The 144,179-nt window shown below is 40.6% G+C and overlaps 1 protein-coding gene across 2 annotated transcripts; it reads right to left on the reverse strand.

Annotated features, from left to right (window-relative positions):
• Positions 1–34,433: 34,433 nt before the first annotated feature.
• On the reverse strand, positions 34,434–106,543 carry RAE1 (Transducin/WD40 repeat-like superfamily protein). Of its 2 annotated transcripts, XM_087694502.1 has the most exons (13): positions 106,397–106,543; positions 106,235–106,311; positions 85,909–85,995; positions 85,741–85,809; positions 85,472–85,665; positions 58,903–59,044; positions 55,238–55,318; positions 55,004–55,132; positions 42,786–42,863; positions 42,299–42,370; positions 41,984–42,064; positions 34,989–35,025; positions 34,434–34,891 (listed from the first exon to the last, which is right to left on the reverse strand). In XM_087694502.1, the coding sequence occupies exons 2-13, from the start codon at positions 106,292–106,294 to the stop codon at positions 34,884–34,886; spliced, it is 1,038 nt and encodes a 345-aa protein (XP_087550628.1). In that variant the 5' UTR covers positions 106,295–106,311; positions 106,397–106,543; the 3' UTR covers positions 34,434–34,883. The 2 variants fall into 2 exon arrangements, with proteins under 2 accessions (XP_087550628.1, XP_087550627.1); XM_087694501.1 differs by having other exon boundaries at positions 34,434–35,025.
• Positions 106,544–144,179: the final 37,636 nt, after the last annotated feature.

The following is a 144,179-nucleotide window of genomic DNA, read 5'->3' on the forward strand; positions in this document are numbered from 1 at the left end:
GTCGTAATGGCCTAGTGCCCACTCACACATCCAAAAAATGGTACAAAGAGGCCTTCTATGGAGCTTTCCAACCATTACTCTTATGTCATATAATCCAATGCTCGATGAGTAATCCATGATATAGCTAGTGCCTCTGCCTATGAAACGGCGCAATCTTCCCTTGGACAGAGATGGATTGCTATTGTTCATGGTGTATCAGATCTTGCTTGGCACCTTCTCCATGTTAATCCCCCAGTCAAATACTTTTTATTTGCTATTCTTGTCATTTTCTATCAAGCATTGATGGAAAGGACAAAGTAGACAACAACGAAAGTTTATACAGAGAGCAAGGATAGTGGATAAGATTTAAGGCCAATAGAGGTTCCAGAGGTTGTTGCTCCTAAGATTCCTCCTACCCTTGCTTTTCCTAGTCTCTTGCTATGCAATCAAAGCAATCAAGTGCAAAGACTATGTCTTCTTCTCCTACTCAAGGCAAGGTCCATGTGCTTAATGACCAACCCTATGATCTTGTTGGATAGTCCTCTCCTCCAACTACCAAGTTTCCGACCTCCCCTAGAGCATTTGATCAACCAAACGATCGAGCTAGATCCTCTTCTACTCAAGGAAGTGAGTCTTCCAAACCAAGGAGAAAAAGAAGGCCTAGGTTTTACAATATGTAGAACTGTTTTAGTGAGATAAGGAAGGTCTAGAGAGCTACACACAGCATGTCATTCCAAAGATAGCTTTTATTAGAGTTGTGAAAGATATTTATGATAGATGATCAAGAGTGTCAACTAAGTCTGGCCTTCGAAAGAAATGGCAGCTTGCAGTGATTATTCGTCTTCAAAAGGCAATTGAATATTTTGTTATTGACTTTATGAATGATGCTTACATTGCTATTGCTCATGCTCATATGATCATCTTGATGAACGAAGATTTTAGGTATGGTCAGTAGAAATAGGTATAGGTTCAATAAGGTATTGAGGACCTTGCCTACTATCGACTAAAAAGCCTTTGAGATCCTTAACATTCCCCCAAAATTGTTTAAGAAAGCTAAAGGACCAAAGATCAAGGATATGACACACCTATATCCAACAAGGAATACATCCCATTAGGAGTTTATCTAAGAAGAAAAAACACAAGAGGTCATAGAAACTAAGGATGAGGTTTACAAGAGAAAAACCACTTTGCTTGGCTCTCTTAATAATAAGAGGATGGGTGAGGTGTATAGAAAAATGGTTGTCAATGTTTCTTGCACTTCTGAGGAAGAGGACTATCTTAGCATATCTCCTGAGGACAAGTCCATGCTAGCAAAAAAGGATAATCAATTATCAAAATTTTTAGTTTATTGTCGCATAAGGTAAGGCGTTTTGATTCTCAAAGTATATAGGATGATTGTATTGTTGATTGCAAATAACATTCATGTATTTTTGCTATTGGCTTTAGGGTGTTGATTGTTTCTCTTAGTAAAGATATCTCTAAAATTATATTTATTGTTAATCCACTGTTATCACTTGAATTGTTTTCGAGATTTGGTTCAAACATGGCAATGTTTTTCAAATCTTTTGATTCCATCACAAACTACCATATCTTTTTTCCTTACATCAAAAGGTATGCAAATTTTCAAAAGGATTAACATATACTTCTTTGTTGTTGTATTTATTTCTTACTAACATTTTACTTTGCAGAGGACATTTGAGTTTTATGTATATCGACGTACTCACCAAAGTGAAAGGGATGCAGGAGACACGGGAGAGAAGAGCACACACAATGTAGGTGCTGTCAACAATGTTATGGCATCCTTATTGCACTTTCATATATATATGAATAAAGAATATGGGTGGTCACTGTACATGGGCAGGCCCAAGGGCCTTTTACCCCAACAACCTCCCACTAAAAGGCCAATGGGCCAGGGAGTGAAAAAACAAAAGAAAAGAAAAGAGACAAGGTGAGGAATCATGACATCTCACCCAATGCCCAATCAAAAAGCGAGCTGTGCAATAAGTGTCGTGAATCTCCGAGTCCAAGACATCCACGAGGCAAGTGATCCCGCAGCTTCATACAAGGGAGCAATCCAGCACAACTCATGAGTGCAAGGCTGTACATCATCATCATCAGAGTAGTGCAAAGCATCAGCGTGGCGTATACAAGACGATGGAGAGCATCCAAACTCTCCAAAGTCAATCGCTAAAAGAGGGCCAGCATCCCAGACACAAGTCAGACAGGGTCTCAAGACAGTATGCGGCCTCAATGAAGCGGAAGACTGACATACGGCTATAGAATCAGCCATAAAGTGCACTAAATGCGCATCAAGAGGCCTGAGAGGTGTCTACATCTCATAAAAGACAGCATGACAGCTGCATAGAACCTATTAGGCATTCAAATCCCAAAACTTGTAAGCCGTAAAGTCACCATCTCCATAACCAAGGAGTGTGCATCTGCGTGATATAGGCTCATGTGGCATACAAACAGTGGCCTAGCAGCCAAATATCCTCAAGTGATCATAGGAGGGTCTCATGCCACTCCATGCCTCATGCGGTGTAATACCATCCAAAGTCAAGTACGACATTGTCGAGATTGTGGGAGAGAAGGAAGGAGTCTCACTTGTAGCTTTCTCGCTTGCACAATGGGGGAATACACATAAAGGTGGAGGCTGAAAACAGTTTTCCTCTTCTTAGTTTGTGTAAGCCAAAAGAACTCTCGTACAAAAGAAATAGAAGAACCCTATATGTGGGTCTCAAACCAAACTCAACTAACTAAGGTGGCATACTAACTAAGCCACGAACTAGAGTAGATAAGGATAGCTGTCATCTAGCTATTATTCATGGCCGGTGTACCGACCACATCTGTAGCAGCTAACAAGTTGGTGACATAAATGCACAACGGTCACCCTGGCATATCAGGAGTGGAGCTTGATATCTCAACAGACGTCCTGTTAACCAAGTAGACTAATGTCATAAGGGCCTCAACCCAAAAGCCATAAGAAAATCCAGCTGTGGTAAGCATAGCAGCAACCTTCACTTGTAAGGTCAGGCACATGCCATGAGCAATCCCATAATACCATTCGCATAAGAAGTAAATGCCATACTGCTGACAATAGGACTGAAAGCTGGGAGAGAAAGCAGAACTTTCATAATCCATCTGCAAGCATCTAGGCCTGCTACTAGCGGAATCCATAAACTTTTCAAGAATAACTATGGCATCCTCAACCAGTAGGAACATGAAATAGGATAGGCAAGCTTTCTGTTTCAATTGTCGCAAGGATTTTGCACTTCCCTTTGAGTGCTTGTGGGTGTGCCCCATAAGGGCTAAGAGTTGTACTAGTCGGTGTGAGCTCTGGTTGGCCTAGTAGGGTGCATGATTCATAGGTCAAGATGTTAAAATCTGCTCCTTCATCAATCAGAGCATCGATAGTATGCTCTCTTTTCGCGGTGAGTTTGACCCTAAGATAAGCAGGTGGTACTATGTCTTCATCTTCCGGGTCCTGGCTTGTAAATTTAAGCCTTCTGACAGATGCCCTTGAGTTCTCGACTGCACGACCAGATGTGGATTCTCCACCACTGTCTTGGGTCGTCATTGCAGTGCTATTCAAGGTACATCTCTCGTCAAGAATGTCATGTCTAGTCATCTTCGCATTTGTAGCTTGCTGAAGTTGCATTTTGCTCTGACTAGACACGGTTTGAACACAATGTCTTTGTATTCTCATGGCGTGGCCTTTTTGCCCTTGATGGCTAGTTTGGCCCAGTGATGTTCTAGGGTCTTTGTTTCTCTCTGTTCGGGTATGGGCTTTTGGTTGCTCTTTTGCAAGTGAGGACACATGCTTGTGTAGAGCCATTACTACACTAGGGTTCAATTTGGAGGACCTGTCACGGTGCGTGTTTTCTCTCCAACCTACTCGGGGGAGGTGCGGGGGGGGCCGTTACGAAAAAATCCATACACAATTTGGAGGACCGTTTATAGCCAAATTCTGAACTACGTGCTCTAAATTTTAGCCCCGTGATGGATCTGTGAAGTGCCTTTAGCTCTACGTGGTCTTGGGTCGACTTTGGGGTTTAGATGTGTTAGAATTTGTGTTCAAAATACCTCTTCGATTTTGACAGTTTTTTATCCGATTCTCAGATGTTAGATTTTCAGGAGTCCGATTATCAGAATCGGACGTCCGATTTTAGGTTGGTCCGATCGGACCAGTGATCCGATTTTGGTCACGTCCGACTCTAGGAGTCGGATCAAAAAGTGGTCTGATTTTAAAAGTGGTCCGATTCTGGGAATCGGATCCGACAGGGTGGTCCGATTCTGAGCTGGTCCGATTCTGGGACTCGGATGGCTTGGTCCGATTCTGACTGGTCCGATTATGGACTGGTTCGAGTGTCCGAGTGTCCAAATCGGACGGGTTGGTTCGAGCGTCCGATTCTCAAAATCGGACGGGTTGGTCCGAGTGATCCAAGTGCCACGTAGCACGTCCGATCGGGTTGGTCCGATTCTGGTAATTGGACTAGACTGGTTCGACTCACTCTCAGTCGGACGGTCCGATTCTGGAAATCGGACAGTCCAACTCCAGAACTCGGGTGGTTCGATTCTGGTCCGATTCTGGGAATCGGACCACTGCAAGTTGGTCCGACTGCGTTGGCGGCGGGCACAATTCCCGCGCATTTGACCCCTTCTTACTGTCTGCTGCACGCAATCACCACCAACTTTCTAGATCTGATTAGAGCACTTGTTGGAAAACACCAGACTCACCTGGAGCAGCACGAATCGCCGACGCCTAGAGATCGGGGTAGCGCTTCCTTGTCCTGTGAACCAGAAGTTCTCTCTCTCTCTTTCTCTCTCAGAAGGCAAACCAAGGAACTGAGGTCTGTCCTGGCCTCCCAGGCCTCTTAAGGTCCTTTCCCAGCACTGTAGAACCTCACAACTAGTTCCCTGTCCCTATCTCACCCAGAACTTGAATCTGGTCCCCTGTTTCCTTGTTTTAGCCTATTATACAGCAACAGAAAACTTTATTGTTTGTTTCTTTTTCTTTGTTTTTTCCTATCCTAAATGCATCCAAAACACAAAGTAAATACCTACACTACTTCATCTCAATCATAAATCTCAAGAAAGCAAAACACCTACTTGCCAAGGAGATCGAATACCCTCTTCAACCCCCTCGCTTCCTACCTATCTACCTTAAGCACCGGTTCGGGGAAAACCCTACTCCAATGCTCGATTCGAAGCGCGCAAGCGCTCAAGGCTTGAATCCGTTGGTCCCGGACACGGAACCAAAATGTGGGAGCTTTCACTCAACCGCCAAGACCCACGGACCGCTTATTGATTCAAGCGTTCCAAGCTCAGCACTAATGGCTACCTCTCACATAGCCGACGCGCAATGCATACCTTACGGGTGTAGTGAGCTTACCTTGATGCCGTTCGAGTTACCTCCTCTCCCGCGCACTCTGGTAGCTCCACGATCCAAGTGCAAGCTTCAAGCAAGCTCCATCCTCAAGCTCCACGCTCCAAGTTCCATTGCCGCGAGCAAGACAAGAGAAGAGAAGAAAAAAGAAGAAGAGAGGAGACGATGGAGAGCTTCTCCTCCTCGGTCCCTCACCCTCACACACTCACTTCCTCACACTCTCACACTCCCTCTCTCAAGCACAAGCTCAAGCAAGCAATAAGAAGAAGAAGAAGAAGAAGAGGAGAGCTACTTTTGGCCACACACAAGAATGAGCTTCTCATTCACTTTTCAACTTTATATACAAAACCCTAAATCCCTTTTGGGCAGTCATCCCCTTTTCCCCTTTTTACATGGCCGGCCATAGCCTAGGCCCTTTTTCCCATTGTCCTTCTATCTTCCTAGCTTCCTTTCCACCGCCCATCTACATTTACAAATTGCACGGGTGAGAGCTCGGTGCTCCTTGAATTAAACCATGATGCGCTTGCGCTCTTTTACAATAGTTTGACTTGCGCTTTTCCTCGTGCGCCTTTGTCTTCCGTTTCTCTTTGCCTTGGCCTTTGTTTTTATCTTTTGTTTTGGCTTTCCAGATTTTCCACCGCCTGGCACTCTTTTACAAGATCACAGGGAGCGCCTTTGTATTTTAAAATGCACCTTTCCCCTTTTGCATTTGCCTTGGACTTTTAAGGTTGCCCTTGCGCTTCTGGCCTTTTCTCCTCTTTTTTCTTTAGTCGAGCTACCTTTTTTCCGCCTTTGCCCTGCGTCTTTTTTATTTCCTTTTGCTTTCTTCGTGTTGCGGTTAACATTACCCCCCTTCTAGATGAGTGCCAGTCCCATGGCACTCACAATCGTAGATAGCAAGCGTTTAGCATGCACCGAAGACGTGGGTGGCAAGGATGTCTGTGGTTACCTTGGTGGAGTGTTGGTAGTGGTGGGGAGGAAGGTCATTGGGGCACATTGGTGGATTGAGTGGTAGGTGATAGGGCAATGGGAGTTGGTGGTAGGGGTGTTCTTTGGGGGGTTGCACTGATGGAGTACAAGTGGCAGTGTGTTGGGGCTTCTATACATGTTGATTGTTGGTAGGCTTACAGGTTGATAAGGATAGGAATTTAGAGTTGAGTGTTGATGAAGAGTGAACGACACCTTCGTGGGAGTCTTGAATACCTGCAATTGAAAACCTCTCATGTGGTCTCTCCCTAAGGGGTAGTGCTAGTCTTCTTATTGTGCACAAGACATAGTTTGATTAGTTTGGGAGACAGGTCGAACTCTAAGCAAGCAAAGAGTATTGTCCTGCACTTGAGGACCCAAACTGTGTAGATACTTTGGTGCATATATTATGTGAGTGCTGTATACTTAGATATTACATAGTTAGAAGACCGCGGGCTAGTTTCTCGTAACAATGCGTGGATGAAGCAAAGTTGTCCATGTTGAGAAGAAGTACAAGAAGGTATATGAGACATCCTTTGCATTGTGACTACACGACGTATCATAAGTGAATACATGGACACCGCACTTTTGGTAGCTGGAATCTATTGGACTCGCTTGATGAGGACGGTGTACTTTTCATGGCCAATCGTGTGGTGCTTACCACCACTGATTGCAATGGTACTAAAGCAAAGTGCAAGAGAGAATTGTGCAAGTGGGTTAGGGTGACAGGTCTAACCATAGGCGAGACAAGCTCCCTAGGTATGTCCTGCTCTTGATGTGCCCTAAACAATTGTGGGTGATGCTAAAGGGCTAGAGGACTAGGGATGGAGCTAGTCGATCAAGGTCACTGGACGTACCTAATTTGAGGACCCCTAGGTGCTGTGCTTGTGATTGTGGATGCTTCCTTTTTTTCATTTCTTTTCTTTGTTTTTTTTTGTTTTTTTTTCTCTTTTTTTTGGGTTTCTTTCCTTTTTCTTTTTTCTTTTTTTTTTTGACTTGCCTGAGTACGACCATTGCAATAGTTTGAGGTTATCAGCCTTTCAATGGGTTGGAAAATGTCAAGCTTCGAAGGCTCAAGAAATGGATATTACAGTGATGATTGAGCCCTAGCCTCATTGTTAGAGAAGCAGTTGTTGAGATGGGGAGATACACTTGAGACATTGCAAACCTCCTTACATCATACGCAATGTTGGTACGATTGAGGTAACGACTGCCATGAGCCAACTATAGAGCTTGACCCAGAAAGGGAGCGTGGCCCATGAATGTGCTTTGGGCCACGCGATGTGGGCGGTCGGCAAGGGTGATTCGTGATTTCGGCAGCGTGGCCTTACCGCAGCTCCTTGGGGGGTCGATGGTCTTGCGGTGATCGGGCATTGAACACTTTCGCCCAAAGATCTGTCTCATCCTGTATCCACTTGTCGCTTCATAAGAGTACATGCATGGCACATGCCGCAACTATAATAAACCAGTGCAATGCAAGGAGACATCACTGATCTGAATTCTATGGTGTTGACTTAGACATTTATCACATGCGCTTGATTAGCTTTTTCTTTTGCTAAAGACGTGAAATATATTAAACGCAGATATGAAAGTTCATACAAGTCGGGAACATGTCAACACTTAACAACTCGGGAACACTTAACCATTTAAAAACAAACAGTTATGGCCAGTTAGCATTTGATAAGCCCTTTATGCATCATGGGCTACTCGATTTGTACGAGGCGGGGCGAGTTTGGGTGGCCAGGTGATTGGGGCTCTGCTGGTGTGGGGCTCCCATGAGGTTGAGCAGGGAACATGTCGGCCGGGACATGAATGGTGTAGTTCCGGCCCGCTACTATCTCCAGCTTCCCTTTCTACCTTTGAGCATCTGGGGCCCGAGTGGGAGCTGGGAGTTCGTGCCACTAGTGCTACCACCTGTTGCACGTTTCGAGTCTCGACTTTCTTGACTCGAGGATTCTTTGGCCTTCGCCCTGGGCAGTGTTGCTTAGGGCCTCGCTTCTTGGCATACCTCTTGATGGTGGGCACATAGCACTCCGGTGGAGGGGCGCGTGCCACATGCTCCTGCCTTTTGCAAAGAGCTTCTTTGCATGCTAGCTCTCCATGATTCTCCATGCGTTCCGCCACAAAAGGAAGCCTGCAAGATGCAATCCAAGGGTTAGACCTGGATATAGGATACAACTGTTTGCATGGAAGGGATTTTAGTGTTGTTCATGAAGCGCATATGACAAGGAGGGAAGGAGTGAGGCATGCGGTGTTTGTTGTAGAGGAATGGCCCCCATGCTGATGTTCACATTGCCTCCAATCATTAGCGGATATTAGGTTATGCTAAGTCGCTTGGACTGGTTGTCCTGGAGTGGGATAGGGCACATCCTCGGAAGGGTAGACCAAAACAGGAAGAAGGTGTATAGAAAGGGACTGCACCCTGTCTACAACATCAATGTTGTTGGTCAAGGCCTCCTATGGCGGTGATGTGGGTTGCATGCCCTTCACTTGGGGATGGGAATGATCACACAGCTTTTAAATGTGTGATGAGAAGAGGACTTGAGGAGCTTAGCCTGTTAGACCCAACTCTTCTGCCTGCGCTTGACTATCATTGCTTGCGTGTGTTGATATTGTTTATACAAGGTGACACAAGAATCAATGTTTATTTATATACATATTCATGAATCCATGTCACTTCACGAGGATAAGAACCAAGTGTAGAACTCGGGGTTGTACCGGAGAGTGGCACACGCATCTAGTATTCATGGTAGCTGACTTAATACTAATAGATATTTTGCCACGTCGAGTAGCATGGAACCTTGACCGAGTCTACTGGCAATATGTAACTCCTCCTCAGTGAGAACCTTATCAATCAAAGGGCCCTATAGCCTAGTCCCAGCTAAGTCCGTACCCCGAATGTCAGTGAGCACTCGAAGGGAAGTTGGTGCCATGTAGGTTGGGTCTCTTTGAGACCGCCATTTGGCCAATCGCTCTTTTGAGACCGTCATGATCTAAGCCCCTAGTTCGGCCATTACGATGCGGCTTTTGCACTAACGCTGCTCAAATTGACTCTGGCCTGCTGACAGTCGCTTTAGTAGCTCTATGTCTACGAGATTCGGTCGGCAGAGCACTTCATTGGACGTGACGGTTAAGTGCAGTTCGTCAGCCTCCTCGTCAGGGATAAGTCACATATGTTCATGCAGGAGCCTATCATAGTGCCCATTAAGATGTTCTTGTTCTCCCCACAATAGAGGAAAGGTCAAGTAACCTCCAAGCTGCTCCTTGGGGATCGTGCCCATGTTCGCAAGGACATAGACACACGCGACCACTATGAGCTTAGCCTCCAACTCAGTTAAGCATTCTGCGACACGTCTATGTTCAATGAGGGCTTGCTCGGTTGCTATCTCATGCAAAGTTCTAAGAGTTTCCTTAGGCTTTAGCATGGCTGGGGGCTCAGGCCTAGATGAGCAAGTTTGGTCAACGCTAGGATTTCTTATGCTCTTGGGGTTCTCACGTTTCTCCTGAGGTTTTGCTGTTATTTCGTCATGCTTCTTCTCGGATGTGACTAGTATAGGTTTGTCACCTTATTGTGACAGTGTTGTATCCACTCTTGATTGATCAATGTGAGTTCTATTGTCAATGGATAGAGTATTGCAAGCAACTGTTGATGGCAACTGTTGCTTTGGTTTGTTAGAGCACACAGATGTGTCTAAGGTTTCACCACTATTAGGAGAGGCATCAGTGGGTTCATTGGTGGATGGACTCGATGCTTTATTCCTCAGATCTCCAGTGCCCTTCGTCTCAATGTTCTTTAGGTCCACAACCACCTGCATCTGTTGCTGTTTTCTCTGCTTTCTCCTCTTTTTCTTGGTCAATGAAGGTGCCTCTCTCAACGACTCAGGACCCTGGGCTATATCGACCGTTGATGTGCTTGGTCAGCGGGCCTCATCATTTTCCTTCTCTAGTGTGTCCTTATGGGACATAGCCGTGGTTTGCTGAATAGCCTTGCTTGGTCGTGAGGGCACAACTGCAGCCCTTTTCGTAGAGTCTATCTTTTCAACCAACTCCCTTGCGTTTGACTCCTCCGTCCTAGGCTTTAGGCACTTTCAAAGTGCTGGAGTTGCCGAGGGATTTGGTTGAGACACCTTCTCCACAGGTAAACTACTAAGGACACGTTTCACAAGGGGCATTGTCACAACCAAGTGCTGTGACTGCTGTGGTCACTGATTGGAAGTAGTAGCAGCTAGTTTAATGGGCTGGGTACCCTTGGTGGATTGCGGTGTCAAGTCCCTAGGGCGATCAGAAGTGGTTGTGTCTTTTGTTGGCCTTTGAGCACTCATCTGTGTAGATCTTGATCTGGTCACATTAGGTTGCTCATGCATATCCTTGGGACGAGAGCTATAGATGGAGCCATGTCCCACCTTTTGGACATTTCAAAGCTTAGATGGAGATAGAGATTGGAATTGAGCAGTTTCCCTTGACAACCGCTGTTGTGCTTCCTGTGTCCGTTTGGAAAAAGAGGATGTAGGAGATCTAGGACTCTTAGGTGGACTTGGCACTCGCTGAATGATTTGCTCAAGGCTATTAGACGATTGTGCCATTTGCTTTGTTGAGCGATCAACCTTGCTTTGAGCAATGTTGTGCCTATGATGCTTGTTCTCCCCTTGGGAAATCAAAGGCTCCTCGGGCACTAATGATTTTTGTGCCTGCTCAATGGCTACGTATGATATCTGTCTATTTAGCATGCTAGGCTGGGGCTCTTTCCTTCGAACAATCATGTCTGGTTTCTTGCCTTAAGACCTAGAGTTTCTCTTAGATTTCCTCTCGTGCCATGCTTTTGATGCACTCTGGCCTTCAGCTGATAGAGGCAGTCTAGCAGGGGGTTTTGGTACCCAAATCCATTGGTTGCCTGCATAATACCCTTGAGCACGAAGCAACGCTTTGGATATCCATTGCGGCGTTGTGCTGACTCTCCATCGATGTCTTTGTCTATAAGGCTTGGGCTTCTTTTGGGGTCTTCTACGATGTTTGTAAGTCCAAAGCCTGTCCTTGGCATTGTCTCATGACCTTCTTATTTCCGGCATGGCCTCACTCACTGGTTCTCGTTGTGCGACCTGTGCTTGTATTAACTCTTCCAACAAGTCCTTGCTCTCGTCAGCAGGCTTGACAATTATGTCAACACCTTGCTTGCCTTTCCCTCGAGGTTTGATGAGGTCACCCTTGCTAAAGGTTGTGACAATCCTCACACCCGATAGTGTCAGGTGTATTCTCTGTGCTACATAGTCAGCCTCACACTTGTTCGCCCTTTTGAAGGGTCTTCCTAGGAGGGTTTCTTTCCCGCAGCTAGCACTATTTGGAGGAACATGAAATAGGATAGGCAAGCTTTCTGTTTCAATTGTCGCAAGGATTTTGCACTTCCCTATGAGTGCTTGTGGGTGTGCCCCATAAGGGCTAAGAGTTGTACTAGTCAGTGTGAGCTCTGGTTAGCCTAGTAGGGTCCATGATTCATAGGTCAAGATGTTAAAATCTGCTCCTTCATCAATCAGAGCATCGATAGTATGCTCTCTTTTCGCGGTGAGTTTGACCCTAAGATAAGCAGGTGGTACTATGTCTTCATCTTCCGGGTCCTGGCTTGTAAATTTAAGCCTTCTGACAGATGCCCTTGAGTTCTCGACTGCACGACCAGATGTGGATTCTCCACCGCTGTCTTGGGTCATCATTGCAGTGCTATTCAAGGTACATCTCTCGTCAAGAATGTCATGTCTAGTCATCTTCGCATTTGTAGCTTGCTAAAGTTGCATTTTGCTCTGACTAGACACGGTTTGAACACAATGTCTTTGTGTTCTCATGGCGTGGCCTTTTTGCCCTTGATGGCTAGTTTGGCCCAGTGATGTTCTAGGGTCTCTGTTTCTCTCTGTTCGGGTATGGGCTTTTGGTTGCTCTTTTGCAAGTGAGGACACATGCTTGTGTAGAGCCATTACTACACTAGGGTTCAATTTGGAGGACCTGTCACGGTGCGCGTTTTCTCTCCAACCTACTCGGGGGAGGTGCGGAGGGGGCCGTTACGGAAAAATCCATACACAATTTGGAGGACCGTTTATAGCCAAATTCTGAACTACGTGCTCTAAATTTTAGCCCCGTGATGGATCTGTGAAGTGCCTTTAGCTCTACGTGGTCTTGGGTCGACTTTGGGTTTAGATGTGTCAGAATTTGTGTTCAAGATACCTCTTCGATTTTGACAGTTTTTTATCCGATTCTCAGATGTTAGATTTTCAGGAGTCCGATTATCAGAATCGGACGTCCGATTTAAGGTTGGTCTGATCGGACCAGTGGTCCGATTTTGGTCACGTCTGACTCTGGGAGTCGGATCAAAAAGTGATCTGATTTTAAAAGTGGTCCGATTCTGGGAATCGGATCCGACAGGGTGGTCCGATACTAGGTGGTCCGATTCTGAGCTGGTCCGATTCTGGGACTCGGATGGCTTGGTCCGATTCTGACTGGTCCGATTATGGACTGGTCCGAGTGTCCGAGTGTCCGAGTCAGACGGGTTGGTCCGAGCGTCCGATTCTCAAAATCGGACGGGTTGGTCCGAGTGGTCCAAGTACCACGTGGCACATTCGATCGGGTTTGTCCGATTCTGGTAATCGGACCAGACTGGTCCGACTCACTCTCAGTCGGACGGTCCGATTCTAGAAATCGGACGGTCCAACTCCAGAACTCGGGTGGTCCGATTCTGGGAATTGGACCACTACAAGTTGGTCCGAGTGCGTTGGCGGCGGGTATGATTCCCGCGTGTTTGACCCCTCCTTACTGTCTGATGCACGCAATCACCACCGACTTTCTAGATTTGATTAGAGTACTTGTTGGAAAACACCAGACTCACCTGGAGCAACACGAATCGCCGGCGCCTAGAGATCGGGGTAGCGCTTCCTCGTCCTGTGAACCAGAAGTTCTCTCTCTCTCTCTCTCTCTCTCTCTCTCTCTTAGAAGGCAAACCAAGGAACTGAGGTCTGTCCTGGCCTCCCATGCCTCTTAAGGTCCTTTCCCAGCACTGTAGAACCTCACAGCTAGTTCCCTGTCCCTGTCTCACCCAGAACTTGAATCTGGTCCCCTGTTTCCCTGTTTTAGCCTGTTATACAACAACAGAAAACCCTACTATTTGTTTCTTTTTCTTTGTTTTTTCCTATCCTGAATGCATCCAAACCACAAAGTAAATACCTACACTACTTCATCTCAATCATAAATCTCAAGAAAGCAAAACACCTACTTGCCAAGGAGATCGAATACCCTCTTCAACTCCCTCGCTTCCTACCTATCTACCTCAAGCACCGGTTCTGGGAAAACCCTACTCCAATGCTCGGTTCGAAGGGCGCAAGCGCTCAAGGCTTGAATCCGTTGGTCCCGGCAACGGAACCAAAATGTGGGAGCTTTCACTCAACCGCCACGACCCACGGACCGCTTATTGATTCAAGCGTTCCAAGCTGAGCACTAATGACTACCTCTCACATAGCCGACGCGCAATGCATACCTTACGGGTGTAGTGAGCCGTTCGAGTTACCTCCTCTCCCGCGCACTTCGGTAGCTCCACGATCCAAGTGCAAGCTTCAAGCAAGCTCCATCCTCAAGCTCCACACTCCAAGCTCTATTGCCGCAAGCAAGACAAGAGAAGAGAAGAAAAGAGAAGAAGAGAGGAGACGATGGAGAGCTTCTCCTCCTCGGTCCCTCACCCTCACACACTCACTCCCTCACACTCTCACACTCCCTCTCTCAAGCACAAGCACAAGCACAAGCTCAAGCAAGCAAGAACAAGAAGAAGAAGAAGAAGAAGAGGAGAGCTACTTTTGGCCACACACAAGAATGAGCTTCTCATTCACTTTTCAACTTTATATACAAAACCCTAAATCCCTTTTGGGCGGTCATCCCCTTTTCCCCTTTTTTACATGGCCGGCCATAGCCTAGGCCCTTTTTCCCATTGTCCTTCTATCTTCCTAGCTTCCTTTCCACCGCCCGTCTACATTTACAAATTGCACGGGTGAGAGCCCGGCGCTCCTTGAATTAAACCATGATGCGCTTGCTCTCTTTTACAATAGTTTGACTTGCACTTTTCCTCGTGCGCCTTTGTCTTCCATTTCTCTTTGCCTTGGCCTTTGTTTTTATCTTCTGTTTTGGCTTTCCGGATTTTCCACCGCCTGGTACTCTTTTACAAGATCTCAGGGAGCGCCTTTGTATTTTAAAATGCACCTTACCCCTTTAGTATTTGCCTTGGACTTTTAAGGTTGCCCTTGCGTTTCTGGCCTTTTCTCCTCTTCTTTCTTTAGTCGAGCTACCTTTTTTCCGCCTTTGCCTTGCGTCTTTTTTATTTCCTTTTGCTTTCTTCATGTTGGGGTTAACACTAAGAATAACCAGCAATGAGTTGATCTTTATATGTGTCAAAAGACACAAGCAATGGCAGTGAAGTATCTAAAGATACTAGTTTGAAATTCGATGTTTGTTGCTTGAGTTTGACTTGATGATCTTCAAAAACTCTTCATAGCTTCCCCTCCTTGCTGATTTGATGGATGAATAATTGCTTAAAACTTCAGATTAGAGTGGCCTTGTCTTAGTTTAAGTGGCATGAGAGAGAAAATGAAGGAAAAATGAGCTTGAAGATAAGTGGCTATGGCTGTCCTATCAAAACAAGGACCAACGACTGGTAAATGAGCTCCCACGAGCTCCACAGGTGGAATCTGCTCAAACCCATTAAGATCCAGGACCCTCACTACTTTTTCAAACTCCCCCTAAGAGGGTTTGTACTCGTTTTGCCCGAGTTGAGAGATCTAAGCCTTCAAAGTGGTCGCTGTCAAAACTACGCCCAGATTTGGAAAAATGCAAATGTCAGGCATGGTGTGCATCAATCTCCTTGATTTTTGTGCTTTTGGCAAGTTCTTCCTTGACCTGAAGAACAACTCTCGAGAAGAAATCTCAAAGAGATATGGCTTGGTTGATGAGATATGACTTCTCCAACAAAGGTAGGTAGGTGTTGTCCATAGACATAGTTATGGCAGCGACTCTGAAAAGGGGCAATGCTGAAGCTATAGTTACCCAATCTCAATGATTGAGGTACCATGGAGAAGCTCTGGAAGTAGAGAAACACTTCTCTAGATGGGATGTTCAAAGAGATTTAGCATGTGAAGATACATATGAAAGCTTCAAGCTGAGAGGGTGCTGCTAGCTATGGTTGCCATTGAAGCTTCATTGAAGGTAGGAATGCAAATGAAATTGGAGATAGGGTCCAGTACTCAAACTGAGCTGAGCAAAGATGGAAAGGAACTGAGAGGAGTGAAAGGAGAGTTGGGCCATGCTCAGCTGAGCTCTGATACCATGTTAAAATACGTGGGATCTAGAGCATGTCTATGGCGGCTTGTAAGCATAGATTAAACTCATGATGACATTGACTAAAGACCACAACTGTTACACAAGTGAATTAGGTTCCAAGATGGAAGCTTGGACTCATAAACACAATCTTGTGTAGGACTGACAAGTACAAGACTGACACTAACTGATAAAGAAAAGCATCATCATGTATTCATTCATCTATCAAATGTGGTAGTCAAGTACAATGCTTTATAGTTGTTGGATGGGTACATTTTTCCCATTTTATGCATATGGGATTCCTACAACCTACATGTCTTCATCCCAAACTGCCTCATACAAAGAGGCTACATTAGGTATGATTGCTAATATCTCAATACCCCTCCTTAATCACAACCAGAAAGTACAAAGTGTGTAGAGGCTTTAGTGAAAGTAACATCTACAAAGTATGGGTACACCATAAATATGGCAAAACACCAGAGGCTGTTGCAGAAAAGGCTAAGTGTGGGTATCACAAACATGATGGACATCCAGAGGCTCTAGCAGGGGCCTTATAGAGGCTATAGTACAAGGCTACATGACGAGTTTTACAAGCTTATGATAAAGATATTTGGGCTAGACATTACAAGGCTAAAAAAGTCAGTAAAAAATAGGATCAAGGACCGTGAGGCCCTTGCGGTTTTTAGCATTTCTTTTGGCATAGATCTTCGATTCATTGCAGTTCTTCTTGTCTAGATTCCTGTACTTGTACTTCACTTTGTTTGCCACTTCAAAGTCTTCATGATTTTTCTGCTTCTTCTTCTTATTCTTGTTCTTTTGGTCCTCTTGATTTGCTTCTTCATTGACTTTGCTTGCAATAGTTGCATGTTCATTGACTTTGCTTGTAATAGTTGCATCTTCATTGACTTTGCTTGCAATAGTTGCATCAGTCTTTTTGTCAATGTTCCCCTCAAGAAAAGTTATCATTGTCTTTGAGGCAGCAGAAATGTCTTCAAAATATTCAAATAAATTCATCGATTGCTCTTCAAAACAAGTAAATCCATCCATCCCTGCAAGCGGAATAAACAAGTCTTCCATGTAGTTGAATTGAGCAACAAGAGTAATGTTACTCTTCATGAGAAGCATCTTCATAAAATACTTGATTTTGGTCATTCCCATGATGGAAATTAGCTTGAAATGACTGAGAATAACCAGTAATGAGTTGATCTTTGTATGTGTCAAAAGACACAAGCAATGGCAGTGAAGTATCAAAAGATACTACTTTGAAATTTGATGTTGACTTGATGATCTTCAAAAACTCTTCATAGCTTCCCCTCCTTGCTGATTTGATGGTTGAATAATTGCTGAAAACTTTAGATTAGAGTGGCCTTGGCTTGGTTTAAGTGGCAGGAGAGACAAAATGAAGGAAAAATGAGCTTGAAGGTAAGTGGCTATGGCTGTCCTGTCAAAACAAAGACCAGCGAGACTGGTAAATGAGCTCCCACGAGCTCCAGAGGTGGAATCTGCTCAAACCCTTTAAGAAGCAAGACCCTCACTACTTTTTCTAACTCCCCCTAAGAGGGTTTGTACTCGTTTTTCCCGAGTTGAGAGATCTAAGCCTTCAAAGTGGTCGCTATCAAAACTATGCCCAGATTTGGAAAAATGCAAATTTCGGGCATGTTGCGCATCAATCTCCTTGATTTTTGTGCCAAGAAGTTTTGTCTTGATGTGAAGAACAACTCTCGAGAAGAAATCTCAAAGAGATATGGCTTGGTTGATGAGATATGGCTGCTCCAACAGAGGTAGGTAGGTGTTGTCCACAGACATGAGTTATGGCAGCGACTCTGAAAAGGGGCAGTGTTGAAGCTATAGTTACCCAATCTCAATGATTGAGGTACCATGGAGGAGCTCTAGAAGCAGAGAAAAACTTCTCTAGATGGGAAGTTCAGAGAGATTTGGCATGTGGAGAGAGATATGAAAGCTTCAAGTTGACAGGGTGTTGCTGGCTATGGCTGCCATGGAAGCTTCATTGAAGGTAGGAATGCAAATGAAGTTGGAGATAGGATCCAGTACTCAAACTGAGCTGAGCAGAGATGGAAAGGAGCTAAGAGAAGTGAAAGGAGAGTTGGGCCATGCTCAACTGAGCTGTGATACCATGTTAAAATACGCAGGATCTAGAGCATGGCTATGGCGGCTTGTAAGCATAGACTAAACTCATGATGACATTGACTAAAGACCACAATTGTTACACAAGTGAATTAGGTTCCAATACGGAAGCTTGGACTCATAAACACAATCTTGTGTAGGACTGACAAGTACAATACTGACACTAACTGATAAAGAAAAGAATCATCATGTATTCATTCATCTATCAAATGTGGTAGTCAAGTACAATGCTTTATAGTTGTTGGATGGGTACATTTTTCCCTTTCTGTGCATATGGGATTTCTACAGCCTGCATGTCTTCATCCCAAACTGTGTGATTGCTAATATCTCAACAAGTTGGAATCCACCTAAAGGATAATTTTACACGTAAAGAAGGGTGACAACTATGGTGTTATACTTCTTATTATAAGAACAAGCCATAGTATATAAGAACACAGTATTTTATCATGTGTCCTGCTACTTAAGGATTTTACAAATAAGGCTTGGTAAGAGAAGCGTTAGTACGGATTAGTAAGAGAGGCCTTAGTAAGGATTAAGATAAGCCTTATAAAAACTTAGCCTTTGCTATAAAATGGCTTTCTTATAGGATTTTGGATTAAATAGCTCATTTGTCCCCATTGACAAATAGATTGAAAAAAGCCATTAAAAGGCTATGTGTTAAGCCTTATAAGACCTAAAAAACAAAAGCCTCCATTGTGCTTTTCTATCCTACCAATGTAGCGAGGGCCTTGGTTGATTGTCATTGCTTGTACTGGAGGGTGGAGATGCTTGACAAGAAGGGATGCATATGTTAGATTGGGGTTGTGGTGGTGGTGCCAACATATGGGAGGCATGCGTAATGTTGTTTGGAGGAAAGATACAACCATTTGGGATTGAAAAAGCACTTGTAAAAGTGGTATATGATTGGGGTGGGTGGTTTTGAGTATATTACAAGGTTCTTGGCCTTAATGAGGGGTGTTTGCACATTGGTTAAATTGAGAGAGTGTGTGCTTTTTGAAACATGATTACAATGTCCACTAGATACAAGGATGATGCTTGTTGATGATCATGGTTGAGGCTTCTATGCATGAGATGTAAACTTGGTATGATGTTAATGGTTTTTCCAATCACCTTGTGCTCTCAATAATTAACCAAAATTCATAGATCACATAAGAGAGCAAGGGAATAAGAGAGATAAGAGTGCATGATAGGATAATGGGCACTATCTCCAAATACTAATGCTATCCACCCTCACCATATAATAATAACAATAATAAACCAAAAATTGATAGATTGCACAAGAGATTAAGGAAATAAGAGAGATAAGAGTGTATGACAATAAGTACAATCTCCCCCCTCCCCTCTGCAAATGAGTGAGCACCTCCTTCATGCGTATATTTAGTGAACTATATCACTTTGATTTTTGTGCTAAAAATCATGAAAAGCATCATTTTGGGATTTTTTGTTTCCTTCCTTGAGTGACTTGCTTTTGTTGATAATTGCTAAGGCCTAAATTATCTTTATATCTTTACAAATATTAATTGTCTTGTCATAAGGCCATAATATGATCGTTACAATAATAGTCAATAATCTCGCGCATGAGCACACTAATGACTAATAAATTGCATAGAAATGGTAGCAATTTAAATAATGTGCACATCAAATGTTCTCCACTAGTAAAAACAAATATCTATGCATTTGCATTACTCTGCCTACTAATAATCTACTCACTAGAAATACATAATACATTAAGTCCCTACTTACTTGCCTAGCACCTATATACATATACATGGAATGAGTTATTATTATGTTACAAATGGAAAAATAATAATGATATCCACAAAATAAATCAAATAAATAACTTTTTTTTCATAGAGATAAATCAAAGTGAATACCATAACAACTTGTTTTCCTCAACCTATCTCCTCTAGTCATTTTTACTCTTAATCTATGCCTCTCCTATGGTTTGATAGCAAAATTTATACTCTCAAAGTCTCCTTTAGGGGTGTTGGTGAGGTTGTGGTTAAGAGGAATACCCTAAAAGTGAGTAGACATATGTACAAGGAAAGGGGAAAAACATCTCCTAAAGGGAACATAGTATAGTAATGGTCCTAAGTGTGTTCCATGCACATCATTACCAAAATATACTAACACATGCAAGGTAGTGAAATTGTGACTCTTGGACAAAGGATGAAGATGAGGCTAGTCTCTAATGGATCTTTTATTGTAGTAGCATTCAAGGTAAGTGAGTTGGTCTATAGTCTACATAGAAACTATAGGGCTCTTATGATTTGACTCTTTCTTAACATGAGTTGCACTACTTCAAATTTAGCCAACACTAGTGGTTCTGATCACTAGTTTCTACCAAGATTCTAAGCAAAAAATAATAACGCAAAACCAGGTCCTTGTTCCATTTTGGGATCTAGTAAGTCAAGTTTTAGATAACGAGAGAGTCAAAATCCACTAATTATATCTTCACTTCAAGTTTTCTTCAATCATTGAAACATGAGCTCCAATTATTTGAGAGTTTCTCTAGTAGGATTTGAGACCCAAATTGAAATAATATATCTAACTTTCATATATTATATTCCTCTTGCATCAAGATCTTGATTTGGGCATGGAAGTAATTGGTTTCCACATGGTTGTTTGTTTAGGGGTGATATTTTATAAGTGTTAAGGATGGAGGCAACTCCCCCATAGTCCTAAGGGCCAAGACCCCATTTACCTAAAGATTGCCAAACAGACAAGAAGCTATCCACATTACAAAGTATAATAGCCTACTCATGGGGTTTGAGTGACTGTATTTTCTACTTTTCTTCAAGGGGGGATAGGTATGCGCCCAAAAGGTTTTCCTTGGTCATGGCCTTCATATCGATTCTAAGAAAGGATATTGTCATGAAAGTGTGCTTTGATAAGGTACTTAAGGAAGGTAAGCCTCAATGTGAGAAAATAGTGGATCATCAACAAATTATTCATCCTTGGCATGGCATCCAAATTTCAGTGTCTCTATGCATACCACTTCTATATTGAGCTTAGTTACCAACATGAAGAGTTAAGTGACAAAAATAAGCCATAACTTTTGTCTTCTACTCTTTTGCCTCCGAAGAAATGTATATATCATAAGGAAAGAGAAACATAGATTTCTAAACCAATGGGAGAAAGGTCCTCAACAAAACTCTACCAGCTTTTTAAAAAATATAATGTGTGGTCACATCCAATAGATGAGAGTTTGATGAGCTCTTATTCTTTCAAGAGTTTCTTTCCTCCTTAGTGATTTTACACTATCTGTCAAGATTGCGGGAGAGAAGGAAGGAGTCTCACTTGTAGCTTTCTTGCTTGTACAATGGGGGAATACACACACAGGTGGAGGTTGAAAACAGTTTTCCTCTTTTTTTTGTTGTGTAAGCCAAAAGAACTCTAGTACAAAGAAATAGAAGAACCCTATATATGGGTCTCAAACCAAACTCAACTAACTAAGGTGACATACTAACGGAGCCACGAACTAGAGTAGATAAGGATAGCTGTCATCTAGCTATTATTCATGGGCGGTGTACCAATTGCATCTGCAGCTAACAAAGTCGGTGACATAAATGCACAACGGTCACCCTGGCATATCATGAGTGGAGCTCGATATCTCAACACTCCCCCTCGAGCTCAATCCCAATTCCTGCACACCAAGCATCTTCTTTGTGCCCAATGCCTTCGTAAATATGTCAGCTACCTGATCCTCTGTGCTAACATAAACTAGATCAATAAGATCTAGTAAAACCCTCTCCCGCACATAGTGATAATGCACCTCAATGTGCTTTGTTCTAGCATGATAGACTGGGTTATTTGCCAAGTGTATACTGCTCATATTGTCACAATAAATGACAATTGGCCCATCTGTAGGCTGATGCATATCATAAAGTAGCTTATGCAACCAAGCTACCTCACATGCAGCCATTGCTGAACCCCTGTACTCAGTCTTTGTGCTCGACAAGGCAACTGTAGGTTGTTTCTTGTTGCTCCAAGTGACTGCAGCACTCCCAAAAGAGAACACATATCCACTGGTAGATCATCTATCAGAAATACTACCAGCCCAATCAGCATCAGTGTATCCATGCAACTGTATCTGAACCCCAGTCTCATAAAATAGTCCATACTGCAATGTGGACTTCACATACCTGAGTATACGTCTAGCCCCATCCAAATGCGGTTTCCTTGGAGCCTGCATAAACTGACTTACCAATCCAACAGCATAGCTCAAATCTGGCCTGGTAATAGTCATATAAATCAAACTTCCTACTATGCGTCTGTACATAGTAGGGTCTTCGAGAAGCTCACATGCATCTGCGCTCAGCTTCACATTCTGCTCCAAAGGAACTGAAATAGGCTTACATCCTGTCATCCCATATTTGGACAGCATGTCCAATCCATACTGCCTCTGCAAGAGTCATATCCCACTTGGTGATCTAATCACCTCAATGCCCAAGAAATAACGCAGCTCTCCAAAATCCTTCACCTCAAACTTCTGCTTCAATAGCATTTTCACATGAAGGATATCTTCATCACTATCACATGTCATAATCAAATCATCAACATAAATGACAAGTAGCATAATACTTTCTTTGTTTTTCTCACATAAAGTGAGAAATCTACCTTGGAAATCTGAAAGCCAATAGTGACAAGATACTGTCCTATCTTGTCAGACCATGCTCTAAGTGCTTGCTTCAAGCCATACAAGGCTTTCTTCAACCTGCAAACAAACTCAGGATGAACAGCATGCACATAACCTGGTGGCTGCTCCATATATACCTCTTCTTGCAAATCACCATGCAAGAAGGCATTCTTTACATCCATCTGATGTAAAGAACATCCCTTTGATGCAACCATAGCAATGACTGCTCTTACAGTTGCCATCCTTGCAACTGGACTGAATGTTTCTTCATAATCAATGCCATATGTTTGTGCATACCCCTCGACTACTAATCTTGTCTTGTATCTGTTCACAGAACCATCTGCATTGTGCTTCGCCTTATAAACCCACTTAAAACCAATTGCATTCTTATCTTTAGGCAAACGTACCAATTCCCATGTAGCATTTGCTTCCAAGGCATCCATTTCTTCATCCATGGCTTTCTCCCATTTTTCTTTTCCCATGGCTTGTTCAAAAGAAGTGGGTTCTAGTTCCTGTATCACTTTGACCATATATGCATAGTGAATGGTTGTAAATCCATCATATTTCAGCCTATCCACAGGATACCTAGCTCTAGTAAACCTGCGCAAAGTAGGTTCACTCACAGGTGCTCTCAAAACATCCCTGGTCTTCCTTACTCCAGGTGTAACAATAGAAGGAATACCCAACTCATCATCAATGCTATGTTTTGAGCCACTCGATTCACCATCCACATAAGAGTGACCTGCATTCACATCAAACATGGGCTGATCTACCTTCTCTTTTCCTTTTTGTGATACCTGCATACCACTATCTGCATTGCTTTGAGAAGATTCTCATGATCTCAATCTGCCTGTCCATGGCGAAGAATATGAACCACTGCTAGAGGACGCTCCAGGTCCACTAATATCTTGTGAGACTGCTGTTGTGAATTCTGTGTAGCATTACCATTTTGTGCATCTATATTATCAATCACATTTACTGGTTTATACCAGCTACTCATCTCATTAAAAATAATATCTCTGCTCACTGTAAACTTACGAGTAGAAGGGTTATGACATCTATACCCTTTTTGCTTTGCAGAGAATAACCAATAAAGATGCACTTCTCAACTTTTGGATCCAACTTGGATCTCAACTCATCTGGCACATGAACATAGGCAATGCAATCAAAAATTTTCAAATGAGAAATATCTGGTTTCCTACCAATATACCTCTCCTCTGGAATCATGCCATGTATTACTACAATGGGAGTCCTGTTCATTATGTAGACTGCTGTAGCAACTGCCTCAGCCCAGTAAAAATCTGGCAGGTCTTTTTCATCGAGCATGGCACGAGATACCTCTCCAATATGCCTGTTTTTTCTTTCTGCAATTCCATTTTGCTATGGGGTATGACTACATGAATATTGCTGCTTTATGCCATGCTCCTGCAAGAACCTTGCAAACTCATTTGAGAGGTACTCTCCCCCTCCATCTAACCTTAGGCATTTTATTTGCAGGCCTGTTTCTTTTTCAACCATAGCTTTAAGAGTTTTGAATTGCCCAAAAACTTCACTTTTTTTTTTCATAAAATACACCCAAACTTTTCTACTATAGTCATCAATAAAAGTGACAAAATAATGACAGCCTCCAAGAGATGCAGCTTTAATAGTCCACACATCAGAGTGGATTAATTCCAATGGCTTCTTACTCTCTTGAACATGTCTAGGAAATGGTTTTCTTGCCTGTTTTCCAAATTGACAGGCTTCACATACCTTATGCATTTCTGCAACCTTGAATTTAGGCAATCCTGCAACAATATTTTGGGCTTGCATTGATTTAAGTCGTTGTACATTAAGGACCAATGCGTTTATGCCAGATATCAATATCTGCAACTACAACGGTCCCATGTGCAAACATTGATGCACTCAATTCAGGCATGTCTACTTCCAATGTAAACATTCTGCCCTTCTTCTTTCCTTTTGCTATCAAGCGACCTTTATTTTTCATATCCTCAACAAAGCATCCATGAGAATTAAATCTAACCTGCAAGCCATGCTCAACCATTTGACCAACAGAAACCAGGTTCTTGGTGATATTCGGGATATGAAATACATCCGACAGGTATTTCTTTTTCCCATCCTGTATAGACAAAGGAATTTTTCCAATCTGCACAATAGGATGTGCAGTATCATCACCAGTCTCCACAAATCCTGGTTTTTCCATTTTCCTTGCGTCCTGCATCCATTCTGCATGACCTGTCATGTGGTTTGATGCACCTAAGTCAACATACCACACATCGTTGCTTTCTTCTACACTTGTCACAGAATTGGTCATGTGCTGCACCATAAACAAATGCTCATTTCTGTCATCACCCTGTCTACTAGAAGATGCATAATTCCCTTGTTGCAATTTTCCATTCATGATATCATTCTGCTTTTTATAGCAGTCTTTAGCCATATGACCCATTTTACCACAGTAGTAGCATTCAACATTGTTGTTTGCATTTTGGCCTCTTTGCCATCCACCACGACCTCTTTGGCTCCCCCTGCCTCTAGAGTTACCACATCCTCCTCCATAGGACTGGTTTTCTTGAGTTTGCTGCATATTCTGATTTCTACCACGGCCTCCAGATCGGCCTCCTCTACCTCTGCCTCTACCTCTTCCAGCATTTGAGTAGAAGACAGCTTCTTTTGAAGTTCCTCCTGAAGAAGATGCACCACCATTTTTCTGCTCCTCAGAAATTAGAAGAGCAATCAACTCCTCAAAATCAGGAAATCTTTCATGAACAGAAATCAATGTTCAAAACTGTGCATAATCCTTTCCTAGACCATTCAAGGTCACTGAAACTAAATCATCATCTTCCACTGGCGACCCAATGGAAGCAAGTGCATCTGCAATCTTCTTCACCTTCATGTGGTAGTCAATGATGCTCATACTTTCTCTTTGCACATTGTGCAACTCTTGCTTGAGCTGCATTTTCCTGGCTTGCGTATTTGTGCTATACATTTTTGACAGAGTATCCCATGCCTCCTTTGGCATACTTGCATCCTGAATATGCACAATCATAGAGTCTGAAATACTAATAGACTGCCAGTACATAACTTTTCTGGCTCTCTCATACCATCCTTTAAATGCATGCATTTACTGTTGATTGGGAATATCAGGAAGAACTGGTTCTTCTTCATTTCCTGCAACGAATTTCCAATATCCTTTTCCCATAAGAAAATTTATCATTCTAAACTTCCATACTTTGAAGTTGTTCTTGTCAAGCTTCTCAGTGACAATCTGTGAAAGAGAATCAGACGCCATTACAGAACACTGCAAAGAATTCTGTCACTGCAAAAAACACAGCTTCAGCCTCACAAGGGCAAATCTGCAAAACTGACGAAAGTGGTATTTGACCACACAGTCACTTCCTAGTGACGATTTTGCATCAACATGCAACAAGGATGAATCTATAACTCCGAATGTGTCTGCGCATAGGCATACGATGCAATTTCTACAGTAACTTTTCACCGACCTGTAGAACGGTGGTTGCACATCAAAAAACTGGGCCTTTTCCTGAGTGCGTGCGGAAACCTTCCGCCTCCAAAAGAGGCCCCGAAATGGCCTCAAATCAAAAAAATAGGGCAACCGTGGGCTAAAGCCCTTTCCCGCAGCATATGCTGCTCTCTTGCTACACCACGAAGGACGTCTCAATCTGAGACAATGCACTCTTGCACTTCCCGACTGTGCTACCTGCAGAGACTTGCTCCCAAAACAGAAAAATGAAAGCAACACTGGTCCACTTACCAGAAGACCGCGAACTTGGTTTGCTTTCTTGAGCTCCTTACCACGAACAAGGCTTTGATACCATGTCAAGATTGTGGGAGAGAAGGAATGAGTCTCACTTGTAGCTTTCTTGCTTGCACAATGGGGGAATACACACACAGGTGGAGGCTGAAAACAGTTTTCCTCTTTTTTTTTTTTTTGTAAGCCAAAAGAACTCTAGTACAAAGAAATAAAAGAACTCTATATATGGGTCTCAAACCAAACTCAACTAACTAAGGTGGCATACTAACTGAGCCACGAACTAGAGTAGATAAGGATAGCTGTCATCTAGCTATTATTCATGGGCGATGTACCAACCGCATATGCAGCTAATAAGTCGGTGACATAAATGCACAACGGTCACCCTGGCATATCAAAATGGAGCTCGATATCTCAACACTATCTTCCACATAGCCACCTCTATAGCTCTGAACTGTGTATATCTCCACTTAATCCCCATAAATCAAGGAAGCATAGATGGCTCAAAGGTTGTAGGCTCACCAATCTTACCTTCTTGTTGTAGTGTCTCAATCAAAGGAAAGCTTGATACTCTCACAATTTGTTGTGCCTCCTCATGCTCTCAAGCCACCAATCCATATTTGATATGTTCACCTCTAATGCCACCAATAGAGTAGAAAAGAAAAAGAGGAGAAGTAGCTTCTCCTTTGTGATCCCTCACTCTCTCACTCTCTTTCTCTCATAGTTGCAATGGTTGTCTTAATCCTCTACATGGTATGCTGGATGAGAAAAGAGAAGAAGAACAATAACAGCAAAGAGAGGCAATATGATGAAGCTTATCCCCCCCCCTTTTCTCTCTCTCTCTCTCTATATATATTTATTTATTTATTTATTTATTTATTTATTTATGTATTTATTTATTTATATATGGTGGAAGTAGGAAGGAAGAAGATGAAAGCAAGAGCTCAAAAGTTTGCACATAGAAGAATGAGAGATTCTATTCATTTTGCACATTATATACATAGGGTTTCCTCTATGGGCATCCTCTACCCTTGGCATTTATCAAGTTGGCTCTTCTTTCTTTTACATTCTTGTAGCTCTTAGATTCATCACACAAACTTCTTACATGTCCACTTCTTCTCACTCGCTAGTCTTTATTGACCCCTTTGACCTTAGCTTTAATTACTTTGACTAGTCCTTTGACTTCAAATTTTGGTGGCCTTTTTGTAAATTTTACTATTTGGAGTTAAGATCACCCCTCCTCTCTAGATGAGTGATAGTCTCTTGATAGGTCGATGTAAGGCAAGAGGCTATAGCAAGCACCAAAAACAATAGTGCTTAGGACGAAAACTTAATCTTCTACATCTAAAACTGTCTGGATGTATTGCATATGTGCATGTATTAGATAAGATAAGGACTGCGTTGCATTTAAAAGCTAAAAGTGTGTTTTCATTTGCTACTCAAGCAAAAAGGGTATCACTGTTAAACTCTTCTACATGAGAGATCGTAAGAAGTAGAGATGTTATTTTTTATGAGATGAGTAGTTGAGAAGACAAGTGTGACTCTTGATGTAAAAGGAGAGAATGTTGCTTGTAAAGAAGTGCATCTAGAGTCATATACACTAGGTTGACTTGGTGAATATTCTTGTACTCCTATAAAAGTAAGCCCATGATCGAGTTGATTGATATCAAATAATAGTTGACCAAATGTCTTTGTTGGAAGTACTAAAAGTGACATAAAATAAACCAAAGGAAAGCATCCCATGACGCATTTTGATATAAGTATAGGATATTCAAGTGGTGAATATAACTTGGATGGAGAGTCTAGAATACCTAATCTAACAGCACACACTGTGTGTAGAAACAAGTTGTATAAAAGCTATATCAAAGAATGATATATGAATATGTAGAATGTCATTATGTATACATATTTAAGGTGATAAAAGACAACAAGGCCATATGTTTGAAGGAGGTGATTTGTAAAGCTGAATAGGATGTAGTTATGGATGTAGAAATTGATGCTTTGGACATAATGTTTCATGATATTTAGTACCATTTTTAAAGAGCAAGAAGCCAATTAGATGTAAGGGGGTTACATGGTAATGCATAATACAAATGGTTCAATAAGCAAGCACAAGGCTAGTGGTCAAGGGTATGCAATGCATGACATAGACTATGAGAAGGCTTTCAGCCTTATGGCAAAAATGGAAACCATAAGAGCAATGACTACTATGGTTGCATCGAAATATTAGAAACTACAATAAATTTGTGCAAGGATGCATCCTTGAATTGTGAGTTGTAAGACTATGCATACATGGAACAACTAGAGGATTATGTTCAACAAGGTTTTCCAAATTACATATATAACCTATAAAGAGCTTCACATGGACCAAAGTAAGCACCTTATGTATGGATAATAAAATCAACAAATTCTTGAAAATATTGGGTTTGAAGTCAATAAGGGTTATTATCCAATGTATCTGAATAAGACAAGCATGGAAAATGCCAAAATGGTGATCTATGTAGATTATCATATAATACATAAGTTGACATCAAAGAGGTTACAAGAGTAAAAAATATGCTTAAGGCTAAGTTGGCATGAAATATTTGGGCAAGATTAGGGATTTCTGGTGCATTGAAGTCATGAGAATGCCACATAGGATATGGTTACTTGCAAAGTCAAGATGTGCTAGGCATATTGGCAAAGTATGGTATGATAGGATGTAAGCCAATACCAACACGGAGTCTAATGCATGTTACTTTCATGAGACCAAACATGTACCATGATGTTGGATTATTAAGTTAGCTTATGTAAGTACCACAAAGCCATCATTTGGATGCTAAAGACGAGTTCTACCATATGCAAAAGGTATATTAAAGTATGGTCTCTTTAAATTGACATGGAAGTGTTTGGATACACAAATGTAGATTAAACAAGATGTTTATATGTATCAAGACCTATTAGTGGCTAAGTTTTCAACTTTAGAAGCAGTGTTTTAAGTTGGAGCAATAAGAAGCAACTAACAATCTCTTTGTCTAGCACAAAGCATTGATGGTTGCATGTGAGATAGCTTCATGATTTGGGGCATAATGTGCCCAAGGGTGTATTATGACAATATGAATAACAGACAATTGGCAAATAATCTCATGTTTCATGCAAGGAATAAGCACATTGAGGTGCACTATCATTAGATACTAGAGAAGTCTTTGTAAGTGAGATTGACTTGGTACATGTTGGCACACATGTGTAGATAGCAAATATCTTCACAAAGTCGTCAAGTGTAGAGAATCTACACAAGTTTAGGAGCTTCTTGGTGGTACATGGAAAAATGTGTGTGCGCGTGCGTACACATGCATGCATAATTTAAGAGCCACAATTCAAAGGAGCACATATTTCCCATATTTTCTCAAAAAGTCTCTTAAAAAACACCCATGATTTGAAATATCTTCAAAACCCACACTAAGTGGGTGTCCATCATGTCCATCTTAGTAAAGAGTCTTGACTATCCTAGGACCCCTCATTATGCCATAAAGTTGCTAGTAATATAGCCACAATAGAAAGAAGGTCAAGTAATCACAAGGCCCTCTCAAGGTAAAAATGTAGTCTATGTTCAAAGGCTTAGTGAAGGTGAATGAACTATTTAGATATAGACAATTAAATATAAAAGGTAATGAAACCAAAATGAAAATGCATGTAGTAATGCATTAAAGCTCTTAAATAACTAAGATAAAAATGAATTTCAGATACAACTTTACTATGCAATTAAGCACATGAATGTTTTCATCCAACAATGTGTGTGTGCACGCACGTGCGCACGCACGCACCCACACGTGTGTGTGTGTGTGTGTGTGTGTGTGTGTGTGTGTGTGTGTGTGTGTGTGTGTGTGTGTGTGTGTGTGTGTGTGTGTGTGTGTGTGTGTGTGTGTGTGTGTGTGTGTGTGTGTGTGTGTGTGTGTGTAAGGTCTCTTTAGGAATTGGTTCCATTTGTTTTACTCTTATGAGTTAGATGTGTGTGTATATACATGAATTATGGTGGATATTTGAGTAAATATATATATACATGTATTCCAAGAATAAGCACATGTAGCTATATATGCTTATCCATATATGTGAATTATGTGTATACATATATGTAAGTTGTGTGTGTGCATTTCAAAAGTTATATGTATGCATCAAGTGCTTATCTTTAGTTAATTAAATTAAACATTTAACAAATATGTGTGCCCACGCACGTGTGTCCACATTTGGACCTCATCCAGTACACAATTAAGCTTTAGATATCATGGAACAAAATGGATTCCATAAAAATTATCAAATATTTCAACCAAGCTAGATACCTATTGCAAGAGCTAAAAATATTCATGTAATAATACATTCAAAATCATAAGCTATATAAATCAAAGTACACATCTTTTACTAGGTCTTCCGCCTTTAAAATTAAATCATAATGTATGAATTTTTTATCATTAGTGATGCTTCACATTTATTATAAAGGCATGAGTAATATTTATTATTCATAATTTGTAAGAATGCTTTGGCATGGAGACTATACATAGGCTCCTCAAAGAAAAAACCACTCAAAATCTTTTTATTCATCCCCTTGAGAGTCAATTTGAGATAGTATAGTGGATGAAAGTTCTACATCTCTTTCTTGTGGCAAGTTTCTTGTAACATATAATAAATATATTTAGAGCTTTGCATTGGGGATCCTAAACCAACCAGAAGGCTCCCAAGCCTATGTGGCACAAGGAGGAGAAGTTTAGCATTCAAGAAATAAAATAGGCTTATTCTTGAAAGGTGAGTAGGGGTTATATTTATACTCTCTCTCTCTCTCTCTCTCTCTAGAGAGAGGGATGAATTTTTAATTTAAACATATAAATTGATATGATATAATGGTTGAATATGTGTATGCAATGTGTGTACACTCAAAACATCCACAAATATACATATACTATAAAAAAAGATCGCACATATATGCATATACATAGACATGTACGCATACGTGCATATGTACTCATACATAGACATATATAAAAAGAGAGAGAGAGAAGATAATGGATACACTTGTATAAAGTGCATAGTTATAAACATGCACATGCAAACATAATCCACAAAAAAAAAAATTGTACATGTACATCTAATGCACTCACATGCACACATATGAGATGAAGAAAGATAAGGAAGAAAAAGGAGAGAGAATAAAAATGAGAGAGGGAGGAAACTATGAGACCAAAAGAATTCACATTAAACAGACATGCATATGTACACACACACACACACACACACACACACACACACACATACACATGCACATACATAAAGCATTGGAAAAACAAGAGGCAAAAAGGAAAATATAAAATACCCACAAATGTTCATATACTATAAAAACACATTGCATACATATACATGTACACATGTATACACGTATTTATGTATACACATATGATATGCACACATCTATGCACATGTAAACATATAAGCACAAGAAAAGATGGAGAGGGGGGAAGTGAGACTAGAAAAATATATAAGAGAGAACTATGAGAGGAGAGAAATTTTAAAAAATGAGAATGGATACAAACTTAAAAAACATACACATACATATCACGATGTAATGTATCTAGGCACAAACACATACATGCACACATACATGCATATATACACATATGTGCATATATATACACACACATGCATACACACACATACACATATATTGAGTGAAAAAAGACAAGACAAGAGACTTGAGAGAAAAAAAGAATTGAGATGAGAGAAATAACGAGAGAGAGAGAGAGAGAGAGAGAGAGAGAGAGAGAGATGGGGGGGAGGGAGAAGGCACACATAAGACCACACAAATGGAAACATATATTAAACACGCATATAATTGTACATATACACAAATGCATTCACATATGCATATATATATGTATACACACGCCTACACAACATGCACATGAGATGAAAAAAGATGAGAGATAAGGGACTTCAAAAAAAAAAGAACTTAGATGAGAGAGAAGAGGGAAAGAGAGCACACTCACTTATGAGGCCACACAAATGAAGATGCACGTAATGAAGGGGGGCTTATGTCTATGGAGAGAGAGAGAGAGAGAGAGAGAGAGAGAGAGAGAGAGAAACAAAAGTGAAAAAGAAAGGAGAGACCAGAAAAATGATGAGCTTATGAGACCAAACAAATGGACACATATATAAATCACATTATACACACGATTAGCTTCTTTGTGACTCAATCACCCATAAATCTTATTGCCACATGAAATGTGTACTACGATGTGAAGTGCCATAAGTGTTATTGACAATATTCCTTCAAACCTCAATGTGAAGCATCAAAAGAACATTGATGCAAAGCAACAAAGAATCTAGGCAAAAACCCCCTAGTATTGTTTAAGAGAAGATTCCAATTTTCATTTTAACAAACCAACCGATTTGTCTTTGTTTAACCACCATGATCAAACATAAACATTTTTCCTCTATCCTCTTTTTATCTTTTGGTGGCCGCCCGAGGGTTGAGAGAGAGCCTTTTTTAGAGAGAAGTTGAAAGCTAGATCTTGTACCATTTTCAACCTATCTTTTCAAATTTCACCTTGAGGTGAGCTTGTTGCATTCAAAGTAGAATCTTGTGTCGTATTCTAAATTTTGAGCCCCTATATAGCTAATCTTGTTTTAGAGCAATAACATAGAAATGCTTCCCAAGTGCAATTAATGGTTGAATTTTAACAATCTTCGTTTCATTGCGCCACATCATATAAATTTTGTTCCTTCCCAAGAACACATAATGAAACCTATAGTACGATTGTAAATTTTTAGAGTACATTACATACAACCCTTGGAACACCATCACATACATGCAAATGATTTTTTGCTTTTAAGTCTAGATACACAATTTGATCACCCTTTTTGACAAGTTCCAACAATGAAACCTAAAATCTTTTTACATGTACATAGCTATGTAACTCCAAAGATTGGACTCCTCTTGAATCCATGCATATTGCACCCAAGATTGCTGCACATTTGCTTCCTAATGAGGAACACACTCATTACACCCCACATTAAAGTACATTTACTTCTTGACCAAAAACATTCTCACGTCAACAACCATAATCATACGTGAATAGCAACCATGCAAGAACATAAGAAGATGAAAGCCATTGAGCCACAAGAGATAATCATTACCATTCACTTGGTTGAAGCCTCAAGCCTAAGATATTTATACCACCACTTTGGGAACCCACACATCCTTACAATTTCATATTAAACTAGTGAACCATTTTGCTTTGGTTAAATGTAATTCCAATGCATGTTAATATTTGGCGAGAGGCTAAACTCTCATTCTCCCCTTTTGTAACACCTCTACTAAATGACCACGTAGAATCTAGGAGTTGAACCAAAGTCCTGATTCTACAAGTTGAACCGAAGTCCTTATGGTCACTACCCTTTTCAACTTAACCAACTAAGCTACACTTGTTTGATCGAGACACCTCTCTCTCTATCAAAGACTGATTCGGTCATATTAAAACTCTAAATGGCCCAAAACCTCAAATATGCATACAATCCACACCAAAAGTGTACATCATGGCACAAACTCAAAGAAGAATGAACGATTTCCTAAAGAACTTATGTTTGGACTTGTGAAATCCCTCAACCACTGTTTTCATCTTACAAAGCCTATTAGCCCACACTGGTGAAACTTTGCCTATTTTGAATTAAGCATCCGTGACTCCATAGCTTGAAACAGCTGGATTTCTTCATGCCAATCGGTTGGCAAGCCTACCAACATGCTATGCAAAGACTAGTAATTCGTTCCATTTAATTATTGGATGGTGCCGAATCTATCAAACTTTTGTTTCTCCCTTGGTCTACTGAGACCTTGTGTGTGGACATTTTCACCATCTCAACTCCATCATTCATCACCTTTGTTGGCATCACCTCATCTTTGACCTCACTAGCTAGCTAAGGCATGTTTCATTGAGTGTCCCGCATATCAATGGTCTCTACTTCTCCCTTGTTGGAGGTACTCCCTCAATAGACTTAGATTACCCCATGAGCCTTGCTAGAGGTGCAAGGCTCCTTTGACATGGATGTCCCGTGCCATCAAAAGTTTTTTGTTGTTGCTTTTGTGTGTGCACCAGCGTTGTGGGGTTTTTTTGGTTTGGGGGGGGGGGGGGGGGGGGGGGCACGCGCAGCTTTTTAAACTGCATTTCCTTTTTCACTCAAATCTCCCCCCAACAAATCTGTAATTAAAAAATTGCCATTACTTCAGGTGGTAAGATACTCAACTGTCTATTTCAGATTGCGTACATGTGTTTATTCCTCAAGCTTGGTGCACCTGCCAGACAGGTGGACCTTACAGCTAACCTGCTTCCTTAGAATTACAGTCCAATATACAAATTACATCTGAAGATTTAACTCCATTCATTTCGCATAATATACAATGATTGGTTGTTTCAGACAGTACACGAACTCCATAGGAAACTTTTGACCCACTAAAGGTTGAACTGTGCAGTTAACTCATTTTAAACGCCATCAATGCCAAGTCAGTAACTTTGTCTTGAGGGAAGAGAGCGGCACTAAATGGCATCTGAAGGTTACTTCACAAACCTGGAGACCTGCTTTGGCTTCAGTCTCCATAATGTTCAATCACAATAACACTCACAGGGTGCTTCCATCGAGTGGAAACCTCATCGTCCTACTCAGTATACAAAATTGACTTCAGTAAGACAAACTACAGCTGCAAGTTTACACTTTCTTTACACTTACTCAAATACTCATTTATTTCTTTCCACCTGTAGGAGCCCGTGGTTTAGCTTTGATCTCACTCTCCTGCTCACAAAACAGCAAAAAGCATGTCAATATCACATTGCAAACTGCACCACTGTTTAAACCTAGACCAATACATTTAGATACTTTGTTCAGGTTGAAGAACAAGGCCAATTGAGGAGTATCTATACCAGATTTTGAGGAAGGGGCTGTGCTCTTCCAAAAAAAAGGAATTTTATTTTGTGCAAGTATATTTTTATGTGTTTAAGTTAACATAGTATCACAAAAGAATATATCAAAAACATTCAGAAAATGAATACAGCAGCAGATATCCAAGAGGAGCACAATCATAAAGAAATTAGTACAAAGGACCATAGAAGAAGTGAAAAGGACTGAAAAGAGGACCCAAAATTGATATCATTGAATGGTATCAATACTGTCCGAGGGGCCAATATGTAAAAAACAGGAATCCAAGTTTTGTGACAGAAGTGCCAAAAATCTTCCTGAACATGCACACATTCGTTTTATGGGTGATAAACTATTAAATCAGTAATCGATGTACAACAAGGCTACGCTTGAGTGATTGCAGCACCAGATATCTAGAAAGCACTGATAAGAGAGATCATACTGTGCTCCCTCCAGTCCTATGACATGGACTGTTGAAGAAGGCCTGGTGCAAGAATCTCTCAATGAAAGCATATCCCGTCAGAAATAGTGAGGTTAAGGTTATAGATGTTAAGCTACCTCAAAATTAGCCTAAAAAATAGTATCGGATTGTTTAGCCATTTTTCCTCAGCTCTTGTGTAGCCCCAAAGCTATTCTAGATAAAACTGAATTGAGTACAATACAAAAGAGTTTTGGGTACAACAAAGGGCTCAAAAATACAGAAAGATACCAATGTGTGACCACTCTTCAATTCCATATCTAACTGTAATCACCCCCTGCTACCATCGGCCTTCTCATCACCATCATCATCAGTGCTGTGTTTACCAGCCAGTCTCCATCAGCACCCTCTCTGGAGCAGCCGTCACCATCATCTAGATGGTGACACCCTGCTGCTGCCATCACCAGCCTGTAGAAGCCAGCTCCCTATGAAACATACACCTAAGATCCAACCTGCACACAAGGTGCAACACAAGCTACATCCACAAACTTACAAGTGATGGACATCAGACTCACCTCCCAGCCATAGAGCAAAATGGGCTCACCCTTGAGCTCGGGAGCTAGTAACACACTAGGTCACTACCACACCCCAAGAGTTGGTGTCCCATACCACCAGCCCCCACTGTCCCAATGTGCACACACATTGGCCTATGAGCCAAGAATCAAAGAGTGGTGCTCACACAATGATGTGCACAATAAGGCTTGAGTCCTATAAATGGGACTCCGCTGCCTTAATCCCAAAGTGCCCTTAGTGCATTCGCACAAAGTCACTTCATGACCATTGTGACCAATGTTGCTAGCACACATGCAAATGTCCAAGGACAACACACTTCCCAACTTATGAATAATTTCTGTCCTCAAAACAATATCCTTAGGAACAAAGTGGGGAAAATGACTCTTCAATGAAGACATTGACTCCCAAGTAGCCACCACCTCAAGGAGGTTCTCCGGAGTCCCACTTGACCAAATGCTCAAGATAAACAGTTTGAAAGGATCATTTAGTCTTATGATCAAGAACCAATTCAGGTTTGAGTAGAACATAATGAGCAGTATCCTCAAGCTGCAGGACTTCCTCAATCAGATTGAAGGTAAATTTTGACCACCTTATTTATTGGAGCTTCACAAACTAAAGACCTTTGGTGCTCAAGCAACCTCATCAGACCTTTTTCTTGTCATCTTTGAGAATTCAGATTGCCTCTAAAGAAGCACAAGTTCTTTTGATGTTGTCATTCTAGCTGGAAGAGGAAAATGGTCAGTGAAGTGGCCTAATGGCCTGCATGTGAAAGTGATGTTTAAAATAGTAAGGCCACAATGGAGTTCAAAAGAGCAAACTGCGGCATACCAAAGTAGCCTCATAACCTTGCAATAGTGGGTCATTTTTTATAATCACCCAATCGTGTAAGACAATAGTTATGCATTGCTTGTTCTACCGCATAGGCAAAAGCCAACCCAAGGGGCCATGTGGGGACCATGTAGGGAGCTTCCATTCGTCCTTATTTAGCACATTCAGTAGCATCTCCAATAATAAATGCCAATATATTTGATAACCAAGGTAATGGAAAAGACATGGGCATTGTAAATGGAAAAATGGCATAGGCAAAGTGATCTGACCTGGTATAGGCCATGAATTAGCAGATCTTTGGTCATTTGTTTTTGATTTCGCATGTGCACCCATCTTGCACAACTTTCAATGATGATTACCCTCTGTTAGGTTAGAGTTCAGCAACATGCATACACTCTCAGTGAACAAGTGAACAACAAGAGAGAAGAGAGTGCTCAAAGGTCACATCCACAATGTAAAAATGAATGAAAGTACAATCCCTAAGGTACTAACTACCACACCCATTGATGAGTGTTCACACAGGGAAAAAACCCTTCTCCAACTAGAAGGTAAAAAGTGCATGTGGAATAAATGAATGTTCACACCAAAACATAAGAGGAACATGATAAGTGTAACAAACCCCCCTCGAGTGAATGATGTAAAAGTATACAAGGAATAGGCAAACCAATCTCCAAACAATGTCAAGCCAAGAGCCTTGCGAAAGGCCTAAGCTCTCTAGAGAAAGCTTTCGTAAACACATCTGCCAAGTGTCCTGTGTAGGGACATAAACCAAGTAAATCTACCTTGTATGGAGCCTCTCTTTGACATAATGATAATGCACCTCAATGTGCTTAGTGTGAGCATTAAAAATTGGATTTCTCATAACTACAATGGCACTCTGATTGTCAATGTCAATAGGAGTGGGTGACTATTGTTCCACACTAAGATGAACCAAAAGACATCTAAGTCATACACATTCTAATGTAACTATAAATGTTGCCTTGTATTCAACTTTACAACTGGATGTGGCCACTATAGACTACTTGCTGCTCAACCAAGAAATACATGAATCACTAAACATGAAAGAATTGCCACTAGTGGACACCCTTGTGTCAAAACAACCAGCCCAATCACTATCTGTAAATGCATGCAAGCAAAGAGTAGTGTCTTTAGGATAGAAAAGGCCCAATATTTGAGTGCCTTTGAGATAACGAAAGACACATTTAACTGCTTGCCAATGTGTCATACCAAGGTTGTGCATAAAGCGTGCCAACTGAGAGATCCCAAATTGAGTATCCGGTCGTATATTACACAAGTACAATAAACAGCCAACAACCTATTGATAAAGAGAAGCATCAAAAGGTTTCTCCTGCATCCTCAAGTGTAAATCTATGTCCTGTTTCAAGAGTAGAAATAGGCTTGCAATCTTGCATTTGAAAATGCTTAAGAAGCTGCCCAAGTATACTGCAAAAATAATGTCCCCCCCAGGCTTGCCAAATGTGTAGTTGCATCCTTCGCATTTGCTCAATTCAACAATCATGCCTAATTTTTTCTTCTTTACACTTGCCATCCTCTTCCTACATTCTTCGATAGCATTCCCCTTCTTCCTACAATAGTTACATCTCTTTTTCTTAACACCATCATCCTTGGTGCTTGAGGAGTCCATAGCAAAATCTGCTTTATCTTTTCCCTTTGACTTTGAGGGCTTCCATGACTTCCCTTTGTTTCAATGGTTGGCTGCAAATGCTGCGATTCAGCCTTGATTGCTCTTCTTGCAACAATAGTAATACCAATGCATCAAATGTATAAGCATTAGCATCTCCTTTTGCAAGTAAAAGGAGTGCAGTGGCAAACCTCTGATAAATATCAGGTAGGCCTCTCAAGACCGTAGATACAAGAGATGCATCGGGAATTATTTGATCAATATTAGCAAGCTGCTTTGTAATGTCCTTGACACGTGTAATGTATGCATCCACAAAATCACCCTCTATCATGTGCTCCATCTCAAGTTGCTTACGCAAATATACTACACAACCCTCATTGCACACCTGACACAAGAAAGCAAGCTTATCCCAAGTATCCTTGGTCATTGCATACAACAAAATATGTGAAATAACCTAGCTCTTGTATGAAAGTGCAATCAAAGCATGAGCTTGGGCATCATGCCCATCCCAGCTCAATTGATCTACTATGGGAAGTGCAAGAGGAGCTCGAGCCAAAGACCCCACTATTGGTTGTGGATGAGCTAGAAGAGCCTATGACATTCGATATAGCAAGGCCTACAGGCCTAACTTCTAAACCACATACATAACCCCCCAAAGCCGCTTGGCAACAAGTACATGCTTCAGCATGTATGCCCACATTGGATAATTAATGTGATCTAATTTTTTAAAGTCCCCAAACATGTTGAGCAAATTATTATGCCCAACCATTGCTTGCTGAAATTTCTGGTTTTTTTGTAACCAGCTACTGTCCAGAGTACAAATGCAGTTGCACCATAACAATAAAGCAATGAAAATTCCAAAAAACTCACAATTTTTCAAAAAATTGATGGTGTTGATGAAGAATTTTCAGCTGAAAAGGCTTCAATGTGCGTAAATGTTGATGTAGAAGATATGATTGGCCTCAATGTTGTTAAATTTGGGGAAATTTCCCAAAATCCCCAACTTTAATCAATGAAATTTAGTGAAATTTGAGCTCAAATATGAAAAGCCCCAAATTTTGGTGCAAGACCCGAGCAATTTCTAAGCATAAAATGAAAAATCCCCAAAATTCTGGGGGGATTCAGAATTTTGGGAGAAAAGCCCCAAAATTTTCAAAGAAATTCGGGGAAATTTTGTATCTTCTGTGAAATCCCCAAATTTCGTGCTTGGCAAGGGCACTATGCACGAACAAAAGCAATTTTAAGTGGCTTAAAGCTGATTAAGGCTTGGGGGGCAATTTTTTAATGTTTAAAGGTGTTGAGCTTGCAGCAAACTATCAGGCAAGCAATGCATAACATGGTGAGATTCTTGGCAGTTTGACGGGCCATGGCAAGACAGGCTGTCAGCAATGGGATGGACGGGCCTGATGGTGCCTGTCAGCTGAGCATCAGGTGCAAAGTATACTGGCTGTCAAATCAAATTCCGTGCCAACAGGCGTGGGTGTGGCTGGGACAGGTGCACAGATCGTGAGCAGGGTGCAGTGTGTATGTAGGCACATCACAGCCCATAGGATGAGATGGTAGATTTCAGCCACTGCTGCTAGGAAATGACCAGGACGTGCAGCACACAGTGGTTCACATTTCATCTTCTCTCTTGGGCTCTTGTGGTTCTCCTTCCCTGAAGCCTAATAGGTCCACATCTTGTACTGTTAGCCCTGCCCTTAGCAAATAACTTCTTTGATCCTGTTGGCTTAGGCTGGTCCCTTCTCCTTGTGGTTGAGCACACAGCCCATGCCTTATGGCTCTGCGGGCAATCCCCATCTTTTTCTTCAGTGTCTCAATGACCTCCTCCTCTTCTGATTGTGTGACATCCAAGACTGTGCTGAGGAAGGCACGTTGTTGGGCAGAGTCAAGAGGCTATGCGGCCTGAAGGGCTGAACTGAAGGTGGGCGACTAAGAAGAGGTATGGCTCTAATACCATTCTTAGGTTCGGCTTCAACAACACATGCACCCTCACACACGCAGTGAACAAGTGAACAGCAAGAGAGAAAAAAGTGCTGGAAAGTCACATCCACAATGTGAGAATGAATGAATGTACAATCCCTAAGGTACTAAGTACCACACCCACTGATGGGTGTTCTCACGGAAAAAAACCCTTCTCTAGCTAGAAGGTAAAAAGTGCCAATGGGGTAAGGGAGCATTCACACCAGAACGTAGGAGGAACACAATAAGTGTAACACTCTCCCCTAATCCAAGGTTCCTAAGTCAAAAGTTAGAACTTAAGGACATCACAAGATCAGTGGAGGAAAAGTGCCACTTGGCTCATTTTCCTATTTGAAGTGCATGCAGCCCATAGTTTGGAAATCTGGGATGCATGTCCTGTTTTTGCAAGCATGGACAGCTTGACACAACAGGGAACTTGTCCCTTCCCCTCCAAAAGGTGGGCTGGTTTCATCATATAAAATAAGCTTCCCTCTCACTCAAGTCTTTGTTGTTCATTGAAGCAGTTCGAGAGATCCTAGAGACATCATTTATACTACTCTCCTGAATAATCGAGTTCACAAGTAAGAAAATATAATATTTCTTGGATGAATATGACATCAGGCTAAACAATGACTCTGTGAAGATTGTGTTCTTTCATACTTCTTAACAGATTTCTTGTGGTTGGCATAGCCAACTCTTCCATAACACATATTGTCATAGGTCATACATGAAGTGATTGATAGCACACATGCTATTAATTCTTCAACACTAGTAAGTTGACATGTCATATCAGTGATCACATCAATTTATGTTACTAACTTACCAAACAGAGGGATATCCAGATGAAACTATTATGCATAAGTATGTGAGCCAACCATATTAGGTACATATTTCCCTCTCAATATATGGTAAGCCCAATATCTTTTCAAAGAGGTTTGAAGTACACTGTGAGATGATTAATAACTACTACATCATCATTGGCACTACATTCTCCAAGCAATTCAGATTTTCATGGTCTCACCTCACCAGCTCACGAAATTCTATCAAAAAGAGTCGTGTAACATGAAGCAAATCATAAAGCTACTGTGCAGCTGCAAGCAAGTCAAGATACTACAAAAGAAAAAAGTATGCCCCTTGCCCATGGCACATAAGTAGGCAAGTACACGAGAACTATGTAGGCCTTTTCCTGAGGTCACAGGGTGGTGGCAGAATTGAATAACAAAAGAACACATATGAGGTCACAGGGTGGTGGCAGAATTGAATAACAAAAGAACACATATGAAGCATGAAATATTCACATAAGTAGGCAAGTACACGAGAACTATGTAGGCCTTTTCCTGAGGTCACAGGGTGGTGGCAGAATTGAATAACAAAAGAACACATATGAAGCATGAAATATTCACAAATTTCACCTGGGTAGGATGGAGTAATATATAATTTTTTGCAGCAGCAGGATTATAGTTCTCAGCACCTTTGCTCCAATCATAGCTAACCTGCAATCCAAAATCCCGTACAAAATACTGATCAACTCTTACTGTCTTTGCTTGCCAGAGAATCGCTTACTTATAATGTGTAACTCTTGGATCTAATAGTCATTAATGGGAATATAAACTTTAAGCCACGTTTTGCACATGCAAATCCACAGCATAGTGCTTCAAGAAACTGTTCATATAATCAGGTCCTACCACAATAAAATATATCAGAACATGATATTGCAAATCTCATACCGCATAGGCAAAAATGGTGCCATCAAAATTAAATGTGCTGCAAGGGATAGGTTGATTGCATCTGCTCATGGCCTACAATCACAAAGGATGAGTTAGATTGCAAGACCATTAATTACAACCTAAAGGCCAAAGATATCTGTAATTCCTCCGTGTAGACTATGTTTTAAGGAGAGACGTACCCTATCAAGGAATAGAAAAAGAGTGTTAAAAATTCAGATAACAATCCCAAAACATTAGGATACAGTCACATAGATACTTGAGTGAAACATGCTAGGGATATCTAAGGATGCAAGACTCAATCTGCTGTTCACATTCCCTTGACACTTCATTGCACATTGTAGTAGCTCAATTTTACAGCTTTGAGACACGATTCTCTTCGTTTCTTAATGTCACCCATACACTTTTTCCGAATTCAAAAACCATACCACATTCCCTATTGTGCACCAACTAGATTTTACAGTCTAGCAATTAGAATGGAACATCTCACCTTTAGCCTTTGTTTATTTTCCTTGTCCCAGAAATTGTATGCACCATCAGACCCAGCAGTAGCAAAAGTTGAATGTACCTGCAGACAGCATTTTAAGCAAACTGACGCCTCAATCTCTTTTTTCTTTTAATAGTTCCCTCCCTCCCTCCCTCTCAAAAATGTGCTCCCTTGCTCTCCCCCCACCACACCCCACCCGCCAGGGGGCCATGAAAGCCACCTCCAAACACGCTACTATATGACACAAGCCAACGATAACTCATCCTCTATAAAGACAAAGGTGTTGCTAGTTTGGGAAACCCTCACATAGGGCTCAAGTAAGATCTTATCAGCAAGGGGAAACAGAAGGTATCTCACATGTGAGAATGCTCAGCCCCTAACCCACTGTTATTGGAAGGTGAGGGAGGGGAGACTGGGCATCTACCTTGCCATGGGAGAAAGCATATGGTACCGAACATTTTAACGTCAATCACATAGAGCGCTTTTGGAATCTCCTCCAGGTCTCATTGCAGTCTCAACCCAAAAAAGTTGGTAGAGTTCCTGCTCAGTACTAGCATAATGGGCCCCATCCATGAATCAGATGACATATTAAAACATGTGCAACTCAACATGTGTAAGCTACCTTGTCACAATCTGATAGCATATCAAAACATGTAAGCACGATCCCGCATGGTGGCCTTGCATTGAGCAAGCAAAATTAAAGGCCTTAATTACAGAACATTTATCATGCATTCAGCCTAATTTCAGTCCACCAAAGTAGCCTCAAAGAGAATTATTTTTTGTTAAATATATTTTGTTTTCTGGTAGGACATGTTGACTTAATGAAAAAATGGGTTTAAATTTTTAAGTTTCACCAAGTTTTCTTAATTATGATGAACTTCAATTCTAGTACCCCTAGATCTTTGCATGGTAATCACGTAATAAAGAATTTGACACTCTGCATGCACTCGATGGATCGTTTCATGGAGAGACTTGGATACCTAGAGATATACGTGCCACATGAGACGCAAGTAGAAATTCACCATCTCACTAGCTAGAGTTCGAGGCAAGGAGAGAAGCCCGGATTCCTAGAGCCCAAAACAATTGCAAATTGTGCCATGAGGAGGTGGAGTGAGAAGCACCACATAGGGGTATCCAAAGCCTACTACATAGTCCACTCAAGATACCCTACACTATCACAAGGGACACCTCCCTTAGACTAGTTGTCACATCCTTGGACATCCAAATGGGCGCTAGTAGCATTGGTCACAATGGTTATGAAGTGACTTAGTGCCTACGTACTAAGGACACTCCAAGGTTAGAAAAGTCAAGTCCTATTTATAGGGCCCTATTGTGCATATTGTAACGCGATCACCACTCTTGGACTCTTGGCCCATTGGCCAACACATCCATATACCAAGATGGTGTGGGTTGGGACCCTTGGGATGTGGTCATCACCCAAAGTGCTGCTAGCTCTCACGCTCAAGGGCCTGCCCGTTTGGCTCTATGGTTGGGAGGGGAGTCTAATGTCCAACCCCTTATATTTGTGAATATGGTTTGTGTCATGTCTCATGTGCAAGTTGGATCCTAGGGGGACATTTCATTGGTATCAAAGTGTCAACTTGCAATTGGATGTGAAATCCAATGATGTAGGAAAGGCACTTAAAACCGCGGTTCACATTTGCAACCGCTCTCCAAACAGGTCCTTAAATAATGGCATCCCTAAGGAGGTTTGGTCTGGCAAATCAGCCTCATATGACCATTTACAGATATTCGGTTGTGATGCTTTTGTGCATGTTAGAGATGAGCTAAGGAGCAAACTTGACCCAAAATCCACCAAATGCATTTTTATGAGCTATGGTGATAAGGGTGAATTTGGCTATAGAGTGTGGTTATCTCAGTTCAAGAAAATTCTTCGCATCCATAATGTTGTGTTTAATGAGGCAAAGTTGCTGAAAAGTACTTTAGCCTCTGATGAAGACATGAAAAGGAATCAGCCTCATATAACCATTTACGCATATTCGGTTGTGATGCTTTTGTGCATGTTAGAGATGAGCTGAGGAGCAAACTTGACCCAAAATCCACCAAAGGCATTTTTATGGGCTATGGTGATGAGGGTGAATTTGGCTATAGAGTGTGGTTACCTCAATCCAAGAAAATTGTTCGCAACCGTAATGTTGTGTTTCATGAGGTAAAGTTGCTGAAAAGTACTTTAGCCTCTGATGAAGACATGAAAAATGTCAAATTTCTGAATTTGCAGCCACCTATTCCTTCAAATGATGAACCTCATGATGTTGTACCATAGGCTGAAACTAATGATCAAATGTTACTTTTGAGCCAGATGATGATGGACAGCAAATAGAAGCACAAGGAGGTCATGGACAGCAAGATAGACTTGCTGATTATGAAAATGCAAGTGCTAGTAATGAAAATGAAGGTGTTGTACAGCATGAACAGCATGTTGAAAATAGCTTACAGCAGCCAATACATGCTAAAAATAACATACCTCCAGATGTAGACCCATTCCTGAGAATGTAACATTGGGTACGCAAGTCTACACGCTTAAGAAGGCAGCCACATAGATATAACCTCTCTTTGTACTATGTGATGCTTACAGATGAGGGTGAGCCTTTTACATATAAAGGCCAAGTCATGCAAATTCAGTAGTAAGTGGGAGCTACCCATGCAGAAATAGATTAAATCTCTGTATGCTAATGATACTTGGGATCTTGTGTCGTTGCCCAAAGGAAGAAAGCCTCTTCCAAACAAATTGGTTTACAAAGTAAAGACAATTGATGGGAAACCCAAGTACAAGGCAAGATTGGTTGCCAAAGAGTATGCACAGAATGAAGGGATTGACTTCCAAGAGGTCTTCTCACTTATTGTGAAGATGACTACTCTAGGTGTGCTTTTTACTCTCACTGCTATATTGGACTTAGAGCTATACCAAATGGATGTAAAAACAGCTTTTTTGCATGGTGATATTGATGAGGAAATCTACATGAAACAGCCCGAGGGCTTTGTAGTTCCTGGAAAAGAGCAGTTGGTGTGTAAACTAAAACGCAGCTTGTATGGGCTGAAGCAAGCACCACGGCAATGGTGCAAAAGTTTGACACCTTTATGCTCTCTCACGGGTTTACATGCAGCCATGCAAATCGTTGTTTGTACATGAAAAAGAATACAGATGGCAGCCCCATCATACTTGTTTTGTATGTGGATGATATGTTGCTAGCTGGGAAAAGAAAGACTAGCTTGGATGCTCTCAAAGATCAGCTGAAACCAACTTTCTCCATGAAAGATTTAGGGAATGTAGAGCATACATTGGGCATGAGAATTCGTAGGGATAGAACGCAGAAATTGTTGTTCTTATCTTAAGAAAAATACATTGAAAAGGTATTGGACAGATTTAACATGGCTAAAGCTAAGCCTTTTGGGGTGCCCTTACCTCCATATCTTAAGCTTAGTAAAGCCAACAGCCCAAAAGATGACATGGAAGCCAATGCTATGAAAAAAGTCCCTTATGCATTAGCTTGTGGCTCTTTTATGTATGCTACAGTTGCTACTTGTCCAGACATTGCTCATGCAGTTATCAGCAGGTTTATGTTAAATCCTGGCAAAACACATTGGGAGGTTGTCAAGTGTGTTCTTCGATACCTTAAGGATACACAAAGAAAGTGTATTTGCTATGGGTAGGGTGCACTTAGTTGGCAAGGTTATTGTGATGCAAATATGGTAGGTGACTTGGACACTCGCAGGTCCACTAGCGAGTACGTCTTTACAGTTGTTGGTGGGGCCGTTTCTTGGTGCTCCAGGTTGCAGAACATCATAGCACTGAGTACTACTAAAGCTGAATACATATCAACTATTGAAGCTTCTAAGGAAGCTATATGGTTGAGCAGACTTGCAGAGGATCTAGGCATATCTATGAGTACTCCAGTGTTGGGATGTGATGTAGGGAAAGGATAGGCACGGAGATTGAGGTAGATAGACATTACGCGCAGTGGGAGAGATAGAGGGAGTGCGAGTGAGCAGAGTAGAGAGTGAACACATTTTTCGACACAATGACAAGAGTACCACTTTAGGTTTTAGATAGATATATGTATGAAAGTACAATGTGCTAAGGGTGTGTTCACACCCGTGCACATATAAAAGGTACGATGGCCCTTTATTCCCAACAGCCTTCCACCTACAACAACCTCCTACCTAAAGGCAATGTGCCTTAAGAGAAGAAAAGAATCAGCTAAGTCTAAGTATGTACAAAGCTTAAATAAATATATCTATCCAACTCCCATCATCTGTCGACAATGAGCAAACCGCTCTGCTAGAAGACCCTTGGTGAGAAGGTCTGCAAGATTATCATCTGTATGCACTTTGACAAGCTCAATGCTCTTGCTATCAAGTACATCTCTAATGAAGTGATACTTCACCTGTATGTGCTTTGTCTTTGCATGAAAGACAGGATTCCGTGCTAGTATGATAGCACTTTGACTATCATAATGAAAAACAGGTAACTCTGTGATGCCAAGCTCTCCCACCAGACGTGAAAGCCATAAAGCCTCCTTGCATGCCTCAGTGGCAGCTACATACTCTGCCTCTATAGTAGACAATGCAACACACTTTTGTAACCTAGAGATCCAAGAGACCGCTCCTCCTGTGAAAGGAGGCACATATCCAGAAGTGGACTTCCTGTAATCCGTATGACCAGCATAGTCTGCATCCATAAAGCCAACAACAGATGCCTTCTGCTTCCCCCCCCCTCCATATTGAAACGCTGCAAAACTTTGGAGATATACTCCTGCTGAGATAGATAGAGTAAGCCTTTAGATCTATCTTTGAGTATTCGCATGCCAAGAATGTGAATTGCATCACCAAGATCCTTCATGCCAAAGCTGCCATGAAGACTTTGCTTCAATGAATCCAAGGCATGAGTATCTCTGCCAACAATCAGCATGTGTGCTATCCTGTCTGTCCATTGCTTCCTTGAAGCAAGACGGTTCACCACAGTCTGTCAACATGGCATACTCAGCCACATTAATTGCACCAAGAACAAATCTGTCAGGTTGTCTAGTAGCCCTAGACGATCTCCTAACCCAATGGTCATTGTTTGCTCGCTGTTCCTGCAAATTTCCATTTTCAGCATGCTGTCCTGGTATTTCAGCCTGCAAATCGGTATTAACAGCTTGCTGTCCTGCACATGTAATGGCTCATTTTCATGGGCAATAGCTGGTTGATCATTTCTAGCATAATTTCCTACATTTACAGGTTCATTTACAGTAGGTATTTGCTGCTGTACAGCGGGCACATTTTGCTGTCCAAAAGATATTTCTTCCCGGAATACAACCCTACAGACCTCCTCAGTCTTTTCGCACTGTTTGTGCATGCGATCTTCCCGGAAGATAACGTCATCGCTATGTACTACTTTCCTTTTCTCGGGATCCCACAATTTATACCCCATTTCACCCTCGTCACCATATCCTAGGAAAATGCATTTACAGGACCTTGGCTCAAGTTTGCTGCGTTTTTCTTTACGAATGTGCACAAAAGCCTCACAACCAAACACTTTCAAATGAGCATATAAAGGTGGCTTGCCCGACCACGCTTCTTGGGGAACTCCCCCTTCCCCCCCCCCCCTCCAAAGACCTGTTTGGTGACCGATTAATCAAGTAAATGGCTGTTATAACAACCTCTGTCCAAAAACCATGGGGTAATGCAGCATGAGACACCATCGTACGGACCTTATCTTGTATGGTTTGATTTATACGCTCTGCAACTCCATTTTGGAGTGGATTATGAGGGGCAGTGAGCTCCCTCTTTATCCCTTTGCTCTCACAAAATGCCTGTAAGGCTTTGGACACATATTCCCCACCATTGTCAGAGCGAAGACACTTAGTGTCTTATCTGTCTGATTTTCAGCCAATGCCAAGAATTTTTTAAACTTGTCAAGCACCTCATCCTTGCTATGAATAGGATAAACCCATACTTTCTGTGTAGCATCATTGACAGAGGTGACAAAATATTTATTTCCCCCTAAAGATAATTCTGGCATTTGACATACATCCGAATGTACTAACTCTACAGGAGAAGATTTTAAAGAAAGAGACTTTTTGTGAGAAGTTTGTGTATGTTTGCCATAAATGCAATGATCACAGTGCTCAAAATCAGCATAACGAAGATAAGGCAAGTAACCCAAACGAGAAAGCACTTTCATTCATTTTTGACTCGTGTGTCCCAACCGGCCATGCCACAAAGAAACACTTGGCTGCTCGGTCACGGCAACAACATGGTCACGCACACTAGATACATGAAGTGGATACAACGTATCACTCTTGCAACCTCTGGCAATAACCCTGGATCCCTTACAGATCTTCCATTTTCCATCACCAAAGGTGGTACGAAAACCATCATCATCTAGCTACCCTATGCTAATCAAGCTCTTCTTGAGCTAAGGTACATGCCGTACATGTTGAAGTGTAAAGACAGAACCATGGTGAAACTGTAACTGCACACTACCAATACCTGCAATCTCACATGCATAGTTGTCCCCAAGATGGACAACACCATGTCGACCCCCTGTATATGTGGAAAACCACTCACGATGAGGAGTGACATAAAAGGAAGCACCTGAATCAAGAATCCAGGTATGCATGTCATCATCTATATCTGCAACTAGAGCATGTGCACCAAAATGTGAAGAGACAAAGAGTACATCACTCCCATTGTCACTGTCATGAGTGACTACATTCACCTCTTCAATTTTTATATTGCTTTTCTTAGGCTGACTGTCCTCCTCCTCTTCCTTGCAGTCATATGTCTTCTTGCCTTTTCCTTTCTCTTTCTTCCATTTGTAGCAGTCACGTTTAAAGTGACCCTTCTTGCCACAATGATGGCATTCAACATCTTTTCCACGTGATTTACTATGTCCCTTGCCATCATATTTGCCCTTTTGCTATGATCTGCCCCTAGTATGCAAAGCACCGGAAGACTTACTAGATGCATTGTTCTACCGATTCATCTCTTCCATAAGTAGAGCACTCTCTACATCAGCATACAAAAGGATCACATTAAAATTGCTCATAGTAGTTCTGAATATATCCCAACTCTCTGGTAGAGTGCAAAGCAAGAAAGTAGCCTTAAATTCCTCATCAATCATGAACTTCAACGCAACCAGCTAGCTGAAAATGGAGTTAAACTCACTCAAGTGAGTAGGCATTGCTGTACCTTCTTTCATACGCAAATCCATAAGCTTTTTCAGCCAATACACTTTACTTGCAACACTCTTCTGTGCATACAGTTCTTCCAGTCTAGTTCATATAGCATATGCACAATCCAAACCTTCAATGTTGAAGAGCAAGGCATCAGAAATTTATAGCTCTATGGTTGAGCGTGCAAGCTCATTCAACTCATCCCAATCGTCCTGATCCATGTCCGCAGGCTTTGCTCCTTTAGTTTTGATCGGCTTTGCCAGCTTCTTTTGTAACAGGATATTGTAGCACTGTTTTTGCCACACTGCAAAATTATGTGCGCCTTCAAGCTTCTTTATATGCATCAAATTACTGCTGTCATTGCTACCAGCCATGGTTTTCAACTCAAAAGTGACCAAAAAACCAATAAATGCAGGCCCAAATTGTCACCCAAGTGACCAAGGTAAAAACAAGTACCAATCAGCAATAAATGACCACGCAGAAGTATAGATTTCAAATCTATAATTCAGTTTTCAGAAGCACCAAACCAAGTGCTACAGCATTATCCAACTGATTACAGCTGTTCCAAAGGGCATGTGCATCACATTACATGAGAAATCCCAAAATTTCAGCTGTAATTTCTGTTGTACGTGTACCCAAGGGCATAAAATTTGACAGGAACGGTCAAAAGCCCCAAAATTTTGTGCCCAAAAGCGTTAAACACACATCTGCATTTCCTCTATCATGCATAGAACTGTCCAACTTTGCCAAAATAAAGCAATTTCAGCAAAATCCCAAAATTTCACCAAGTGTTGATGTCCAAATTGCACGGAATTCAACCTGCATATACATAAAATGACCAAATGCTGCACAAATTTTACCCAAATTGTAAAAGCCCCAAATTGCACGGGGCTCAATGTGCCTCAATGTCGAGAAATTGGGTCAATTTCAGCCCAATTTGTGCATGTACATAAAAAGCCCCAAATGTCGAGGACAAAATGTCACAAATTCCTGCAATTTCTGAGACAAATATCACTGTTGCATCTTGTTCGCACCAAATCTGGACAAATCTCCAAATTTTCCAAGTCCTGTGTGCACTAATTTCAGTGAAATTGAAAGAATTTTAGTGAAATTGAAAGAATTTCAGTAAAAATGTGAAAAGCCCCAAATTCCCGAGCAAATGTGCACCAACTTTGCAATTTCTAAGTCAAGTTGTCCAATTTTGTGTTGAGATCCCCAAATTCGAGAAAAGCCCCAAATTTCTGAGCCGATTTTGCACAGAACTAAAATCTTGTGCTTTTACGCGCGAAACTCTGTCAGTGGGTGAAGCAATTATCAGAGGAAAAAAAAGGTTGAATTTTGGATGGAACAAAAATCTGACGGGCCAACGCCGTCAGCCGTGCGCTGTGACACCCGCTGGACACGCCGCCTGTTCGCCTATCCCTCACGCCGCGTCAACTGGATACCCCCGTCGCCCACCGTGCAGTCGTTGTTCCCTACAGACGTCGCACCGTCCTCTGGTCCGTGCCTACCACGCTGTCACCTGTCGCCGTGCAGCTGTCACGCCCGTTCGCTACTCCCCAGTCGTTGTCAACAGCTGTCGCCTGGTCCCTACTGGACCTGCCGCCCAATCCTGAGCACCCGTGCCGGTCTTCTTCACGACCTATTCATTGGTCTTCTGTATGCGACTTCTTCTTACAACTATAGCCTCTAGTCAACAGCTTCTCGTTTGTCAGGCTTGCAACTGGCGACTAATGCTTGTGGCTTGAGCGAATCATTGTGGCTCTGATACCAATTTGTAGGGAAAGGATAAGCACGGAGATCGAGGTAGACAGACCTTATGCGCAGTGAGAGAGACAAAGAGAGAGCGAGTGAGCAGAGTAGAGAGTGAACACGTTTTTCGGTACAATGACAAGACTACCACTTTAGGCTTTAGATAGATATATGTATAAAAGTACAATGTGCTAAGGGTGCGTTCACACCCATGCTGGCCCTTTATTCCCAACATGTGATAGCCAAAGTACTATGTATTTGGCTAAGAATGCCATATATCATTCACGTGCAAAGCATATAGATGTGCAATTGAAATATGGCATAAACGTATTGGACATGCAAATGTACAAAGACTGAAATTAATGCAGTCCAGAGGATTGGTTACAGGGTTGTCTTCATTTAGAGTTACAGAATTGCATAAAGTTTGTGAAGCATGTCAGTTTGGTAAGCAGGCAAGACAACCCTTCTCGCATGACAGAGAAGTCAGTACAAAAATACTTGATGTAGTGCATATAGATGTTTGGGGACCTACACAGAATGTATCTCTTGGTGGCAGCAAATACTTTGTCACACTTATTGATGACTATTCAAGGAAGTTATGGGTATACTTTATAAAGGAAAACCAAAATGACCAGTAAGTCTTCAATCTAATTTGCCCCTTGATTCAAGCAATCAATTGGCCTTCACCCACTTTGATGGAGATGGAAAATGCCCCAAATTCATTGATTTGATGGTTCCTCCACCTAAATTTGACTAAAAACAACTTCAGCCCTATTGAATCCAAGTCTTTGAGCTTCCAATTTCTAACACACTTCCCGAGGCTGCTGTTGAACCCTAATTTCTAGTGCAAATTAGGGTTTGCAACAGAGAAATCTGAAATTTCTCAACCTCTGGTGATCTCAATGTTGTAATCTTTGGAGCAAGACTGTGGAAAGGCTAGGAGATGAGACACAATTTGGCCTTCACCCGCTTTGATGGAGATGGAAAATGCCATTCATTGATTTGCTAGTCCCTCCACCAAAATTTGACTAAACAACAGCTTCAGCCCTGTTGAATCCAAGTCTTGGAGCTTCCAATTTTTGGCACGCTTCTCAAGGCTATTACTAAACCCTAATTTCTAGTGCAAATTGGGGTTTACAACAAAGAAATCTGAAATTTCTCAGCCTTTGGTGATCTTAATATTGTCCTATAATCTTTGAAGCAAGGCTGTAGAAAGGCTAGGAGATGAGAAAACATACTAAGAAGAGAGAAAATTCAGACTTTCTTCACGAAGAACTAAAGAAAATCTATCATTTATTGTTGCTGCTCTATCTCAACAGCTTGTAGATGGAAAGAACTGAAGTAAATCGGCCATTTACTGCTGCATCTCAGCAGCCTGTAGATGCTGTCACATGTTGTTGATTGGTCTTATCCTCCTCCTGGCTGCCTCCGAAGGTCCTCCAATAACTGCAAATCAAACCAGCAGCATCTCCTCCCTCTCTCTTGCAAGCTGAATACACTAAAATGCCTCTCTTCAGCCTCTAAAGACGTTTTTCAATCTTGCATGGGTATTCTTAACAAGTGGCAGCCTTCCCAAATGGTTTTTCCAGCATTATCCATAATTAAATATTAATTTTCAATCTTCAAATACTGGCCTCATTTTTTTTAAAATGCATATATATGTACATATATATACTTGCATGCACACATGCACATATATACAATGCATGTATAATGCATTGTGTGCACACGCACATATGCATGCATGCATGTGTGGATAAGTGTACGCGCATATACTGCCTCTGTAATTGTTCTCAATGCATACATGACTCCATTTATTAGAGCCTTTCACCATGGCTAAGGCTCGCTATATACACTGAAAACCAGGTGCAAACAAAGGAAAGACAGCAAGTGATGTAAGAGATTTGATCATTCCTAGGAGGCACAGGCTGTGTCAAGACAATTTAGGGCAGATTTACCCAGTTTGGAGCAGTCGGACATTTTCAATGCAATCGCCTGCATTTATTGCACAGTTTCGGCAGACCAGGCAGGGCAGGCAGGTGCCACATGGAAGCCAGGCAACAATTGCAACAGTTTGTGATTATTTTATTATTTTATTTATCAGTTTGTTGCAGTCAGCCAGCCGACCTGCTGCATATTATTATTTCATTGTAGCCTATTTATAGCCATCCTGCCAGGGGCCACACACATTCAGTTTTCAGTTTTCTGCAAGTGGGAGAGAGAGCTCCAGCTGGTGATACTCTGACAGCCCGTTGTACAGATTCTTCTTCAGTCTTCAGCATCATACTCTCTCTCTCTCACACACACGCACACACACACACACTCTCTCTCTCTCTCTCTCTCTCCGTGTTCACGCCTTCTGTTTCAGTCCAGTTATACGCTTCTGCATTTGCTGCACTCTGACGAGAGAAATGTGGAACATGAAGACTAGAGGCTGAGAATGTGAAATGAGCAGCAAGTCAGGGGAATGTACTGAACAAAATACATAGGCTGCAAACAATGAGAGATCTGGAGGGAAAAAGAATGTGACTACTTTAGGGATTTCTTTCCCATTTTCAGTTTGGCCTGCCCAAAGCCGACTTCACAATGTTTTTGTTCCAATGTTTCCATATCAGGCAACTAATTTCACAAGTTATCAATGATATCGAACCATCTGCATTTTAGCAATCTATGGAAGTTTCTTCCACACAGGCTTTGCCATTTGGTGTTGGATGAAATCTTCAAACACTAACTAGCACTTTGGACTTCTGTACAAGTCTTTGCGACTGGAGGATCATAACTAGCTTTCTTGGTAAGCCAACATATCTGGGGGGCTTGTCAATGCTCTCGTGACTCAGCAGTCCTGAAGGCTTATCAGGCAGATCAGGCAGCATGCTATTTGCAGCATATTCACTTGGGGGGCCCAGTGCCCATTCACCTTGTCACTATCCACCCCTGCCAAAAAGATGCTACAAAGTTTCCACAAACCATTTTTTCAGTTTTGGGCCTGCAGTACTTCAGCCAGTGCCTTCTGTAAGAGATAGAAGAGCTCCAACCTTTCTACATAGATTTCCACAATAGGCCTACAAGCTCAATGAACCCAAAACAGATAGGCATATCAATTGGCAAATCAACAGACCAAAAAAAATAGCAGATAGATGATTACTTTTCCAGCATGCACATCTTTTCAAAGGCTAGGATTGAAGCAGATAGATCACCAATTAATCAACCTGCATAACATCTCAAAGGCTAGAATTAAAGCAAACAACAGAGCTGTTTCAAATACAAGGCTATAGTGCATTTACTTACTGGATGGAAATTGATGGCATTAACCGCATAGATGTCATTGTTGTCTCTATGACATTTGAATGTGAAGTTTTTGGACTGCTGTGCCTCCTCAACATGTTGCACAGCTACTCTGCCTTCAATGGATCCTAACTGAGAAGATGTCCAAAAGAAAGCCCCAAAAATGTCAAGTATATGTTGATAATTTGAACACAAGGCATAAGATTCACTTTCGAATGATCTGATGCAGATACAAACCAGAAAACCTTGCTTGTCAGGAAACGTTGCGAGACATCTTGTCTGGTACTTAAGTGGAGATTGGATTCTTTTATACTCTGTCTGTGCATGGGGAGAGCAAAAATTGTTTAAACATTAGCAAACAAAATGCTTGAGCTCCACATAATTGTCTTTAAAAACAAGGCATCCGTGGAAAAGTAGAAAGACAAGTCAAAATTAAGCAGCTCCGAGTTAGACATTGCTTTCTAACCTTGCCAAACTATTTCCTCCCTACTTAATGGCATTTAGAACTGATCCTTGGAAAAATGAAATAATAACTGACTACCGGACATCCTAAATTTTCCCTTTCTTAAGGGCATTCACCAAATAACTCCTCAACAACCTAAATATATATAAGTACATGCCATCAACATGACCAAAATATGGAGCACAAGCCACCACATCAACCTTCAACCACCATCATGCTATCCAACTATCCTTCAGCTGCAGCATTTCAATCCCACCAATGTGCCCCATCTGTGGGACCCCTTGCAGCCTGCTCTTTCATAATCTGTCTTTGTCCTATTTAAAAGGGAACATCACAGCTACTTTCCTCTTATGTCTCTTAGAAATGGTGCAGATGAGCAATATTTGTGATACCCAGAACTCATTGCTACACATCCTTCTCTTCATGAAGCCGCTGCAACTGAGTCCACATCATGCACCTTCTTTGCTTTTTAAAACCCTTTGCTCTGCAGACCATAACTTACCCCCTTTAAATAGGAAACCACAGCTACTTTCCTCTCACATCCCATTTAATTTTCAGTCCTCCAAGTAGTCAGATTTAGAAGTAGAACCCTAAAGTCAAACTCTAATCAATGTAGCTCGTACCTTAACAGGATGCATCACTCTTAATTAGCTTAATAACATGATAGCTCCAAAGAAATGTGTGCATTTGAGACTGAGGAGGAGAGATGCTTTTCTTAGGATCTGGGACTCTGGCACTTTCTTTCATTGTCAGCAACACATGATTTGGCACTATAGACCTCCTGATCGATTATTCACTCAGGACTTGTGGCCTTTGTTGCATATTTTTGTTTCTTGGAAGTCCCTTACAGGGCTGTTTTTTTTCCTTTGCGTTGGGATACTTTGTCCTGAGAAGATTTATTAATAGAATCATTATTTTCCTTTTTTTCAAAGAAAACTCTGCACAATTGAGTCGCCACGGATGAGGATCCTAGTGTGATCAAAGTTTGTTATTCATACAGCTTGCAAGTTATCCTATATGCACACAAGAACAATGTTGGCATGGCTCTTTACCCACTCAGCTAATATTTTGATGGCAAGCACCCCTCTGATGGGTGTTCCAGTCTCTGTGCATGCGTGTGTGAGTTATCTCAAAAGAAAGAAAACAAATCTAAACAATTGGACACAAGCAAAACCACCTCCACAGCCCAATTGAGACACCAAGCAATTTCTGAACGGAATACAATTCAATATGAAACAATAGAAATACTTACTAGATGAAAATTTCACTGAAGCCTACAAACTCAAACAAATCCAACTAGCAAACCCTCCACATGCAACTATTCAGCTGCAATGAATGTTCTTTTTCCACACACTATCAAGCCACATTGACCCAAAAGCTTGTCAAACAGTGATGCAAAGTACATGCAAAGCCCAAACCTTGGCCTCATAGTTGATTGCAACGCCAACTTTGGCTCCCAAATGTTTTGGATTTGTTTAGTTGACTTCTTGTGACTTTTTGGTCTCTCTCACCTTCAACCTTGTATAAACTGGTTAAAGCTCATCCCATTGTAGCTCTAGTGGATAGGGGTACCCTAGAAGTCACATTCTCAAGAAACCGAGCTAACAGCCAGCTTGGCTAATATCCTATTGACAACTCTGAACCTCGACACAAAGGTAAGTTAAACTGCTATTATCTTTGTGTGCACATCGTTGAAACTGCTTTTAACCCTTGGAGATTTCATCCCTATGGATACTTTGAGGGTGGACTCACCCCATCAACAGGTGCATGTACATCAGGTGGCATTGATCTCTCTGGAAGTAAAGCAGTAGTGCCGATAGAAGCCCTCTCATGGTTCGTTCACACGATTGGGAGTGAAAGTATGAGGAGAGAATTTTAGAAGTTTTTAAAAACCTGCAACTTCAAGATCTATCCTGTGATATAGGTCTCCTCTAGGTTGTGTTTAACCCACAGGTAGAGCAAATGTTTTTGCAACTCAATGATCTTAAATCCCCCCTCTACCACATGTTTAGAATAGGTAGAGCAAATGTTATTGCAGCTCTATGCTTTTTGATTAACCCTTTACCACAGAAGTAACATTCTAGCTACTTCTAATAAATTATCGAATATATTGCAGCCTTGTTTACATCCACTCTCACTATTCTTGAGACTAGGAAACCCTTTTTGCGGACCTTCCACCGCAGCAAGTCTCCAACTGCATGGTTATTTAAAACCAGATGCCAAATTTTCATTTTCCAAATTATTCCACATGTACACTGACCTGCAGAATGTTGACATACAATTAAATTTTTGCAGCAAGTGTCCATTCTATTTATGTCTAAAGACAACATGTGCCAAACATGCACCAAAACTGTACATATGTGCACTGGCCTGCAGAACGTTGACATACAATTAAATTTCTGCAGCAAGTGTCCAGTTCTATTTATGTCTTCCACACTGTCCACTATGGCCAATGCACACTCACTCTCACCGTACCACCATGATCTATTAGGGTTAGGGTTTATTAGGGTTGAGTACCATATTAGGGGTCTCTGCTGGTCATCCTTTCCCCCACTAAAACTACAACTATTCTCAGATGCATGTTTCCAATTGAAAATGATTTGCAATGGCTAAATACTCAATATTCTAAAATATGCTTTCTTAAACACTCCAACTATCTATCCATCTTGGACTCAAACTCCGAAGGAAAACTTTGCTCGAAATACACCAGAATCTCACACTGACTACTAGATTTCTGAGCAAACAGATCCTTGGACTAAATACTCTCCCACTAAAACAAGTAAGAAAGATCTCAAAGATCCACACCTGCTGAATTGAGGATTAGACTGAAGATTGAAGTCTGACTCTGAACTGATTTTACTGACCACATGCTGGCGATTTGTGTGCTATAAACATGACTACAATGGACTGGCCGACCTACATTGATAAAATGTTAAGTTAAATGTGAATAGATGTCAATAAAGAGAGTATGATGAACGCCTGGATGTTTTGGAATATATCCATTTATTTTGCAAAAAGGTAGCCAAGTCATAAGTGTACTACATGAGGTTGTGTGGCATTTCTCTTATATCAAAACTTGTCAAAGGAGGAAAGGAAAAAAAAACAAGAATGATTGCTTCACTGCAACAAGGAGAGGCATTGGACTAACAATCAAAGACAAAAGAAGCAGAAGCAAGAGTGGAAACCTTTGATTTTGTGTCAATCAAAGAACCTATTTTTTTTGTGTAAAATTAAAGAATCTTCTACTTTGAAACTGTGGGTTCCAACATTGCAACTGACAGCTAAAACTCAAATTCTGTATGGGCACTATGCTTTTAGTTCTCTAGCTTACAAAAAGTGCCCACATTTAGATGTAGGAATCAATATGTTATGTGTGAGATCTTATGTTCAATGAAAAAACAGTTTAATCAAGAGGCCATGATAGAGAGAATAGATCCACCTGAGGGTTGGCTAAATTGAATATTACGACGTGTCGTTCAGCAGTTGCAACTACCATCAGAGGATGTCTGATGCTGATAGCATAGCATCTTTCCGGAAGCACTTGTGTATGAACAGGATTTGGTTGTCGCAGATCCCAGTAACTGGAAACATAAAAAAGTCATCACTACAATGTATATTCTTTTGCATGCCTTATTTTGCAATCACAATTCCAAATGTCTACAGCACAATTTATGAAGAGCCAATAAGACATACAAAGCACATTAATTTACTCAGTCAGTAGATGTAATTTAAGCCATTAACATCGTCAAGTGCTGTAAGAAACAAGATTCTCACCCATTTCCCATTGTTCATCATCCCTATTATGGTAGGTTCTACTGCAAGTTGATGATTTACCTACATGTATATCTGGTAATCTAATTCACATACCCAAAGAAAACTAGTCTTTTCATCCAGTCAAAATGCTTTGAGACCACTTTTATCCATAACACTCTCATAAGCAAAAAAGAGAGCTGAACTTTCTAGTCGTTATAAACTAGAAACACGCCCCAATAAAAGAGCAGCAAATTGGCAGGCAAACTCAGCTGTCCACATCTTCTCTAGAATAACTTCACTAAGTAGTTCTTAATTAAAGAGAATAGCTAATACCATCGTAAGGAAATTGAATTGTCCCCCTAGGATCCAACCTACACACAAGACACAACACAAGCCAAACTCAACATAAAAGGGACCAGACATCAAACTCACCCCCCAACCATAGAGCCAAATAGGCTCACCCCCAAGCCTAGCAGCTAGCAACACTCCGGGCCACGACCACATCCCAAGGGTTGGTGTCCCATACCACCAGCCCACACTATCCCAGTGTACAGATCCATCGGCCAATGGGCCAAGAGACCAAGAGTGGTGATCACACAATGAATGTGCACAATGGGGCCTTGATTCCTATACTACCCTAGCCCCCAAAGAGTCCTTAGTGCATTCACACTAAGTCACTTTGTAACCACTATGACCAATTCTACTAGTGCCCATCCCAATGTCCACAAACATAACACTTTCCCCCTTATGAATGATTGCGGTCCTCAACAATATCTTAAAAAACGACGTGAGGAAAATGACTCTTCAATGAACATCCTGACTCCCTAAAACCGACCTTCCTTCTCGGATAAGGTGGTAAATAACCTATTTTAACACTAGTTGCCCCTAAAATTGACGCCCCTTGCAGTATTTCTTTATCTTATATTGCAAAAGGAAAAAGTACAACTGAGATTCTACAACCTCCTCTACTCATCCAAATGCCACTTGCTATCAAAACTAACCAACAAGCCTCCAAACCAATTTTCCCCTTAGTTTGCTCAGAGAGAAAATGTCAATATTCCGCTCCACCCACTTAAAATCTCACAGTCTCTCAAGGTAAAATGACCGTCCTCAAGATGTTGACCAAAAAAACAACCCATCTCACAGTTGGTAGCATCCCTTCACGACCCTCAAACTCATCCAACCACCTTACCTACTCATCTAGAGATTCCTAACTTGATGATGAATATCCCAATTATCGTGCGTGCAAGAAACAATGCGTGCTCAATGGAAGGTGCTCTCTCATGGGCACATGCAACTTGGATTTACTGCATATAGCTACAGTGAGCCTCATGCCGTGCTAGTGCTCACAAGTTAGGGTGTCTCCAATAATGAATCTCTAACCTTCACATTCTAGATAATGTTATCCTCATAGTTGTATCCTCCCAACGACATCGGATGTCAATTTCGACTTGACAAAATATGCCAAACTTCTAACTCATGTAGGCCTCATAAAAATCTTCGCATAACCTATAACAAAATTCTGTTTGTGTTTCTCGATCCATCTTTGCATCACCATCTAAAGCCACCCTAACATGCTCGTCAAGTCTTCAATGACAGATATTTCCTTTATATGTTTATGGCTTTGTTCATGCAATGTGCCCTAGTAGAAGTATGCTATGAAATAGAACTTCGAGCCCAATCATTCGTGTTTCCAGAAATATGCAATGTCAGATCAATGCTATCCAACCAATCAATCGATGCTCACACCAAAATTATGGATGCACTGAAGAAATTGTGTCTAGCCTATCTACATGTGCTCCTGCTTGGCCTTCACCCTACTCCTTGAAAGACAAATTCAGCCCCAAATCTAATATTGGCTAGCTGGCCTCTTAAATCTCCCTAAAATTCCTTGAGTTCAGCTGTTGAAATTCAAGTCCTATGCCCTCAATTCTAAGAACGCATCTCGAGGTGACTGTCAAACCCAAATTTTTGCTATGAATTAGGATTTACAACATAGATTGACTGAATCTCTTCATCTAATGGCTCAAACTACTGAAAAATGTTGAGATAACTTGAGAGATGGCTAGGAGATGAGAGAGAATACTATAGAGAGAGAAATTTCAAAGTTTCATCGAGAGCAATGCTAAAAAGCTACTATTGCTCTGTTCAAACAGCCATGTAAGTTGTCACCTATAACATAGCACCACCAGAAAAAATGCTACCCCCTCATATATGCTATCATCTGCACCAAAAGGACCTTGGGCTACTGTTACTTGCTCCTAGAGGGCTTCAAACTACTATCACATCCTATAGGACTGATCCTTGGTGGCTGCAAATCACATCAATACCATCTCCTTCTCTCTAACAAGGTATAAAATGCTTCTTTCGTTTACATGGGTAAGTTTTACCAAGTGGCAACCTTCTAATCCCATTTTTTAGTATTATACAGCTTTTTTCTTGCTCTCTAACAGCTTCCTCCTCTCTCACAATGGCTGGATCACACTTCCATCAACCCCTAAAAGTGTTTTTTTCATTTGCGTGGGCAAGTTTTACCAAGTGATAACCTTCTAATCCCATTTTTTAGCATTATACAGCTTTTTTAATTAATTTTTAGAACATTAATTTTGAAAATTAATTTAATAATTATTCTAATGCTCAAAAATTTAATTACACCAGTCAATAATTAGACTAGGCCAATTTATCTTCCAAGTATTCCCAAGCAATTATTGACCTTTAGACTAGTCTTAATTAACTAATTAATGCCTAGTCTCTAATGTCACCACTAACATTAGTGGCCAATAAATTGGTCTAGGTCGAAATCTGAATTGGGTACCACCTAGTATCTGTCAAGCATAACTAATTACCGCTTTTGCCTTTGGCACCAACTGATATCACAAGGTCCTAGGTCTCGCACTATAAAATAATTGATGTGCATCTCACTTGTGCGAGTCACATTAGCACATTTAATTAACTTTTAATCAAATGCTAAGCAAAGCAATAAAATTTCACATCCTCATAACAGACCAACCCCTTAAAATCTCTGCAATCATCCTCAATTGCACTACATTGTGCCAAAGGAAAAGCATGCTACATTGGAATTTTCATAAGGCATCGCAATCACAACATTGGCCACTATTGTTCAACCACGCCATATGTTCCAAACCTGCTGAAAATTTCCAACCATCATATACATAACATAAAACTGAAAATTAGTCCAAAACCGTTGCTAGAAACCCATAGGATGTATCTGTAACTCATTTTTCTCAATTGTTCTCAGTCAACCATAGAAAAGTATTAATTCAGCATAAACCATGGCTGAAATTGTCAATGGCATTTATTGACATGTTGTTGTCCATGGGACCAGCTATAGACCATTGAAAACTCAGTATAAACTGATCATGGACTGATCACTTGCTGATCTGAGAACTCATCACAAGCTACTGCAAATGTGGCCCAAAATTGATCACAAATTGATTGCAAATTTTGATCAAAAAATGATGCAAAACTGATTCCAAAAGTAACCATAAAGTGTTCTCAAATTGATCAAAATTTAAGCTGAAACTGATCAGAATTTTTCGCAAACTGAGGCAAAACTCATGGAACTGATCATAAACTAATGCAAAAGTATAGTTTCAATGCACGGGTGAAACTAATACTTATTTGCGTACATCTCACAATGACTAGTACACTTAGTAGTGACCTCATGGCAAACATACTATCAGCACAATTCTTTGGATGCATGCTAAATACATTCAAGATCCACTACATACGAGAGCTATCCACAATTAGTGGAGTGGAAATGCTACGTTTCCCTTGAGTGTTAGTCAATGCTTCAGACCCCCGCTCTACTGAGCCTGGCTTAACACTAACCAAAGTTGGCTCTAACTGAAAGGCATCTTAGTGACGTTGCAACAACTAAGGATGGTCTACCAAGTCATCCACTTTGCACTTCTTGGTGAAACAATGCTAAAGCTTCACCACCAAGCATATGGAAACTTTGCCTCTAACTTTACTTGCCTCAAACCTCCACTGGGTTGTAAGTCTTTATTTCCCTTAAGCAGTGCCATGCTTTATACTTTCACATTGCTGCAATTGCAACGTAACTAATATGCAACATTGCATCTAGTTGACTAGCCCCTCATGTGTACCTGACATGCTAGGAGTACCAAATGCATTAGTAGTAACCATTCTTGCTTGCATTACTTCGAACCATTGCAATTAAACATAGTGGACTGCATACATGCATTGCTAAACTTGCCACTTTGTGTCCCAATATCATGCCAATATTACTATATATGGGGTTATGCATATTACTAGCCATACCAAGATACACTAGGCATTGCACACTACGCATCGTTTACTGAATACCATAAGGCGTTGTGCCATGCATCCCCGTATGCGGTCCAAAGCCCACCATAGCATGGAAACTAGTGCCATCACCAAAGTACCCTCACTGCCCAATCATTGTGTGCATACCCTACTGCCCAAAAAGCGCATTGAATTGGCACTTTCAAGTTGGCCTTGCATATGCATCAATTGCTCCACTAACACTATTTGCTTATCCTCACTACCCACATTTGGAACATCATGCTACTGTATTGGCTCTTCCTTCAATGCATCTTGATGTCCTAACGCTCTTGAGGATAATTTCCCCTTATTGCCTTTGTTGCCTTCCTTTAAGGGGTTCAAAAAGTACACAAACTAAGGATCATTTGCCAATCGCATAAACAATTCAATTGTTGTCCTCAGCTGATCTTTAAACCGGACATCAAATTCTTCTTCCTCTTGCCGAGCATCAACTTCTAATGACCTAGAAAGACCCACATTTTGGTCTAAACCAACATTATCAATTTGTTGTTCATGCTGTGCAACTTGTCTAAAATCAAACATTGCATTTTCCACAACACTTTGTGAATTTTCAGATTGACACATTTTGGTCTAAACCAACATTATCAGCTTGCTATCCATGCTGCACACCTTGTCTAAGATCTCAAGTATTGCATTTTACCTAATACTTTGTGAACTTTCAGATTGAGAGGCATCATCCCTGCTTGATCCCAACTCACTATCTAAAGACATTATTGATGTAATGCTCAACTGAATACAATTTCAACACTAGAGCAAAGCTTCTAACCTTCAATCAAGTGCCTCAAGCCCACCAATTCGGGCAAATTAATAGTATCCTAGCAATGGAACCATGAAACCAGCCTTCCTTCTCAAATAGAGTGGTAAATAACCTAATTGGTATGATCTCAGAGTATGATCTCATCCATATGCATTGGGCTCAGCAAGAGATTAAAGGTAAGCCTCAGTTATCTTCTTTAGATTTAGTGCATAGAACTAATGATCTTGCAAGACCTTTGGAATCTCCACTACAGACTGGTCATCCACAAGTGGAACCTCACTCAGATTACACTCCACTTCCACAATACTTCTTTTCTCCAATGCTAGGTATGAATCCCTCTTATATTAGATTCTATGCCAACAGATTTTGTATTTTCTGTTGAATCGGGGGATGCTTATGAAAAAGGGACTCTTCAAAATAACCTTTGGTTTTCAAGAAATGAGAAAGACGTGTATTTCTTTATGAATTTAAAACTAGGTAAGAAGCTAAGAGAAAAACTTGTAAATATTCCTTCCCTTTCTTTTCCTTCAAACAATTTTGTTTCTCGTGGTCAATTTAAAGTAGGAGCATCTTCATCCAATTCTCAATCTAATGTATTTAATGGACAAAAGAAACCAACCATGTTTCTCACAACACCACCAATCACTAATCCATTTGGGCTTCCACCCATCCCTCCCTCATCTTCCGCTGCACCTCCCTTTCCACTTCAATTAGATACACCACATTTAACACCACTCACCACACCGAGGGTTTTTGCACACTTAGATACCGCCTTTAGAACCTCTACATATTCATTTCCAAGTGTTGTACCTATGATAAAGACTAGACCTTCCACACACTCTTTCCAGTTATTCCTCTAGAAGTGCATTCCAAATATTACTCGAGTGTGGATTGTTTGGTACCGCAATTTGCCTCTATGGCATTACCTAGTGGACCATCTAGTCATTACGTTATGGCCCATCCAACATTTGGATAGGGCTATCGTGTCCCAGTGCCTCCACCTCCACCTCCATCTTCGGTACCATATGGAACTATGTCAGTTTCGGTACCTCCGCATCAATCGACACTTCTTGGACATCAACAACCTATTTTTGGTTATTCACCATTAACCCCCTCCTTATCCACCACCACCATCTTATCCTCCACCCTACCCCACCTATCCATCTTCACAAACACCTCATGGTTTTAGCTCCTCATCCGCCAAGCATGCTTTTAATGACAAGACTCATTTCAACAGGTCAAACTACAACACTTGATCAAACTTGATGGAGCATATCTTAAGACTCTTAGAACCTATGTGATTTAGTGCAGGGGTTGAAACCCCAACCTGATTCTGCACTTGTTCCATACAAGGTCATCCATCATGGAACGCTCGTAACACCTCTGCTATTGTCGAGCATATGCAAAGCTAATTGCTTGAGTTTCACTCTCAACTTCAATATTTTGACTTAGCATCTAAGCATTGGGCACACTTGATTGATCGCTATGCGGCTCAAAATAGAACTCGTCGCATCAATTTAGATCATGAGCTCCAAAACTTTAAAATTACAGATGAGAATAACTTGAAAGTCAAGTTGGCCGAGTACCAGCGTCTCCTTGCTGAGTTCTCAACCACTAGGGCCCCTAAGTCCTCTGACAATCAAGTTACCTTGTTCCTTAACAAGCTGCTGATGAGTTGTCAGTTGTTGCATTATGTGCGATTGTTCAATCAATTTCATAAAACGTCCTCGATAGAGGGGCCTCTCATTCTCAACTCCAAAAAGTTAGTCAGACTAGTCCGCAAAGGCCCACATGGTCTCCTTAGAGAGATCGGATGCGAGTCTTGTTCACATCTACGAGTTGCCTCTTGATGAGGTTACTATAGAGGCCCACTAGTCACAGTCAAGTACATCAGCACCTATTTGGCTTATGGATAGTGAAGCCACTCATCACATGACTCCTATAGAGAACATTTTCATTTCCTAAGCCCCTACAACTAGGAGAGTCAACGTAGGAAATAACTTCTCAGCCAAGATTCAAGCCCAAGGTCGCATCAAGCCACTGACCAAGGCCTAGATTTGGCTTTGCTGGATGATGTCTATCATGTTCACCAACTTGGGGTAAACTTATCCATTTAGCAACTTTGCCAATTGGGGCGAGCAGTTTTTTTCACAGAGACCACAATCAAGGTCCTAGACTCTTGGACTAGTTTAGTGATTGCTCAAGGCAAGGCACAACCTAACGGCCTTTACCACATGACCCATTTTCTTACTGAGCCAACTATCGTTGACTAGGAGTTCCATCACTTCCAAGCCTTGGCCACCACACGGAAGCCCATGGACTCTGAGCATCTAGGGCATTTTTGCTTAGGACATCTTGGCTACAACTCTCTTTATGAGTAGTCGCGCCAAGGGATGGTTGAGGACCTTCCATGCCTAAAACTATCTCGAGATATCTGTATAGCGTGTCACCTAGGTAAGCAACATCATACATCCTTCCCTCAGCAGTCTACCACACATGCTGAGGAACCCCTTAGACTCATTCATGTAGATCTTTATGGTCCTACATCTAGTACCGTCTTGAATGGCGCATTGTACTTCTTTTTTATAGTGGATGATTTCTCTAGGTCCATGTCGGTATACTTCCTCAAGCAGAAGTCAGATGCCTTTACTTATTTCAGTGCTTAGGGGTAGTGAGTTTACCTCTAGAAGTTCTCTGAGTTTCTACAAGAGAAGGGCATTGCGCGCCAAATCACTTCTACCAATTTCCCTACACAAAATGGAGTCTTAAGAGCGTAGGAATCGGACAGTCGTGAACATGGCACACTCTATGCTATTCACATCAAAGCTTCCTAAACGCCTTCAGGTTGAGGCTGTTAACACTTCAGTGTACATCCTTAACCGATCTCCAATTGCGGTGGTCCCTAAAAAAACTTCGTACAAGGCATTTTTTTACTCTCAGCCAGTTGTTTCTCACTTCAAAGTCTTCGGTAGTCATGCTTATACGCATACCCCTAATGACAACATAGAAAAGCTCACCCCTCAAGTTGATCTCTTGATCTTTGTGGGCTATTCTTTTGAAGTGAAAGCCTACCATTTATTTGATCCTCGAATGAACAAGGTGATCATCGGGCAAGATGTTGTATTTAATGAGGAACATCATGCAATCTTCTACACTTAACTCTGTGTCCTTACCTTCACTCATATCACATGAGATCGTACCTTCCGAACCCGATCTACTACCCGCCCCTTGTCGAGCTAAAGCACGCTTTACATCTTATTAGCATTTTTAAACAACCCCAAAACCCTTGGTGCGTGGTTCGAGAGAGTCTCAGTGGTCCCCAAAAACCCTAATTTTTGGGGCATCGTTCCATATCTATAAATAGATAAGCTGCCCACCATTCAATCTCATCCTTTTGTACAGGTTTCTCACTCTACTGTATAGATTTCAATCATCATCCACCCACCATCTGCTATCCAATCATTACCAACTGCAACCCATTACTATCCAGCCCTAAGCAGTCTGTTTTTAACCATCGCCTTATTGTTTGGAGGTCTCCGCTTGCTGCATCATCATAGCACCTGATCAACCTGCGTTTTTTAGCATCTGGTGCTAGATGACAAGCTATGTACTAGGGGTTGGATCTTCATTCCAAAATCTTGGATTACATTCCACTTCCACTCAAAGCATACTAGGGGTTGGATCTTCCATCTCCGCTCCTAACACTTTCTCTTTCTCCATTCCACCATCTTCCTACCCTCCATTCACTCCACCTCTTTGTGCATCATTAGGGAAAATGCCACCCTTTAACACTGTACCTTCCACATTACCCCACTTTACCACATCCTTCCGCTCTGGAACAGTTGTGATGGGCATCCCCCTCACTACCTTCCGACACTTACAAACCCCCGACAGACCTCTCAGACGCAAGGATATCCATCCTCTCCTTATGGACTGTCATCACACATCCCTTGAGTCAGTCCTACGTAGGGATTTCCATCCACTGCTTCTTGTGTCCCTATCCCTCCACCATGGGCTCCACAAGCAGTTACCATTCCCATATCCAATCCGCCCTTCCCCACATTTGGATCTGCTATGTACACTTCTCATATGCATGGTGGTTACTCTAGGATTACTTTCCAAGTGTACTCCACTCCTCCCTATCAACCTTAACCCCATTACACACTTTCTCCATCTCTTAGCACTACCAATTCTATTGCAACAGCCAAGAATGACTTCACGGATAAGACTCGTTTTAGCAGGTCGAATTTCACCACTTGGTTGAACTTCATGCAACAAGTGCTTGAATCTCAGGAACTTTGGGACCTTGTCGTTGGTACCGAGCCTATGTTCGATTAGCTCACCCTGATTACATCCGTCAATGGAGAGCTTGCAATGCCATAGTCAATGTTGAGTTAATGCAAGGGTTGCTTCCTAAATTCCACTCCCAATTACAGCATTTTCCCCTCGCATCTGAGCATTGGAGACTACTATATAGCACGAGATCACACTCGACGTATCAATCTCAATTTTGAGCTTCAAGAGTTTTCCATTAAGAAAGGGGATGATCTGAAAGTCAACTTGGCTAAATATCGACAGTTATTTTCGCATTTACCACTATTGGCTGCCTAAAGTCAAATGACGATCACATCACATTCTTCTTGAACAAATAGAAGGGAAAACAAAGGAGAAAGTTACAAAAGAGCCCCATGGCGAGAAAGAAAGAAAAAAAGTGATGCTGGAGGGGGCCGATAGATACTTCCATTTTATCCAACACATTATCTCATTGTTCAGATTACCAACCTTGTACAAGTTCGAGTGTCAATCCTTGCGCTACACAAGGCTATATGATCAAGTCCATAAGAAGTCCTCCACAACATCCATTCAGAGGAGTAAGGGTCGGTTGCCTCTTCTTCGAGAGGAAAAACCAACAGTGGCAAGAACTCATAAGATGCAAAGGCAAGACAAAACAAGGGTGACACCACTTCCTTTGACAGAAACAAATGTGTCTTTAAGTTCAGGTAAAGTGGGCGACTGTGAATTGGGTGAAAGCATTTATATATTTTGGTTGTACACTACCGCCCTTTCCAGTGAACAGGCCGGTTACACCAAGGCCCAAGGTCTTCCTTCTAGAAAACCACAGCAAACTGCTACCACTGCCTCCACTCCAGCTGGCCAGTCTAATGGGGCCACGCCTCCCACTACTGTACCATTTGCTCCATTTGCCCTAGCAACTATTGGATATGTGGCACACAAACAGTCTCAGCAACCTATCTCCTTCACTACTACTGAAGGATTGGCTGATAGGTCTACTAGTGACTCACCTATTGCACTTTATGCATCCATTCCTAGGACATTCACTGCACCTTCTAGGACCACTTCCCCACCTCACCATATACAATGGTAGCCACACACAGAGCCTCTCTCTTTTTAGACTTTCGCTACACAATTACATACTCATTGCATTGTACTTAGCTTTACTTTCTTTCATTTTATTTTCAGTTTTGTTTTTTGAAGCATCTCACTACTCACATCTATGCTTGCAGATTTTAATCTCTTTTGCAGGGTTGGCTGACATATAGGCTTGCACTAGCCCTTTCTGAGCTAGAGATAGGAGATGCACGCTCTTCCTTTCATGGTTCCATAACTTGGAGTTTTACTCTTCTACCGACCTGGAGGCTTCCCCTCCCATGGCGCAGATCATGTAGCATCTCTCTAAATACTATCATGGTGGTGACTTCTATCCTTGCTCTTCCACTAGAAATACTTCATAATTTTCATCCACATGGTTCTTAGCACCAAATGAAGACCGACATCCTCATGCTCCTCTTCCTTCTTCGGCATTGACATCCAAGTTGAGAGGAGGTTCCTATTCTTCTTGGTATTCCACAAGTTTTGGCACTTTTGGTACACGGTTCAAGAGAGTTTCAATGGTCCCCCAAAACCCTAATTTTTGGGACATCCTTCAACATCTATAAATAGACAAGCTGCCCACCATTCAGTCTCATCCTTTTGTACACGTTTCTTACTCTATTGTGCACATTTCAACCATCAAACACCTACCATTTGCTGTCCAGCCATCATCGACTACAGCCCATTACTATCCAGCCCTAGACAGCTTGTTTTCAGCCATCGCCTTGCTATTTGGAGATCTCCATTTGTTGCATCATCATAGCACTTGATCAACCTGCGTTTTTAGCATCTAGTGCCAAGCGACAGACTGTTGCCATCTCTCCCACTAGACTACTACAGTACCTACGTTTTTGCTATCGAGCAAACCGTCTACATCAGCAAACACCTCTCCTGTTGTCGCCTCAGTTCCTTGACACTTTGGTAATCAATGTCTGGTGTTTCCCGCACTCTTGACACTCCGACTGGTGGTCATAGCACTTGGGATCCATCTCTAGTAAACATCACTCTTCAACACTACATTGCTCTACCCTTAGGCATTTTGTACACTCTTACACTCGCTGACAGCATTCATTCACTTCAAAGTTTCAACTAATTAGCATTTTTAAGCAACCCCAAAACACACTTAATTAATGAAAAATGCAAATTTGGTGCACGGTTGAAGAGAGTTTTAGTGGCTCCCCAAAACCCTAATTTTTGAGACACTCTTCAACATCTATAAATAGACAGGCTACCCACCATTCAGTCTCATCCTTTTGTGCAGGTTTCTCACTCTACCATGCAGATTTCAATCATCAGCCACCTACCATCTGCTATCCAACAATCACCAATTGCAGCCCATTATGATCCAACCCTAAATGGCTTGTTTTCAACCATTGCCTTGCTGTTTGGAAGCCTCCATCTACTGCATCATCATAGCACCTGATCAGATTGCGTTTTTAGCATCTAGTGTCAGGCCACAAGTTGTTTGCCGTCTCTCCCACCAGGCGACTACTGTAGTACTTGCATTTTTGCTATCCAACAAACCATCTACATCAACAAACACCTCTCCTGCATCGAGCTACCTCGATCTTTAAGCCAAAGAAGTCAGCCATCTCAACAACAACTCGTCAACCATCTTGGAAGTTGCATAAGAAAAATGACGGCAAGCGCAAGGTCACTCATAGTGAGCATTGCTCAAAGGGCTATTGTCTCACCCGCCACCAAACAAATCACTTTTACTATAACCATGAGTACTCCTAGAACAAAAAGGTGAAGTTTACTTCTAAGACTTCATTAAATACTCTCAAGACTCCAAGTATATCTTTTAAAATTTTATTCGAAGATTATTTTATTAATGCTAGCAATAGCAACAATAGTCCCATTAATAAAATTGTTTTTGATTCGTATGACCTTTTAAAGGTCACTAGGCATATAAATGCCCAAGACATTACAATTTTATTTTAAAATGATTCTATTCACAATTCTATTTCTTCTCATTTTGTATAGAGACTGCAATTCCATATGATACCCGCTAATCAAAATTATAGTGTTTGATATGCAAAGTGACCTACGGTGGATCTCTAAATCTTGTGGTATTAAATTTGAATCTTTCGATCCACCAGTTCCATCCCATCATGAATTTTCAGCTTATAAACCTTGACCATGTCGATGTCATTCTTGGCATGCCATGGTTCTTTAAAAAATATTCCTCCTTGTATATTAATAATAAAAATCATGTCTTTTCTTTTAAGCTTGATGGTTATTTTTATGTGATCAAGGATTGCTTACCCTCCGTTATCATAGAAATTAATATACATATATATGATTTCAGCAATGGAGTTTACTCAATGTTTATCTAGTCCAAGTATTACAACTTATATTTATTTTATTGAAAATGTTCAATCATCTGATTCTTAATATAGTTCAATCTCTTTTACTAATAATCTTCAAATGTAAGTGAGTATTTGGATTCGATATTACATAAATATGCTAATGTTTCTCCATCTGAGTTACCTGACGAGCTTCAGCTGTCTCACAAAACCTTAGACCATAGGATTGAAACGTTGGCTGATAGCCATTTCATCTCTTGGCAACCTTATAAATTCATCTTAAGAGAGGAAAACAAGATAGCTAGGCAACTTCAAGATTATTTAGCTAAGGTTTTTATTAAGCCGAGTAAATCCCAATGGGACGCACTTGTCCTTCTCACTAAAAAGAATAATAGCACAAACACTTCTATGTCAATTACAAAGGTCTCAATAAGGTGATCGTCAAGAATAAATATATGTTACCTAGAATGGATGACCTTGCAGATTGTCTTTGTGATGCGTACTATTTTGCCAAAATCGATCTAAGATCCATATACCGTCAAATACAGATAGCTTTGAAGCATGTCTCGAAAATTATATTTCCAATGTGGTACAAACATTATCAATTTTTTGTCCTATCTCTTGGATCAACCAATGCTCCTGAAACTTCCCAATAGATGATGAATGATTTATTTCATATGTATCTTAGAAAGTGGATAAGTTGTTGGAGAAACATGCCAAACACTTGTGTATCCTTTTATGTCTCTTAAGGTACGAATAATTGTCTGTCAAATTATCTTAGTGTGAATTTTCACATAGATGTCATCTTGATTCATGGCATTTGAATTGATCCCGAAAAAATACCAATAGTGCTTGATTGGCCATTCTAGGGACCATGATACAAAGAATTAATTGGGTTTTTTCAAAAATTCACAAAGAACTATGCTCATATTGCTAAACCCTTAACATGTTTGCTTCAGGATATCTAAAGCAAGGAGAAGCACGTTAGTCCGCCGATTACTTAGACTAGTAAGCTCAATTAATCTTTTCAAATATTCATTACCACTACACCGATGTTGCAAATTATCGATCCAAATAAATCTTCTAAGGTTCATGCGGATGCGAGCAATTATGCTTTAGGTACTATCCTTTATCAAAATGGTCGATCTATCACATTCAAGAGCTATAAGCTCACTAATACCTAAACACGTCATACCACCCAAGAGACGGAATTATTAATGGTTACCTATGCACTTTAAGTATGGTATCATTATTTATACGGCACCCAATTTATTATTTGGACGAACCACCACTCATTGAAATACATATGTAATCAGCTTGATCTTCGTGGCCGCAAGGCGAGATATGCGGAGCTTATACAAAAGTTTGATTTCGAAATTCGCTATAGGAAGGACGCAACTAATATGGTTGCTAATACTCTTAGTTAAATTTCTAAAGTCAATGCCTTATCCTTCTCTGAAATTTTTGACTAATTTCTGTCTTTCTCTCAAAGGGCGTTGCCAAAACTATCTTCACTTTGGTAAGATCTTACAACTAGTTTAAGAGGGACCTAGTAGCCCAAGAGGCTTAGGTGGTTTGAACACCCGAAGGCTAGCTATTGAGAAAAAGAGGATGGAAAAGTATTCCATTTGTAATAGATTACTTTTTAAATAAGGCAAAGTGTGTGTGTCTAATTATCAAAATATCCACAAGGAAATTTTATAGGTGTCACGATGCGTTGAGTGCTAGAGACCCTAGCATATACCGAGAACTTTGGCATTGGTTACCCGTTATTTTTATTGGCCACACATTAAGACTATGGTTGAGTCTTATGTACGTAAGTGCCTTAGTGTCAACTTGGCAAAGCTGAATGGCAAAAATAAGCGGGGATATTACATCCTTTACAAATCGCTAATAGGAAATGGAGTACGAATTCTATAGATTTTGCAATAGAGTTACCCCGTACAAGTCGAGGTCACAACGCCATCTAGGTGGTTGTTAACTAATTGACGAAGATGACTCAATTCATTCCTACAAAGACTACCATGAAAAGATATAAGTTGACTGGTCTCTTTGTCAAACACCTTTGTAGACTTTATGGTTTGCCCGATGAAATAGTCAGTGCCCATCATCCATTGTTCACTGATCATTTTAGACAAAGGGTTTTCCAAGAATTGAAAACTCAACCGTCTATATTATCCTCGAAACATCCTGAAACTGATGAACAAATCGAACGGACAAATCAAACCATAAAAAATATGCTTCCTGTATATGTCTCTCGTAGACAATCTAATTGAGAGTATTATCTTTCTCGGATTGAGTTTGCTTATAATAGTACTAAGCATTCACCTACTAGTTATAGTAGTTTATGCTTATGTACGATTATGAGCCGAAACCACTGATTGCCACTAAGTGAAAATGTAGTCTGTAATCGACTTTTTGCACAATATGCAATAAATGTTGGCGATTGCTAGGCAATAAACGTTTTATGCTAACCAACATCATATCACTAGAGAGTTCTAGGACATGTGGGTTTACCTTAAAGTCTCAAAGAACTCCAATTCAATGACTACCGGTAATTGCTATAAATTATCTTCGAGGTATTGTGGTTCTTTCTAAATTACCAAGAAAATAAGCAATGTATCTTATAAGTTGGATTTACCTTTAGAAATTAGAGTTCACCCTATATTCCATGAGTCATTTGGAAGAACGTCTAGGACAAGGTGAGTAGATTGTTCTCATTGAGGAAGTCCCAAGGCTTGAGGATACTACTTGTTACATTCCACTCAAACTTGAATTGATTCTCGACCTTAGGACTAAACGATCCCATCGAACCGTTTATCTCAAGTATTTGGTCAAGTGAAAAAACCACTCAAAGGCAAGAGGCTATCTAGGAGTCGATACATTTGTTGAAGAGTCACTTTTCTCACTTCATCCTTGAGGATATTGCTAAGGACAGCAATCATTCATAAGGGGGAAAGTGTTATATCCATCCGCATAGGCATTAGTAACATTGGTCATAGTGTTCATGAAGTGACTTGATACGATTGCACTAACACACTCTCGGGTTAGGGCAACGTAGTCCTATTTATAGGACTCAAGGCCCTATTGCACACTTTCATTGTGTGATCACCACTCGTGGACTCTTGGCCCGATGGCCAACACATCCATACACCAGGATGGTGTGAATTGGTGGTATGGGATACCAATCACAATAGCAGGGAACAGCCGTCTTGAAGCCCCAAAACACAGGAACGCCGTCCCAAACGGATGTGCCAAAATGGGACATCGAAATGGTACAGGGAACATCCCCTGTCCCATCCCCAACAACCATTCCCCCATCCCAGCCATCCCCTACCCTATCCCCTTGTCATATCCCCTATTAGGGGACGTTTTTAACAAGGGACCTTTTTTTTTAGTGGATGTCTTTTGGGGGTTGGTTTTTTTGTGGGTTCTTTTTTGGAACTTCTTCCAAGGACTTCCCCTTTTGTAACACATACACATATAAAATCGGCATATTTTGCATGAAGTCGAATCAAATCGGTCCACATTACACATACAATTTTTCTACAATGAAAAATACATGTATGCATGCATGCACATACATATGTTCTTGGTAGTATACATTCACCCACACACAGTGACATGGGACCGGTTTTGGGGACAGAGATGGAAATAGGGACGGGGGCAAGAATAATGAATTGCCATCCCCTGTTACCATGAGAGGGGGCTCTAATATGGGGATGGGACTGGGATGCTATGGGGATGGGATGGGACTAGGATTAGAAGCTACAAAATGGACAGCCCTTATTACTATGCCCACACATCCACCCATATCACATGCATATATTTTCAAATGCTATTTATGTATGTCGTCCCCTCACCCATCCCTGACCCCGTCTCCGTTCCCATCCCTATTCCATGTTACTATGATGTCAACCCTTGGGATGCAGTCATGACCCGGAGAGCTGCTTGCTCCCATGCTCAAGGGTGAACCCGTTTGGCTCTATGGCTAGGAGGTGAGTCTGATGTCTAGCCCTTTTATGGCGAGTTTGTCCTGCATTATGTCTCATGTTGTGAAAGTTCAATCTAAGGGGGGCATTTCACCTCCTAAGCAATGTTTTGGTCTTGATACACGTGGGATTGGATACCTTTTCATGTGCGCTCTCGAGGGTAATTGGTTTAGGAGTGGAACTCCCCATTATTCTTGTATACATCATGGGTATTAGGCACTAGACTTATGTGCACTTCATGGGCTCTAGTGGGTGCCACATTTAGACCACCTAATGGCTATTTACACTCGCTAATCTAATTCTCTTAGGCCTCTACTCCATTGTTCAATGCTGTCGATATAGGCCTCCACTCCTCCTTTTGTACCATCATCGTTGCATCACCTAGCATCCTTGGAGAGAGAGATTGGAGGGATTGTCACTGGTCATCAATCTAATAGTTACCATGATGGGATTGTACTTCATTCTTGTGCTTTCATTATAGATTCCATTGCACATTCATGATACTCGTGCTTTGTGTTTATTGCTTCCAGTTCTGTTGTGCTCTCTCGCATGGTATTAGACATCTAGCTTGCTAAATCATGGTGCTCCCTGTGCTGGAGTTTTTTTCTGACCTCAGGTGCTGAGCTGCTGCATTTGTTGAGCATCCTATCTTAATAGGAGCACAACAGCATGTTCTCCAACTTGGCGACCTGTTTTAGTGATGATGACAGCTGATCACCCTTGCATTTGGGCTCCTTTGTTAGAGATCAGATCGCTGTGCAGTCGGACTGCACAGTCGGACTGCCACGTGGCAGTCCGACCTGTACAGTCAGTCGGCTGCATTTAATGCAGCCGACAGGGTATTTCTGGCGCCTATTTCCTGGCAGATTTCGGCTATTTATAGTCGACACTTTCAGCAGTCTGGACACACACTTCTCTGACGCAGATTACAGACTGGTGACGCGCAGTTTCTGTCTCTGTTCACAGATTTCAGACAGCAGACAGTGCAGACTGCAGCAGACTTCGAGGTGGACAGCAGGTTGCATCGTCGAGGTGGAGACACGCAGTCCAGCGCACTGCGCCCTTGTATATCTTTGTATTCAGCATTCTTTATACAGCAGATCTTCATCGTCCACTGTCTCTTTCTCTCCCTTCTCTCTCTGCGTTCTCTCTCTCTCTCAGTCCTACGCTTCCGCACCGCTGCACTCTGACATGGTATCAGAGCAGTGTTTGAGGGCTGATTGAGCGCAGAATCAACCTGAAGAGGAGTTTCCATCGCGACACAAATTTGCGTTTTTTGCGTTTAAGGGCAGACAGGAGGGCTGCGCCTTGGAACAAGGCTGAAACGAGTGTGGGCGCACAGGAAAGGAGTACAGGTGGTGGATTTGCTGCTGTTTACTGCTGTTTGACGCAGAGGAAGTTTGAGTTTTCAGCCCACAAGTGCAGGTTTTGCTTTTTCATCGCCTCCAACGGGTGAAGAAGCTACAGGACGCGGAAGAGCCTTAGCATGCTGAGTTTTCCCAGTCAGAGGGGGCTGCTTTTGTGTTTGAGAAGGCATTGCAGGTGAAGATGTCTACAGAGGTGGACTTGGAGTTCCAGGCGATTATGGACCGGAAGGTGCCTGTCTTACCGGCTCTTCCTACAGATCAGAAGCTCGACGGCGACAACTACCGCATTTGGCGCGTCATGATGTTGGCCATCCTTGAGTCCTATGATTTGGCGGAGTTGGTATAGGAGGAGATTGACCGGCCCTCGGTAAGAGATGAGTCCAAACTCTCTTCCGATGCTCGTGCGGAATTGGCCAGGGCCCAATCTCATTGGGACAAACTGAATGCTACGATTCGATCCTTTCTCTTTCTATCATGCACTACAGCCGTGATCGCTCACATCGAGCACTTGACGGTGGCTCGTGAGATATGGTTGGAGCTTGATCAAATGTACAATCGGATGACCCTGATGAAGAGGATTTCTTTGGAGGTTCAGATGCGGACCTTGTCCGTAAATAAGTCTTCTTCGCTACGGGAGCACATTAACAAGCTAAGGCAGCTACAGATGCAGGTTCAGAATGCGGGGAAGCCGATTTCCTCCGAAGACATGGCGATCACACTATTGTCCCAGTTGCCACCACGATTCGGTACATTTTACTCTGCCCTTATTGCTTCGGGGCGAGAGTCTACTCTTCGGTGGGAAGAGTTGGTTCCTATGGTCTTGGACCAAGAGGAACAGTTAAAGGGACAGAATGCTTCCAAGTCGGAGGCGCTGATAGGTCAAGCCTCTCAGAAGAAGGGGAAGGACCAAAAGAAGAAGAAGGGGGATAACAAGTCCAAGAAGGACAAGGACAAGGACAAGGACAAAGATTCCACATGCCATATTTGTGGAAAGACTGGCCATTGGAAGAAGGATTGCCCTGACAAAGACACGAAGGACACCAAGAAGAAGGACACCAAGGATTCTGGAGCGGTGGCTGCACCCTCATCAGCTGCATTTCTTCATCTAGCTGTCATTGAGGACGCTTCACCGAATGCTTCTGATGCTGCGATGACGGCTCCCCAAGCTCGAGAGTGGATTGTTGATAGTGGTGCCTCACGGCACATGACTCCTTCATCAGATGGTGTTGCCCAACTACGACCCTCGCGTGGGCAGATTCTCATTGGAGACAGCTCTTCAGTTTCTATTGCAGGTCGGAGTAAGATGCAGCTTATTCCGAATGGACGAGGTGGTACCCATACCTCAGAGGTTTTGCATGTACCAGGATTAGGGTACCATCTCCTTTCAGTTCATAAGATTTGCTCCCTTGGTCTTTTGGTGGAGTTTGACAGTTCTACGGTGCGAGTCCTTGATCGTGGATCGAGGAAGGTTCTCTCATCTGGATATGAGGAGAACGGCATTTACAAACTGAAGTCTTCCACTGCCCTCTCTACTCTTCTTCTTACCTCACAGTCCCAGTCTGAGTTATGGCATGCTCGGTTTGGTCACCTGAACTATGACTATCTTCGGAGGGCGTCACGTGGACAGCTTGTTCGAGGGTTGCCGGATATAGTGGTGAGCCAGCAGCCATGTGTCTCCGTGTCTCCTGCATTCGGGGGAAGCAGCATAGAGATGCCATTCCCCACACAGCTTCGCGGCGGTCTACTTCACCGATGGAGCTAGTATCTACGGATCTTTGTGGCCCTATGAGGAATGAGTCCCTGCGTGGGAGCTCGTACTTCATGCTGATCGTGGATGACTATAGCAGGATGACATGGGCCTATTTTTTGGCACTAAAGTCAGAAGCTTTCTCGCACTTCAAGGATTGGCTTCTCTTTGAGGAGAACCGATCAGGCCGGAAGTTGAAGACCTTGCGATCCGACAAGGGAGGTGAATTTGTGTCTAATGAGTTTGCTCGGTTTTGTGCAGATAGAGGAATTCACCAGGAGTTTGCCAATACCAATACTCCTCAAGAAAATGGTATTCTTGAACGGAAGAACCGCAGTGTGATAGAGATGGCGCGCACCATGATGGAGCACCGACAGACCCCTCAGGTTCTGTGGGCCGAGGCTGTGGCTACTGCAGTCCACATCCTTAATCGATCCCCTACTTCGGCCGTGGAAGGGATGACTCCATTTGAGGCTTATTTTGGGACGAAGCCAGATGTTTCTTACTTTCGGGTCTTTGGGTGTGATGCCTATGTTCACATTCCCAAGGCTCACCGTGATAAATTTGAAGCAGCTTCCCAAAAACAGGTATTTGTTGGCTACAGCTCCCAGTCCCAAGGCTACCGACTGTATGATCCCGTCAAGCGGGATGTGTACACTAGCCGTGATGTGCGGTTTGTGGAGGTTCCGGCTACTTCAACGGGTGAGGAGCATCCCGTTCTTGGAGATCCAGGGGAGAGTTGGGCTCCTTCTACAGTTCCACTAGAGCCCGTGCCTTTTGATTATGATTCTGTTTCTGAGACAGAGTCTACTGTTCCACCGGACGCCTCTGAGGAGTTACCACCGGTGGATATTCCAAAGTCTTCTGCTGATGGAGAACATCGAGGGGAGGTTCGGCCTCCTCCTCGCTGGGCCCGTGACACACTCCGTGATTCAGGGATCGAGGGGGTTCCTGAGGAGTGGGGACCGCAGGATGGTCCGCGGCGGTCACGGAGGCACCAGGCACATTCGACGGAGCTTGTGTGCTCCAACTATTGTTTGATAACCCGTGTTATGCAGGATCGAGAGCCCACCTCCGTGAAGGAGGCTTTACAGTCCGCACCATGGAAAAAAGCTATGGAAGCCGAGTTGGAGGCTATTGAGAGGAATGGCACTTGGTCACTCGTGCCCCGCTCCCCGAAGAAGAAGGTGATTGGAGTCAAGTGGGTCTTCAAGACCAAATATCTCAGTGATGGTACTTTGGATAAGCACAAGGCTCGCCTTGTTGCTAAAGGTTTTGCACAACGCCCAGGGATTGACTGTCATGACACTTTTGCCCCCACCGCTCGTATGGCGACCATTAGAGTTGTTCTTGCTTTGGCTGGCCATAGGAGATGGCCTGTTTATCAGTTGGATGTGAAGTCGGCCTTCCTGAATGGTGATTTGAAGGAGGAGATCTATGTTGAGCAGCCTCCTGGCTTTGGTTCTTCAGATGGGAAAGTCTACAGGTTGAAAAAGGCCTTGTATGGCCTCAAGCAGGCCCCGCGTGCATGGAACGAGAAGATTGATTCGTTCCTCTAGTCTCAGTTGGGATATCGGCGGTCCAAGGCCGATCCGCAGCTGTATGTTCACACTTCCAAGGATGGTTGTGTGTTGTTTGTCTTATATGTTGATGATTTGATTGTCACAGGTGATAATGCACAGCAGGTCCAGGAGACAAAGTCAGCTTTACATCGAACGTTCGAGATGACGGATTTGGGTCTACTCCATTTCTTTTTGGGCCATGAGATTTATCAATCTCAGAGGGGGATCTTTATCTCTCAACAGAGATATGTACAGGAGCTCTTGGTGTCTTTTGAGATGAAAGATTGTCGGGCCCTCTCTACTCCTATGGATCCGAACTGGAAGGCCACTTTCCATTCAGCTTCTCCTTTGGCGGATGCGTCCCGCTATCGACAGTTGATTGGGTCCTTGATTTGGCTTCTCAACACCAGGGTTGATCTATGTTTTGCTGTTGGGCTCTTGGCAGGGTTCATGAGTGAACCTAAGACGGTGCATTGGCAGGCTGCTCAGAGGATACTTCGGTATCTAAGGGGGACGTCTGATTTGGGGATTCATTAACCCGCAGGGACAGATGGGTCAGATCTTGTACTTGCAGGTTGGAGCGACTCGGATTGGGCCGGTGACGTGGACCACAGGCGGTCTACTACAGGTTACTGTTTTACTTTGGGTGCAGGTGTTATTTCATGGAGTAGCAAGAAGCAGCCCACGGTAGCCCTTTCGTCTATTGAGGCGGAGTATTGGGCCGCGTCTTCCACCACATGCGAGGTTGTGTGGCTTCGGAGATTATTGGAGAAGCTTGGGTGCCCCCAGACTCGTCCTACATTGCTGCGATGTGACAATGAGAGTTGCATTGCCTTGGCAAGGAACCCTGTTTTTCATGCCCGGACGAAGCACATTGAGATCCAGTACCACTTCATCCGAGAAAAGCTTCTGGATGAGACCATCACTGTGGAGTATTGCAAGACGGAGGATAATCTTGCGGATTTGTTTATGAAGGCGCTTCCTCAGGCTCTACTTCGGAGACATTCCAGATCCCTCAGGCTTCTGCCCTGCCCAGGCTCTGAGAGGGGGTGTTAGAGATCAGATCGCTGTGCAGTCGGACAGGCAGAGTGCAGTCGGACTGCCACGTGGCAGTTCGACCTGTACAGTCAATCGGCTGCATTAATGCATTTAATGCAGCCGACAGGGTATTTCTGGCACCTATTTCCTGGCAGATTTCGGCTATTTATAGTCGACACTTTCAGCAGTCTGGACACACACTTCTCTGACGCAAATTACAGACCGGTGACGCGCAGTTTCTGTCTCTGTTCACAGATTTCAGACAGCAGACAGTGCAGACTGCAGCAGACTTCGAGGTGGACAGCAGGTTGCATTGTCGAGGTGGAGACACGCAGTCCAGCGCACTGCGCCCTTGTATATCTTTGTATTCAGCATTCTTTATACAGCAGATCTTCATCGTCCACTGTCTCTTTCTCTCCCTTCTCTCTCTGCGTTCTCTCTCTCTCAGTCCTACGCTTCCGCACCACTGCACTCTGACACCTTGACGGCAATTTTTATGCTCCATGCTTCCTATGTTAACTGTATGTTGTTGTGGACTGATGGTCTTCCTTTCCAATTGCCTTTTTGGACTGAACTGCTAGCATTTGTTTGTTTTGACTGACCTTTTGACTCTTTGACCAATGTTTTGGCTGACACACTTGACATCAGCACTTTTGTGCTTGAGATAAGAGTCTTCCATGTTTGATTCAGTACTAGCACTCAAACCTTGTGCATGGTTGATCCTAGTCTTGTTTGTACTTTGTGTTTTTGTTATGTGTGATTAAACTACACCCTTTGAACTGTTGAACTCTTGCTTTTGTTTGGGCACCACATATCTCTCTCTACCTTTCTCATTTCTTACTATGAGTTTTTTTAATCTAATGGCACCACATGTAATAACAAGGAGGACAACTTCCAAAAGTGAACATGAATCTGTTCTCAGGTTATGAGTGAGACTGCTTTCTTGAGCTGGAAATGGTTATATGACTGTGCTTAGAGGTGGAGAAAGGGGTGATAAGAAGGCAGCAGCAAAGTTGTACTTCTACAGCAAGAAAGGGTATCAGAAAGGGTATCCCCAAAAAAACTACAAGAAGCCAGCAACTTTGCAAGAGGAGGAGGTGAAACATCCCCTCACCATTCAACTTGCACACGAGACATGATGCAAGCCAAACTCACCATAAAAGGGATCCGGCATCAAACTCACCTCCCAGCCATAGAGCCATACAGGCTCACCCCCGAGCTTGGGAGCTTGATGGTCGTTTCCATGTGATCGAGGGCTGTTTACCCTCCGGGATCACAAACAAACAATGTACATATGATTTCAGCAATGGAGTTTACTAAATGTTTTTCTGATCCAAGTATTACAACTTATATTTGTTTCGTTGAAAAAGTTCAATTGTGTGCATGTTGGATCCTAGGGGAACGTTTCAAAAGGAGGCAAAAAGGCAAAGCACAACTTGAATTCTTCATCCTCATCCAATTCTAATCAAACAACCTAGGCTGTTGTGACCACAAATCGTATTCACATGTTGCTATTTCTTCTTTCGTTACTCCTGATGAAGTGCAAACCTTGGGCATGAGTACCATGGAGACCTAAACCTATACTAATATGTGAATATGAGAAGAAGTGGCTTTAGTTGGTCAGACAAGTTCTATTTTTGGTCCATTGCCTTCTCACACTTGATGCCAACCCATCCCACCCACTAGCTCACTCATTCAATCTTTTGTTGCTCAAATTCAATTACAAACATTTTCCTATACATCACACTAGGAGTTGTGATCCTTTAGGCACGAATAGCTTAGTCCCAATTCCTATTTCCCTACTAGATGGGGAAGCTACAACAATGATGGGAGTGCACAATGGAAGTAAAAGTAATAAACACAAGGCATGAACACAAACACAATGAATAGTGAATAGAGAAGAACAATGAAGTCCAAGAGAATCTTGAATGGGCAACGAAATCATAACAAATGAACGAGAATGAACTTCAATACCACAAAGGTAATCTCCACTCTCCCTTTCTCCAAGAAGGCCAAGCAATGCAATGATGATATGATGGTACAAATAGGAGAGGAAGCCTATATAAAGGCAATAAAAAAGCCACAGTTTGAGAGAATCAGTTCACCCAATCAGCCAATATGAATAGTGCCTAATGGTTTAAATGTGGTACCCACTAAAACCCATGAAATGCACATAAATACAATGCTTAATATTCATGATATGTACAATACTAACACCGTTTCTCAGATCATCAGTGATTTTTACAATGAAAAATTTGATGATGTATGGCTCAAAAATCAACCATCCAAGAAGATCCCTTGAATCTCCACTATGTCCAATACTGTAGCAGGCATCAGAAAATCTACAAGATCATAGTACATACAACAACAACAATGGATAGAACCATGGATACCCAAGTCTTGGGCACATCAAACCAATGCTAAGATGTCTTGGAGATATCACTGATATCAATGTCAACCATGCTTGGACCTCGATTCACAAAGAGTAGAAATAGCCGAATTCTCTTTGTTTGTCGCAAGCCACCTTGTAGAAGCACATCGTGGCCATGGATTTCCCACCTTCAACCATCTTAGCAAAGGGGGTCTCCATGTGGAAACCAACTAGGAGCAAAGGCCGGTTTGCTATCGTATCTCCCATCATGGACCAGAAGGGACACTAACTTTGGGGAAACTACCAAATAAATCGATGCATGTAGAAAGCTATACACACGGGATCACTGCACCAAATATGACTTAGGCTGGGATGCCCCATTACCATCTAATAGTCCATTTCTAGATCGGGAACTTTTGTGGAGCGACATCACTAAAGAGAGAACTTTAGTAAATACAAAGACCCAACTGAGGTCGAAAGCATAGCTCATCTCGTTTAAAACCTCGTGATTGTGAGTGCAAGTGTGTGCGTTTGATTCCAGCTCTCGTGAAAATTTGAGCTATAGTATATACTCATCTACGGAGAGGCAAAAATAACATGTTACCACCAACCACCCATCAACAAAACAACCACCACCCCCACAACACCCACCCTTTTTTTTTAGCCTACCCAATTGTCCTATGAAGGGATACATCCTAAGTCGATCTCCCTTGCATGAAGCCTCTCTCACACATAACAATAATGCACCTCAATGTGCTTAGTGCAAGCATGAAACACTAGGTTCCTTGCAATTGCCATGGCACTCTGTCAATATAGATAGGAATGGATGATTGCTATCCCACTCTCAAATAGCCAAAATGTGTCCGAGTCATACACATTCCAGCATACCTGTAAATGTTGCCCCATATTCAACCTCACAGCTGGATGTCGCCACTGTGGACTGCTGCTAACTTAGCCAAGAGATGCATGAATCACCAAGTATGTAACGATTACTAGTGGGCACTCCAGTGTCAAAGCAAGAAGCCCAATCATGGTCTGTAAATGCAAGCATGTAGAAGTGCCTCAAGGTTAGAAGAGGACCAAAAGCTGACTGCCTTTGAGATACTGAAAGGGACATTTGATTAAATTTCCATTCAAATTTAATTCTTAACTACACATTTTCAAATAGGGAAGACTGCAATAAAAATTGTAATTTGATCCTTTGCTCACATCTCCCGCTCTTTTTTGCTTACCATAAACTAACAAAAACAGATTTGGGAAGTATATTCTTCTCTTTATTTGGATGCGACTACATTATATAAAACTACAGCAGCTTCATACTGTAACTATTCATGCTTTCTGCATTGTAATCATGTTAGCTCAAAGCATTACCGCAGTGTCTTATCCCAGCTTCCAGTTACAAGAAGGTTCATTTCAGGAATCCATTCAATCTCTTTAATAGGTGCATCGTGCATGCCAACAGTAACAGCCTGACCGCCAGATAAGAGAGGCCACATCTTTGCCTGCTTGTCACATCCTCCTGAAAAAACAGTTGTGCCATCATCTTTCCATGTAGAGCATAGTACCTGCAGCAGATACATGACTTTAGAAAGACCAAATATTCCTTGTCATGGGCAAAAAAGCATGTACCAAATACTCACTGGTTGATCATGTGAGATTGCTGCCTTCGGGACACTGCCTCCATATTGCTGAATCTCCCAGCATCGGACCTACAAAATTTGGCAAACCTCAAAAGTAGATTTACATTGTGATTACAACAAAGATGCAATGAAAATCCACAAAAAGGACACTGACCCTGCTTTCCCCACCTGATTATCCCATGATGTCGCTACCAGATGATTGGCTTTTGGACTAAAGCTAAGACTTGAAATTCCATCTGAGGGAGGTTGAACCACCTGGGAAGAAAAAGTCTTATTTACTCTTATGTTGCTATGACTTCATGCGACACTTCTTTGTGTGATCAATTACAGAAAAGGAGCTAGTGGAAATTAAAATTTTCAAAAACAGAACCTATAAGCTTGTCTATGAAAAGGTTGCAAGGTTAGATTGACTTTTTCGTCTCTTCCCTTCCATTCTATTGTTAGAATGGATCTCTTCCTCAACCATATCATTCCAAATGAGGTTGTTATTAAGTTCATCATCTTTCCCTTCCTCTTCCAGCTCAGCAAGTTCAAGGACAGATGGATTTATAAGCTTGTCTATGAAAAGGTTGCAAGGTTAGATTGACTTTTTCGTCTCTTCCCTTCCATTCTATTGTTAGAATGGATCTCTTCCTCAACCATATCATTCCAAATGAGGTTGTTATTAAGTTCATCATCTTTCCCTTCCTCTTCCAGCTCAGCAAGTTCAAGGACAGATGGATTTATCAAATACGAGATCTTTAAAAATTCACTTTGGCATCTCTATATGAGCCTACCAAGATCTACAAGACTAGAATTGAGAATTGATTGCTGAGCATTTTCGGTCAGTTGGCTAGTTGCTTGTCCCAGCCTACTTGTCTTTTGAAGCTTCATGCAGTTGACACTAGGTTTTTCCCTTCTGACATCTCATGATGATTCTGTTCCATCTCTATCATATCGTATCACACATTATGTAGACTAGTGCTCTCTCTCTCTCTCTCTCTCTCTCTCTCTCTCTCTCTCTCTCTCTCTATATATATATATATATATATATATATATATATATATATCATGTGGCTACCCTAGAGGTAGGCCACTTATTTTATTAATCCACTAACCCAGGTTCAAATCTCCCTTTTTCTAAGCTGCTGTCATCATTTCAACCTGATCCGGTGCCCTCACCGAGGCCTCGGGCTGCGTGCAGGGACTGATCAGTCCACTCCTTTGTGTTCAGCATTCTTATTCAATCAGTCCAAATTTCTTTCATTCTTCTTCTCTTTTTTTTTTCGTGAAGATAATTGTATTAAGAAGTAAATATTTACAATAGACCATCAAGTCAGCATAGAGCTAATAGACATAAACTCTCTCTCACCGGAAATATTTACATGAGGCCTGCAGGCTCTCAAAACAACCTATTACATGAACAGTACTAATAAATCACACAGAAGGAACAGCTGGAATAGAGTGAACAATCGCCAGCCAGGGAGCAGCAATATCCAGAAGAACCAGGTCAGCTAACATCATAGAAGATTTGCCATAACACTAATCCATGCACACAAGCCACATGCCCATGGATGCCTGATGCTGAATCAAAAATAAAGGCATTGCGAGTACGCCTTCATTCCTCTCTCTCTCTCGTGTTCATGGTTCTCTTCCATTGTGCACTCTCACAAGATTGACCTTCAATTTGTCAAAAGTGGTGCAACAATGGAAGCATAAACATAAGCTGTAATAAATTGCTGAAACACAAGACAAAAGAGAAAGGGAAAGCAAAACACAATACAGATGTATGCTCGGGAAATGGAATCTATATATCAGACACGAGACTGTCGTATACAACAGTGAGTCACTGGCTGCATGGGCACCGGCACCGACTCCTCTCTCCACAGGAACTCCAGGTGGTGAACTAACCAACTGAGGAGAAGGAGCCCAAAGCAAATAGGCACAAATAATGCCATAAAATATGTCAGGTTGGCCAGCATTTAATGCTGGTCGGCCAGCAATAAATGTCAAATGTGACCATAAAATGACACAATTTGCTGGGTCAAATCTAGCTCCAAATCTGATTGAGATGGGCTGACCTCTTGGAAATGCCAAAATTAGACAATTTCCAAACCTAATCCAAGTACTAGGTCTTCAATCTTCGAGCACAAGAGGTTCATCATCATTTGGACATTTATTTTCTCTCTCTTCACTTGGTAATTATGATTTTATTACTGATTTTTACTCATGGCCAGTAATATTAATGATTTGTTGGGGGTATGCTTGGCGCTGACGACAAGCTCGACGGCACTAATTACCCGATGTGGGCTTACATGATGCTACATGTTCTTCTTGTGAAGAATTTATGGCATATCGTCAATGGTACCAAGCAAAGGCTAGCTTCTCCAACACTAGCATCGCCTCTAACCTCCGCATCAAGAGGCAGCTCTCATGATGCTGAATCATCTTCCTCTTCCACATCACCTCCCACTCGAGCAAATCGTCAATTGAAGATCATATGAGAGAGATCTCCACAAGTGTGCTCCACAACAAGGGTTTCTTATAGACGCTTGTTCTCGCGATTTACAACTCTTAGCCTAGACAAGGCTATAATACCATGAAAATATTTTTGTGGGGTTTTTGGGGGGCGGGGGGAGAGAGAGAGAGAAGGGGGGGAGCTTAAGCTTTTACAAGATACACAACACATAGAGAATGCACACAAGATAAGAAGCTGAAACCCCTAATCTTTCTTCTTCTTCTTATTCTTCACTATAACAATCTACCAAGAATAAAAAGAAAGTATAACATAAATAATATACAAGCCTTGTACAACCAGTCCATAGTCTGAACACGCTAACTAGTAAGATGACTAGACAGATATCCCATAACTCGCGAAGGTGGAGTGCAGCTATAAAACATCATTGGAAGCATATGCTGATGCAAATACTAGCCACGCCAAGGATGCATGGGATCAGCCGGCATCATTGTATCAAGTGCACAATGAAGCGCGCGTTGCTTATCTACGTAAGCAATTGGAAGATATTCGCATGGAAGGAGGAAGTAACATGGATCCCCATCTCACCAATATTAAAGATCTTCGCAAATAGTTATCAAATATTGATGATGTAGTCCCACATAATCAACTTGTTTCAATTACTTTGAATGGTCTACCTAAATCTTATCAAGGTTTTGCTACTACTTTGCAATTCGTAACTATGGGCAAGTAAGTTACCTATAGCTTCAACCAGCTTGTGTCTCTTTTGTTGTGAGAAGAACAAAGCCATCTCAACCATTCCATGGCAACAACTAAACAAGCCTTTTCTACTCACCATCATGGAAAAGGTGAAGATCAAGTGAAGATCAAGCACGCTAGTCAAAAACTAGCAAATATCCATGTTGTTCATTCATGTTCTTCTTCAAATAATTCCTCCAAGACACCTTCCTATGCTGGTCCATTCTCTTCTAACCCTTTCAAAGGTACATCCAACAAACCAAAGAGGCGCAATTACTGTCGAAAGACGGAGCACAACATCACAAAATGTCATAAGCACATTGCATGGGAGAAGAGAAAGGAGTTTGGTCTTGCTGTCACCAACGAGACCGCCATGATGTTTCCTCTTATCACTGATGAGTCTTCTACTTGGTATTTCGACATCGGTGCTTCTAAGCATATCACTTCTTGTAGAGAAATATTCTCATCCACTTCTTGTGAACCTAAGGGGGGGCATGGTCATGTGTGCAAACAATGTTTCTTATGCAATTGAAGGCATTGATAATGTGCAAGTTAATACTATATCTCGCACTTCCATGACATTGCAGAATGTCCTTTATATGCCAAGCATTAAGAAGAACCTTATTTCCATCTAAGCCATTGCTACTTCGAGCTTTTGTGTTCATTTTGAAGGCCCTCAATGTACGGTTTATGATGATCACACCGATAGAGTATTCAAGTGCCCAATCAAGTATCATCATTGATAGCCCTTTTGTGTACCATTAGCAAGCAGTGAAGAGTATCTTCACTTACCTCGAGAACACCAAGGATTTAAGCCTTTTCTTCAAGGTTGTTTCTTCAATTATGCATGGATTCATGGATTGTGATTGGGCTGGTTAATCAGAAGACATTTTGACATATCTTTTTATGAAGGCTATTCCTCGGTCAAAGTTTCCAGCTATTCACTTATTTCTACATCTAATAGCTTTTGAAATGTCATAAGTCATTACATCCATAAGCATGAACGTGTGGAACCATGACTACATGTATCGTTTTTTGTAGGATTTTATTTTTATTCCTAGATCGTTCGGCTTATTTCATGGAGAGGATTATTTCATGGCTAGGCATTGATGCCCTTTGATCGATGATTTGGGCTCCCTAGGCATTTAAATTGTCATTAAATGCAATGCCAATAGTATCCTAAGCACTAAGTGACACTAGGGTTAGGATTTCCTATGACAGTTAAGCCATTTAGGGTTTCCTTTTGTTATAAAAAGACACTTTGTGCGCCATTAGCACATAAGTGTGGCATTTTCATTGTGATCACCTTGAGAGTTGTATTCTCTCTCACTCATTAATACACTAGTTCTCATTTGTATGGGTATTGTTGTGCATCGATTAATTCTTTCATTCTCATTTATTCTTCATTAAATTAATCATGAAACCACTCCACACTTGGACCAATTGTCATCTCTTCTAAAGGGATTTAAATCGATCTTAAAAAGATCAAGATAATTTAAGAGTGGCCTAGTCTTCATGATATACATGAGGTGCAAACTTTTCTTAGTTTAAGCTCCTAGTATCACCACTTCATCAAGCATTTTGTACATATCGCTTCTCCTCTCCATGGCCTCACAAAGAAGAAAAGTTATTCGCAATGGAGAGAGAGACAAGGAGAGAGAGAGAGAGAGAGAGCACAACCTTCATGAAGCTCAAAATAGCCCTCACTTATGAACCAATTCTAATTACTCTAGATTTTATAAAACCACTGTGGGTTTTTTTGTGTCAACAAACTCTCACACAAGAGACATGGTCATGTATTAGACCCTAGCAATGGATGTCAACAAAATGAATAAGAACACTCCATATTAGCTACTTGGGTTCTCAAAGATTTGCATCAATGACAACAATTTCATGTTGTCTTGGACTTTTCAAGCTTAGATTATGCAAATTTCAACAATATAACACCTCATTCAAGGCCATCTACCGCATCAAAAGGTGAAAATCACAAAATTTTGCTCTCACCATATATGGAACTGTTGTGGTTATACTATTGGACGTTGGTACTTCATGTGTTTACCATGAGACATCAACATCATGTTGCATGCCAAGAGAAAGGGAGTGTATATCAATCTCATGTGCTATCCTTGCTACATTGGAACCAATAATTACCAGTTACTATGAGATTTGCAAAGATATACAGTTCCAAACGCTCCATTTATTTGACCATGATAATTATTATCGCATTCCTCCCCTCATCACAACATTTAGAATTGATATTTGCTTTGATATCAAAAATTTGAGTGTGTCATGTGAGATTTGCCATTACCTATTTTAGGGTAACACATATACTTAAATGTAATAGTTAACTTTCTCTTTGATGTACTTGTTGAGAAACCACTTCTTCACTTTACACACTTCATTTAGGGTTTTGCATTGACAGCCCCAAAAAGGGCTAGTGTCCACATTTTGGACACTTTTTCATATGTGTCCACACGCTTGGGACCTACATTATTTGTAGCTGGGCTTCTCCTCCATCACCTCACATCACTCTTTGTCTCACAGAGGCTACTAGGACCTGCATTTTTGCAGCCTGGCTCATCTTCCGTCATCTAGCGTCATCATTATCCACTTGATGTCCACATCTAGGCTACCCTCCCTACATTTGACAGCTCCAACACTCTGGGATTTGCGTTTTGCTGCCCAGGTCACTCTCGGCATTAGACGACTACAATTTGCTCCCTCGACAGTTGGTGATCATCTTCCACATCTCCAACGGCATCAAAGGACTGTATTTTGCTCCCTTGACAACTATCCTTCACCTTCTAGTGATTGCTTCGATAGCCCACTGCCCGAAGGACTACATTTCAGTCCCTTCACTGTGCAGATTTCCCACAGGTGCTGTCGCCTGATTCAGACAAGACGGTGTAGCTATCTTTTGAGCTTCGGCTCCACTGTATCAGCTTTTCTTCTCATAGCATGATTCAGCGCACCATCACCATGTTCTTCTTGTGTTTCTGAGTTTCTCTTCTTTCTCAGTGTTTGCCATACACACTCTGTGTTACTCCCCGCAAACCCTACTGTCTCTTTGCACTATCGCTTATTTTGACATGGTATCAGAGCATACTTGTTATTTTTGACATGGTATCAAAGCATACCTGTTATTTTTGACATGATATCATAGCAAAGGAGCTCAAAGAGCTAAAGACCTTGTTCATCAGAGAAGGCAAAGACAAGTTGCAGGTTCGGTATCATCTACTGATTTCCCTCTTCATTTCTGCCGTGCCACCAAGAGCGCTACGAAGGTTGCTTCTACTTCTTCTAGGGTTTCAGGAATGCCACCTTGACAACCCACGGTTCTGCAATCCACTCCTCGAGAGACAATGATTGTTGGCTACCGTCCCCTCGGCAGTCCGCTCCTTCGAGAGAGAATGGTTGTTCGAACCCTTTTATTACTTTGGCTCCACACTCCGCTCCGTTGAGAGAGATTGATTGTTGCGCCCACCCTTGGCTCAGCTTGAGCCTCCCTTTTCCCCACCCTCAACTACTCATGTTCGAGAGCCCACCTCTCAGAGTTCTTCGACATCTTTACTACCCCATATACCTTCTTGGGCCCGATCTGCGACACTTCGTCATCAAATGATTCAGAGTTCGTCATCCATGAGTTTTTAAATTCCCTCTCTTGTAGAGGGGGATTCAAAGGGGGATCTACTCTCTTTGCCCTTAGAGGGGACTTCTACTTGTTCGGCTTCAGAGGGGGCCTATGCATCTCCACCCTCAAGGGGGGCACCTCCTCATAAAGAAGTTCATTACCCACCATTTACTCTTTTGGGATGGCTGTCCTTTCTCCTCCTGATATCTAGGATCTTCAAAGACTGCCTCGATCGGGCCTTGGAGGTTCAACCACGACTTGATAACGAGACCTTCAAATTCCTTCCAGCATGGAGCTACGGAGCTAGTGGCTTCTCCCCAAGGCAGAGTCGAGTTCTACAGTTCATCTGGTCTACTATTCCTTACTACAAATTACCTTTTAGGTGGAAATATTGGATTTTTGGGATCCTCTTCTTTTTCATTATATCTATCTTCGCTCCTCTTTCTTCATCCCTTTTGGGCCTGATAGGGGGTGTTGAGAAACCACTTCTTCAATTCACACATTTCATTTAGAGTTTTGCATTGACAGCCCCAAAAAGGGCTGGTGTCCACATTTTGGCCACATTTTCAATGGGCGCCCACACAATGACAGCTTATAACTATAAATAGACAATCACTTCATTCTTACCACTCTCTTCAGTCATTCTTCACCACCTTCCTCAGTCACCACCACCACTTCCCTTCTCTCACCCACCTCTTCCACTGCCCTCACACCCCTTCAGGAGGATATTGTGTTTCGTGGCTCGTGGCTGCCTTCACCCTTCCTCTTCTATTTCAGGCGTCTTGTTCCAACATCACGCCTTGCGTTTAGAGCGTCTTCCACCTCGTGTCACCATCATCTACTTGGCATCAGCACCCTTTTTCATCAGGCTCCACCTTCACCTACGTTTTTCAGTGTGGAGATCTTTTCCGCGCCCGTCGTCATCATCTCCAACTTGGTATCAACGTCCTAGCCTTTGGCGACAGCAGTCTACATCACCAAGCATGAGTAATTTCATCACTAGTCTATCACACGGGCTGCTAGGACCTGCATTTTTGCACGCTGGGTTCTCCTCCATCACCTCGCATCACTCCTCTATCACAGGGGCTGCTAGGACTTGTGTTTTTGCAGCCTAGCTCCTTCTCCATCACCTAACGTCACTTGTTTGCCACCACATGGACTACTGGCACATACATTTTTACAGCTTGGCTTCTCCTCCATTACCTGTCGTCACTCATCTTCCACAATGGCTGTTGGGACCTACATTTTGCAGCCTTGCTCATCTTCCATTATCCAGTATCATCATTATCCACCTGGCATCAAAATCTGTGCTGCTCTCCCTGAGTTTGACAACTTTGACACTCTAGGATTTGCATTTTGCTATCCAGGTCACTCCTCGCCATCAGAGGACTGCGGTTCGCTCCCTCGACAATTGGTGATCATCTTCCACATCTCCGATGGCATCAGAGAACTACGGTTCGCTCCCTTGATAGCCGTCCTTCACCTTCCACTCATTACTTTGATAGCCCGCTGTCCGAAGGACTACGCTTCGCTCCCTTCACTATGCACATTTCCCACAGGTGTTGCCACCAAATTCAGACAAGACGGTGCAATTATCTTTTAAGCTTTGGCTCCACTGTATCAGCTTTTCCTCTCATAACATGATTCACTGCATCATCACCATGTTCTTCTTGTGTTTCTGAGTTTCTCTTCCCTCTCAGTGTTTGCCATACACGCTCTGTGTTACTTCCCACAAACCCTACTGTCTCTCTAAATTGTCGCTTATTTTGACATGGTATCAAAGCATACCTGTTATTTTTGACATGGTATCAGAGCATACCTATTATTTTTGGCATGGTATCATAGCGCAAGAGCTCAAAGAGCTAAAGACCTTGTTCATCAGAGAAGGCAAAGACAAGTTGCGGGTTTGGCATCATCTATTGATTTCCCCCTTAATTTCTGTTGTGCCACCAAGAGAGAGAGATACCTTTCTCTTCCTCTCCCACCCACCCTCCCTTTTACAGGTCGACACTTCGGTGCTATGACCATTATTTTTGGCATGGTATCATAGTGCAAGAGCTCAAAGAGCTAAAGACCTTGTTCATCAGAGAAGGCAAAGACAGGTCGCAGGTTCGGCATCATCTATTGATTTCCCCCTTCGTTTCTATTGTGCCACCAAGAGAGAGATATCTTTCTCTTCCTCTCCTACCCACCCTCCCTTTTACAGGTCGACACTTCGGTGCTATGACCTCTCGATAGGCAAATGGACAGACCACTAGATGCTTCTCTTCTAGCATCACTAAAACCTACATCAATGCTTGCTGCCATGGACCTTTGCTCCCTACCTGCCGAAGTATATGCGTCTACCCCCAAGCACTCGTCGTACCACCTCTCCCTTCTGGGCCACAGAGTTTATTTTGCATCAGCTTTCATATTTTTATGCTCAAGGCAATAAGATGCTTCTGATGCGCACTAAGCCCTTTCTAGCCATAGCAGGATCAACTGGTACCATGACCTCGCAACCCATGCAATGCGCCACAAAGATTGCTTCTACTTCTTCTAGGGTTTCAATAATGCCAACTCGACGACCCGAGATTCTGTAGTCCGCTCCCCCAAGAGACGATGATTGTTGGCTTACATCCCCTCAACAGTCCACTCCTTCGAGAGAGAGTGGTTGTTTGACTCCTATTAATTTGGCTCCACAGTCCGCTCCACTGAGAGACAATGATTGTTGCCCACCCTTGGCTCAACTTGAGCCTCCCTTTTTCCCACCCTCAACTACTCAAGTTTGAGAGGCCACCTCTAGGAGTTCTTCAACATCTTCGCTACCCTATATACCTTCTTCAACCCGACTGGCGACACTTCCTTTGCCATCAGATGATTCGGAGTCCGTGATCCATGAGTTTTTATAGACTCCCTATCTCTTGCAAAGGGGGATGTACTCTCTTTCCCCTCAAAGGGAGCTTCTGCTTGTTCAGCTTCTAAGGGGGCCCCTGCATCTCCACCCTCAAGGGGGGCATCTTCTCATCATGAAGTTGTCACCCACCATTTACTCTTTTGGGATGGCTGTCCTCGAGTAGTCATTTCTTCCCTTGATACACAGGATCTTCAAAGACCGCCTAAATTGAGGCCTTGGAGGTTCAACCACGACTTGGTGACAAGACCTTCGAATTCCTTCCAACATGGAGTTACATAGCTAGTGGCTTCTCTCCCAAGGTGGAGTCTAGTTCTACAATTCATCCCATCTACTGTTCTTTGTTGGGTGTAAAGTCCCTTCGTCTCCGTGTAAATAGACTTATGGGTGTGAGCACACCCTTAATGTACCCTAACACATAAATACATTCTTTTTATTCTTTGTGTACCATCACATCGGTACACCTATCTCTGCGTTCACTCTTCCTCTAACTCTCAGCTCATCTCTGCTCTTCAGCTAACGCCTTGACCTTGCACGCCATTGCGCACTCTCACCCCTTCAAACTCATATCAGAGCTTCGATGAAGGTGTGCGCCCTTCCCGAAGTCAAGGCGAGTCAGTTTCAGCTCACACGTGCGAAGAAAACAACAAGTCATTTTTCAACAGACAGGGCTGCGCGCGCATCGAGGCAACATATTTCAACAAGTTGTAACCTCCCACAGGTCAGGTTGTCAATTTTCCGGTCTACGTTAACAGTTTGCAACAGGCGACAGCTTGCACAAGTCAAACAACTGCAGACGACAACTCCTAGGCAGATGACAGGCAGGCGGAGGTAGATTCGTCAGGCGACAGGCACGCAGGACATGCGGCTGGTCAACGGCTGATGTTTTCATCACGTTATCAGCAATTTACGTCAATTTTTCATTAATTTTATAAGGAGACCCCTTCCTCACTGACTGAGGTTTGCGTGCGCAAGCACAGTTCGCAAGTTTGTGCAGGTTAAGGCAGAGAAATTTGGGGCTTTTTCAGATTGAGTGCTGCTCGTGCAAGATTGAGGCATCTGCATCAGAAATTGCAGACATTGTGCGTGTTTGAATTGGGGATTTCGCCAAATTTCTTGAAATTTTGCTCATCCGAGTGAAATTTCTTAACATTGGACCCATAAAATTTGGGGCTTTTGCTGTATTGGTAAAATTTTGGTCAGCTGAGTCAAATTGGCTGACATTGGTGCACAATTGGAACCGAGAAATTTAGGGCTTTTGCAAAATTTTGTGAAATTTTGCTAAATTTGCATGTTTTATGCTTTCGGGAACATGTATTAATGCAATCAAGGCAGATTGGTCAAAGAAATTTTGGGTTTTTTGCTGAAATCTATGGATTTTGGCAAAGTTAATGCGTGAAATGCGCTTTGGGAATATTTCTGAAGCAATCTTGTGGTTATAAGCAGAGTGATTTGAGCTTTTTTATCTCCCACTTGTGCGATTTTTGGAGAAATTGAGGAGATTTCTTGGTGTTTTGGGTATCAAAAGACGATACGAGCACATACGTATGCAGTACACTTGCTGGACAGCTCCCATTGGGTTGATGTATTGCTGATTATTCGTGTTGCAATAGTCTTAGTGATCATTTGTAGATTTGGGATTGGTGCAGATGTATTTTTTGGTGATATTGCTGAAGTGGGAGCTACCTAGTAGTGATGTATGCATTTAATGTATGCTGAAATTGCAGTCATACTGCTGAAAGTCATTCATTCTACTGCTGTACATGTACTTGGACTAAATCTTGCTATTATTTGCTAGAAAATTGGGCTGAAATCAGCTGAATATTCAGCTCATTTTTGCTGTCATAAATTGCAGCATTGAATTTCTAGTTTATTGCTGAAAAATGGCTGCAAATGCTTCTAGCAGCAATGACACTAAATCCCTCTTTGAAATCAAGAGGTTTGATGGGACTGGCTTTGACTTGTGGAAGGATAGGATGCAAGGCATTTTGTTTCTCAAGGACCGTGAAAATACTCTCTTGGAGACTAAGCCTGCAGCTATGACAAATGTGGATTGGGCTAGACTTAATAAGAAGGCCATTGCATACATTAAGATAGCAGTGTCTGATGATGTACTTACAGACATCAAGCGTCTTGATACATGTTATGCTATATGGAAAAAGCTTAAGGATACTTATGAAAATACAACTCCTGTGAATCAAGTGCATCTTATGCATAAACTAGTGAAAATGGAATTGGATGAGTCTAAGCCAGCATCTGAGCATTTGAGTGCTTTCACAAGGGTTTTGAGTCAATTGCAGGACTCTGGTTTGATTGTTTTCGATAATAAATTGAAAGCTATGACTTTTCCTAACATCTGAGAATCTTTGGTTGTGTCACTTAGCAACAACCCTGCTTTGACTTTTGATGGTGTTAGAGGTTTAATCCTCAATGAAGAAATCAAAAAAAAGTCTAGTGGTAAAAGCAGTGGCTCAACTTACCATGTAAGAGACAGGTCTAAAAAGAGGGGTAATACAGCCAGGAAAGGGAAAAGCAGAAGTAAAAGCAAGGGCAAACAGCAGGATGTCACATGCTATCACTGTGGGCGTAAAGGGCATAAAAAGTCTGATTGCCGGTACTTCAAGAAAAAGCAAGGAAGAAAGAAACAACAGATAAGAAAAAGAAAGATGATGACAGCTCTTCCTCAAAAGAAGTTGCAAATGCAAATGTTGCATCCAGTGTGGTCTTTGAAGAGGTTCCTGACACTGAAGAGATACTTATTGTAGCTTCATGTAATGATGTAGATATTATGGCAGCAACAGGTGATATGCACATCACCAAAAAAGAGGTCATTGATGCCTTACTTTCAGCTCATGATGGGCTATCACAATCATGGATAGTGGACAGCGGTGCTTCTTTTCATGTTACCCCCTCTTTGGAGTCATTTTCTAAATACACTGCAGGTTGCCTAGGCAAGGTTTACTTGCGTAATAACTATGCATGTGAGATAGAGGGTGTTGGCACCATTCACTTGGCTCTTGAAAATGGCCAAGAGCTGATTTTGCAGGATGTCAGATTTGTACCTGGCATAAAGAAAAGTCTACTATCAGTTGGGCAGCTTGATGCTTAAGGGTACTTTACTACATTTGGTGGTGGATCTTGAAAGGTCTATAAGGGCTCTATACTAATTGTTAAAGGCAACAAAAGGGGGACTTTATATTACTTGCATTGTAAAGCATTACCTAGCAAGTTCTTGGCTATGGCTGAAGTCCATTCATAGATGGAGCTTTGGCACAAAAGACTTGGTCATATGAGCCAGAAAGGCCTTCAGGTTTTCTCCTCTTTAGGGAGATTTGATGTAAAAGGCGTTGGTCTCGAATTTTGTAATGATTGCTTATATGGAAAACAAGTGAAGTCTCCTTATTACTCTAGCGTCGTTAAGAAGTCTAATGCTCTTGACCTAGTGCACTCTGATGTGTGCACTATGCTTGTTAATTCGTATGGGGGTGCACGATACTTTATTACTTTCATTGATGATTTCAGAAGAAAGTCATGGGTATATACACTTAAGAGCAAAAAGGAAGTGTTGGATTCTTTTAAAAAGTTTCATGGCTTTGTTACCACACAAGAAGGGCTTAAGTTGAAAGCCATAAGAACAAATAATGGGGGTGAGTATGTCTCAAAAGACTTTAACAAGTTTTGTGAGATGCATGGCATTAAGAGGGAGTTGACAACCCCTTATAATCCTGCATCAAACGGCGTGGCTGAAAGATTTAACCGCACACTTTGTGAGAGAGTCAAATGCATGCTGTCCATAGCTAATCTCCCGCAACAGTTAGGGGGAGAGGCTCTTAAAACTGCAGTTCATGTATGCGATTGCTCTCCCAATCGTGAATTGGAAAATGGCATTCCTGAAGAGGTTTGGTCTAGCAAACCTACTTCATATGACCATTTGCGTGTCTTTGGCTGTGATGCCTTTGTGCATGTACCTGTAGAACAGAGGACCAAACTAGACATGAAATCCATCAAGGGCATCTTCATGGAATATGGAGATGAGGGAGAGATCGGTTATAGAGTTTGGCTTCCTCAAGGTAGGAAGATAATACGTAGCCAAGATGTAGTATTTAATGAGGCAAAGTTGCTGAAAAATGCTACACATAATGCTCTTGACAAAATGAAGGTCAAATTTCAACATGAACAGCCAACCATTCAGCAGCCATTAGCTAAAAGTTCTGTCCCTTTTGATGCTGAAAATGAGCAGCAACCTATTGTGCTACAGCCAAAAGATCATGGACAGCAAATAGATGCACAGGATGAAATAGGACAGCAAGAAGAACATGCTGAAAACAGATTACAGCAACAAGAAAATGCTGAAAATCAGCCACCTAATGATGGTGTGCATGTTCCTCAGGATGTAGGCCCACTACCTGATAATACAAATCATTGGGTAAGACGGTCTACACGTGTCAGAAGGCAGCCACAGAGGATTCAACCATCTTTGGATTGCATTTTATTGACTGATGAGGGTGAGCCTCTGACATTTAAAGAGGCACAATCATGTGAAAACAAGAGAAGTGGGAGCTTGCTATGCAGGAAGAGATGAAGTCTCTATATGCAAATAACACATGGGAGCTTGTACCTTTGCCCAAGGATAGGAAAGCTATTCCTAATAAATGGGTTTACAAAGTGAAATGTATTGATGGGAAGCCCAAGTACAAGGCACGATTGGTTGCTAAGGGCTATACACAAAAGGAAGGCATAGACTTCTAGGAGGTCTTTTCACCAGTGGTGAAGATGACTAGTTGCTCTCACTGCATCCTTGGATTTAGAGTTGGATCAGATGGATGTGAAGATTGCTTTTCTTCATGGTGACTTGGATGAAGAGTTGTACATGAAACGGCCAGAAGGATTTGCTATTCTAGGAAAAGAACATTTGGTTTGTAAGCTAAAACACAGCTTATATGGGCTGAAACAAGCCCCTAGACAATGGTACAAAAATTTTGATACCTTTATGCTCAGCCATGGATTTAAACGCAGTCATGCAAATCATTGCTTATACACTAAAAAGGCTGATGATGGCAGCCTTATAGTGCTGGTTTTATATGTGGATGACATGCTAATTGTAGGACAGCATAAGAGTACTTTGAATGCTCTTAAAAGGCAGCTGAGTTCAGCCTTTTCTATGAAAGTTTGGGGGCAGCTGAACACATTTTGGGCATGCACATTAAAAGAGACAAAGGGCAACATTTGTTGTTTCTCTCACAGGACAAATACATCAGCAAAGTACTTGACAGGTTTAATATGGCTAACGCTAAGCCTCTTGGTGTGCCTTTACCGCCACATACAAAGCTTAGCAAATCTGATTGCCCTAAGGATGATGTAGCTGCTAGTACCATGAAGGGTATACCTTATGCATCAGCTTGTGGATCTTTGATGTATACCATGGTTGCAACTCGCCTTGACATTGCTCATGCAGTGGGAGTTGTTAGCAGATTTATGTCTAACCCTAGCAAGCCACATTGGGAAGCAGTGAAATGTATCTTCAAATACTTGAAAGGTACACAAGAAAAATGAATATGCTATGGAAAGGGTACACTAGAGTTGCAAGGATTTTGTGATTCAGACATGGCAAGAGATCTTGATACTAGGAAATCTAACAATGGGTGTGTTTTTACTTTGGTTGGTGGGGCTATCTCTTGATGTTCAAGATTGCAGAAAATTGTGGCACTGAGTACTACAGAAGCTGAATATATTTCAGCCACTGAAGCTTCTAAAGAAGCTATTTGGCTTGGCCGTCTGGTCAAGGATTTTGGTCTTTCTTCACGTACCCCAGTCCTTGGTTGTGATAGCCAGAGTGTAGTATGTTGGCTAAGAATGCCATGTTCCATGCACATACCAAACATATAGATGTTCAGTATCACTTTATTCGACAGGCCTTGGATGATGGTCTTGTCACATTGACTAAGGTCAAAACCCAAGATAACCCTGCAGATGTTCTCACTAAGTGTCTTGCAAAGGCTCAACATGAGCATTGCATCCGTTTAGTGAGAGTTGGTTAGCTTAAAGGTACCACTTCGAGCCTTTAAGTGGGAGGTTGTTGGGTGTAAAGTCCCTTCATCTCTGTGTAAATAGACTTACGGGTGTGAACACACCCTTAATGTACCCTGACATATAAATACATTCTTTTATTCTTTGTGTACCATTACATCGGTACACCTATCTCTGCCTTCACTCTTCCTCTAACTCTTAGCTCATCTCTGCTCTTCAGCTAACGCCTTGACCTTGCACACCATTGCGCACTCTCACCCTTTCATTCTTTAAAAAAAGGTTACCTTTCACGTGGAAATCTTGGATCTCCAAGATCCTCTTCTTCTTCATCGAATCTCTCTTCACTCCTCTTTCTTCATCCCTTTTTAGGCCGGAGAGGGGTTGTTGAGAAACCATTTCTTCAGTTTACACACTTATTTAGGGTTTCAAATTGACAACCCCAAAAAGGGTTGGTGTCCACATTTTGGATACTTCTTCAATGGGTGCCCACACAGTGGTGCACCACCCTAGACAGCTTATATCTATAAATAGGAAGTCACTTCATTCATTCTTACCACTTTCTTCAGTCATTCTTCACCACCTTCTTTGGTCACCACCATCGCTTCCCTTCTCTCGCCAACCCCTTCCACTACCCTCACACCCCTCTATGAGGACATTGCATTTCGTGGCTCATGGTTGCCTTCAACCTTCCTCTTTTGCTTCACGCGCCCTATTCCAGCATCACGCCTTGCGTTTGGAGCATCTTCCACCTGGCGTCACCATCATCTACTTGGCGTCAACACCCTTTTCCATCAAGCTCCACCTTCACCTACATGTTTCAATGTGGAGATCTTCTCCTTGGTTGGTGTCATCATCTCCACCTTGGCATCAGCATCCTAGCCTCTAGCGATGGTCTATATCACCGAGCGTCAGTAGTTTCATCACTCATCTATCACAAGGGTTGTTGGGACCTACATTTTTGCAACTTGGCTCCTCCTCTATCACCTGGCATCACTCATCTATCACAAGAGCTGCTGGGACCTGCGTTTTTGCAGTCTAGCTTCTCCTCCATCACTTGGCGTCACTCGTCTGTCACACAGGTTGCTAGGACTTGCATTTTTGTAGCCCGGCTCATCTTCCATCATCTAGCGTCATCATTATCCACCTAGCATCAGCATCTAGGCTACTCTCTTTGCATTTGACAGCTCCAACACTCTGGGATTGCATTTAGCTGCCCAAGTCACTCCTCGACATGAAAGGACTACGGCTCGCTCCCTCAACAACTGGTGATCATCTTCCACATATCCGATGGCATCAAAGGACTATTGTAGTTCACTCCCTCGACAGTTGTCCTTCTCCTTCCAATGATTACTTCGATAGCCCATTGCCCAAAGGACTGTGCTTCGCTACCTTCACTATGCAGCTTTCCCACAAGTATTGCCGCCTCATTTAGACAAGACAATGCAGTTATCTTTTGAGCTTCGGCTCTAATGTATTAGCTTTTTTTCTCATTGCATGATTCAGCGTGCCATCACCATGTTCTTGTGTTTCTGAGTTTCTCTTCTCTTTGAGTGTTTGCTATACACACTCTCTGTTACTCCCCGCAAACCCTATTGTCTCTCTACACTCCGTTATTTTGACATGATATCAAAGTATACCTATTATTTTGACAATACTTTCACCATTAACCATCAATGTGTTAAGTTTAGTATGTATCATTAGCTTTAGGCACTATGTTCAGTCATCAATTGGCACCTAATACAAGCAGCTGTTGGCCCATTTTTAAGTTCCTTTAGTTATCTCATCCCAAGACTTCTATAAATACTCCACTCTCAATTGTATCACATCATCTTGTATCCTTGGAGAGAGGAAGACTAGAAGCATAAATACCGGTCCTCATTGTGCCAATGCCTTGCCGATATTGTACTACACATCTCATGCTTCATACTATGGATTCCATTGTCCATTCATTCCAAGTTTCTTGTGTTCATGTGTTCTTTCTTTCTATTAGTGTTCATCTTTCTTCTTTAGCTTTCAATCATCTACCCATTTTCACATAATGGTCACCAATGAACACTATTGATATGGATCGTGGGACACTTCTACTTGCTCTTGAAGTTTGATCGTATGTCATTTCCAATGGCCAATATCTTGACCAAGAGAGGAATTGTTGGTGTATGATCCTTATGAACTTCAATATGTCAACATGGAAACACACCTTTGCAAAAGATTTATTGTATCTGGTCATGTTAAGATGCATGACGTCAACATAAAGCTAGGTTCTTGCCTTAACCAACAAGTTATCAAGCCCAATAAGAAGTCATTGCATTTTTTAGATACATTGTTATTACAAGTAAACTTACCTTTTGCCTCATCAATTGTACCTATTCACTACTCTTGCAATTCTCTCTCTAGAGTCTAAATATCCACACACATGTTTCCATCATGATGACAATGCCTTTATTGGGATCAACCATAGCTACTAGCTTCTAATTCCACACACACTATCATCTTCATATACTTTGCCATCTATATCTTTTCACATGTCTGCACTGCCAATTTATTATGTAAGGAAACTTGGGTAGCTAAAGAATTGGTGGTGATAGCAAGGTACAAAACAAACAAGACCGGTCTAGAATGAAACTAGGCCCGGCAAGGAATGTTCCTTGGCCATCTCACCTCATGAGAGGGTCTAAAACATATTAGGTGTTCCTACAAGATGGAGCAGCACTTATTCCCTATTTCTATGATGTGTGTGTGTGTGTGTGTGCACGCGCGCGCATGCGTGCACATACATATCTGTGTCTATGTATGTAAGTATATCTCCATAAGGAGAAATGCATCACCTTTGCAATCTTGAAAGGACCTAGGGCAATACTTCAGGAAACCCTTTGTTTCATCCCTTAGTCTCTTTGAAGTGGAAGATTATCGTGCTTGGCATTTTGTTTTGGCTTGAGAGGAGCTATTAAGCTACCTCAGATCTTAGCCGAATTCAATCTCAAATTATTGGCTAATTTCTTCAGCTCTTATACAGCCCCAAACCAAAACTCTAGAAAATTTACTAGAAAGACGACAATCAAGATTGATAGGACATTTGGTAGAGGAAGTTTCTACAAAAGGGACCCAATGGTTGGGTATACTTTCCATCACTTTTGACTTCATTTTCAATGCCAACTTGTCTCGCCTTTGCCATCATTCCCATCATCATCAGCAACCATGCTTTCAATGCCTACCAGCCATCATTGTCATCTCTCTTCCATGCCAGAGACATAAACAACTGCTGCTGCTACTAGTTGCCGTCGTCCTGCTGCCAATTGTCATTGGATCAAGCCATCCTACTGCTGGTCATCATCATCCCTGTCAGGGTTTTGAGTCCAGCCTTGGCATCTTGCCTACATGGCCCGCAAGACTCCTAAACAGTGCAATCCTCCTGCCGTGCTGCTGGTGCAACATCAGTTGCTGCCACACTTCACACACAACATCCCCCATTAGTCAAAGAGCTGCCGCATTCTCAATCTACATTTTCCTCAGCCTAGGTGACATCCTCTAGTCCAAGGATTGCTACCTTTGGCCGTGTTTGGCCGTGTTCTTGCTGCCACACTGCTATCCAAACCATTTCCTTCACTTTGGTATCAAATTTGGTGGTTTTCTGCATCTGGAACCGTCAAAGTATGACACCTTGCTTCGGCATCCATCAGCCCACTCCCTTTACAAAAGGTGGCTGTTGGAAAGCCCTCCAACCTTGACCATTCCTTGAATCGCATACCTCCATACACTCGGTTTATTACGTGAATTTTCATTTCACTCGTCTCTATTCATTTTTGAGTTTACTTATTAGTCGTGTGGCTCTTCATACACAATTCATCTTCTCTGCAAACCCTAATGTATCCTCACAAGAAATCCTAAAACTAACTATAATTATCAAACAATAGTCTAAAACAACATATCAAAGAATTAGCTCATCGCTCTAAAAAATTTTCATTCAAGGTTCTTTTCAAGCTCTTGATAAAGCTCCCCTACATCAATGTCACTTGATTTGCACAAACTATTAAGGGATTTTATTTTCAAGGAATGGGTTGATATTATTTTGTAAGTGTCTAGGGTGGTGATTCTTTGGCGTGTCATAGGTACCTCAAAATGGGCTGATTAAACATCTGATTCAAGTTCTAGTGTTATCTTCCTTTTACAAACCCTAATCTAATGTGTTGAACCCTCTCCTTAACATCAACAATTTTACAACTCCACTAGAATGGATTGATATTAAAAAGTATCATGCTAGTCTCTGCACATGGGGATCAGTCTTTCGTGCATCTAGAAATTGAAATTCGGTCTATGTCCCTTGATTCATTGCTCCTTAACCATTAACATGAAGATGCTCTAATGAATTTACAAAACTCGCAAATCCAATTGATCAATTTCCACTGCGAAAGCATGGAAAGGCTCGTTTCCACATTGCCATGTATGCAGCATGTGAGATACCGTAAAACTCTTGCATCTTGGAGGCTTAAAGCTCGTGATAAAGCTTTGTCTTGGAGGCTTAAAACTCATGAAAAGGCTTGTTGCAACATTTCCATGCATGGAGGACATAATATTTCATACAATTTTTGCGACTTGGAGGCTTAGAACTCTCACCGTCTGTGGTGCTTACCCCACTTCCATCACAATTTCATCAAAACTGGTCACTCCACACAGAGCATTCTACTTAATCATGGCTTTCCTTGTTTCGGAAACGTCATTCAGACTGCACATTTGTGCGGGAAGGGAGACCAACCTCGACCGATTTATTGGGATTGTGAGGGGAAGGAGCTGTGATGGAGCCAAAGGTGGACATGATGATCCAGGTCTAGTCTGGCAAAAAGCGAAGAAAATCATCAGGGACGAAAGGAAAGGAGACAGAAGACGCGCAAACTCACAGGTTTCCATTTTCGCTTACACGGCTGCTTGGACGTTCACTGTCTTCCTCTCTCGCTGTATCACCTTTGGCAATGCTGGCTTGCTGTCCTCCTCGCTTGGACGTTCACTGTCTTCCTCTCTCGCTGTATGGCCTTTCACAATGCTGGTCTGCTGTCCTCCTCGCTTATGCTTTAAAAATGTTGCTTACAATTCCAAGTCCCGTTTCATTTATATGAATATTAAAATATTAATAATTTTGGAAAAGGATCGCCTCCAATTAAACATTGTAACGTTTCCAAACCATAGACTAGATGATTCTTGAATATGCCCTCTCCCAAGTCTGCTTAATTTATATTAAAAATTTTAATGTTTTTTAATAACGTGGTTAGGAAAATAAATTATCAAAAAAAAAGTAGAATATGTACATAGCCACTAAAGGACCATTCCCTAGAAGAGTTCTTATGCCTTAGACAAAGCTTTGTAAAAGACCTTGAAGGCCTTATGTGACAAAACACGACCATGGAGAGCTCCCAGGATTTCCCTCCTAATCCTCTCCCATAGCTCACTAGTCCCATAAGTCCTATTGCACCTGCCAAAAGCAAGCTTTTTTTTGCACTTCCAAACCTACTCAAGCATCAGACCTACTCAAGCATCATAGCTCTCACTACATTCCATAGCTTGAGAGCTTGCTCTTTTTTTCCCCAATCACCCAAAAGAACCAATTTAGCATCCAACTACTCATTAAAACCTACTTTCTTGATCCAAGCTTTGACCTTGCTCCAAGTTCCCTATCAATTTACTTAGCCTCTCCCTCATAGGAGCTTATTCATAACCGCCCTCCAAAGGAAAAAAAATTAACCTATTGAATGGTGTGGCTTTGTTGGTTCTTAGCACTCAGCTAATCCAAGTCTTCCTCCTTGTGCGAGGGTGCCACCTCCTCAAGTTGTCGATAGCACGCAAGATGTGTGAGGGGTCTTTCTTGATCAAGTCTCTACTGCTTCTACATTTGGCAAGCAATTTGCCTTTTTGGGAGACCATGTACTTTTGGACCTTCAAAGATGCCAACGATCCACCATACATGCCTTTGCTAAGGAAAATTTTTAATGTTGAAGAAATTTGCCTCCAAGTGAAGATTGTATAAGTTTGTTTCCAAACCATAGACTACATGGACTAGATGATTCCTAAATACCCACTCCCATAGAACTAGAGAAAGCAATGACCTCGAGTGTGTGTGTCCTTGTGATGGCCATGTAGGTAGCTCTGCATAATAGGGTGCAAGCCATAAGTGCGAATAGGTTGCAAGCCATAAGAATGTCTTTGTGTGTGCATCAATTGTCAACCTACTTGGTGGAAGGGCTTCCCCATCCCACGATTGGGTGGCTCTACAATGTTTCACCTTTGGCAAAAACATGGGTATTGCTTATCAATGCATTCTATTCAAATACATTTTTTTAAAGAGGCTTCCCTATATATATCAATCACCCACCTACTTCCTGGAAGGGCTCCCCTATCCCAAAATTGGGTGGCCTTATAGTATTCCGCCTTCAAGTGAAAGCTGGGTGTTACCCATCGATCTAATTCATCAAAATACATTGTTTTAAAAGGGCTTCCTTGTCCACGTGTCATAATGTGATGCCTAGAAAGTACCCTAGATTTCCTTTTTGTTTGACTCTTAAGCTTATGCTTCAAGCTACAACAATCCCCTTTTTTTTTCAAATTCCACATGCAATAGCAATTAAAAGTAAATAGAGACTATTATGTTCGAGAGACCCCTACTCAAAAGTCTAGAGAACAATGTACAAAAATCTAAGTGATTTCCCTCTTCCTAAAAGTATTAGAGAGAAAACACATCAAGTATTAACTTAATTGACTATTAGATGTTCTTTAAGATTTTCTAACCTTATAATCCTGCAAGTATCAAACCATTCAATCAATACTAGCATTCCTTGCATGCGTTGCACATGCAGAATGCTAGGCCGCTTTACAACATGAGGGAAGTAAAGTTGCCATGCTATCGCATAGCAACTTCACTTTCCTTACTTCTTCCATACACAATGTATTATGATTTCCTCTTCTTGCCTAGTAAGGAACGTTAGGTCACTTCATTATTGCGGCTTATTGCTTGAAGTTATCATGAAGCAACATTATGAAAGGAACAAACTTTTTATTTACTCGCATTATATTGTTGGCCATGTAAATTAACGCCTCTTTCACCTATGGTCTCTCTCTATCTTTCCTTACAATATTATGTTCTTCCTCTCTCTCATATTGCCTCACACTTATTATTTGCATGAGAATCAAAGAGCATAAAGCACCAAATACGAAATTAAAGTAAAGGAAGAATACTAAAACATATAGCCAATTTCTTGATATTAACAATGACAATACATAAATTAAAATATGTCCCATTGATGAAAAAGATATCCAATGTTAACAAAAAAGAAGACTTTGTCCAAATCAGCTAATCAATATAATTCAACTAATCAATAGAAAGCTTTCTTTTTCTCTCAAAATGATTTGAAACGTTTCAAATGTAGGAGGGTGAAGCTACAACATGCTCTTGCATTAGTATAGCAAATGATGTGCCTACCTCTTCCCTCCTTCTTGTACCTCTAATAAAAGAAAACCACAATATAGAATAAATACAATTAGAAAATATAGTAAATATCATTACATTGCATGCACTTTGCAACATAAAAATAGGTGGTCTAACATTCACAGATCACTCAATAGGAGCTATGTGCCCTTGATGCACAACGACCAAGCAACCTAAATCCTTACTGTCATACTTCAACCAACCCATGGATATCTTATCTTAGTGAGTTCATTTGAAGTTGTGATTTTGATCAAGGGTATCCAAGTGAATACAAAAATATTGAATGCACCCTACATGTGAGATCTCAACAAATAGAAAAAACATAATGTCCATGTTGGGATCAAACTCCACACGCTATATGACTCTAGCTATAGTCCTTATGATAGCATGGTTAGTACAACCTGCAAAGTACATTGTAGATGCTTTTGATACTCAAAGGATGGATAATAGCCATAACTTGGAGTAGGTATTTGCAAAAGTTAAGCAAAAACTTAAGCAAAATATAAATCGAAAATCTAAAGACCATTCTCAAACACTTCATATAGAAATATCTTTAAAAATACATGAGGCAAATGAATACAACATGATATTAACAAAATAAACCTCACTGAAAATGCACTTCATATCAATGTACTTTTTGAAGTACTTCCTTATAAATGATGTTGGTATTGACATTTGATAGCATCTACACTTTCTTAAAACAAGACTTTCACACCAAATGATGATTTTTACCCTTGAAAATGCTACATAGAATTGGCCATGAGTAAAGATTGGTGCTTTCAAATAAAGGCCAACAATAAACAAAGTCATTCCTTGCAACTTATTGATTATCATAGCAAATGTTAGTCGCATAAGAAGCTGCCTTTATTTCATAGTAAATGGAAAATGTAAATTGTTAGGAATGAATGTAGCTCTTGGAATAAAAACCCTTTCACCTATGCTTGTCCTTGAAATTATTTCTACACCTATCAACTTTCTGTTACGAAGAATGAATGTGGTTTCTACACCTATCAACTTTTTGTTAAAAGCCTTGCATATCAATCTCATGCCATTACACTATCCCTTTCTTGGATTTAAGTTTCTAAGGAGAATTATAGGTGCATTCATTTTCAACAAAAGATGAGGAGGGAATCCACCTCCCACATCTAGAGTATTCAAATACTCTACATAGTACAAAAGTAAGCTATTATATGTCTTAGCAAAAAATTGAATCTACACTATACTATTAGGTAACTTCTCTTAGCATTAATTACAATGCATGGTGATTTAAGGTGTCAACCTTAGTGATGCATGATGCAAGAATGACATGCTCTCTAGAATATGTTACAAAATCTATCACATTAAGCACTTCATGATGTACACAGTTAACATGCAAGGCTTCAACAGATTTTGTTTTCAATACCACGCTAGATGGATTCTACTTCTCACAATCATCTATAATGGCCATCCTATCTTCTATCCCTTGAATCCAAGCACTGAAACCACAATCATTCACACTACCATTGGCAGATACATGCATACTCTTTGATAGTCTTGATACCTTAACATATTGCCATAAATGAGAGTAGCATAGAGTCACATTAACAATATCCTCATGGGAGCCCTTAATCATAACTAGCAAGATATGTCTAAAATCTCCTCCAAACAAAGTAATGTTTCCACCAATTGGTCTATCACATCTCATAATATCCCTCAAAGTCCTATTAACTACCTCAAAGGCATACCAATGCATCATACGAGCCTATCCCACAAAATTAGGTCGGATTGTGTCAATAATTGAGCAAGGTCACTTTGAACAATAATATTACAAGAGGATTGACTATCTACTTCTAACGGGATCTTAAACCTAGAGTGAGTAGTACAACCACTAGGCAGAAGAAAGGCAAAAATGCTAGATGATGTTATTGCCAATGCTACATGTTGATCATTTTGCAATTTGGCCAATAAACACTTGTAATAAGAAATGCCTTCCTAGACCCACCAAAACCATCCAAAAAGAATATATCCCTAAAAGCTGAATTCACAGCATGCATAATTGCAAAGCATGCAACTCTTTGTCCATCATTTAGCATAGCATCCATAGATATGTAGGCTCTTTGGTCATCTATAGTATCATACATATATTCATATTGCAAAAGTGGATTGATATGCAAGCAAGCATTTGGATTAAAAAGATTTGGCAACCCAAGAAACTTAGACAACCTTTGCCCATGTTGACATAAAGAGTTGTGGAGATGTAATAAGGACTTATTAGATGCCTCTTGTTGTAGAACATAATGGGAAACATGCCCATGTTCTTGTTGCAACTCATATAAAATATCCTCTATCATTTGGTAACACAAACATTTTCCACAACTAGCCAGGTTGAGTAGGCTTAACAAAAACTAGAATACTGGTAAATAACAATTGAAGTTCAATACTAGTTTGTATAGATTCAACTTCTTCTATGGACAAAGTTCACTTATCTATCACTTTCAAGCATTCCTTTTGCAATGCAAGCTTCCTTAAAAGTATTGTACACCACATTGTGAATAGTGTGAAAATCCTCAAAGAAAGTACATCCCCTAGATATTGTCAAAAGCTTCATAAATAGTAATATTCACCAAAGATAGGCACCACAAAATATATTCAACCAACATTATTTCCACATTTTCTCTTAGTCCAAATCTTTTATTATGCATTCCATATCCAAAAAAGTGTATTTTTTGGATATTTTATTTTGCATGACATCATACATGTTATATATATCTTAAAACACCACACAATTCTCACTCAGCAAGTGCACATGCAAGTGTTGTATATTTGGCTTTTTATTATGCAGTGGAAAATTAAGTATTCACTGACATGCATTAGAAGCAGATATATGTCATGCATCTAAGTAGATTTGGATCTCATCCACCTCATGAACATCTACAAGATTAGGTGTTGAAGTTATCCCAAGAGTGAATTTAATGGTTGCACAATCATGCCCTTTACACACACACACACGCACACACACACCCTTCTGTGTGTTACAAGACGTTAGAGACTAATGTATAAGGACCCAAAAGGTATGGGAACTAATAAGTAATTTGGAAACCCAAAAGTGATATGGTGCAAAGGGGCTATAGTGTTCTCTCTCTCTCTCTCTCTCTCTCTCTCTCTCTCTCTCTCTCTCTCTCTCTCTCTCTCTCTCTCTCTCTCTCTCTCTCTCTCTCTCTCTAGTAAATAGGATGCCCTTGTGAGTAGTAAACAAGGCCCTACAAACCACTTGAAAACTATGCCATCATCTCTGAAAGGGAGTGAAACCTCAAGATGCCTATTGATCTCTTCTCTTCGGCTTTCACATCTCAATGAGGTGAAAAAGATAAGGCCTAAGGTTACAACTATAAGGGTTTCATAGTGTAAGAGCCACACAGGGTTTAATTTATAGAGGTAGGAAAGACAAGGTCCATCTTCAAGTTATGTGGGCAAGAAGAGCCTCAGGTTTCCTCGCTTTTTCAAGAGGGCAAAGAGAGAGGACTCTTATATATATATATATATATATATATATATATATATATAACACAATGAAATAAGTGTAAATGAAGTAATGCAAGAAAGATCGAAAAAAAATTCCAAGATATGTACAAAAAATTTGAAATGTATTATTTGTGTTTTACATCTTTAATGTTCTTGGAATATTCTATATTGATAGAATTAGCAAATGCAATCTAATTTTAAGACTAAGGATAAAAATTTCATTAATCCAAGTATTTATAGCTTATGCAAGGGTGTGAGGATAAGACATCACATTAGCCCAAGTTCAAAAAACATTTATAGCCATTGAATAGCAAGGATAGGATATCACATCAATCCAAGTGCTTGTAGGTGATATAGAAAAAAAAGTTGGAATTATATTGCTTCTTAGTCATATCAAAGGTGTCTCTTATCACACCATTGACAAAGGTATTGCTCATCACATCAAAGAAGATAAGGATTGTTAGAAGATGGGCATAGAAACCCACTGTAAGCAAGGGAGTATAAGGGTAGATGGGTGTGAATAGCCCTAGGGGCAAGGAAAACCCTAACCCTAGTTGGCAAAGGGCTATATAAACAGCCTATGGGTCACTATCATTTGTGAGAGAGTGTACCCAAGTTGTACTCTAAGCAACTTAGTAAGCAAGATTTCATTCTTGTACTTTGAGCTCTTCTCTCCCTCTTGTGCACACATTCTACTGCTGAAACTCTGATTCTCAACATGGTATTACAGCCATCTCCGGTCTCCCCAGCTTCCCTTAGCATCAGTCATCACTAAGTGCACATTAGCTGTCATTTTCTTCACTCTATCCTTCTTTCCTCCATAGTTGCCTGCAACCTACCTCCATTGGAGGACTTGAGGAGGACAAAAGAGGCTATATTAGCCTGAGATTTCTTCTAGAGATCTTTTTCCCACATCAGGGCGCAGCTCCCTGCCAGTTCAAACACTGACATTGTCCACGTGTGAGGCCAGCATTGTCAAGATTCGAAAAAACGGCGCAGTCTGGACAGGCGCAGTTCTCGGGCTGAAACGCGAGTAGCAGGCGGTGAAATCTTAGCCACTATCATAGGGGTTTGATAGCCCCCCAAGTGGGCTATCCTCAGTTAAGAGGGCTCTGTGAAATTTTTCTTCTGCTGGGCTGCTACAAGCCAAACCCTAACAGTGTTTTTTTGGGCAGCCATAGCCAACAAGCTCCAAGCTTGACATTTTGGCATTTTTACACTCTGAGCTTCATTTACAGTGATTCTAATCACTGAAGCAGAGTCTCTAAATCCTATTCCAGAGTCTAAAGCTCTTGGGCATGATCAACAGACATCACCAAGCATCAGGAAGCCGACTTCCAACCGGGTTCCATTCAAGCACTTCACTAAGCTTGACAATAGCGTTCTCTTAACACTAATCATAAATCATCAGTTGAATAGCTTGCTGGACATTCACTAAAACCCAGTGAGTTGTTTATTCCTCTTCATATATTGTTGTAAGGCTATGTGTAAAATAAACACATAGACCATTATGCACAAGAAGTGTGTTGCATACCGTAAGTGACATTGTCTCAAGTACATTGATCAGTGAAATCAATAGCATGAGTGTCATCATACTCTCCTCAGAATCATCAGCAACAAGCATTGAGATCATAGACAAACCGTGTCCAACACAAGCTTCATCCACTAAGCCGTACCACAAGGAGGAGCCTGAAGTCCAGTCTAGGTTTACTTCATTAAAGCCTAAAAAGACTATTAAACCACGGAAGAAGCTTGCACATAAGAAAGGACCACCAAAGTCATACTTTGAAATATTACACTTATATGATTTTCAGCCTTTCTCTTCATTGCAACTTTGACTTCACTTTGTCTAATTTGCTTCCGCATTCAGTGAAAGGTTTGTAAGGGACTAGACACTGCCCTTGTCCTAACAAGTGGTAAGACCTTCCCAATGACCACAACATATGCTGATGTTCGTCCTCAAATTCGGAAGTTTGATGGTAAGGATTTCCATCCATGGCAGGTACTTATAAAATACAAAATGATGGAGAGAGGGTATTAGCCTTTTATTCAAGGCAGTAGAGTTGTAAACTCTGCAAATATTATTGATATAGAGGATGACCAAGGGGCTCAAGCAATCATAATGCTACACTTAGATGAATCCCTGATTCATCATGTTGATCAACTAAACACTGCTAAAGAAAAATGGGATGAGCTTGAAAAGCTCTATGGAGCCACTGGCAAGAATACTAAAATCTTCCTTAAAATTGAATTCTTTAGCTTGGAATATCGTTTAGGAGAAGATTTGGAAAAATTCATTTCTCATATGAAGGGACTTATGGCACAGCTTGCTTCTGTACAAGCTCCAATACTTGAAGAAGATGCTATTGCTATTCTCCTAAAAGCTGTAAAACAGGTGTTTCCTACTCTTGTAACCACTTTCACCAACATTCCAGATCCTACTTTGGCAAGTACCATTCAATCATGTTTGGATGAAGAAAAGAGAAACCACAAAGAAAGTAGCAATGTCAGGCAACTTCAAATTCCCATGAACAAGTATTGGTTCATACAGTTCTCACTAAATGTTATTTCTATAAGAAAAAAGGACATCTTGTAAACAACTGCTGGAAGAAGTATCCCGAGAAGATAAAATGTAACAAATGCAAGAAGATAGGGCATATAACAAGTAAATGCCCCAACACTCCTGAAATACCCAAAGAATTGGTGGCCAACTATGTCTCCAATTCATCTGAAGATCGACTGTTTTGACTATTTAAATCATCTACCTAAAACAACCTTGTAAGCCTGATTTATAAAGACATCCAAAAAGGGGGGATCTTTTATATGTCTTGTAATCCAATGCCACCCTGGCATTGAGGGGGGGTGTTAGAAGATGGGCATAGAAACCCACTGTAAGCAAGGGAGTATAAGGGCAGATGGGTGTGAATAGCCTTAGGGGCAGGCGAAACCCTAACCCTAGCTGGCAAAGAGCTATATAAACAGCCTATGGGTCACTATCATTTGTGAGAGAGTGTACCCAAGTTGTACTCTAAGCAACTTAGTAAGCAAGATTTTATTCTTGTACTTTGAGCTCTTCTCTCCCTCTTGTGCACACATTCTACTGCTACAAACTCTGATTCTCAACAAGGATGACACATCAAAATAGATTAGTCCAAATTCTCAAAGTTACAGCATATGGAAATCAACTTAAGGTTTTGTCCAAATATCTTTTTTCCCTTAATTGGAATTGATGAGATGATGATTCATTTGTTGCAATAAAGCATGAAATTTGCCAACACTCATTTTCAATGAGTGTATTTCTTATTGAAGCAAGCAACGTTGCTCTTGCATTTACAAGAAAGGTAATTGGCAATATTTATTGCAAGTCACATGCTGTTTGTCATCTTCATGCCCCAAAATACAATCCACATAGCATTTACTAGCACATTGGTTAGGCTACTTGTCAAACAAACAACTCTAGAAAGAGCCTTCACTTTAGCCCTTAATTTGGTTGAGACCCATCAAAGTATCTTTTGTGTGTGCTTTATTTCATGCACAACTTCATGCAAACCTTGGCTTGTTCATTCAATTCTACTAAAAAGTCCCAAGTGCACCAATCAACATGTGCATACAAACTTATTTGTATCTTAGACAACTCTTTTATCTTGCTTTCAAGGGATTAAAAATCTACAAAACTTGGGGTTGGATTAGCTTTTCTCCCATATTTTATAATTTTTGCATAGTTTCCAATAAAAACTTATTATCTCCTTTCTACTTCTTTCATTCAATGAACATTTACTTTCTTGGAGCCTACATCAAGCCTAGCATAGCACGTAGAAAAAACTCAACTCAAAGTTCGTAGAAAACTATGTTACACACCCACAAAGATAGAGAAAAATAAGTATTTTATACTTGCATAAATGACATCAATTAGGCAAGTGACGAATCACTATCTCGCAAGATTTTAAATTGCTAGGAGGACTAGAAAGTACTACTTTAGGGAGGTCTAGCATAGCATTTGCAATACTAGCTTCACCTCATTACATTGATGTATACGATTCTACATTGAAAGAGAAAACCTCATCAATTACAGATCAATTACATAAAGAATATGCAAAGAGGATATGTAGGTCAAAAAGAGCCTAGTGTTTTTTACAATAGGACACCCTAGTGATGGATAGCATATAGGGTCCTAGAAAACCACTTGAAAAATATTGCCTGAAACTCTAAAAGAGGATAAAACCCCAACGCATCTATTGAAATCTCCTTTTCCACTTTCACCTCTCAATGAGATTAAAAAAATAAGGCCTAAGGTTACAACTACATGGGTTTCACAGTGTTAGAGCCATGCATGGTTAAAATTATAGATGATAGGCAAGGTCCTTCTTAAAGTTATGCAAGCAAGAAGAGCGTAGGGTTCTCTCCCTTTTCCAAACAGTTAAACACACCATATGGGGGCAAGAAGGTAGAGAGAGAGGACTCTAAACTTGTAGGGTTTAGGACTCATGAGAGAGGACTCTACTCTCTCTCGTTCTCTCTATCTCTCTAAAATCCTAGAAGGTAGAGGGTTATCTGTGTCTCACACATGGCAATGTGATACTTTATGTTACCCTATTCACATATATTTCCAATGTAGAGAGAGGTGAATTTAAACTCTTAGGGTTTAGGGTTTGATAGAGCTCTGTGTGTGTGTGTGTGTGTGTGTGGCTATAAATTAGCTTTATAAGGTTCTCGCATGTATTCTAGTTGTGGATTGAAGCATTTTAAACATTAGGATACATGTGGGGAGAGAGAGAGAGAGAGAGAGAGAGAGAGAGAGAGAGAGAGAGAGAGAGAGAGAGAGAGAGAGAGAGAGAGAGAGAGAGAGAGAGAGAGAGAGAGAGAGAGAGAGAGAGAGAGAGGAGGGATGGGGAGAAGGGACCCTATTATCACACACACTTATAGAGGGGAAGGGAACCTATGATTAGAGAGAGAGATCATAGGGTCCCTTCCACATATATTTCAAGTTTAAATTATCACTATTTTATTGAGACCTTGAGCCCTAATGCTACCCACCATAGCAATTCCTAGCCCCCCTCTATCTCATATCTTAAGCTTTTCTAAAATTATTTATGGAATGATTCATCACACAAGTTTGGAGAGAGAGAGAGAGAGAGAAGAAGGGATCTTGTGATGAGAGAGAGTGAGGGAGAGAGGTGGGGAAGGGATCCTATGATCACCACACACACATAGAGGGAAGGGACCTTATGATCGAAGAGAGATAGATCATAGTGTCCCTTCCACATTCCCTTATGATCATAGAGAGAGAGAGAGAGAGAGAGAGAGAGAGAGAGAGAGAGAGAGAGAGAGAGAGAGAGAGAGAGAGAGAGAGAGAGAGAGAGAGAGAGAGAGAGAGAGAGAGAGAGAGAGAGAGATCATAGGACCCTATGATCCCTTCTCTCTCTCTCTCTCTCTATGCATATAAGAATGCATAAATAGGGAAAGGCAAAGAAGTGCACTCTACATGCATGAGATACCAATGTGTATGCATGTAAATAAGATATATGAATACTTAGATACTCATATATGTAGATAGACATGGTAGAAATATTGTACATACTAATATACATGGAGAGAGAGAGAGAGAGAGAGAGAGAGAGAGAGAGAGAGAGAGAGAGAGAGAGAGAGAGAGAGAGAGAGAGAGAGAGAGAGAGATCATAGGACCCTATGATCCCTTCTCTCTCTCTCTCTCTCTATGCATATAAGAATGCATAAATAGGGAAAGGCAAAGAAGTGCACTCTACATGCATGAGATACCAATGTGTATGCATGTAAATAAGATATATGAATACTTAGATACTCATATATGTAGATAGACATGGTAGAAATATTGTACATACTAATATACATGGAGAGAGAGAGAGAGAGAGAGAGAGAGAGAGAGAGAGAGAGAGAGAGAGAGAGAGAGAGAGAGAGAGAGAGAGAGAGAGAGAGAGAGAGATCACACTCTCTCTATGTACATAAGTATACAAACTTAGGTACATTATGTTGAGTTGTGGATTGGTGCACTGTATAATGGATGTAGTTTCTATGCTTATGCACCCCCCCCCCCCCCCCACATACACACACATGGGTAAGAAACTCTTCCATTCTTCCACTTTTTCTCTTGAATAGTGCCAATGGAGATATTGGAACTGGGGCAAAGAAAAAATCTTAGATTGCTATGAGATTTGGTGCATGAGCAAAGCTTTATATATTTTACAAGTAAGCCCTTTAAGGCTTGCTTATTGCTTTTTTGGCCATCTAAGGCTTTTTCAGGCCCCATTTAGATATGCAAGGTTGTAAACAATAGTTTCAAAGCATACTACAATTTTGGTTGTGTTGATGAAAAGTAGGTGCATAGGTTACATATTTTAAATCTGTAAGTTTTGATATATTTGCTAGAAAGCAAACATAAGTTTTATCAATAAGCAAGTTGTAGATTACATGTATTGTTGAGCAATCATAGTGAAAAGGGCTGGTTGGTATATTGTTGTGTACTTTATTGTGAAAGGTTGCAAAATACTTATTTGTTTTTTAATATCATTTTTATGATAATGGCAAAGAATAGTGGAAACCCCATCATTGAGATAGCAGACAAGAATAATTAACTGATCGCAGAAGTTATGCGCAATGAACTTTCTTATTGAAAAAGGCCTTTGCGAGTTCATTTTTGGTGAAGAAAAGGAGCCAGAGTCGAGTAACCTTGCAATGATTGTAGATGAATTAAAGGCATGGAAAGAATTGAATGCAAAGGACAAAAAGGTGATGTATTAGCTATCTGCAATCATTGATAATACTGTTGGGGCATATCACAAATACAAAAACTTCACATGTAGCTTGGATAATTTTTTAGAACATGTTTTTAGTAACTACAAAGGCATAGAAGATTCAACTCAAGCAAGAGTTGAATACTTTGAAGAAAGAAAAAATATATGTCAATGAGTATGTTTTGAAGGTGAGGAGCATTGCATATGCTTTGCTAGCAATTGATGTAATGCCCAATGATGATAGTTTGGTTTCGTCTACTTTGGGTGGCATTAATAACGAGAAGGCTTGGAAATCATTTGTTAGTGTTTATATATGTATGGAAGCCATTTCCAAATTTTGATGAGTTAGTGTCTCTCATGATTATCAAAAATATCAATATGCACGATAAATCATCTAAAAGAAGTGGCAAATAGGTTTAAGCACTTTACTTAATCTCAAGAAGGATATGTGGCAGATCCTCTTTGAGAGGTCATGGTATGAGATGTGCTAGTAATAACCAACAAAATAGGTTAAATGAGCAATTCGGTGAAATGTAGGTTTGAGGAGGCCGTGGAAACTTTAGAGGCAGGGGTTTATGGATGATTAGAAATCCTAGAAAGATCTTTAGAGATGTAATAAGCCCTATACTTATCACAATTCCCTACTACTACAATAATAATTGATTTATAATACATTGCAATAACTTTGTCTTTTATTTCATTGAATTATCTTAAGTTTATAAGTGCTTGTGTGTAATTAGAGTAGCATAGCAAAAGCATGGTAGTTTCTAACCCATAACTCTTCCAATACATCTTATTCTACCAAATGATAACACCTAGATTTATCTTGAGATGGGGACATCTCCATTCCTCAAGAGAGAGAGGATGTAATGTCCATGCTTGCATATGAATGGGGGTTTCGGAGGGGGGAGATTAACTAAGGTTAAAAAATGTAATTTAAAAATAAAGAAAAGGTAACTTACCTTGTCACCCTTGACATGGCATCCTTGCCACCATCTTTCACCAAAGTTCTACCATCCAGTCTATTGATATGGCATAACACCCCACTCTTGCCAATGTCATCCTTGACTCACTGTGGAAAAATTGGAAGCACGCAATGTGAACTAATATGCAAGACATATCAATATTAGCAAAGGGAGAGAATGAGAGGTAGAGAAGCCTCAAAGCTATATAAAGGCATTAATTAATGGTAAGGCTTTGGGAGGGTAATCGATTTGATGTTGGCCCACTACTCATACGAGAGAGAGAGAGAGAGAGAGAGAGAGAGAGAGAGAGAGAGAGAGAGAGAGAGAGAGAGAGAGAGAGAGAGAGAGAGAGAGAGAGAGAGAGAGAGAGAGAGAGAGAGAGAGAGAGAGAGAGAGAGAGAGAGAGAGAGAGAGAGAGAGAGAGAGAGAAGGAGACATTGAAAGAGAAAGAAGAGAGATTGAGAGACAGAGAGATAGAGGGAAAGGAAGAGATTGAGAAAGAAGGAGAGAAGAAGACTCCATTGAAGTGAGCATGGGGCAAAGTGCAAATGCGCACCAAGAAAATTAGCCTATCATCAATAGCTAGGAAAATATTCATTTTCCATAATATCAACCAAACAATACCTTTGAATATTCCATAAAAATCAACCAACTTATTTTGGCTAGGATGCTCATCTCTTTTCTAGAAAAACCAACCTTTTTTTAAAAGGGAAAATTCAACAATCCACAAATAATGTTCGTTGGATACTTTGCAAAAGAAGATGTAATTCACAACAAAGTGTTTTTGTTAGAGTGCAATCACAAAGTGATACACCCTATTCTCCTAGTACATAAGTCGCAAGTTAAAATAATAGGTCTCTAGCCTTTTCTTTACATCACAATCTTTTTTCCTAAATGATTCAACACTTTACCATGCATACATAATTCCTTATGACATCACAGAGCATGACCCTTGCATCTAGTTCACTAGGGGGTCACTAGGTCCCTTGTAGATCCCTCCTAAGTTTTTAGTCATAACCTTGATGGAAATAGGCTATGTGACCCGGGAGCCGAAAAGTGCGTGAGGAGGCTAGGTTGATAGAATTCAATGCCACAAAGCCATTCGTTATGCATTTCTGGGGTTTTGTTATGCGCATAGTATTCCTATGGGTTGAAATATGATAAGAAAATCATTCTCAATAAGATCAATCAATCTAAATCAGTAAATATTAGTAATTATCCTCCATAAATAAATAACAAAAATAAAAAATAAAAGAAAATAGGTTTTTTGCAATTAAAAAAATAGGATTTATGATTGTGAATGTATGATGGTAGAGTTGAAGTATGAGGTTTCAGCCTTATCTCTATGTTAAAGTGGGTTTTTATTACTTTTGTGAAATAAAAATACATGAAAAATATGCCTTAAACCTATCACCAAATGCATAACTTTAAATGATAGGGAGAAGGGGGTTGTTGAGTGTTTAAAGTACATTGAATTCTAATGTTTTATGATGCATGGCATACATGGTAAGTTGTTTTCTAAATTTAAAAGGGTTTAGTAGCACGAGAATGCTCGATACTATCCCTAAGCAACACAACAATTGTGGATTAGAAGAAAGGCATGGAGAGATATGTTTTTACACTTTCACAATGTTGATTGTTAATTAATAAACTTGTTTGAGCACAATAGTCGTACACAATTGCATTGCATGCACCGTACGGTATCATCCTGGATGCATAGCAATTATTTTTATGAGACTTGATCTATGTTGAGAGTATGAGGTAGCCTAAGCTACAGGGTTAGTGGTTCATTTCTTGGGAAAATATTCAATGAGGATTATTCATTATCTCCTAGATCCATTCATCAAAAGAGTAGAGCTTATTTTGAATGTATTTTATGTGTTCATGGCGAATCTTGGAGCCAATCCCCAAGGTGTAGGAGAGCCGTAGCGGAGCCGCGATGATCAGCCGAGGGGTGCTCCCTTTGTGTGTGCTTACGTGGTGGATAACCCCTAGCACCCTTATTGTCTCCTAGCCTAATGTTCTCCCTATGAAGAGACCTACCAGCGCCTTGGTGAAGGGCTTCTTCTAATAACCTTGGGGGAGGTTTGGTGCGTAATGAGAAATTTGCCTATAAGGGCACAATAAATTTTGTACAAATACACACCAAGGCAATCACTCTATCATCTATAGTTAAAAAAACATTCATTTTTCATAATATCAAACAAATAATAAGTTTGAAAATTCCATAATAATATTGAACATTTCATACAAATCAACCAACTTATCTTGGCTAGGAAGGTCATCTCTTTTAAAAAACAATCAACCTTTAAAAAAAAGACAAATTGAACAACCCATAAAGCAATGTCCTTTGATACTTCACAAAAGAAGATACAATTCATAACAATATGTTTTGCTTAGAGTGAAGTCACAAAGTGGTACGCGCCATTATCCTAGTACTTAAGTCACAAGTTAAAATAGTATGTCTTTAGTATTTTCTTTACATCACAATGTTTTTCCCTAAACTATTCAACACTTTATCATGTGCACATAGTTTGTTATGGCATCACATAGCATCTACCCTTGCATCTAATTCGGCCTTGGGGTCACTAGGTCCCTTGTAGATTCCTCCCATGTTTTTAGGCCATAAACTTGATAGAAATAGAATCTAAGTTTTTTTCGCTAGAACTTTTTGTGTGTTTTTTATAATAATTTGAAACATAGTTTAGTAACCCTTTTATTAAATCCAATCATGCTTCTATAACAAATATTTCATGACTTAATGCCCTTCTCGAGATTGCACTAATACTTTGAATCAATAGTTCGAGTTCCTAGGGTCTTGCCTTGAGGATATACTCACAAATGGTGGTTGTATAATTATCAACTTCTGCTTTGAGCAAGTTTTTCTAACCATGCCATAGTGTCATTTATCCTTGTATTATTTTCTTTGACTTAATACAGGGGCACTTGGTTATTGCTTGGTGATGAAGGTTTTCCTTTTGTTGTGCAACTTCATGTCCTATCCCTCTTTGGTACCATGATGTCAACTTGATTCTTCCATGATCTTTATAATCACAGATGCTCACTTTGATGGAGTCTTCTTCTCTCTTTCTTTCTTAGTCTCTTCCTCCCCCCCCCCCCCCCTCAATCTCTCCTTCTTTCTCTTTCTCTCTCTCTTTCTCCCCCCCTCTCTCTCTCTCTCTCTCTCTCTCTCTCTCTCTCTCTCTCTCTCTCTCTCTCTCATATGAGTAGGTCCTCGACATAAAATCCATTCCCCTCCCAAAGCCTTACCATTAAGGCTTTATATAGCTTTAACAGAGGCTTATCTACTTTTCATTCTCTCCCTTTGTTAATGTTGATGACCTATTCGGGGTGTTAGTTTACATGCTTAGTTTTTCCACAATGAACTGGGGTTGACATTGCTAAGAGTGGTGGTAGTGGGTTGAATTGATAGACTGGATGGTGGTGACTTTTGTGAAAGATAGTGGGCAAGGATGGTACGTTGACAGTAGCAAGGTAAGTTGTCTTTAAACAAAAAAGGGTCTATAACCTTAGTTAATTCCCCCTTCTCCCCCCTCCCCCCCAAAAAAAACCCTAATTCATATGCGGGGTGTGGGAACCCACATTGCAATTGGTTCTATACTTATTGTACTATTTCTAGTTTGGTTTGCGTAGGAGATGATTGTGTATGTGATATTATTGGCATTGATATGTAGATTTGCAGTTCCCATTGAAACTTCCTTTATTCTCCATAACATGCATCATGTATCGACTTCAAAGTCTTACATCTACACATAGTTGGATGATGCTAGGTATCATGTTTCTTTTAGTGATTCTGTATGGGAAATCAAACGTGACAACCTCATTTTTGGTCGAGATACCAAGATTGGTAGTCTTTATCATTTGCTTATCTCTAGCTCCATTGATTGTGTATTGGTTGTTATTGATCTCCCTCATGTATCTCTGTGGCATTATCGCCTTGGGCACACGACACTCAAAGGAATGAAAGTTTTGACTTGTTTGTAGTATCTCCCAACCTTGGATTATTTATGTTTTGATTATTGTGAATGTTGTTTATATGGTAGGCAAACACCTAACACTTATAAGAAGTTTGGTTCTATGTGCATGAGTGAGCCCTTGGCTCTTGTTAATTTGGATCTTTGTGGTCCCATGTATTTTTTCATAAAGTCCAGTCTTATCTTATAAAGCAGAAGTAAAAGATTTTTGTCACATTTCAACAATTTGTTGCTTTTGTTGAGAACCAATATGGGTATACATTGAAATCCCCAAGATTTGATAATGTGATGAGTATGTCTCGCATGCTTTTGCACAATTTTGTGATGATTGAGGCATTAAGTGTGAGTTGACCACCCCTTATACCCTGCCCTAGAATGACATTCTAGAGTGCATGAGTAGGACCATTCAAGAGAGGGTTTGCAAAATGCTGTCATATAGACTTACCTCATAAATTTTGAACTAAGGTAGTTACTACTACTATTCACTTGATTAATAGATATATATACATAGCTCTTGGTGGTAGGGTTATTGAAGAGGTATGGCCCCATAAACCTCCCTTGTATGCATGCTTGTGAGTCTTTAGATGTGATGAATTTTGCCATATTTCCAAAGACAAGCACAACAAATTGGATTCAAAGGCTATCAAATGCATCTTTCTTGGATATGGTAATACATCTGAGATGAGCTATCGTCTTTGGGATCCATAGGCTAAGAAAGTTTTATGTAGCTATGATGTTGTGTTTTATAAAAGAAAATATGCATAAGCAACTTGAGCAAGTGATTGAGGTGCGCATGGTGATCTTTTAGGAGGTGCCTCTTGTTACCATATAGCGAGCCCTAATTAGATAGCTTGCAACTATTGTTGATGCTCTAGTGGTCAAGGATCAGCATGTTGTGTAGGACCATGTTGATGATGGTCAGAGAGGATAAGGTGTACTAGCTCCATAGCCAGCAGTCTTGTGATGATGGGCCACTAGAGCGTTGAGTCCTCCTAATCAATGTGACCCTTCTATGCATTATATCAGGGTGACAAATTTTGATGAATTTCTTACTTATGAGGAAGCTATAAGCAAAGATGACAGTTCCTCTTAGAAGAGGGCTATACAATCTGAGTTTGAGTCACTCTAGAAGAATCATCATTGGGATTTGGTTTCCTTGCTTAATGGAAAACATACATTGCTATGAAAGTGGGTGTATAAGAAGTTGAAGAGTACCTATGGTGATGGTCATCCCAAGCTAGCATATGGTAGCCTTTACATGAAGAAGACCCACGATGGTAGCCTTATCTTTTTGGTATTATATGTTAATGATATGCTAATTGTTGGGAGTGTCATCATGAGTTGGATGTTTTGAAGACAACTCAAGATGAGCTTTGAGATGAAGGACATGTGCTATGCTTCTCACATATTTGGCATGCGTATTATGTGTAACTACTCTAAGGGACTCCTTTACTTATCACAAAAGAAGTACATTCATAGGGTACTTAAGGAGTTCCCTGTGTAGGGTGGTAAGCCCACTGGCACCCCTTTACCTTCCCATGTGAAGGTCAATCAGGAAGATTGCTCGCAATCATATGATGAGAGGGTTGGCATGGCCAACATTACATATGCATCCATAGTAGGTACCTTGATGTATGCCATGATATCCACTAGACTTTGGCATAACATTTACAGTGGGAGTTGTGGCTCACTATATGGCAGCACCTAGTAGGTGACATTGAGATGCCATGAAGGGTATCATAAGATACCTTAAGGGCACTACAGACTTGTGCCTTTGCTATGGTAGCCAGGATATTAGAGTTGTGGGCTATACTGACTCAAATTAAGCATGACATGTAGATAGTAGGAAGACCATCTCTGGCTATGTCTTCATATTTGCTAGAGGTGCTATCTCGTAGATGTCTAGGGTATAGAAATGCACTATCTTGTTTACTATCAAGGTTGAGTGCATTACAACCACCATTGAGGCTTGCAAGGAGATCCTATGGTTAAGCCATTTGGTTGCAGATCTTGATATCACTTTTTTGATTCCTACCCTGCATTTGGACTTTATGAGTAGTACCATCTAGTTAGCACGTAATCCAATCTTTTGTGCAAAGACCAAGCATGTTGAGGTTCATTATCACTTCATCAGAGAGGCGATTAAGGACAAGCAAATAGAGTTTGTCATTATCCTTATAGACAAGAATCGTGGTGATCTATGATTTGCTCATTAAAAGTCTCCTAGTGGAATATTACGCCTTTCTTAGAAAGATCATGGGCATAGGATGAGATAATGTCTTTCCTCATCCAATTGTACTCATATGTACATATTGTACTTTTCACCTCACACCTAGTGATATTTGCATCTAACCTAAGTTTAAGCACACATGCATGCTTGCATGTGCATGCATGTGTGTACGTACACACGTGCACACACGCATACATAGAGGATATTTATGCCCCAATTGTATGGTTTTCACATGTTTTTGATGGATTTGCATTGGTGTAGAAGTGATGGCATACATATACATGTATGGTAGAAGTCATGGTATATGTATATATATCCACATACTATGTTTGTTGAATCTCTCCATTTTGCTTCTATTGGTTACATAATTGCCAAGTGTGTGAACCTCATGCAAGTATCAGAACATCTTCAAGGACCTTACCTTCTATGCTAGCCTAATCCACCTTTTTCCCTAGACTAAACCACCTCTAGCTAGAGGCAATCTCCCTCATCACACAAGCAAATGATAGCCCAATTTAGGCTATAATGCAAATAAGGGTGGAAGATTCATGTCATAGAGGAAGTCCTTGCATAGTAAAGGAGATAGCTTTGGATTATCACATGTACACATCTATTTCTTTCGAAAGGAATCCCCTAATAGGCATTTTGTTTTGGAGGCATTAATACCACATTGTCGGAGAATCTACACTTTTGATAGAGAACCCCCCTAGGCAAAGCTTTCAATGTAGTAGAGGTGAACCTTTGGAGGCTTTTACATCACATTGTTGGAGGATTTTCACTTTGGATAAGCCCTCATTAAATGCTTTCAATGTATTAGTTGTGAAGATCACATGCAACCTTTAATGCTAAGCTATTTGATGAATGCTTATGACTTTGTATAAAAAGCTATTACATCTTTTGATTTTCATTGAGATTATGAAATGCAAGACAATGACTTGAATCAAAAGTTAGCATTATAAATTTATTTGCAAAATAAAGATGTGAGAATTAAGAAAGATTATTACTTCTATGTAAGGAGTGAATAATCAGTTGGTCTAGATATTTTCCAAAAATCAATGACTTTGAGACACGTAAACTTAAAGTATAGGTAATAAATGGGTATTTGACCTTACCCTCTAGAGAGTCAAGCCATTTCCATGTAAAAGATCATTTAATGTTAAATACGTTTATGTAAATAATTGTGATGGAAAAATAGATAATATGTGATGAAGAAGGATTGAGTTACCATGGCAAATGTTGCAATCATGAAATCATTGAAATATTTTGAGAATATTTGAATCTATTTTCACTCTTAATTGGTAGGGATTCAAAAGAGTGGCTTGTTTTGTTGTATTCCTTTGGAAAAGTTTCAAAATTATAGATTTATGCATTTAGATAATAACAAACAAAGTGAGAACACTAAGGTTCATAGCAAAAAACATATTGTGTCACACTCACACTCAAGGAGGATTCCTCCTTTTTGGTGATAATGAGAGTGTAAGGACTTGTGCTACTTACTTGCCCTTCATAAGTTAAGTATGGACATTTATGTTGTGTGACTTCCATCATGAAGCTTTCATGCGACTAAGATTGCATTAATTGTGACAAGTTCAACCCTTTGATTTGCTTCTCAATACATTTTTATACTGATTTCTATTGTGTTGTTGTAGCACACAATGTACATGAGTTCTCTTCTCTAAAAGGGCTTGCACATTGTTTCCAACTTTGAAGGAGTTTTTTGGTAGTTTTGGTTTTATTCAATCTTTGTTCTCAATAACAGTTTGGTGTCTCAACATGCTCATTCTATGATGTGTGCAACATGTAATGCAATATGTCTTGTTTGTAGCTTGAACATTTGTTTTGCATTTCATTGTTGTAACGTCCCTTGCAAGGAGTGCAAAGTGTTGTAGCACTTCCATATTTGTTGAGGGTTCATTGTCTAATGTTGTACTTCAAGGCTAAGTCTACCCATATGGTTGCTGCCAAAGGACGCATGCCATCATTGGTGCAAAAGCTTACAAAAGAAAACTCTTTCAATGTTGAATGATAAATTGGTATTTTTATTGTTTATATAATCAAACACTCTAAGATAGTATTTCACTTATTGTTATGCAAATATAGATATAATTATTTACAAGATAATGGTGAATATATGTGCATTTTATGAGCATGAGCATGAGCATGAGAGAGAGAGAGAGAGAGAGAGAGAGAGAGAGAGAGAGAGAGAGAGAGAGAGAGAGAGAGAGAGAGAGAGAGAGAGAGAGAGAGAGAGAGAGAGAGAGAGAGAGAGAGAGAGAGAGAGGGTTGCATATACACCCTAACACTCACGATTGCATGGTTAAAGTACATAGCTCTACAATTGAGCAACTCCACAACTTTTTTATTTTTTTTGAGTGAAGAGAATAAATTGCATGGTAGCATGGTTGCTTCCCTTTTCTCAATAACATGTAAAGGGAGTGAGACATGCTATAGCCTCATGGGTTTTGCAATGATGCCAATCGTGTGAAGCATAGTTACTGGCTTAGGCAATGCTAGCTACATCAACTAGTTTCTCTTCTTGTGCATAGAAGGTTAAGTTAGAGTAGTAAGGGACTCAAGATTTATTACATAAGACATTGTCACATATCCATCTTAACAACATGATGAATTTTCAATGGTTTAAGTACAAAACAAGTGTATGGCTTCATGATAGGTAGCCAAGGTTTTATATACACTCTAGAAATATGACTTGTGGTTTGACACATAAATAAGTGTTTGGCTCTTCTATAATATTCTAAATCATACAAGTAGTTGATGCTTCTATTTACCTTGAAGAAAAAACTTTCTGTTGTTTCTTTATCTTTGAGCTATGCATGCTATCTTTTTCTATTAGCTAAATGCTCACTAAATGCCATTGATCATTCTTTTATTCCTTCATTAAAAACTACAAATTTTAGACTTAAAATAAACAAGGTAGTATCCTTCCAAACTCCATAGAAAATAAGCAACCTTGATCATTATATAACATGTTGTCTAGATAGTAAGGAAGCTCAAGAGGTTTGATGGTTTGAATCTCCTTGCAATACATATAATTTTTTTCCTCCTCCAATCATATCATATGGTAAATTCACCCACCAATTAATTCAAGTCAATGTTAGGCTCACATGCAAAAAATGGGACTTAGACTAACTTGAATTATTTTTAAAATTCCTTCTCAAATGATTTATTGTTATCTCTTGCGCACCACTCTTGCTCTGGCTCCACAATGCATGTCTATTAATCCCATGAATGGAAGAAAATATACATGTTTTAAAACGTATATTACAATCACTAGACTCACCTCTCTCATTGTAGTTATGCCCCCAAAAGAGAGCTTGATGGTGTCATGATTTGAATAAGTGGCTCCTCTTGAGCTCTATAACCATTGATCTTTGCAATTGATTCGTTAACTCCAAGTCACTAACCCCCACTTGGTCCCTTGCTTCCTCACTTTTTGTCAAGGGACATGAGTAGATTTCTTATTAATTCAAGAGTTTGACCCACTCTAGTAGAATAACTCTCATATACTCACTCATTTCCCTACTCAAATCCATTGGACTCACTTTTGCCCAAACCATGCAAGAAGTAAACTCAATGATATATGAGATTGTAGTAGACACACCTCTTGTCACTTTCTTATTGTAGTCTTAAAACCAAAAAGATGGTCTCACAATCCTTGCAACAGTCCCATATGTATTCAAAACTTCAGTCCAATGATCTTGAACCTCCCACCAAGCTTGAGGATGCTCATTACAAGGATGAGAAGAGGAGAAAGAAGAGAAGAGAATGGATGCAATGAAGTGCTTCACTTTTTAGTCCCTTGCACATGCACGCGCACACACGCACGTGCACACACACACACGCACACGCACGCACGCACGCACGCACGCGCGCGTGCACACACACACACACAAATGAAAATGGATAAACAAGAGCAAGAAGGAAGAGAGCTTGGATCACAAGTTGGCACACACTAAAATGAGCTCTTCCATTCATATTTTAGCTTATATATATTAGAATGAAATTAGGGTTTTCACTTGATGTTGGACCCCAATTTACTTTTGAGGTTCCTTGTTTGGCTCTTTATGGATATCCTTAGGCTTTGAGGCCCACAACCAATCTAGAGTGAATGGAATTACCTATTCTATCATTAAGAAAATTTATAATTTGCATATGAGTGAGCTCGACTCTTACAGAAATATTTACAAAGAATAATTTTCATTCCTTCCATAAAAAAAGTTGGAATTACACCTTGTGAATGGATAGTCACCGCAATGATTCTTCACTTTCAATTGGAATCTAGGTGCTTGGCTTCTCTTGTTAGGGCTAACATTACCCCCTCCTAGATGGCCAATCCCATGGCACTCAATATCAATGGTGGTATGTTGGTACATCAACCATCACTACCAAATGTTGAGGAGGTCACAAATGCAATAGCAGTCTGGGTCCATTGGAGAAGTGGTTGTTGTTGTTGTGGCTTGTGAAGCTAAGATCTGCCTCTAGTGCTGAATGGTGGCTAACTTTAGTTTTTGGTGATGTTTGTTTTGTAAGGATAACGTTGCCACAAAAGAGATGAGGATGATGCAAAGGATCATTAATGTTGATGGGCCTTCATTGAAGTCTCGGATGATACCTTGAATAGCACGTGCTCACACTAGGGTGCTACTATGTGTAGCTGCAATCATGAGATGGCTCAAGCCCTAGGCAAGCTAAGAGTGTTGTCCCACACTTAAGGACTTGATTAGTAGAAGGTTAGTTGTGTGACTCTCATAATCTGATGAGGATTTTAGGAAGAATGAGAACATGTATTTGTCAAACTTGCTGTTGACTGTGTCTTTCAGAATAGTAGTACAAGAGGATGGCGCGAGCAACACTTTGAGATAAAGTTGTGCCATCACAATACTATCAATTCCAGATGTTCCTAGGAAATTATTGAATTAATTTATAATTGAAGAAACATAAGACAACTATCCCAAGGAAAAATGCTAGAATATATTGGTGCACTAAAAAGTATGCAATTTTCTCCTCGATAGACAACTAATGGATACTCTTTGATGCATATGAGAAATAGGTCACACACACACACACACACACACACACACACACACACACACACACACACACACACACACACACACACACACACACACACACACACACACACACACACACACACACACACACACACACACACACACACACACACACACACACACACACACACACACACACACACACACACACACACACACACACACACACACACAGAGTCTTGTCTCTAACAAGGACCTAACCATATCCAAAGAAGGTTTGTGCCAAATAAGACCACTCCAAAATCCCAGAAAAATGAAACAAAAAGCAACCATGCTAGTAGTAATCTTACCATTGCAATGTAGCAGAGCTTCACAAAAGTCATGGTATTGCCAAGTTTGCATGATATCGTGGCCTTGCTGGTTGACAATGACTAGAACAACTCAACAGAGCTTGCTGGTGCATGAAGTCATAGGCAACCTCATCAAGGTTTAAAACTTGCAAGAAGATGTAATACATGTGCTTGCAAGGGAGATATGTTGCATGCTTTGCTTCTCTCTTCTGAAAATTTGGCCAAGAGTAACTTGGAAACTTCAATAATCTCACTGTGTAATGTACCCATGTTGCCTAAGATCCCTCTATGTCCACATAAAACATGTGACAATCATTGCAAATGATGATCTCCTTTCTCATAATAGAGGCAAAAATAGAGTGACATTTATCTATATTGTCTTTAAACTCTTTGGTCAGCTTAGAACACCAAAACGAACAGCCTTTCCACCTCGACACTTGGGCCTAAAAGAACTTATTCCTTGTTGTGGAGAACACATCCCCCCATTGCACCATGAGATGTCATAGGGGACAATGAGAGCTGCTAGCCCAAGTGGTCCAATCACCAAAGTGTTATGTACACTCTAACAATGTGAAACAACAGAAGCACAAAACCATATGAACCCCTCACAAACACCTCTAGGGCTAGTAGTTGAAGATGGAAAGGCACATTGATCCTAGAAACATGGTGCAGGCAACCCAATCTATTGTGAAGCATTTTAGGGATTGATAAAGGTATCACATATTTATTTCAACTCCTCAAGAACCACAAAGCAAGTAAATTTTGATTTTGGGCCTATCCTTCTAATTGCCTATTTGGTCTTGGCTATCTTCTTTTTGCTGATGGGGGCAAGAATTGAAGATATTGGTCCATCAACCACCCTTGTTGTTTTCTCCTTGCTTACTATGGTTGCCATGCACTTTGGTTTATGACTATAATAATCTAGCACAACACTAGGTGGTCTGCTCGGTCTAGCCCTAGTATATCCACCCACCAAGGGCAAGTTAGCACATGCACTTTGTAGCACAACCATGGTGAGATCAATATCTATTGTCTCATAGAGAGTGATCTACTTGTATATTCAATAGTTGCTCTCATACCGGAGTGCTTTGTCTCTACTAGATTTGTTGTAGGGAGAAATGGATCATTCTCTTGTTGAGCTACGAGCCATGAGCGCCAATGCAATGACCAAACTTTCGGCTAAGCAAACCAGGTCTCTAAGACCAACAACTCACCCTCATTTGCATGACCTTTTCTCCCCCATTACTACAAAGCATGCTTGCAATTTCTCGCTACAATATCTGAATTTGCATCTGTCTATCTTCAACAAAGCACTTTGTGTTCCTCATGGAAACTTGCTTTGACACAATAAGCAACACTCTTTTTAGGGAGAGTGGGATAAGTTATTTTGGAATGCTTAGAAGGACACGCTTAATGGCAATTAATTTGGAGTGCTTCGTGATGTGGAGTAGTTGTTTTGGAATGTTTAGAAGTACAATCTTAATGGCATCAAATAAAGAGTGGAATGAGAAAGGTCAATCTTCATAATGTCATCAATTGGAAACAAATGCCATTGGGAGATAGAGGCAAAATGAATGGAGTGTTTAGGCAAAACGAATGAAGTGTTTGGGAGATAGAGGCAAAACAAATGTCCATACTAAGAGCCCTCGTAGCTCACGTTATTTGGTTGTTTAGAAATGAAATTGTTCATGGCAAATCCAAGCAAATCAAAGGAGTTTTAGTTGTTTGCAACATGGAGGTCTTTGTTTTAGCTCAAACCTTGCTTAAAGGAGATGTCCACTAAAATGAGGCATTAAAGCTAATTTGTAAGCTTCTTAGGAAGTTAGCCTAAATATATCCGATCTTGATATTGCCCACCTTTTTTTGGAAGATGTCAATATCATGTTGATAATATAAATCCCGGGCATTACAAAAATGCCACCTCATTGTTCTATTACTTTGGCTTTAAAAGGGATGGATAAAGAATGTGCACTAGCATTAGCAAAAATCCTAGGCTTATCTTCATATGTTGATATTACTATATCGATGATATCCAATTCGATATTAATGTAAGCAAGATTGACAAGTTTTATTGACAACCTTGCTGCTCATTAGGAAGACCAATCAATTACTTTTTGTTGACATCTACAAGACTAAATGCTAAGAAAAGGCATGTGGAAGAAACTTTCAATTGGGTCAATAACTCATTTCTACCTTCACTGGGCATGGACTCTCTCTCTCTCTATGTGAGCTTTGCTACAATCACACTTATATGTGCTCACACTTGTTAAGTCTTTCTAATCCATCTATGTAATTCCAATTCAATGTTAAAGCTCGTTAGGCTTTCTATAATAAACCTACTCCACACTAAGTGCTTAAACTTGTAAGTCTTTCTAATCCTTATACATAATCCACATTAAGTGCTTAAACTTGTAAGTCTTTCGAATCCTTATACATAATCCACAAGTTGAGCCTAGGATTATAACTCTTAGCATCCCTCCCTTTTTAAAATTATATTTTGTCTAAGAGTAATACTCTTAGCATCTATCTTTCTCAATACTAAATTTAGTCTAGGTCAATACACTTAGCATTTACCTTTTCAATACTCACCATCATCTGGTCTTAGATCTGATCTAAAAGTATCACTCTTAGCATCTATCATTTTTCCATTATTTAGGCTAAGACGAATACTCTTAGAATCTATATTTCTTAATCCTAAATTGAGTCCAAGATTAGTATCTTAATGTCTACCTTTTCAATACTCTTAGGACCCCCATCAATCCAATCAAGGGTTGCTACCTTTTTTCACCTCAATGCGAGCTCTGGTCTTAACATATAGTATGTAGTCAAAAGTCCTGCTCCACATTTGATCCCTTAGAGCATGTACATTGTATGTTGCTCCACAAAAACACAACCAAGAAGCTAATATTTTCTAAGTAGGGGCATGAGCTATGATGAGGCCAAACTCTTTTGGGCATTACTTTAGATAGAGCATCAATTGCTTTGATCGTGCTACATATTATAGTGCCAATAAATCTACTCTCTAGGTAAAGGCACATGGCATCTAATTTGCAGTATCAATATGTATTGGAACCAATATCCTTAATGAAGAGCAATCTTTGAGGTTTCATAAAGATTTATAATAGCACACACATGCTACAAATTCATGTTGTGTGATAACTTGGAGGAACTAGTTGCAACAATCAACATAGATGCACACATGTGTGTGTGTGGGGGGGGGGGGGGGGGTACATGCATGCACATGCATGTGCATATGCATGCATTGTAGCTTGACTCCCTTTATGATGCAATCATGCCACATATGGAGATCTTCTAGCTCTAGATGAGCTACCATGGCCTCTTAGATGATTAAATACAGTATCTTGACTTGCATTCTTCCCACTACTCGATGCATTAAGGTCTAATTTAATCTCTTTCGTAAGCGAAAAAGCAATAAACTCTTCAAAATAAAGCATAGAGCCTCCTCTCATAGAATGTCAATGAACTTGTGTGTAGGTCCAAATATGTTCAAAGTAACACATACCAAATCATCATCATCAACTCGTGTATTTATTGAAGTGAGATCATTTGCAACCTAATTTATTTCCACCACATAGTCACTGGAGAGAGAAAGAGGGATTCAGGAAATGTCCAACAAGACGATGGTGGAGCAAATGATGAGGAGATGGCCTCAGCTTTGAGAGGTAACTTAGCTTTGTTGTTGCTTTTGCATGTTGTCACTTGGCTTTGGGAGGATAGATTGAGAATCTTTAGTGTGTCTTTGTTGTTATGCTATGCCACATGTGAAGGAATATCAAAATGGTGATCATGTAGAGAGGGATTCACATGATACGAGCAACACCATGAATGATGAGGATGACTTCATTGTAGGTGTCCAAACATCTCCATTGTGCATTGCACTGTTTACTTTTTTTAGCTTGTTCATAGATGCAAGGTTGCTGAACAATGAGTGTGTAGGTGCTAGAGTAGGCACAATGTGGCCCAAAAGACCTACTTTTGTTTTTGTTTTGAAACATGACTATGATTTTGTGCCATCTCATAGTGGTAACTGTTGCTTTTCTAGTATGGATGATTATGTCATGATTACCAATCCATGGCCTTACCTTTGAAGGTTTTTGCGAAGTGCTGTAGTTTGACTTGATCCCCGAACATATTATTGAAACCACTAGCCACCCACCTAATCTAAAATTGTGCAACATGATAGTAGGGGTCTTCTTTCTTCTTGCTAGAGAACTTATATGTCCTGACCTTAGGATTGAGTGGTTGGTTGGGATTCATGGCTCTTGGCTTCACTAAGTAGTGGGCATGGCTCCATTAGACTAATTTGGTGTTGGATGCTTTCTATAGGCATTTTATTTTTTGATTATGTTTTATGAGCTTTTCCTCTCATGCTTGATCCATATTTTTTTTACTATGAATGCAACTTCTATGAGTTTTGACATTACAAAGTCAACTCCAACTAGGTCAACTGATGCTTAATACCCCTCTCATCACGAAATTGCTCAAAGGATTTAGAGACATACTCACCCCAGTATCTAACCTTAGACATTTCCATCTATACCCAGATTGGTTCTCAACCAAGGCAAGCCAACACTAACATATAGCCAAGACATCCAATTTTTGCTTTATAGGAAATGCCTAGATCTTATGTGTATAGTCATCAATGAAAGTAATGAAATAATTCACTGCACCTAACAACTTGTAGGGCATGGGACCACATGAATAGGCCCTTATTTCAAAGGCTGTAATGTAGGTTCAACACCGAGAAACTTCATGTGTGGGATGAAGAATCCAATGTACACATGAGGGCTGATATTCCAAAGAGCAAAGAGTATAGCCGTAATGGAGAATGCATCTCACTGTGCAGTCATGGTTTTCTTGGATCTTCCATTTGGTGGCATGCTTCATGGATCCCCATCATGTCCACCATGGGATTTGGATTCCAGCCATCCTTTCTTTGAGGCACTTTGACTTAGACCCTTAGACTTGGTTTTCTACCATCACTTACCTCCTAAGAGGAAAGCGCATGATAGTAGTGGCGATGATTTGAGGGGGCCCATGAAGAGGAGATGTGCATTTGTGCCATGTTACTTGGAGCTTTTTTGTTGTCATGGGGGGATTGCCCTCAAGTTGGGGTGTCAAACGATTACTAGAGAGAGCGAATGCAAGCCTTGCTCTCTCTAGTAACCATTTGGTGTCAAGGATTGCCCTTGAGTTGGGAAAAATGAACTTTTGACATATTCTTATAAAGTTAACAACTTTGACATTGATCACTTGCATGATGTGGGATTATTTTGCTATATTTGTTGTGCTACTTTTGGTCTAATCTTTAGTTTTGTAGTGCTATATAGTTGCTCTTATGAAATAAATTCAAACCCTAAACATACTCTTTAGTGTTATGTAGTCAATCATTCTTCTTGTTGCTCATTCCATGTTGCTCGTTGTTTGGGATACCTCCTTGCACATTAGGGGTCTTTGCAAAATTATATCTCCTATGAAGTTGAATGTTATAATCACTACCATGTCTTCTAGATTATGGACAATAAACATCTACCCACTTGTTGGGTGTTGAGTAGCAAAAGGTGGACTAGGCTTGGTCATCGACTTTGAGGATGGTATAGCACCACTCTTGTTGCCTTGACCCGTACCTCCCTAGGCTTCATATCAAGACACCTCCTTTTGTTCCCTTGGATCTTGCATGCTTCATGGAAAGCCTTCTTGTCCTATTGGATTTAGCCATTTTCTTACAATGCTCTACCCTATTCTAATGAGCAATTGCATTGTGCTTTAGGGCAGTGTCAATATAAACTTTGGCTCTTCATAGAATTTGAAGTCTAATGCTATGATGATCTTTACTCTGTGCTTTTCTTGGTATTGCCACAATGTTTTTTCTAGATTATCTTCTTGGCCTTCAAAGGTGGAAAACTCCGATGGGAGATCAATGATGTTTTGTGTTTGTACCAAATGTTGCTTTGGATTGTCTTCTTGGTCTTTAAAGGTGGAAAACTCTAGTGGGAGATCAATGATCTTTTATGTTCATGCCAAGAGCCCTTGATCATCTTCTCATAGACATCTCAATTGTCTAGAGCCACTTCCATAGTTCACTACAATCTTTTAATGCAAGTGTGTTTTTTTTGCACCCCCAAACTAAAAATTGTACCTTGAGGTGTTTCTGCTCCATCTTATTATAATTCATTTACATCCTATATAAATCATCATCTATCTATATAGTTTTTCTTCTTGAATCTCAATTACACAATTGTGACAAGCTGTGTGTCTTCCTTAGCATCCAATTTATTGCAAAATCATTCTCTACATAAAATTTTGAAAATATTAATTCCAATGTGAGGGTTTTTTGCTTTCCTAGCACCGTCTTATTTATGTGAATGGGTACCATAAGTTGTTTTGTGCTTTCGTGCTATATTTTTCTTTATTGATACTTTTTTCATTTTTAATTATTTGTGAGATTTTCATTTTTCTTTTTTTCTTTAAAAAAAAACCTATGTACACTAAGATTTCTATTTCAAGAGGTATCATGCTATAGAATATGCGATTATATTGAAGCTCTACCACTACCTACAAGCCACTCAATAACAATGCTAGATAACTATTAAAGAGTCTAGCACAATTGGATTCATGAAGCAACTAGCAATACACATTTGGTATCTAGTTGAGGTTAGGGATACATGGGCAAGATCATATTCTTGTGTTCCCTTGGCTCTACAAGTCTCTACATTGGTCATGATATTATAGCATACCTAAGCTTTGAGCATATGGCTTTCTTTCAAAAGGGATTTGTAGTTTCAATCTTAGTATTGAAGTCATTAATCTCTCCTCAATAAGTTCATTTTGGTTCCTACAAAAAGAAGGACTTAGTTTTGGTTCCCTTACATTCTCTAATGATAATGTTCTCCTGAATTTGTTTGAAATTTCTATGTGCTTTGTGAATATGTTCCCATTGCTCCTCCCATTTTATTGGCCAATCATTTACTACCTTGAGCATATTCTCCTTTATGCCCCCTATATTAAACAATGATCTCATAGGTTCATGTGAGCAAGCTAAAGATGTATCTCTTTCTAGTTTTTGAGCATATGAGGTTGATTACCATGTTCTTTTTGTTAGGCCCTCAATCATTTTGAGTACAAAACACTTTTCGTTACTAGGCCTTAAACCAACACAAGGGTTAGGTTTGGAGAAGCATATATCTTTTTTGTTCTTGCTATCCATGGGATTCTTAGAATGTATATACTTTAGCTCAAATCGGGTTCAAATAAGTCCTTCGTCACACTAGAGCTTTAGTTTCATGATTGTCCCTTATTTATATAGCTACTAAGTGTAATTGTTGGTTTGGCTTGAAACCAAGGATTGGTTGAGTTTCTTTGGCTTTAGTTGTCATACATCCCAAGAGTTTGTTGGACTTTGGCACTTAGATTTTGAATATTTTGATGATAGAGCAGGTGCTAGTTGTCATTTGTACATTGGGGTATTTGACCAAGGATAGTTGTTCATGTTTGTAAACCACCACTTGCTTCTAGTGCACCTTTTTCTACATGAAGATGATAAAAATGGTTGGCATCACTACTTTGATTATATGCATTGATAGTTCCTTGCCTTTTGATTCAATTATCACTCTATCACATTCTAGTGCTATAGGCATATTGGTAGCTATGGGAAACACTTTGTGATTTACTTATGGCAACCAAAGGGTACAAATGCCTCTATAGAAACTTTGATAATCTAATAGCCTTTTGGGTACCCACCTTGGTTTCATGCTTCTTTCTATATAATACCTTCTAGCTTTATTTTTCCACCTCAAAGGGTTGTCTTTTAGCCTTCTTCATATGACATTGTTGTTGAGGCATCATAATTTTTATATTTTGTGCTTCTCTTGGCTTTTGCACTTTATCTTTAAGTCATTTCAAGGAAGTCACTTAACTCATAGGCTTCTTGTCTTTCACCAATGATTCTTGCAAGTGCCTTCATTAGGTCCTTTGCTAGCTAAAGTAATGGGTTGAGCAATTGGGGGGATCTTCTTGGAGTTTGTGTCTATAATTTGGGTCTCGTGTCACTACTTTCCTTACTAAAGGCTATAATGATATTGGTTCTTAGTAGGCTTAGTTGGATTCTCTTTATTATATAGTTCATATTATAGCTCTTCTAGTACTTGAATTTGCATGCCAATTAACACTTCCCTCCCAATATCCTTAGAATTAGGTAAAACATAAAAGTTATATTCTTAGTCTCAATAGACATGACTATCTTGTATTTTCCTAACAAAGAGAATGGATGTCCCCCATATGGCTTGATCATCATTATCATGTGCACAAGTTTAAGCCTCCCTATCTTGGTAGGTATTATGATCAACACCTCGATGGATGAGAACATTCAATACAAATTCTCTTCTTTCATTAAGCTGAATATCAAGATAGGCTAGGGGCATCGTTGGCTTCTCTTTCATTTCTAGCTCCATTATCTCAACTATCCTCACTCCTATCTCGTCATTTTTGCAATCTATTCATGGTTTGAGTAAATGATTTCTTGGGGAGTAGTACCTCTTTACTTGATTTTCATTAAAGTGATATGTTCCTTCCCAATCCACTATTTCAAATTATATTTTTAGATTTAGTAATGCAATAGAGCCAAGAATGTCTAAGTGCATGGAACCTCAATTTCTATGTGTGTCCCTTAACAAAATATAAGAGCACCAATTCACCTTTTTCAAAGTTTCATTGTTGCATATGTTTGATATATCAACATTTCTACCTTGCCTCCTCCATAATTAAGATATGCATTACTAGGAGCCATGCACATATAAGTTTTTCTAGTAGTGCAATAGCCTTAAGCTTGGCTATTCATTCTATGAGATAAAGCCATGCTCTTTTAGTTGTATTGATTGTTAATTAGTAAAATCCTCTCAAGGAAAGGCAATCAAAATTCTACTTGTAGTTAATGGTATATGTTGGTAAGGTATTAAATGTAGGTCTATGCCAAATGTACATTAACATTATGAACTTGGATAATAGGAGACTTGGTAAGAATCTTTGTGCTCATTTGTCTAGTTTTCCATGAGCCAAAGTCTTAACAAAGTCTTATACAAGCCTTTTAGACCAAACCAACAATCAACTCTATTAAATTACTTAAAGTCAAGAAGATTCACTAGAATTTCTTGCTCAAATGTGCACTTTGAATATATACACCCTCAAATGCTAAATAAAAGGTACAAAGATAATGTAAGTCATGAGATGCAATGATTGATTGGATTGACTAGGATCAACTAATAGTTGTATGTATTTTTTCCCAACACATTGTTTCAACTTTTCTAAATATTGAGTTCATCCATTGTATTCCTTTAGATGAATATGCTTTTTGAATATTTTTCCAACACAAAAATGTCATGTCTTATCATTTAGTGTTCAGATGAGAAAAAACCCTAAACCAAAGTTTATAAATGCATATATGCTAGACTAAAATATAGCATAGGCACTAATTGACATAGACATTAGAGATCAAGATAGATAACTCCAAGACCTATGTCATGCTCAAATGATAGAAAGGGAGCTTCATTATTGTTGAGTCATGTGAAAAGAAGATAGGCTAGAAACTTGCTATAAACTTTTGTACCAACCCTTTATATGAACAAAATTTAGCCTCACATAAAACTTTAAGATCAGAATACATACAACCTTACATGTAAGTCAAAGTGTTCTTTTGCATGATAGATACAAGCATGACTCTATAGTATTCTTTGCTTCTAGATATTTATGGTAAGGAGCTCAAGTCAAGAGTTAGTGAGCCACCTCTAGGTAATTTAGTCCATAGACATGTATTAAAAGTGCAAAACAAATTATTTAACTATTATTACTAGCAAACAATGTCTCCAAGTTACATTATGTTTCCACTATATATTTTCCACACATCCAAGAAAGCACTCACATGTGCCATCTTATCATATGCAATATGCATTTACTGTCTTATAATGAAACTGCATAACTAAGTTTTGTGAATTTGGAAAGAAATGTACATCTCATGTGGCATCTCATCTTCAACCACCTAAAGCTCGCTAACATGAGGAACCTTATTGAATTTCTACCTGGGCATTAAGAACAAAATTTGATGCTACTTTAAGTCAACTTTAGAGTCATTTCATTGTCATATTGTCTCTTTTTGACACCACATGGTCAATATTTGCATGTGAAATTGTTGACACCTTACATGTGTTTGAGGATTGGACCTTTTGGACAAAATGGCCCAATATAGTCATGGGCACAAATTTTGCAAACATTTGATTCACATGAATTAGGTATAGTTTGAACATTTTAGCTCGATATAAGTGATTTTGTAGTAGGGACCTCATCATGTGATTGGCCCCTTTACAAATGATGTCCATTATAATGAAACTAGTGTTCTACAAGTGGCTCTATTTAGAACCCTATTCTCTTGTAGTTTATAGCCTCAATGTACTATATTTACTAAATTTATGGGAGACAATTGATGCCTCACTTCATCTCTCTAAGTATTGGCTTTTGCCTCATATAGCCATTGGTATAGTACAAAAGTTTGGTAGGAACCTCGTCATGTGATTGGCCCCTTTACATTATGATGTCTATATAATGAAATTGGTTTCCAATGTGCTAGAGTGCTCCCCGAGTGGACTTCTTAAGAACCCCATGGTCTTGTACTTTCTAAACCCACTATAAGACTATATTTATTAAATTTATGGGGATAATTGATGCCTCACTTCATCTCTCTAAGTGTTTCCTTTTTCCCTAAGTTCCATGCTTATGCAAGCACACATATGAATAGATGTTCTTGCACACTTCATGATTTTTTCCAAATTTAACTTTACTTATTCTCCCAATATTTCTCTCATGTGTTGACTACATTTTTGTCATCATGTGTTGGCTATATTGTTTGCACGTTTGAGGCTTTGGATTATAAAATTTGAAGCAACTTAGTGTCACATTATTGTGCATCCACATATTTTTTTAATATTTACAAAAGTATCATACTATTCATCCCTCAATGACCGCCCTACATAATGCACGAATTCTAAAAAATGGTAGATTTGCACAAAAGATCTTTCAATAGTTTTTGTCTAGAAAAACTCCTTGAGGTTGATATTCTAGTGTCGTGGGAGTAAAACATAAAACATGAATTTTGTACAACTTAAAGCTAGAGTTTTCAAATGCTTAAAGATGAATGCATGTGATTTGTATCTTTTTATCATATTTAAACGCAAAAATTCTTAGTGATAACAATTTTGCCACATCTTTACTATATGTTAAGTGAAGGTTTGTGCACAGAGAGAGAGAGAGAGAGAGAGAGAGAGAGAGAGAGAGAGAGAGAGAGAGAGAGAGAGAGAGAGAGAGAGAGAGAGAGAGAGAGAGAGAGGGGGGGCGGTGTGTGCATGCGTGCACATGCATGCATGTGTCATTATGTGTAGAAAAAATAGCATGCTCAACTAATTGCCAATAGTACATCAATCTTGTGAACTAAATAGGGGATTATATCCAAACATCAACAAATGAATCAATCAACACTTTTCTTGCTAAGTAGAGTAATAATTTAGTGAATTAAAGGGAGAGCTATATGTATTGATCTTCCAAATATGTGTGTTGTGTGAGAAAGAGAGAGAGCATTATGCAAGGGGGTGACCTCTATGCCTATGAAGGGGAGAGAGAGAGAGAGAGAGAGAGAGAGAGAGAGAGAGAGAGAGAGAGAGAGAGAGAGGAGCATGTTGTGCGTGTAATAGATAGAGGGGGCAGAGCAACGTATGTGAGAAGGGAAGATATAGAGAAAGGGAGCAACTTCACATCAACCTACATGCAAAGTGCTCTGCATGAAGGGGAGAGACAACTAGGTGAACACTGAACCCATGTAATGAAACTACGGCTCTCGTGAGATTTAGAGAATAATGATATTGAACAATAGGTTTTAAAAATACCTTTATACATATATGCATATGCATGTGCATACATGCATGTATGCATATATAAGCCAACTATGAAACAAAAATCATAGCTTAGATTCAATATAGTCATAAAAACTAGAAAGATAAGAAAATCTTGAAATAATGTGGATAAATGCAAACAAGGCGACAATCAATTGTTATTTTGTTGAACCTTGTTATGAACCAAACCTCAATTATTGTTACCTCTCAATTTTGGTTGACCAAGTTGGTAAGGGGCAACTAGATGTGTTGTGAAATGAAGCCTAATTTGTTGATTGATTCTACACATTTGAGATGTTTTGAATTTTCTCATTCGAACTTAAATAAGGGCATTTTTCTCCTAGTTTATCAAGTTTGATATGCAATGATGCATGAGTGTTCATCATATATAGTACTTGCACATGACTATGACTCAACATGAATGCATTTTCTAATCAT

The sequence above is a fragment of the Lygodium microphyllum genome, chromosome 15 (assembly GCF_053477565.2).
Source record: "Lygodium microphyllum isolate KBCC chromosome 15, Lygodium_microphyllum_v1.1.10, whole genome shotgun sequence".
Lineage (NCBI taxonomy): Eukaryota > Viridiplantae > Streptophyta > Polypodiopsida > Schizaeales > Lygodiaceae > Lygodium > Lygodium microphyllum.

Excerpts from the sequence above, each read along its gene's own strand:
- RAE1 (XM_087694501.1), bottom strand. The coding sequence starts at position 106,294 with ATGTCCACCTTTGGCTCCATCACAGCTCCTTCCCCTCACAATCCCAAT. Across the intron at positions 85,996-106,234 it reads ATCCCAATAAATCGGTCGAG|GTGGTTCAACCTCCCTCAGA; the intron begins GTTGGTCTCCCT and ends TTTTCTTCCCAG. Across the intron at positions 35,026-41,983 it reads TATTACTCCATCCTACCCAG|GAGAGTGAGATCAAAGCTAA; the intron begins GTGAAATTTGTG and ends TTTTGTGAGCAG.